Source organism: Spermophilus citellus (assembly GCF_964194105.1).
Source record: "Spermophilus citellus genome assembly, chromosome: 1".
Taxonomy (NCBI): Eukaryota; Metazoa; Chordata; class Mammalia; order Rodentia; family Sciuridae; genus Spermophilus; species Spermophilus citellus.
Window position 1 is genome coordinate 23,838,629 of NC_138182.1, and position 142,187 is coordinate 23,980,815.

The following is a 142,187-nucleotide window of genomic DNA, read 5'->3' on the forward strand; positions in this document are numbered from 1 at the left end:
TCTCTCCCTCTCCCTCTCCATCTCACTCTCCATCTCCCCCTCCATCTCCCCCTCCCCTCTCCCTCTCCCTCTCCCCCTCCCCCTTTTCCTCTCCCCCTCTCCCTCCCCACCTCCCTCTCCCTCTCCCTGTCTCCCTGATACAGAAGTCATTCTGAATGGTGGATGCAGTAGCCTGCTCTCCATACATGTTGCTCCCTTTGCAAGGACCTCCTTCCCTCCTCCTCTTTGTATCAATAAGTCCTACTTATCCACCAAAACGTAGTTCTTTGTTTCTACATCCAGAAAGCCTTTGACACATCCAATCTGATTTTGATGTTTCTCTTTGCTGTTCTCATAGCCTCCGCATTTACATCTGTCCTAAGAGCTGACATTTAATACGCACAGGCTATGAAGTGCTTCTATCTATAAGCTTGTTTCAGCTCAAAATAAAGATTTTCAACCTGTAATAACCCTGTGAGGCATGTGCTATTATCTTTACTTTGTAGATAAGAGCACAGAGCGTAAGTAAATTCCCTAAGGTCACACGAATAATAAGTAGTAAAGTTGAGATTTGAACTGAGACACTTTTTTTTTGTATGTTCACTTTTTTAATGAATTTTTTATTAGAGCTTTATAGTTATACATAGTAATTGGATTCATTCCAACAAATTCATACATGCATGGAAATCAATTTCAGTTCATGATGCCCCCTGTTCTCTCTCCCTTTTCCCACCCCTCCTCCCTCCCCTCTCCCATTGTCCTTCGTCTACTCCACTGGACCTTCTTTTGCTTGCCTATTAATTTATATTTGATCAGTCCTTTATCTTTGCCTCCCCCTTTTCTTTAAAATACTTTAGCTTCCACATATGAAAGAAAACATTCAATCTTTGAGTTTCTGAGTTTGGTTAATTTCACTTAGCATGATATTCTCCATTTCCATTTACTTACGGCTGCCATCATTTTATTCTTTTTTATGGCTGAGTATAACTCTGTTGTATATATACACCATAATTTTTAATCCATTCATCCATTGATGGGCATCTGGATTGATTCCTCATTTGGCTATTTTAGTTTGATGGCATCCCACTTATTGATTCTTGATTTTATCTTTTATGTTTTTCTTGTTAAGGAAGTCCGTGTCTATACCTACATGCTAGAGTGTTGACTCTCTGCTTTCTTCTAGCAGTAGTAAAGTTTTGGGTCTAATTCCTAAGTCTTTTATACATTTTTATTTGAGTTTTGTGCAAGGTGAGTGAGAGGCATCTAATTTCATTTTTCTACATAGTGCTATCCAGCGTTCCTAGCACGATTTGTTAAAAAGGCTGACTTTTCTCCAAGATATATTTTGGCAACTTTGCCAAATATCAGATGGCTATAGGTGTGTGGATTTGTCTCTATGTCTTCTATTCTGTTCCATTGGTCTTTGTGTCTATTTTGATGCCAATACCATGCTGTTTTTGTTACTACAGCTCTGTAGTATAATTTCAGATCAGGTATTGTGATGCCTCCTGTTTCACTTTTCTAGTTGAGTATTGATTTGGCTATTCTGGGTTTCTTATTCTTCCAAATGAATTTAAAAATTGTGGGGTTTTTTCTAATTCTGTGAAGAATTTCACTGGTATTTTGATGCGGATTGCATTGAATCTGTACATCACTTTTGGTAGTACGGCCATTTTGACAATATTGGTTTTGCTTATCCAAGAACATGGGATGTCTTTTCATCTTCTAAGATCTTCAATTTCTTTCTTTGATACTCTATAATTTTTATTGTAGAGCTATTTTACCTCCTTAGTTAGATTAATTCCCAAGTATTTCAATTTTTTGAGGTTATTTTGAATGAAATGGTTTTCCTGATTCTTCTTCAATTAAATCACTGTTGGAGTATTGGAAAGCTATTGATTTATGGGTATTGATCTTGTATCCTGCTACTTTGCCAATCACATTTATAATCTCTACAAGTCTTCTGATGGAGTTTTTTGGGTCTTCCAGAGGTAGGATCATATTGTCAGCAAACAGACAGTTTGACTTTTTACTTTTCCTATTTGTATCCCTTTGGTATCCTTTTCGTGCCTGGTCTCTCTGGCTAATGTTTTGAGGACTATATTGAATATGATTGGTGAGGTGGACAACCTTGTTTTGTTTCTGATTTTAGAGACAATGCTTTTCTTAATTTAGTATGATATCGGCTTTGGGTTTGTCATAAATGGCCTTTACAATATTTAGGTAAATTCCTCTAATCCCTAGCTTCTCCAATGTTTTTAATATGAAAAGGTGTTGGATTTTATCAAAGACTTTTACTCTTTCTATTGAGATGATCATTTGATTTTTGTCCTTAATTCTGTTTAACTGACAAATTGCATTGATTGATTTGTGTATGTCGAACCAAGCTTGCATCCCTGGAATAAAACCCACTCAATCATGGTGTATTACCTTTTTTATGTGATTCTGAATGTGATTTGCTAATATTTTATTAAAAATTTTTACATCTATGTTCATCAGGAATATTGCTCTGTAGTTTTCTGTCCTTGATATATCTTTGTTTGGTTTTTGTATCAGGGTTATATTGGCTTTTTAAAAAGTATTTGGAAGTGTTTCTTCTCTTTCAGTTTCATGGAATGATTTGAGAAAGATTCGTATTAGTTCCCCTGTAAAGGTCTGGTAGAACTCAACTGAGATCCATCAGATCCTGGGCTATTCCCTTTTGGAAGGCTTTTAATTGCTGTTTCAATTTCCTTATTTGATATTGGTCTGTTTAGGTTTTCTGTATATTCCTGATGCAATTTGGGCAGGTCAGATGTGTCTAGAAATTTGTCAATATCTTCCAGATTTTCCAATTTATTGGAGTATAATTTTTTTAAAAATAGGCTCTGATAATCCTATGTATTTCAGAAGAGTCCATGGTGATATCTTCTTTCTCATCTCTGATCTTGTTGATTTGCATCTTCCCTCCCTTTCTTTTGGTTAGTTGGGCTAAGATTTTGTCAATCATATTTATCTTTTCCAAAAATCAACTCTTCATTGCATTGATCCTGTGTATTGTTTTCTCATTCTCAATTTCATTGGTTTCAGCTCTGATCCTATTTCCTGTCTTCTACTAGTTTTAGGGTTAGTTTGTGTTCTTTTTCTAAGGCCTTAAGGTAAAACATATGCTTATTTATTGGGGATCTCTATAATTTTTTAGTGTAGGCACTCAGTGCTACATATTTTCCTCTTAAAACTTCTGAGACCTTTAGCATTTGGCATTAGTATGTATATGAGCTTGTGGTTTCCTGCCACTTTGGTTTTTTGCTATATTTTACCCTGTCTTGATTCTCATTTAGTGGATCATTCTTGTTGAACTTCCTCTGTTTGGGAGTTTGGGGGATTCTTTTTTAGTATCTCTTTGTGTAGTTTATCTTTGAGTATTCTTGTAGTGCTGGATTGGTGCTCATAAAATCTTTTAGCTTATTCTTATTATGGAAAATTTTTGTTTCCCCTTGAATTTGAAACTGAGCTTTACTGGGTATAGTAAAGTTGGCTGGAAGTTTTCTTTTAGAGCTTGAAATATCTTATTCCTGGCTTTCCTTGATTTTAGGGTCTGAGCTGAGATATCAGAAGTTTACCACATATAGAGGCAAACTAAAAAATAATTACATTTTAAATAATTAGAGAAAAAGAAACAAATAAGTATGTGTGTGTGTGTGTGTGTGTGTGTGTGTGTGTGTGTGTGTGGTATGTGTTCCTGAACCAATCAGCACTGCCAAAACTCACATATATGTGTGGGTGCACACACAGGGACATACATGGGAAGAATTTTTTTTAATTAAATCAAATTTAAAAAATGTTTTAAATGTTTTAAAAATTCCAAAATCTTAGTGAAGAATTAAGGAATCTTCTCTACTGAGGTGGTCAAAGTTGAACAGATTGGGTGGTCACTGTCTATGTCCAGTAGTTTTTCTTTCCAATTCTTGAGTTATGTACTAATAGAGCAAGGGGTGGGGGTTGTTAATCCCTTTCTGTTTTTGTGTTGCTCTCTGAGCTGCCAGTTGGAGCAGCCTAAGATGGAAGCTGTTTGATATAAGACTCAACTTTTCTTCTCACCAAGATGAGCTGGGAAGGGTTAGGATATAGGTCAATTTGTGTTTTGTCCTTTCAGGGCCAGTTTGGTGAACTTTCAGGATATTGTTTCTGCAGAGTTCTTGTAAGGGAAGTTCCAGCACATGGTACTGTGATCTGTTCAGGCCTTGGGGGCTGTTTTGGGTAGGAACCTTTTAGAAGAGACTAGATTGAGCTGCCCCTAGGCTAAACAGTACCAGACCTCTTCTGTGGGTCTGCTTCTCAGGAGTGAACTAAGGCACTCTTAATCATTATACTAAGTGATGTGTTTTCCTAGATCCTTCTTTCACTGTGAACTTTTTGGAAGGCCAAGGTCACATTTTAATCACGTCACTGTCCTCAAGACCTGACACTTACTAGAGATGTCTTTAATGAATGAGTAGGAATATGATGGAACGGCTAATTGTCAATCATCTCATTCAATTCTTGTAATATAGCCATAATGCTGGGAAAGAAAATTGAATAGAACTCTTTCTCTTCACTTTGGTTCCATCTCTCTCTAACCCATTTAGCCAAATTGCAGAATCCTGTTGTTGCTGAATAGATGTCTAATGAGCTATTGTTTAATTGTAATTACTCTTCAAATATGATTGAAATTCCATTGTTTTAGTCAACTTTTTCATCACTGTGACCAAACTACCTGACATAAACAATGCAGAGAAAGTTTATTTTGGCTCTTGGTTTCAGAGACCTCAGTCCACAGGTGGCCAACTCCATAGCTCTGGGTCCAAGGTGAGGCAGACCATCATGATGGAAGGTCGTGTCAGAGGAAAACATCTCAGAACATGGCAAAAGGAAGAAGAGAGAACTTCACTCACCAGTGACAAAATATAAACCCCAAAGGCACACCCCCAGTGACTTACCTCCTCCAACTACACCCTACCTGCTTACAATTACCACCCAGTTAATTTTTATCAGTGGATTAATCCGCTGATTAGGTTATAACTCTTATAATCTTCATTTTACCTCTGAAAACTTTTGCATTGTTTCACATATAAATTTCTTGGAGACACCACATATCCAAACCATAACAGACATTCTGTCTTACCAGTCCCACAACCATCACCACCACCAAACTGGGAAAATAAAACTTGTGCCATCTCTTGGAAAACTCAGGCAGAACATCGGTGAAATGAAATAATTGCTCTCAACATGTAAGTGCTGAAGGAAAGTAGAACAAAGGTCTCCACAATGAGGTGGGACTATTGATGAAGATTTCCCCTATTGAGTTTGTACCAGTCCAATGGGAGAGGTGATGGACACTGAATCTGAAAGCCTTGGTAGTAGAGGGAGAAATGACAGAAGGAGGGGAAAGGGATACACAGGACAAAGCATATCAGGATGGGCAGTAGCTGGGCTTGACCAGAGCAAGTAGGAAAGAAGATGAAGTGGAAAATTTAGGGGTTGTACAGAGAAATATGAGCACCAGGCTGAGGTCTTGGATTTAATACAGTTGGTAATTGTGTCAGAGCTTGCAGGTCCCAAGATAAAACACTGCCAAAGTAAGAAATTACAGGAGAATCTTGGCCTGAGAGTGGACTTCGGCCCTTGATCCCTGGTCATGACTTTGCCTCCTAAAGGCCTCTCTCCCAGAGTTCCTTGGTTCACCTATCCTAACTGTGATTTCATACTGAGCCTTCCTCTGGACTACACCCCAAAGTGACCTGTCCACCTCTGCTCTTGTAGATTCTTGGAGGAAGAGTGCCAGGATGTAAAAGATCTATGAGAACCAATGAATTGAGGAAGTATGGAGATGGCTCATACATATGAGGAAGTTCATGGATTAAAAACTATTTGTTTTATTCATAGGCTCAGAATTGGACTGTGGGGAATGGAAGTAAACTGAGTTTGTACAGTTATGTGATTTTTATTAGCTAGACCCATTTGCTATGCATTGCCACTACTGAATGGATCCCTTTCAAACCTTCCTTTTTATTAAACTACATCTGAGAAAGCAAAAATAAAACTGGAATCTGCATCAAAGCATGTCTTGAGTGTGTCTGGAGAACCCATCATACAACCTAGGCTGACATTCATGGCTGGTCACGTTTGCCACTGTTTCCTATTGATGAAAAGAGTATTTGACATGGACTTAACAAATCTCCCCAAACTGACTAAAAAAAAAAAATCAAGGTTAAGAATAGCTCTGTTAAGTCCAATGAGGAGGCTGATTCTACAGGAATTTGGGCCGGTATGAAACCTAGGATGTCGAACTCTGATAATCACCCTTTGGAAGATTATCTTAGGACTCTGTAAGGGTGGAATTTTAGCTTCTGTGGTCTCTGTCCACCACCAATGGGGCCTGGAAGGGGAAATTTTGCTTAATGTATTATTCTAAGGACAGCAACCATGTACTCCCTAAATTTGTGAAGAGGAAATATCAATTCTGTCCGTAAAAATATGTAAAAAAATTAATTTTGTGGCTCAGTTTTTACTTCCCACATGATGAAAAAAAAGATGAAGATAACTTTTTGGAGAATTAGGAAAGAATTGGGATTCTTTTCCTGGAATATTAACTTTAATTGTGCCAAACAGTTCTGAAACTAAAAGACCCTATTTTAGATGGGCTTTTTCCCCATTGACTTTTTTTTTTTAATTTCAAGATTACAGAAAAATGGGAAAAACAGTTGGAAGAATAACTGGATACCTTTTACCTCATTTCAACAATTTTTAACATTTTGTGATGGACTGGATTCTTAACATATGTTCTCCCTGATTGTGTTGACAATGTTGGTGTTCACTTGCAATTCAGTTAAGTTTAAATAAGTGTTTATTGGGTACCCATAGGGGACACACATTGACCTAAGTGTGGAAATATAACAGTGAACACACAAAATCCCATGTTTGTGGAAGTACAAAATAATATGAGGTAGTATAAGGAATTAACTGATTCAATTATAAATTTCTATAAAGCCATTATCTGAGCCAAGTTGTAAAATCTTACCATGTTGTTCGAGATATGTGTGAAGTCATCTTTGAGACTTTGTCAGAGGCAGTTAGAAGCCCAGCATTGAGGGTTAGTCAGCTTTTTATTGCTATTTTTTAAAAAAATGAGATAATCAACTTAAGAACAAAAGGTGTTATTTTGGCCCACAGTTTTAGAGGTTCCAATTCATGATGGAGCCATGCCTGATGCTTTGGGCCTGTGGTGAGGCAGCACATTGTGGCAGGAACATGGGGTAGAGCAAAACCACTCACCTCATGGTCAGGAAACAAAAAGAGGCAAGGAATCTGGCTCGCACAGTCCCCTTCAAGGACATGTCCCACTACCTAAGGATCTCTCCTGAGGCCCCACATTCTAAAGGTTCCACCATCTCCAGTAACACAACCCTAGGGGCTAAGCTTTCAATACACGTGCCTTTGAAAGATATATAACAACCAAACTATAGCAACTGGAATGTGCTAACACCCATATATCTGGCCAGCAAATCCTAGTAACGTTACTGTTAACATCTCCTCCCTGGATGGACGAGGCTGGTGACTCACGGGGAACTTAGGGGATTTGGGTTAAGTTGTGTTTAAAGGCAGCTAGACAAGATGGCAGCAGTGGAGAGGAAGCTAAGTGAGGAAAAGGAGCAGAGTGTGGGAGCGTCAGGACCCAGGACCCAAAGAAAGTGAAAGAAAGTGAAGGGGATTGAAGGCCAGAGCCAGGCAAGGAAGCCAACCTTAGTGAGAGAAAATCCACATCTTCTCTCTAGGAAGGAGAAGGGAGGAAGGGTCGGGAGTCAGAATAGCAACACAGATTTAAGGAGAGGTCCCAACTGTTTATTCTATGAGCTCCATTATGGTGAGGCCATCCGCTGAGAGTGAGATAAAAGGAAGCGGGCAGGGAGATGAGGTGGAGAACACTGAACTATTATTTATTCACCAGGGAGAACTCAAGAGTGAGATGACAGAGATTGCTACCGCTGGCACTCAGAAGTTCTTTCTTGATTGAATCTGCATGTGTCATTTTGGAAACTCCCACCTGCATTTTAACTGAAGGAACTGAAAATAGAAAGCCCAGTCACCACCCCCTCTCCCACCTCCCTCCAGGCTCCGTCAGAGTTAGAATAAAAGGGGTTCCTGTTCTTGCTAGAAATACACATGACTGGTTTTGCAGCCCTGGCCTTTCTTGGCAGGGTGCTTGGCAGGAAAGGAACAGGGTTAGGTGGCCCAGCTTGTCAGAGGACAGGTCAGAGCCAGTCTCCAACATAGCAGGAATGAACACAGGGTCCTGAGCAGGCCAGAGATTGGTTTCTGTTTTCACACAGAACAGCAGGGCCCCTAGAGCCTTCTGCCCTGCAGAAATGGAAGTTGTAGCTTATTATAAAGGAAAAGCCCTGAATGAATATTGAGTAGAGACCCTGTAAATGCGTAATTAGAGTGATGCTCTCAACCTTTTTATTGTGGCTCCTTGAGTCAAAGTTATGGAAAAGGCTATATTTATCACTCCCTCAAGCCCCAGCTAGCTCTTTAAGAAGAAAACGAAAGGTTCTAAATTTTAACAACCTTTCCTTCCGCAACGGTCTCTGTAGATTGATCACTAGGGGCATTTCTATTTAATTTATGGCAAAACTTTTCTATATGACCCACCACTGAGAGAGTGAGGGAAGAATTACTCAGCTGATGGTTCATGGCTTTTGTGGATGAGGAAGGGGGGAAAGGGAAGGAAATTCAACTTTTAAAAGAATCTATAATTGACAACCATAGAGATGTAGAGTTGTGCTGCAAATGTGTAGAATGAAACAAAATGAATTCTGCTGCCATGTATACCTAAGTAACATAAGTAAATAAATTTTTAAAAATAAAAGAATCTATCATTGAGCTTTTATTTTCTGATCTCATTTTACCTCACAATGACTTGCACAGTAGAAATCTGTCCCTGTCCCTCTCCTCATCTCAGGTTCCATGGAAATGACCCTCTTCTCATGAGAGTCAAAGCAGTAATGTCAATTTCTTTAAGATAACCAGAGAAGAATCCTATGTCCCCAAAACCAAATGGCTTTCAGGTAATTATACTATATGGATTTTCAGAGTTGAAAAGATGGTCTTAAGGAATACATTTTGCGGATGATATCCAGTTCAGATGGATGGGAAATCCTCCTTGTCAGTAAAGATATGTCAGTGCTCCCATGCCCCTGCACTTTACAGGTTGGTTAGAATCCCAGAAATGATTAAATTGTGTCCCCCTCAGCAGGATCCCTTGGAACCCCCAAAGATATCTACCATCTCCTCTCTGGAACCAGCACCATGCCACAGAAGTATGTGAGAGCGCCTGCAGCGTTACTGGAAAATAAAGATCCCCTGACAGCCATGTCAAAGAACAAGCCAGCACCTAGCATGTGTGCTAATGAATGTAGGTGTTGGAGATACACGTTCAGGGGAACACAGAAGGAGCAGGTGGACGGTGAGCTCACAGAAGAGGCTTTCTGCCGGAAATAGATAAATCTATTGATGAATCTAAGTGGTGCATGAAGGGCCTGCTAAAAGTATCTCTCCTCTGGAGCCATTTATAGGATGTAATGGAAAAATAAGTGAGAGCTCTAACCCTGATTCTGCTACTCACAGCTGGATAACCTTGAATAAGTAACCACCCCCTTTTGCTCTTGGATTTTTTGTTTCTCTTTGTTACCTGAAATGACCAAGGGGGACATGTGAGTTGTAGGCCCTCTAATCCTCTGGTTATGTGGCCCATAAGGAAGGCTGTAGATCTATCCTCTAAGGATCTCAGAAGACAAATTCATTGCATTTAATTTGATGACATAAAGTCGAGGGAGTCTCCCAGGACATAAAGTAGAAAGATAAAGACATGGAATAAAAAAGAAGAAAAAACAATCCAACATCTGTCTAAAGGTCATTTCTACTTGAGAAAACAGAATTGAGGAAAAGGTCAAATAGATAAGAAAAGGAAATGTTCTTTGCTGAAAACTACTGGAGTATTTAAATTGAACAGACCCACTGAGAATAAAGCAATTTTAATGAAAAAAAAAACATACTTGTGGTAAAACTACAGATTCCAACAACAACAGACAGAAATTTGAGATAACTTCCAGAGGAATAAAAGCAAGTGACTTACATAAAAACAAGAATAAAAAGGTCTGCAATCATCTTATCAATGACAACAAATCAATTCTTTCATATTCTGAAAGTTATTTTAAACCTGGAATTGTACTCAAACTATCAATCATAGGATGTCCAAGTGGCCAATATGCATATGAACAAATACTCAAAATCATTACTTATCAGGGAAATGCAAATTAAGTCCACTTCAAGATACACACTAGAATGCTTACGATTTAAATAATTAAGTGTTGGCAAGAATATGGACTTTCACCCATTACTGAGAAGGGGGTGCACGGATGGTTCAACCACTTAGGAAAACTGACAGTATCTACTATATATCCAAGAGATGCTGACCAAAATATTACTGTCATGTATAACTAATTAAAAAATTAAAATTAAAAAGATACATGTATGAGAATTTCATTCATAGCAAGCTCATTTGTAATAAACAAACCTTGGAAACAATCCAAATTTCCACCAACAGAGGAATGGATAAGCTCCTCCCTACATGTCCACTTAAAAAGTATAAACTACTAATATATGCAACAACATGAAATAATCCATGTTGGTAATACATTGAATGAAAAAAAAAAAAGCCCAATATAGTGTATAACTGAATGATTCCTGTTTTAGTCAGCTTTTTCCTTCTGTGACCAAAGTATCTGACAAGAACAATTAGAGAAGGAAAAGTTTATTTGGGGGACCACAGTATCAGAGGTCTCAGTCCATAGACGGCCAGCTCCATTCATTGGGGTCCAAGGTAAGGCAGAACATCATGGCAGAAATGTGCAGCAGAGGAAAGCAGGTCAGGACATGGCCACCAAAAAGCAAAGAGAGACTCCACTTGCCAGGGGCAAAATATATACTCCAAAGGCATGTTCCCAATGACCCACCTCCTCTAGCCACACCCTACCTGCCTTCAGTTACTACCCAATTAATCTCTATCAGCAGATTAACACACTGGTTGGATGAAGGCTCTCATAATCTAATTATTTCACCTCTAAACCTTCTTGCATTGACACACACATGAGTTTTGGGGGGACACCTCACATCTAAGCTATAACAATTCCCTTTATGTGAAGTTTTAGAAAAGGCTAAACTAATCTGTGCTGAAACAAATCTCAATAATTGCCCGAGGAAGTAAAGCAGATATATTGATCCAAAAGGGACCCAAGGGTGCTTTTTTTTATTATGGAAATGCTCAATATTTTAATATGGGTGGTTGTTAGATATAAATATCCTAGTGTATATTTATAGTTTGTTTTCCTTACTGTATGAAAATTGTACAAACAAGATTGCTCATGGATGCATGCCTGTCAAATAGAAAAGGAATCAAAAACAGAGAATGATGAGGAATACACAAGTAGTAGTTACTGATGGATAAAATAAACCTCTTGATACTTGGAAGTTTCTTCTTTGAGAGGAATTATGATAGGGGAAAAACCAATTACACTTTTTCTCCAGAGAGTCATTTACAAACATGACTCATTTACAAAATTCCTTTTTTATAATTATAATCTTAGAGGTCTATATGTACAATTTCAATAGCTAAAGTCAACTTAAAGACAAAGTTACAAGAGACATATCGAGTCACAAAGCTGAAAGTAAAGTTTACAAGCCCAGACAAGGTAGAATTGTAGTAAATGAAACATGTGACAACTGAAAATTGTTATAGTTGAAACTTGGGACAGGATGGGACATACTCATTTCCTCATCATTACTCCATGCCACACAGCCAAGATTTGTCCTTATCGTATAAAGGGAAGATGTTTTTATGTAAAACCTTTTTCTATCACTGAACTCTGGCTTTCAAGACTACTGTTTTGTTTTGTTTTGTTTTGTGGACTGAAGCTTGTCTAATGGGAGAATCAAAATGAATGATGATTTATTTCTTCAAAGTGGTATGCATCCCTCCTTTCATTTCCCTGGCCCACTACCAATAAATTCAGGGATCCAATAAGTGAGGAGCCACAGGAAAACAACTGATTTATTTAGCATCAAAACTACATGAGTTCAATATAGTGGAAACACACACATGCTTTCCACGATACAAACAACTTCTAAGTAAATCATTTAGCAGTTGAAATGGCAGTGCCACCACTTACAGGTCCTTCTCTTGATCCATCAGAGCTGTGTCTTAGTCCTTTTATGCTGCCAACAGAATACCTGAGGCTGGGTGATTTATAGAGAACAGAGATGTGCTTCTTTCACTTCTAGAGACTGGGAAGTCCAAGATGGAGAGGCTCCCATCTTCCAAGGCCTTAGTGCATAACCAAATTCATTCTTTTTTCAGGAAGCCACTCTCAAGATAACTAACCCATTTTGTGACAATGACACTAGTCCATCTATGAGGGCAGAGCCCTCATGACCAAATCACCTCTTAAAGATCCTGCCTCTCAATCCTGTTGCACTGGGGATTCAGTTTCTAAATTATAAACTTTGGGGGATACATTCAAACTACTGCAGGCTGCTATAACAAAGTCCCATAGACTAGGTGGATTAAAAAAAAACAAAAATTTATTTCTCATGATCTTGGAGGCTAAGAAGTCAAGATCAAGATGCCAGCAGATTGCTTGTCTGGTGAGCACCTGCTTCCTGGTTCATAGCACTTGTCTTCTCAGTGTGTCCTCAGATACTGGAGAAGCACCAGCGGGCTCTCTGGTTCTCCTTTGCAAGGACACTAATGTCATTTATGAGAGCTCCACCACCAAGCCAAAACTGCCTTCCAAAGGTCCCACCTCCTAATACCACCACACTGAGATTAGCGTTTCAACATACTAACTTTGGTGGAACACAAATACTATGATCACAGCAGTCCTAGACCCAAGAAGGCAGACAAAGTCAATTTAGATAATGGCCTCTTGATCACTTTCTCCTTCATGCAGTTCAAGTGGAACAGCTGCTGCGGTCTCTTCAGTATCTAGGGTCCTTTGTCAGGAGAGAACTCTGACATGCAGCCAGAGGGGTGACAATAACCCAAGGGGAAGTTAGCCGAGCCCTGAGAAAAAGAGTTAACTTAACACAGTGTCTTCCCAGAAGGCAGGTTACTCTGGCAAAGCTATTGTTTTCTATATGTCATGGATGTGACATTTATTTGCACAGGATGCTTACAAAGGTTGCAGTTCTAGAGAGAGAGTCTCAGAATGAGGAAGGGGTTAGAAATGGGTGTAGGAAGGCAAATGGAGCCACACTCACAGTTTGCTTTCCAAGCTCTGCCTCTAGCTGAATGTTGAGATCCCTCTAATGCCTGGAACTTAAAAGGAAGCAGAGCTCATGGGATTTCACTAGATAGTACAAGGATCTGAAAGTGTGAATTCAGGCAGATGGCCCTCACCAGAGACAAGAGTCAAGTGGCCATACCTGGAGGCCAGTGGAACTGGGGCTGGGGCCCCTGGTTGGTTGGGGAGGGAATCCTTTAATATCTTTATTCGCCAGCTTGTTTCTGGACCCAAGTGGGGTCCCAGTTGCAGAGTATGACAACTGCAACTGGGACCCCAGTTATTTCAATAGGGGTGGGGCTCAAACTCAGGCTCTGAGCAGTCCAGTGGTCCCCCACACCTCGGCATCCACTGTATTCCTGGGCCTGCTGCTACTCTCACCCCTGCACCCTTTCCACTCAATCACAGCATCCAATTATGCTGGGTGGCTCAGAACTGGAGGGCTCACTTACAAAGCCTAGCTAATGCTCAGAGCTGTGGAAGCTGAACTTTGATTCTCTTTTCTGTGATATTCCTCATCTAAGATACATTCTCATTGTTCTCTAAAGGAACTCAACAGTTGGGATAAAAAGAAAATTACATAACTGGGTATTTGATCATTCCTGTGAACACACTGGGGGTAAGGATGGTTCCTATGTGCTCGCATGCCAGGTCCCTATCCCAAGGAAAGAACTCTATCAATATTGTTACTACATAGTGTAGCACTAAAGGTATGCTGTGGTAGTGAGGTTGGATAACATGGGTAACTTCTAAACTGGCAAAAATATGGAAATAAAACCATTAAAAATACAGGAAAACAACTTGATAGATTGAGAAACTAAAGTCAAGATTTCATTGTTACTGTAGCAACATAAAATTATAATTATTATGGAACATGAAAAATAAAAATAAAACTTTGGGAACTTTGGCATAACTCAACTGACCTGACATTTCAATTGCAGTGTCTCATGAAGAAACTCACTACTGCAGTGGGTTCTGATCTTGATGATTCTTCCAACAAGATATCAGAAGACAAGACATTGTTGGCATCTGAAACTACATTAGTCCATTTTGGTTACCATAACAAAATACCTGAGGCCGTGTAACTTGTAAAGAAAACGGGTTTATTTAGCTCATAACTTTAAGGCTGAAGGTCCAAATAAGATGGGGTCAGCTCTACGGAGGACCTCCTGACTACATGTTCTCAAGGTGGATAGCATCATGGCTGGAGCAAGTGTGTGAAGGAGACATCACACTGCAAAACAGAAAACCAGACAGTAGGATGGGAACAGACTTGTGATCTCCTGCTAGGCTCCACCTCCTAAAGTTCTCACCCCCTCCCATATGGCCTCCCTGGGACCAAGATTCCAACATATAAAGCCCTGGGGCATACACACAAACCATATCCAAACCATTGCAGAAACTAAGGATGGGGCTTGAAATCGGAGTCAGTGATACTGACTCTCCATGTCGACGCTGCCTATTTATTGGGAGGCTTAGGATCATCTCAGTGAAAAAGAGAACAAAGCTAACCCTCACTGCTTGGGCCTCAGTATTAAGCACCTATGGGACAATAGGCTCTTTTATACCTTCACACTGACCTCTTCAGGGGGAGAAAGGGCTCATTGGGAATTAAATTATTCCTCTCTCCAGAGGTTCGTATCATGTTACTCATCCTTAGACTTTCCTCCTTAACATATAGAATTAATTTCATTATAATGTTCTCTCCCTCTCTCTCTCTCTCTCTCTCTCTCTCTCTCTCTCTCTCTCTCTCTCAAAAAAAAATTTAATTTAAAATAAATTGTGCAGTTAGGCAATATTCATCTTCATGCAGCATCTGCCTGGACCAGCTGATTAGCTGTCTGATTGAAGTGACCCAGATGCATTCCTGTCATCTTTGTCATTTCCATCAGCTAAAACTTGCCATCTGTGTTCACTGCTGCAAAATAAGTAGAAATGGCACTCAGGGAATTCAAAGTCAGCTGGGGCTTCACTCCAACTTCTAGCTTTCCCACCAGCCTTGCTCAATTACAGATGTGAAGGAGTTTAGCCTCCAGGATCATCCAGGTCCTGGGCTCACTTTTTAGTTTGTGAATGTATTTATTCAGTGTGTGACTCATGCAGAACCCACCGTGATGTGGCTCTTAAGTGGGACCCTAACCAAGATGGAGCACATTCCCTATGATTGCTTGTTCCCCTCCCTCAAGCCCATAGGTCATCATCACCTGCTGCCACTGCTCCTGGTCTTAGCCGCGGATTTCTTTGATTTCTGTGAACTGAGTTGGGAGGCTTAGGATCATCTCAGTGAAAAAGAGAACAAAGCTAACCCTCACTGCTTGGGCCTCAGTATTAAGCACCTATGGGACAATAGACTCTTTTATACTTTCAAGAGTGACTTCTCGTACAACTCCTATGTGTCTTTATACTAAAAATGTCTCTGGCCCTTTTAAGTTGTATTATAAAGGACTCCCTACTTGTATTGTCCAAAATCAATAAGCCTTCAGAAGGGCATTTGTCTGTGCTGAGACTCAGGAAAAAGGATTTTCCTTCCAAACTAAACCAGCCATTGCATTCACTAGCCCACTGCCTGGTCCTACTGACTTCATCCCCTAATATTCCTGGAACCCTCCCTCTTCTCCCAACCCCAGTCCAATTCAGTCTAGGCTGCAAGGCCTACTGAGCAATCAAAACCTTTACTGGCAATACTTCTTTCACCTCTTGGCACAACAACCAACTGGTCTACCCTTCCCTGTGACTCCCTCAGAGCAGTGGCTTCTATTTTGGTTGCACGTTGGATTCATCCAGGTAGCTTTAAAAATGTAGCTGTCCTTGAATATCCACAGGAAAATGGCTCCAGGATTTCACAGGATACCAAAGTTCTCAGATGCTCAAGACCCTTACATTAAGTGCATACTATCTGATAGAACCTGCATACATCTCCCTTAGAGACTTCACATATCTTTAGTCTACTTATAGAACATCTAATACTGGGCTAGGTGTGTACTCTGGTGGTAGAGCACTTGCCCAGTGCAGGATGAGGGAGACCCTAATACAATGTCAATGCTATATAAATAGTTGCTCTGTTGTTTAGGGAATAATGAGAAGAACAAAAGGCTGCATGTTCAGCAATTCTTTTTTCAAATATTTCAATCTGTGGTTGATTGAATCTGCAAACACAGAACCTGTGGATTTAGAGGCCAAGGTCCTGGTATCTGGATATCCCCCCTGAAATTCAAATGCAATTGGTATAGGTTGTGGTCTGAGCATTGTCCAATGTGCAGTGAAGATTGAGAAGCACTGACTTAGAGGTAATTATGCACATCATAGATGGTGGCCAAAGGATGGGAAAAGGAAGTGAAAGACGGATATTACTTGTGCTAAAAAGACAGACTTTAAATGATGTGATCTGTAGGTTCTTCAAGTATGAATCATATTTCTGTGTGTGTTGGTGGTGGGATGCACGCACGCATGTGTGTGCATGCAGTACTGGGGATGGAACCCAGGGCCTTCCACCACTGAGCTACACCCCAGCCCTTTTTGTTTTTTATTTTGAAATAGGATCTTCAACTAAACTTGAACTTGCCATTCTCCACCTCAGCCTCCCCACTTGTTGGGATTATAGGCCAGCAAATCAGATTTTGTAAATAAAACCCTATTTAAATGCCCCATAACTGTTCTAAAGCAATTCTATAGTGGGAACAAATTGGACAATCCCTGAAGTTCTTGTTTAGTACAATGAGATTTGCATGAATCAATCATTCTTTCCTTACAGCATACAATTAAAAACTGATTGGTAGTTTAATTCTCCAGGGTTTAAGATCGTGGAATCAGACTTGGCTGGGCATTAGAAGTTCTTGCATTCTTGTGCAAAATCCCCCCCTCCATGCATATAGATTTGAAGGCAGTAAGTCTGAGTGGGGCCCAGGTGTGCCCAACAACCCCCTGAAGTAATTGTGTGACAAAGGCCATCTGTAACCCTGTATTGAGAATCCCTGATTTAAGAACTAAGGATGAAGGCTTAATGTATCTAGTTTTTTTTAAAGCACTCTAATCCACCTTATCAGCATTCCAAGTGAAGAGTATTTACAATTTAATGGAAGCTGGAGTGAGGAAAATCAATTCCTGGGGCTCCGATCTAAGTGTAGGTCTTGAGAGAGTTAGAGTATGAAAGATGGCCGTGTAGGGTAGTCTTCACACAGTACAAAACTGATGCCTTTGGTGCCTATCTGCAGAGCCTTGGCCTGTCATATTCACAGCTCAGGCATCCTGATATCTGAAGCACTGTCAGAAATTCTGAAAGCATTCGAGAGTCTTCCACCTGAGAACGGCCAGCATGAGGCTTCCAGCACCCCCTCGCATCTTCACCTGGGGCCCTTACCTTCTGGGAGGGAGGTTGTATAATTTGGGATACCCTCACCACAACCACACCAAAGTAACCAAGTGGACAAAAAGGATGGGGATGTGATCATATTCCATCCTATAATGAGAAACGCAACCTTCACTCAACTGAAACCAAAAACTGTTCTGCTTCAGGGAAGAATCACACTCCTGGGGTTTTCCTGTTTTCTGTTAGGGATTTACTTTCTGCAAAAACTGCTTTATTGGGAATCACTTAATTCTAAGTGTTGAAAGACACGTATTATGTTTATTGGAATTAAGTTTGGCCTAAAGCTACCTCATACCTATTTTAAGTTTGACCTAAAGGAGCTCCAAACACAGTGAGCTGTCTGTAAGTTACTCTTGTAATGGATAGCGGAGTCTTGGCCAGTCACAAGCAGGCAATTATTCAAACCATATTTTAATAAGACAGAACTGCAACCAGTCAAGTTGTCTTGATCTCACTTCCCTTTTCTGTATGTCACTTCCTTTTCTCTGGATACAAATATAATCTGTCTATGTGATGAAGTGGAGCATTCCTAACTATTTTTGGTCCAGGCAATTCTATAATTACAAATAAAAACCATTAAAGATCTGAAACACTAGATTTGTTATAATTCTCTCCTTTAGCATTGTCCTTGAACATATAAGTATGTTGGATTGAAGGGAGGGGAAAGAGAACAGTAATGGGATTCAACCAGCCTCGGTGAGCCCTAGGAAGTGGTGCCTCTTGACACCTCACTTTTCTCTCATGGAAAAGACTTCTGCAACCTGCTCCTCTGTCTGCCCCTACACCCTCATTGGGTAAGAACATAAGACAGACCAAGTTCTTCAGGCTTGACATAAAAGGGTAACTCCATTAGTATTTTGAGGAACTGCCAAAAGTTTTCCAAATGGCAATACCATTTTATATTCCCATCTGCAATGTATGAGAACTACAACTTCTCTGCATCCTCACCAACTCTTGTTATTCTTCACTGAAGAGCAGAAACTACATGGTATCCTCCAAAAAAATTTCCAAGGTCTTTTTAGCTGTTGGTTGGAAATAATGGAGGGCAGAAAATGAACTGTGCAATGGAGAAGATCCACACTGATGCTAGACCTCTTACTGAAAGATCAAGAGATCATGAGAATGAAGCAAAATATCTTCATGAACAAATCACAGCTCTCAAGAGGAGAAGTGATCAAAGAGTATTAGGGGAAAAAAATCAAAAACTGAGTAATGAATCAAGACACTGACCAAAGCAAAGCACAAGGAGATCACACGGAGCACAAGGAACTTCAAACATCCCTGGAGGAACATCAGTCAGCCCGGGAATGAATAATGAGCAAGAATTGAGAGCAAATGTCAAGGTGAGCAATGACTATCAAGGATGACCTAAGGTTAATAAAGAAGTTTAGCAAGCAGCATTTCAAGGTATAACAAACCCACATTGACCAGATAACTGAAATGGCAACAGTAATGACAAAAGCCACTGGAATTGGTGAGCATCAGGGTTTCTAATGAATAGGGGAAATAAAATAAAAGGATTTGAGAGAAAACTGTCAAATAACTCAAGATTCATGTTTTAGCCTCATGAAAGATGATGAAATTTAAAATATAGTCTTTGTCAAGTATCAATCTTTATTTGTTTTTGTCAAGTGATCTGAGCCAAAAACTTCTGTGGCACAACTTCAAAAGATCCCAGGGCTAGCTAATTGTACTCAGTAGTGTATGGAATCACAGAAAGTCACTATCTCATTTTTAAAATGTGGTTTTTGAAAATTTGTGACATAGGATTTATTCTTATTTAAATATAATTTTAAATAATTCCATGGGTGACTAGATGAGATGCTCTCATACTGATTATTTTGATATCAGGGTCCCATATGAATTTTGGGTCAGGTTTTCAATTTCTGCAGGAAAATCCAGCTATAATATTGAACCTCTAGATCCATTTGGAGAATATTGCCATGTTAACAATATTAAGCCACAAATTCCAGCTTTGAGAGATTCATTCAATACATCTATTTTTTTTTATCAGTCACCAACTACCTGAAGGAAAAAAACAGAACTCAAATCCACAATTTAGGCTGCAGCACTAGAAAACAGTAAAACCAGCATTGGATAATGTAAGTACATTGTGTCACCCCAGTTTTCTTAAGAAAATTTAAAAGATTCTTTGAAAATCATCAGACTTTTAATTATTTCTGTCAATCTTGGATTTTTAGTTCACATATGTGCCTGATAACTGTGCTAGTTGCTACAGAAAGTCATTTTGTAATGGTTCTGAATATCGTTGGTAGTTGAGCATAGAGAATCGTTGGCCTCCTGGTAGGACAAAGTTGAAGATGGAAGTGTTTTATGTGTGGTTCTCTGTTTTGCCTTCTTTTCCAGACAGGGAGATCCTTATTACCAGGCTGTTACAGGTTAATGTTTGTGGCTCCAAACAGAAACCTTGCTTTCCCTGGAAACTCAGTGGTCCTGGATATAAACAGGATACCTGCTGAAGTGAGGCAGAAAAACTCAAGCAGGGGTTAAGAGTGACACTACTTCATAACTGCACTTGAGGGAGCCGCAGGGGTAGTTGTGGCTGGCACATAGCAGAGTGGGAGATCATCTGTTCTTCACTACACCTTAATGAAACAAGATTCTCAGTCATGGAAGGTGAAAATTTGGTTTAATTTCTAGAAATCACAGTTACCAGCCCCATCAGCAGGTGTTGATTAGTGTCTTGTTGTGTCAAAGTCAGTTTGCACAATCGTCGACCTCTCCTGCCTGGAACACTTTGCTCCCAAACGTACACCACTTGGAATTCTTGGAACAGGAACATTTAACCCAGCATTGGTCTTTTATTCCCTGGCCCAATAGCACTGGGTAATGCTTCTTGTAAGAGAGAGACCTCCCCTGAGACCTACCGGGACCCCCACGAGGAGGGCTTTGCAAGAAGGCTCTGAGATGTCAAATTATTAATAAAGTGCAGTAGGCCCAAGCTGACAGGTTTCACGTGAAAGAAAGCAGGGCCTTGCATGGGCCAGAGTCTATAACTCTTTGATCAACATTCTTGGTCTGCTCTGGGGTCTCCATTCTAATCTATCATAATGACCAGGTACACTGCTGACACAGGGACTTACACGACACAGGATGATCACATTCTTTTACTCTCTAAAAACAGAATTTAGCAAATGAGGCTAGGCCTCAGCAGTGGAAGTTTCAGTCAGAGCTAACACCTTGATATTCTCATCACTGCAGCCGAACTGCAATTTCACAGAAGGAAATACTGGCCTTAAGGGACCATAGACCCTCTGCTGGTAGGAATTGGGTAGGCAGGTGCTTGGACACGGATGGGAAGTAAAATTGTTTGTGAAATAGAATAACTATGAAATTCTAGTACAGTAGAAATTTTAATAATGAATACCCTTTCAACTGCCATCCAGCAGCCCAGCCCTAATCCACTTCTTTTCAATCTCCACCTTTGTTTTCATAAAACCATTAGTTATTTAGGAAGGACCATACTGTTCAATAAACAGTGAGCAACTACCAGGCATTAGGTCCCATCCCAGTCAGTGGGTCACAGCGGGGAACAAGAGGAACAGCCACAGCCCTCCTGAGCTGACATCCACCTAAGATAGACACACTAAAAATGGAAACCAATAAAGAACATAAGTTCAGGTAGAGATGAGGGCTGTAAGAACAGAGGCAGAAGTAGGGGATACAGAATGTTCTGGAAGGGGGAAAAGTTGTATTAATTGAGATCCTCAAACAAGCGATTCATATAGAATACGTCACTAAGTTGTTCTGGGGGAAGTGTTCACATCCTCCAAAGACACAAAACAAGGCTAAGGTTCCAAGAAGTCAAAAGTCCACTGCCCAGGACCAAGTAGGGAGAAACTGATACAACCCAGTTCAGTCCTGGGTCATCTGATTTAGAAGTCTGCTTTCTTGTCATTCTGATTTCCTCCTGATGCCTTCTTCTAGCCTCCTTTTTTCTATTGACTTATATTCATAATCCTATCAAAGGATTCAGTGTGATATTTACCAGCTGCATATAGCATGAACCGATCAAATCCAGCTTCCCTTTTTCCACTCTCCCCGACAACCACATACACCCTTCCCAATCTCTAGTAATCACTATCCTACTTACAAGTTCAAATCTTTTTAGCTTCCATAATTCTCCATTGAGCATACAAACCACATTTTCTTTATCCACTCATCTGTAGATGTGCAACTAGGCTGATTCAATCTCTTAGCTATTGGGAGTAGTGCTCTATAAACATGGGCATGCAGGTATGTCTTAGGTATTCTGATTTCATTTCCTTTGAATATATACCCAGGAGTGGGATAGCTGGATGATACAGTAGATCTATTAGAGTGGTTTTGGTTTTTTTTTTTGAGGAACCTCTATAATGTTCTCCATAATTGCTATAATAACTTATATTCACACAAACATGTAATGATTCCTTTTTCTCCACATCCTTACCAGCATTTATTATTTTCTGTTTCTGCTGTTGTTGTTGTTGTTTAGTAGCCATACTGACTGAGGTGAGATCGTATCTCAGTGCAGTTTTGATTTACACTTCCCTGATGTTCCAGTCCCTTTGTCCTCCACATTACCTCTGAAAGAGTTCATGGGAAGTAGAAATCCAGAGGCTCCCACGGTTCTGTGTATGTGAAGAAGCCCTCTGTGCGTATTTCTTCGCCGCAGAAGGAACTGAATGAAGATACATTGCAAGCTAAAGTTCCAAAAAAAAAAAAAATAAGGAAGCAAGGCCTTGTCTCAAGGTCATGGTCCCAGGGAGAAACCCCTCCTGGTCCTTCAGCCCCCAGAGTGAAGCTCATCCCTGTGGCTCTGCTAACTGGACCATGGGTCTCAGGCTCCCAGCCGCTGCATCACACTGTGCGAGCCGCTGCTATTTTTAAACCCCTCTTTTCTGTGCCCTTTTCATCTGACAGGTGAAGAATTGCCATCATTTTAGCACTGAATAACATTCATTATTCATTATCTGTGATGAAAGACCTTATTTACTACCTGGGTACTCCCTCCAACACCATGCTGAGACGACCTTTTTAATACCAAGAGGGGACCAGTCCTGTTTTATACCTGCAGATGCAGAAAATAAATGAAGAATGGGCCTCTGGGTTTACAGGGAGAGGGGGGGCTCAGCTGGAGACTTAAAAGCTTTTCTGCAGTGGGGGCCCTGAGTCAGAGCCCAAGACACAGCTTTCAAAATTATCAGAGGCTGTCGCCCCAACAGCTTGAGATTGTCCTTCGTGTCTTGAACATAGTCACCAGATACAGGCAGTGACTTGGCAGAATAACAAAGTCTATTTAGCTTAGTGTGCAAAGTTCATTAACTGACTTCTACAGGGGAAAATCACATTCCTGAGAGGCCTCTGAGCCTGGACACGTTTGACATTAGGCATTTGAACTGTTTTCCTCTTGCCCTTTGCTATCCTCTGCTAGCGTGGCACAGACCCAGTAAGCATGTGAGAGTTTTGAGAACTCACCTGACCAGGACAAGGGGAAGATGCCCACCAGCAATCTCAAGGAGCTCTGTAGGCAGCAGGAGCAACCTTTGAGGAGCCCTGGCGGCATGGCTCCTGATTTTCACACTGGACCTCTAAGGAGAGGTCATTGAACCAGGGTCCTCACAGCCTCAGGTCTCCTCTTTTCTGCCTAGGACTCACTCCCTTACAACAGACAATGGACATCAGCTTTTATCCATCCCAGATCCCAGGAGCACATGCTTGGTGCTTTGTAGAGCAAGTTGTACTTCCAGGTGTGCTCCCAGGTGTGGCGGGGGAGTGGAGGGGACAGCAGGACACAGCAGAGAGTGGTCCCTGTGGCTATGGTTGCTATCCCGCCTGAGGACAAGTCCAGCTGCAGAGGAGGCTCTGTCCAAAGCAAATAGACTTCCAGGACCCAAACTGGGGCCTCTTCTCTCCAGCCTGATCTTGTATCTCAAAATAGCACTTTCATCTGTCGGCTTCCTGGGCTTGATCTAACAAGGCAGACACAGATTTGAACTTGACACACTGTGTTTTTGTGTTTGAACTTGACACACTGTGTTTTTGTGTTTGCCAGCTTCCGAAATAGTGTAGGAGGAAAGAGGTGGCAGGAAGAGACCTAGTTCCTCTTCCAGATCTGTGTTTAGTCTCAATTCTCTGACTGGCCTTTCCCTTCCCTGTCTGCTGCAGATTGCAAACACAGCAGCAGGTGGGCAGATCACAGGAAAAGGCAAAACACCGCCAACCACTGTCAACAAAATGCACCGTGCTCATTCTTTAGGCTAATAATGACCCATAAGGTGTGGGGTGGTTTGTTACAGTGCAAGAGCCAAACCTAGGTAGGCCACAAGGTCACCCAGGAAAAATCCCATCACAGGACAGATAGCATAGTGATTTGGAACCCATTTTCATTTTGCCCAAAGGTTTTTTCCGTAGGATAAAAATGAGTTGTTTGGGTTCACGATGTAAAACACCACCATGATTATTTTTCCATATCCAAAAACAAAACCCAAGTATTAACACATATCTGTTAATTAAGTCAGTTTTTTTTTTTCTTTTCTAAAACAACTCAAGATCTTGCTTGCTGGTTGGTGTGCGTTTCTGTGTGAACTTCTGCTCCTGCCATGGGGCCCGTGGGGCATAGGTGGCTATGCTGCATGCTCTGCCATCTGAATGCTCCACTTTCTCTAACACTGTCACTACCACAGCAGAAGGACCCCTGGGCTGCTGGTCTCCTGGAGGCATCAAACAGCCTGAAGAGAGTGAGAGGACATGCTGAGCCTACATTGTTTTACAGAAGGATGCTATGCCCGGCTCCTCCTGCTACCTTACCTCCTGCCCCATTCTATGGATGATACCCATCCTGCCCCTGTGGTTCATACCCTGGAATGGGTGAGCCTGGGCATTTGCCCGTTTGAAAGTAGGAAGGATAGCTACTGTTTTAGTCAGCTTTTTCACTCTGCAACCAAAAGGCCTGACGAAATCAATGAGAGGAGGAAGAGTTTATTTGGGGTCTCACAGTTTCAGAGATCTTCTTTTTTTTTTTTTTTTTAAAGAGAGAGTGAGAGAGGGAGAGAGAGAAAGAGAGAGAGAGAATTTTTTTTTAATATTTATTTTTTAGTTATCGGCAGACACAACATCCTTGTTTGTATGTGGTGCTGAGGATCGAACCCGGGCCGCACGCATGCCAGGCGAGCGCGCTACCGCTTGAGCCACATCCCCAGCCCTCAGAGATCTTCTTAGTCCACAGATGGCTGATTGCATTCTTTGGGACTCAAGGTGAGGCAGAACATCATAGAGGAAGAGTAGGATGGCAGAAAGCAGCTCAGGACATCACATGAGGAAGCAGAGAGACTCCACTCACCAGGGACAAAATATATACCCCAAAGTCACACCCCCAATGCCCACTCCTCCAGCCATACACTACCTGCCTTCAGTTACCACTCTGTTAATCCCTACTGGGGGATGAATTCATTAATTGGGTTAAAGCTCTGATAGCCCAATCATTTCACCTCTAAACCTTCTTGCATGGTCTCACACATGAGCTTTTGGGGGACACCACATATCTAAACCATAAGAGCTACTATGGTAGAGTTTGTAGGACCTGTTACCGTATCTAATACCCATGGGTTTCCTTTCCACAGTTTCAGTTGTCCACAGTCAGCTTCAGCCAAAAAGCATTAATATTTGTCTTGACACTTTTAAGAGACATGACATTCACATACTGATAAGAAAGTCTAGAGCTAGATTTACACCGAAGCTGTCTGGCTCCGAGCCTGCTGCATCACCACGGCACCCTGGCTTTCTGAAGTACTCTATGCTGAAAACAGGTGAGAAACTCATGAAGCCATAAATCCCTAACTGGCCCATAGCCTCCCATGAGGAAGGTGGCAATTTTTTCTCCACATTTTTACTGGTACATTATAATTGTACATAATCGTGGGATTTATTGTTATTTATCAGTACATTCACATAGTGTAACAGTATAATTTATCCAATGTCACTATCCAGCACTTCCCCCTTCCCTCCCCCATGTTCACGAGCATGACCTTTAAGGTGGATATTAAGGATCAAAACAAGTCTGAAAAATGGGGGAACCCAGCAGCATAGTACAGCTCAGGAACTGACTTCCTGTGCCACTCAGGCTCTTGGAATCTTTCACTAAACTTTCAGCATCAAAGGTGAATTGGGATTTTCTTTTCATACAATGTTAACAAGCCTAACTTAATATCCTCAGAATTTACTCAATATGTCAAGGAAATGTTTTCAATTCCAGGTTTCTATGGTCTGAATACCTGTGTCCTCTCAAACTTCATACGTTGAAATCCAGATACATAAAATGACAGTGTTGAAAAATGGACCTTTGGAAGTGATTAGTCATGAAGGTGGAGTTCTCATGAGTGGGATTAGAGCCCTCATCAAAGAGAGCTTCCTTGTCCCTTTCACCACATAAGGACACAGGCAGAAGATGCTATCTATAAACCAGAAAGCAGACCCTCACTGGGCACTAAATCCACCAGCTCCTTGATCTTGGACTCCCTGGCCTCTGATACATTTCCATTTGTTTAAGCCATCCAGTGTACATTATTCTGTTCTAGCAAGTTAAATGAACTAACACACAGGTGGACCAAACCTTCCCAAAGAGAAAGTGGAGGGAAACAGGACCCTGTTCCATCCACCTGCTTATTTCCTATAGTTGATCAAGAGAATACAATGGAGGCCTCTTCTGACCTAAAAGCCTTTTGTGTGTGATGGGGCAGGGATGGCTACCACTTCTTTACCTCACAGAGAATCAGAGGAAGGTGGTAGAGAAGGGATGACATCCTTAGGAATGAAAGGAAAGAAAGGGCCAAGCTACAGTCCCAGACATCACTCCATCCTTACCTACATGGAAACATCCCCACACCCTCTCACATGGCAAAGCAGTTGGCTCTGAGTTTATGTTCACGTAGGGCCATGTGGCCTCTCAGTCTTGAGATGTGAGAACCTACAGGAGGATCAAAAAACAAATGAAAATATCAGTGTATGCATAAGAAGCTAATGCCCAATTTGTGAGCCACTAAGAAATGCTATGGTGTGATGATATTTTTAAAACTTTTATTAGGGTTGACAAATTCCCATAAATACTAGTCTCTGGTAATTCAACTTTATATTTCAGAAGAATGTGTACTGCCTATGATTTAGGCCCCAGACTTCTTTTGGGTCCCAGGGATTGAACTCAGGGGCACTTGACTGCTGAACCACAAACACAGCCCTATTTTGTATTTTAATTAGAAACAGGGTCTCACTGAATTGCTTAGTGCCTTGCTGTTACTGAGGCTAACTTTGAACTTGCAATGCTCCTGCCTCAGCTTCTGAGCCACTGGGATTACTAGCATGTGCCACCGCACCCAGCAGCCCCAGACTTATTAATTTCATTGATCCCCTGTGCCTGGAGGGGTCCGTCAGTGACCCAGGGATTACAGGCTAATTTTCTAGATTTTTCCTGAGCCTGTAGATCATGGCTTTTTGCTTGTGTTGTTACAAGTCCTGGAACAAACTCTGGGGTCACACAAAACTTCATCTTCAGATGTCACTTTTGCAACTGTGCAGTCTTCTACCAAGGATGAGCTGTAATGTCATTTCCCACAGGTGGCTGGCCTCAAACCCTCTAGCATGCTGCCATGGAGTTTTGCCCAGAAAAAGCAAAAAGACATGGATGACACTGTGACCCATTCCACAGCTCCACAATGCTTGCTGGTTCTCCTAGCATGAGCATATCACATCAAGAATGTGATTGCTAATACACATCCTAATTAAAGGCTGGAAAAATAATATTATATTGCGACTGTCGCAATAACTGCAAATGCAATAACCAGCCCATGTGAGCTCTCATTTTGTTTTGCAAATGTTGAAAATATAAGTTAAGTGTACAGCACCCATTCCTGGGAAAGCAAAGGGGGTTTCATCTCCAGGTCATGCAGAGATTTAGTCGTGGTGGTGAACCCAAACTCTCACTGAGAGGTTAGCAGGCAAGAGTTTGGTCTTGATTAGTCATATCTGCCTTGGGAGCAAGAATGGGTCCTTGGGGTTCATATAGAATTTATTTTGCCAGCTGGGTTTGCTGTGCGAATTCTACTACCTACCCTGTAATGGCAACCATCCCTTTTCCCATCCCCTACTTGAAAATATTCCAAAGATTTTCCTCACTAAATAAACTGCATCCTTATTCATTACTCATTTATGACCTCAGTGCTCCAGCTGACCACTGATGTTTGGAGCTGCCCCATGAAATGAACCCAGTGCCATTGCTGCCCAGAGGTAGAGTGATGTCCTCTTGTCCAAGAGGCCTGTTCTCTGCAAAGGGGATGTGTCTTTCCAGTCTGACTCCAGACATGGTCCTTGTGGCCTGTGGAGTAAACTGTTCAAGGGAGGAAGGAGATGGAGTAAGTCCCCATGAGTGCCAAGGAAGTGAGCCTGGTTTGCCAAGGATACCCAGTCATGGGTCAGGGGAGAATTGTACATTCATAATCTATGTTCCTTTTGTGGATCTGTTGTTCAAACTCTTATAGCAAAATGAGGTCACCGCTTGATTCAAGGATATATCTCCCAAACCCTTTGCCTTCATGGTTCCCAGCAGGAGTCCTTGAAGAGGCATTTTGAGAGGAGAAATGACTCAGCCAGGCACCCACATCCATCTAAGTCCCAAGGCAGCACCATCTGTGTTGTATCATTGCTCAGAGGCCAAGTGATCTCCCCACCTCGGGGTTACCCCTGGAATGAATGAGTAAAACAATCCCTGGGAACCAAATGGACACCCAGGGGGAGGAGGCTGTCATGACTGACAGGACAAGGTCCAGGCCCAGGCTGGGATTGAGTCTCAGCCTCTCTCCTCCCCAGCTGGACAACCTCAGAAGAGCAGCAAGGTAACCTCTTGCTGGGGCTCTCCGTCTGTACAAGGAGTAAAAAAACATTTGAATTAAATGGTAGAGTGTATAAAACACATTTATCTCTGTCCTTGTAACCCTATGAGGTAGGCGGTACTATCTTTATTTTTCAGAAGCAGCTTAGAGGAGGCAAGAGAGCCATCTCCTGTGGCAGAGAGGTGTCCTACTGGAGTCTACACCAGCTCAGGATCACTACTGCCCCAAGCTGCCATCCAAATACATCATACCACCTGGCTGCTGCGGACTCTGAGAGCCTATGGAATGGGCTATCATGGTGACCCTTGGATATCTTTCAGGTTCTTCTGTGGGCCACATGCAAGTCTACAGCCTTTAAGACATGGTAATGATTGCATCAGAGGCTGATGTGTCTGAGGTCCTGTCCCAGAATGCCCCTAGGCCCCCAGGCTTCTCCCCTATCTTCTCTGAGCCCAGACTCTAGACCTGCAGTGAAGCCATCAGTCCAGGGCTAAGCTGGGGGGAGAGAGGCAGGACTGTTCTGGCCCACAGTATACCTTTGGCAAAATAAAGTCATTGCTATGGCCAACTGGTCCAAGACCATCCTCCTCAGGTTCTGGCCACCCCCACAGGTTCCACAGTACACCTGTCTTCCCATCCAAGTGGACCAGAAATGCCACCAAGCACCTTGCCACATCAGGGACTCCACCCAGACAGGTATCTCAGCCAACCTCTGCATCTCCCAGAAGGCTTAACCCTGCCACAACATCGTTTCATATAATGTGAAAATAAGGATTAAATAGACAACATAAGGGAAATATTTCCCACTGTAACACATTTAGATACACGTGCTAGGTGCGCATCTGCAAAAGGAAGGGCCACATGTCCTTTCATCGTGTGTCACTCTGTGCTGCTGAAGAACTACCCCAGGACCCTGTGTTCCTCGTCTGCTGCAGGTTCAGCCAGACATACCTGGCCTCCTTGCTCTAAGCTCGCCATGTGAGCTCAGACATGCATTGCTAGTTTCTTAAGAACGAGTTACCTTTTTTAAAATGTTAGAATAGCCCAGAGTTGTTATAAATATTCTCACTGTCATACTGACTCAAGATTAGAAATAGCATTCTGTATGTGTGAAACATCTGGATCATCACGCACCCCTACTAAACCACGACTTTTACTATTAATAATATTATCATGACTCAGAGCTGAGAAGCATGGTTCCTCCTCCAGCAGGTATAAATGGGCTCTCCTTTGAAGGAAAGGGTATTAGGAAGGGGACCTCATCTGTGTCCTCTGGAGGCTTCCTGGGGAATGACCCCACATACGTACACCCTCGCCTAAGCCTCCTACAGGGCACAACCAACTGTCTGTGTCACACACTCCTCCCTTATGGTCCTGACCACAGTGGACCAATGTCATTGTTTTGATCCCCCTTTCTACAGGTAAGGACATGGGGGACCTCCTCTGCTCACAGGCAGCAGAACCAAGACCCACACTTAGGAACTGCTGCCCCATCCCCCTAACTAGCCAGGCTCTCTCAGTTTGCAGGAGTTATATTTAGTACCAATTGTGCTGCTTTGATTTGTTTTTTAGACAAAATCATGGTTAGAGTATCTTTTGTCTGTAGCACAGCAGAGCAAAATATAATAAAAAGCTGCCAGATTCTGACTCAGAGATGGGTTGCTGGTTTCCTTGTGTGGGTTCATTTCTGGGTCACTGCTTCCCTGTGTATCCTGCCAAGGGATAAGCTTGGAATTGATCCAGACATGGCCCAGATATCATGTCTCCTTTCTTGATACCCAGAGCAATGTGCTCTGTTTCCCAGGCAAAGAGGCCTCCCAGAATCTGAACTCAACCTCTTGTTTGGGGTTGGGATTTGATGTATTTTCTGCAGGCACATCATGCCTAAGCATCAGCCTCATTGGCTCATGCCCTAGGGCTCTTGGTCAATTCTTTTGGATCTGCTACTGAACCCTCCTGCCATCCTGCCTGACTCACCCAGTGGGGAGTATGAGTTTCTGGCTCACCCAGTGGTGGGTATGAGGTGAATGGTGTAGAACCTCTGTGAACTGGGAGTTCACACTCAGTGGTGGTCCATATTGATAGAGACATATTCCCGACTACAGGACACCCAAAATATAACCTGTCAACAAGAAGTTACGGGCACTTGCCAGGTGCCCCATATTTATCAAAAAAAACTTGGAGAGTGCAAACCTGCCTGTCTTTGAGGACCAAGACACATTTACCTGAAATTCAGTTCAATGTACAAAGTATATCAGTATTATGCATTTAAAGTTAAATTATAGGATATTGTCTTATTCTTTTTTGTTGTTGATATAAAAGAATAACAAAGATTGGATGATTTTTTTTAAGTTCATCTTAGCTTGTGGTTCTGGAGGCTGGGAATTCCAAGATCAGGTGGACACAAGTGGTGAGGGCCCAGGCTGCTTTGACTCATGGCAGAAAGCAAAAGGCAAATGAGTAGGTGCAAAAGAGAGAAAACACGAGGGTCAGATTGGCTTTAAAGCAATGAACTCTCATGGTAACTAATCGAGCCTCACAAAAGCAAGGACTTTCACAGGAGAAAGGTATTAATTGACATGAGGACACCACCCCACAACCCAAAAACCCTCCACTATGCCCCATCTCCCAGTGTTGATGCACTGAGGAGTTAATTTTGGGGGGACACATTCAAAACAGGTATAGACCAGAGGAGTGTCAAGAACTGTAAAGGGCCTGAGATTTTTATTCTGCTATTAACAAGTGAGCCTGCCATGGTTTCATGGATGCTGGCAAAAGACACAAGACTGTTGGGTCAGAAACTATAGACTACAACAGCACAGCAAGAAGCATGAGTTTACCATACCTCCTTCTCCCTCAAGTTCATAGGGATAGTGCTGATGCCTAGTGAGCACACTGTGTGTCTTCCCTGAAGCTCAGAAACTCTGTGTTTGGAAACCCCCAATGTTATCAGAGAGCTACTGACAATCCTGCTCTTTGCTCTGGAGGAAACATTATCTTTATTACACTGCTCAGGAACCAAATATGCCTTGTGTCATGGAGAGAACACTTATTCTCTCTTTCAAGTTTATTCTCTGTACAAACATCCAAAACTCATCCAGAACATGGACTAGTAGTAACCCCTGCTCACAAAATACCTATGAAGAATTGGAAAATTGGGACTACAGATTGGAGAACTGAAGAATCAGTTCCTAAGGAGATATAAACAAAAAATCTATAAATAAGAGGTTATAAATTGAGGAAGATTTCATCAACTGAAAGAAGAAAGGCCATTTTCAGTTGATTAAAGACACAAGATGTGAAATATTTTTCTCAGCATTTTCCATGTTTGATGTTGTTTAACACTAAGTCAGTAACCTGTATGTAGAATTTCCTGAGCACATACTCAAGGGAAGAGGTACTACCCAAAGGCTATTGAGTGAAAGTGGGGAATCATCTTGGGAAGTGTGATTTTCTTGAAAGTGAGTCAAAGTGGATAGTTCAGTTCAGGGAATGGAAACTTGGCTAGACAGATGCACTTGGGAGAGACCATTAAAGGGCCTCCTTCAGGCTTGCTTAGATATGAAGAGAGGGAGGAACTGAGCCAGATATGCTCTTGCAGGAACAGAAGCTGTATTCCTTCTGTTCTGTGGGAAACTTGGTTTCTTATGCCAATAATCATGACCCTAGTCAGATGTAGTCATTTGAACCAAAAGAGAGGTGTGAAATCCCAAATAGAAAAGTCACTCCTTTTTTTAAATTAAAAAAAATAGCTGTAGATGGACACAATACCTTTATGTTATTTATTTATTTTTACATGGTGCTAAGGATCAAACCCAGCACCTCACACGTGCTAGGCAAGCACCTCACCCCTGAGCAACAACCCCAGCCCCAAAAGTCTGCTTCTTTTGTCTTTGAGAACATTCTGTGACTCCAAGGAATTTCTGTCTTTCTTTAAGGAGGAAAGAGCATCACGTTCTCTTCAAATTCACAAGATTGTGATTTTCTGAGGTCTGTGTACCCAACATTTTGCCAGGAGGTGCAAGATACCACAGGATAAAAATGATAATTTCCCTGGAGCTTCAACTCTTTATTCATTCACACATTCATTTACTCAATAATCAATGTATTCATTCATTTAATAATGAATTAACTCAGTTCACTGTATGTTAAAGTAGTTTTAAATTAGCTTAAAGTAGCTTTGTAGTATACAAACATAAGATTGCGAAATTGACATTCATATTTTTCTAATGCACCTAGAGGCATTAAAATACTGTCTAGTCATTCATTTCTTCATTTATTTATTCAGCAAAACTTTGCCAAGAAACTGTCAAGCACATGGGCCTAGGCATACAAAAAATGAGTGAGATGATTTTAAGAAAAGATATGTGCTATAAAGAAAAAACATGGGCAAAGGAATAAACAACAATTGAAGAAAAGGATAGCCCAACTAGACGGGGTGGTCATGGAGAAGGTGACATTTGAGTTGAGACCTGAGTGATAAGAAAGAACAAGATGTAAAAGAGCCTGGGGGAAGTGTTCCAGGCAAAGAGAAAAGCAAATGCAAAGGTTCTGAAGTTTGGAGTGTTCGAAGAGTAGGAAGGAGCTGGACGCAATGGCGCATGCCTGTAATCCCAGTGGCTTGGGGGCGCTAAAGCAAGAGGATGGCGAGTTTAAAGCCAGGCTCAGCAAAAGCAAGGCGCCAAACAATTCAGTGAGACCCTGTCTCTAAATTTTAAAAAATCAAAATGGGGTTGGGGATGTGGCTCAGTGGTCCTGGTGCCCCTGAGTTCAATCCCTGGTACCAAAAAATAAAAGTAAGAAGGAGGCCCTTGTAGTGAGAGTGTTCTGAGCAAGAAGACGAAAGGCAGGAAATGGAGAGATGTAGAGGAAACCAGCTGTGCAACCTGGGTCAAAACCCCAAGGGTAATTGGAAGCTGTGCAAGAACTTTAAATGGATGGTGGCGTTCTTTGCTCCAACTTAACACTTTCAATGCCATCCTAGGTAAGAGTGTGGGCAAGAGGACCAGATAGGCCAATGTTTTTTATGTCCCATCCTCGACAACATTAATGATACCTGGGTGGGAAAGTTGAATAAGAAGCCCATTCAGTCCTAGGTCCAGGTGGGAAAACACCCCAGTGGGCATGTGGAATGCATGAGGCAAAGACCCCTGAGACACAGATGAAAGTACATCATCAGCCTACAGATCAGCCTCATCTGTGCCAACCACATCTACTCACTGTTCTCTCCTTAACTTATTGGTCATTTTTATTTCTTTAATGAACCCTTTAAGCATTCTAAAAAGTATAAATTATTATTTTACTTTTCCAGGAAAATTGCACATAAATTAGTGAGTACACTGAGGCATCTTCAGCATTCCCCTGTAACATCCCCAGGTGAGGAGGCTGAGCCAGTCTGAGTTCCTAGGTCAGAAACACAAGTCATCTCTCACTGGAATTTTCAGCAGAGTGGAGGAGCCACCTGGCATCTTGAGTTCTCAACTAAGTGATGCAATGTGTAAGTCAGGATTTGTGGTTGTCCAAAAAAAAAAAAAAAAATCCCACTCTCATTAGCTTATAGAGAACAGGAATGGATTAGAAGGGTATCGAGCAACTACAGAATCAAAGAGAAGACTGAGTGTGACCAAAACCATGAGAAGCTAAGTAGCTACCTTGACAACCAAGTTCACATTTAAGCACAGCAATTGCCCTTCTGGGCCCGCCAGATGCAGAACAGCTGCTTCTACCACCACTGCAACTGGCATGCAACTCATGAGAAAGAGTACCCATGGGTGCCCCAGGCTCTGCCTCAATTATTCCAGAAGCAAAGTGCTAGAAGGGAGCATCTGCTTGGGTCACATTTGTGCTCAGTGTATCCTAGGCCTTCATTCCTATTCCCCGAACATAGTAGGGCTTTTGAGAAGTTCAGCTGCAGAAGAAAAGTAACAAATGTCCACCATAGTCACTCAATTGCCCAAACTTTTACTATTGGGCAAAATTTTTAACTGCTCTGTGCTTCAAGACTGTCCTCGGCAAAGATTGATTAAACTGAATGACAACCAGCATTAAAAAAAAAAAAACTACTAGAAAGCCATCTGGTGGTGGTATCCAAAGGAATCAGTGAGGCCTAAATAACCTGAAATGTCTTAAGCAGAAAGGCCAGTAGGTGCAGTTGTCTGAGGGCTGCCTGAACCCAAGGGGGATGAAGTCACAGGTGTCGCATTCCATACAAGACCATGAAACTGACCTCAAGGTTATCAGACATAGGTCTTTAGTCACTGAGATTAAATTATTTAAGGAATTTAATTATAATATGGAAAATTGTAGTAGCAAAATGAAAAGTATTTTTAAAAAACAAATGGATGAATACAATAACTATAATTAGAGTTCAATAAATGGATTCAGAAGTGATTAGTCATAAGAGAAAATTTGTCAAAATATCAAATAAATTATCCAAATGGAAGCAGGAGGAGAGAAAAGATAGAGAACACAGAAGAAACATACTTAACAAAGAAAAAAATAGGTGTAAAGTATGTCAAGTGGCATCCCAGAAGAAAGGGGGGAAATTGATGAAGAAGGAATACTTAAAGAGATGTTTAAAACAAGTTAAAGGTATCGAAACACGAAGTCCAAAATGGAACCCCAAGCAGGAGAAATGTAATGAAAACCAAAGCTAGGTATATTACAGCCAAAGTGTTAAAAGCAGAACATAGAGAAAATCTGAAAAGAAATCAGTGAGAGAAGGGTATGTTCTCATCAAAGGAGCACTAATAAGTCTGATCACTAACTTCCATCAGAAACCTAGAAGCCAAAAGACATGAAACCAAATCTTCAAAGTGGAGAATGAAAACAGATGACAACAGCCCATACCTTCCAGAAATATTGTTCAGAAATTAAAGTGAACTAAAAATATACCCAGACAACAAAACCTGGGAAAATGTGCTATCAGCACACACACATACTGAAGAATGTTCTTTAAACAGAAAGAAAATAACCTCAGCATGGAAATACAGGAAGAAATAATGAGCACAGTAAAGTGTAAATATAATAGCACACAAATTAATACTAATGAGTATGCAATAATCATACTAAAATATCAAAGAGTTTTAAATATATTAAGAGAGCCACTCTACTACGGCAAGAGAAAATTATTTGAAATATTTGAAATATCCTAATGTCCTTAAACTCCCTAGGAAGTGGTAAAAGGACTAATTTATATTTGGCCTGTAATTAATAAAGAACATATAATGTAACACCTAGAATTAAAAAAATAGTAAGAGAGCATATATCTAACAAGCTAACAGAGGAGTAAAACCAAGAAGTTAGAAAACAAGAAAGAAGAGGAGCAAAGAACAGGAATAATTAATTGACAACAAATAGTAAAATGGTAGATTTAAACAAAAAAAACATGCTGGCAAAACCAATAAATGTAAATGGATTAAAGATATTCAATTCAAGATCAATTTTCTCAGAATGGATTTGAAAAGAAATAACTTAAGTTGTTTGTGGGAGATACTCTTTAAACATAAGGTTGAAGAAAATTTAAAAGCAGAAGGATGGAAAAAATGTAAACTATAAACTGAATAATAGGAGCCCAAAATTAGATATAAAGAAGACCTTCCCAGTATTAAGGACAGCAGAACAAGCTATTGTGAAAACTCTCTTGAGTCTTTTTAAAAATAAAAGATTCTCATTAGCCTTCCAGAAACAGGGAGATGGAAGAGGCCACCTCAGGACACCCTCTTGTCATTCCCACATTTTTATAATACACCTGGAAAGAACACTGGAAGAATTGGCCATTAAATAAAAGTTAGTAACCCATTATTGGATGTTGGTTAGTTATTTACCATACACCTGTTTGCATTGTCCCCTAAATATTTTCATTGAGAAAATATAATATTGAAAACTCCAACTTCCAGGCTTGATTGGAGCACTTTGCCCTCTCTATCACTCTCTCCTGGCCCTTCTAGCCTTGGCTTTTACATTTTCTAAATACTCTAATTTCCAAACTGGATCAGCTATTTCTTTGTGCAAGAGTAATCCTTTTTAATCTTGATCCATTCCTTTGAGTTTCCAGTACAAGAGTGGTTGCCACAAATAATGTCCTTCTCAATATGGGAGAAGGTCCCCTCCCATTACCCACCTCCTCACCTACCATTCTCTGACCTCTGCTTTTGGCCACTTCACAAGCCTGTTCTTTGGCTTGACCCAAGAACCCTGCATCAGCTGAGTTCTGATTTCTCCTCCAGCAGCACATCCCAAACTCTGTATTTTCTTTCTCCTCCTAGCCCCTGGTATGCTACCAGCTGATTCAACTTTGAGCAATCAAGCTCAACTCTGTTATTAAACAATCATGTTTCACAACAGCTAGTTCAAAGAGGCCCTTATTGACTACCATTGACACAATTTGAGCATCAAAAGGAATAGTGACTACTATTGATTGGAAATGCCCTGACCACATAAAAACTCATGATGAGTCCATTACAATGAGATAGAGAGAGGAAGACTAAAAATAAATAAAAATAAAACAAACCACTTATTTGTCACCATTAGAGGTATCTCTTTTTCCTGAACAATGGCAATTAAAAGGAAACTTTTTTTTTTACTTTTCATTTTTTTATTTTGAAGTATTTGTAATCATAAAATAATGTATATGAAATATTCCTTAAGGAAAAAAAAAAGACAGAAACAGAATATCAGCCTTGCTTTTGGAGCTCCTCTTTTTGTGCTCTTTCCAGATTGTTCCCTCCATCCCTGCTGCCTCCATGAAAAAGGAAACTTTTTTAAAAAAGTTATTTTCTACCTTTTCATTAGGAACTGGACTTCAGAGTAATAAACATAGCCTACTTGATGAAGGAAAACTCTATGTTAAGGAAGAATGTCATCTAATAAATGTAGAAAGACTAACAGAGTTTAAAAATCACCATTTGACAATTTCTAATGAAATAATTCATTGCAGCAATGATTATTATGACTGGTAACACTACACAATGACTGGTTGTTGGGGAACTGGATATTCACATAGTACCAAAGCACAAGCCTCCAGTTCACTCAATCATCACAAGGGAGAAAGTGTAACTTTATGAAAGAGAGGCTTGATCATTCTTCTCCTAACCCGGTGATCACAGCTGCTTGATATGACACAGTCAATTACTGCAGACATTGAACCATCCATGACGTGTTATTACCAAAATAGATATGTATTTAACCTGAGTCCAAACAGGCTCACAAGTTACAGGAATATGAAGGACAGAGGAACAGACAAACCAAGAAAACAATCAGACTACCTAATGGCCATCTTTCTACTGGATAAATGGCTCCTTCTGTTTACAAAGTCAGTGTTGGAGAGGGGGTGAGCTCAATGGTAGAATTGCCCTAAACTGAAAGAGACCTAAGAGATGGGACTAAGAGTAATTCTTGTTTGGATTCTGGTTGTAATAAACCATCTGTAAAAGACATTACAGGGACAACTAAGAAATATGAATGTGAATTGGATATTGGATGACATTAGAGAATCATGGTTAATTTCTCATTATAATAATGGTTTTGTGATTATGTCTTTTTTAAGATAACTACTTGAAGGAATTGTAGATTGGGTTTAGGATGATATTAGAGAATCGTGGTTATAATATGATATTGCAATTAAGCGAAAAATGACATTTGCTAAGATACCCACTGAGTAATGACTATAACTTTAAATGCTTCAGCCAAAAACAAGTAAATAAAGTAAATATGGCAATTGACTGTTAAACCTGGTGATGACTATGAGGGCTATCAATTCTACTTTCTTGATTCTTCCCCTCCCTTTATAGTAACCATTTTACATTATAAAAGAAATTTATTTAAGAATAACTAAGAGAAAAGTAAAAAGTTCAACCCATCCCTTAACAGGGTTGTTTTTCATCAGAAGTAATTAATAAAATCTGCTTATCTCATTGTGCCAGGCAGTCATTAATTATTGGTAAATTATTTCTCAATCTATTCCCCAATCCTTTCAATGAAGGGCAGAGTACAGCAATATTAACAATTGGAGGATGATAAGAAGACCAAAGAGTTACAGGCTTTTAAATTGTACACAACTGGGCTAGAGTGGAAGGTTCCATCCTGGTGTATACAGTCAGCCCTAGCATACACGGGTCTGCATTCACAGATTCAAACAAACTCAAAACACAGTGAAACAACTATTTACACGGTATTTGCATTGTATTAGATGTCACAGGTAATCTAGAGAGGATTTAAAGTGGGGTCAGGGGAACATGCATAGGCTATATGCAAATACTATGCCATTTTATATTAGGGACTGGATCGTCTTCCGACTTTGGAATCCATGGTTGGGGGTGGATCCTGGAACCAATCCCCTGTGGCTATTCAGGGGTCATGATACCTGTTTTTCTCAGAAAGATCTTAAAACCTGGCTCTCCACCAGCCAGGTATCCAAGGCAGTAAAAGGTGGATTCTTTCACCCTCTAGTGGTGATGAGTGGTAACTGTTCTCTACTCGGCACCTGAGCCTGGAGTTGAAAATGGATTTGGGGAATGTTCGTGGATCTCACTTTCCACAGTTGGTGATGGAGTTTGTGGCTTGATGAGCTTCTTCACCAAAAGCTGAATGCATCCATTCAGCCTTATGCTCGCCACCATCATAAAGAAGAATTCAGAGCAGCATAGCCTTGAGGAGAAAGGTCAGCATAGCTGAGTGGGCAAGAGACATTTTGGAACCTTACAGGGACTTCTAGTGAAATTATTGTTCTTGAAAATGTGGCCATGATAGGAGCTGCTGGTCCCTTTCTGGAACCTTCCCATTAGCTCAGATCAATGAATCCATCTTCCATAGATCGACAAGCCATCCACCATCCCCCAAACACCAGCAGGCACAGGCTGCTAAGAGCAGAGGGACACGGAGGTGAAACCAATGAGAGGTGGTTATGTTAATAAAACAACAGCAACAGCCGCAGAAGCAGCCCTTACTGAATCTCTGCTCTGCCATACCCAACGCTCTGCTGTTGACACGGATTTTCAACTGACTCCTCACAACAACCATATCAGATAGTGACATTATTATTCCCATTTTACAGACAAGCACTACTGGGACAGGGAGAGTTAAATAACTTGTCCAATGTCACGTGTTTTTCAAAGGTATCAGAGCAAACAGCTGACTCCAGTTCTCCCTGAATTAAGGGAACAGTTATGTTATGGCCAACATTTCTACTCTTTCATTTCAGATTTCCTACTCAATCCTTAAGGAAAGAAAATATCCATCTTTCAAGACTCAGTGTCAACAGACCATAATTCTGTGGGGTTGGGGAACATTTAGAAGGTGACATCAGGATTTCCAAAGTGAGATTCTGGTCGTGTGGCCTGGGACATAGTACTGTGATTTTGTGATCTGCCAGTGTATAAACAGGTGGACAACACCTCCCTGAAAACCTTGATGTCAGGGCAAAATGCCTCACCTGGTAGGGCTCATAGGAAAAGCTCCTTGGCAGGCTTTAGGAGTAGCAGTGTTATAGACAATGCCCTGTGGTTACCAGATGGAGATATCCTGGGCCCTTGTCTTCCCAAAAGAAAGATTTTGGTCAAGAAACACAGTGAGTAAAGCATAAAGGTTTTATTCTGTGAAATGGAAGTACCACTCTGAGATGTGGAGCTGGCAGCCTCCAGGAAAGGAACCAGTCTGGGGTTCCGCACGTGGAGAGTTCATATATTTTTTATATTTGATCAGAAACCTCCCTCCTCATATATTATGTATTTGGTAGTTACTGTGGGTTTCCCACCATGACTTGGTGCCCCTGTATTTGTTGGAAAGTTTACATTAAATACAAACAAAACCTTTGGAGATCTAAAGCCATCATGTAAATTACAACAAATTGGGGTGCTCCAAATGACCATGCCTCGGTGCCCTGTTTTGAAGTTGGAATGTTCCTTAAGTGGAGCACTCTGGGTCTTCTAGTTTAAGAAGGTAGTATCTGGCCGGAAGGACCTGGGTTTGTGAGAGGTGTTTTATTTTGTTTTCATTTGTTTGGTTTTTGTTTCTGTCAACTGAGGCAGAATGATCTTTTGTCACTCAGGATGAAAAGCTCTGTTTTCCCTCCCCCAACCAACTCACATCTAGCTATCTACTCTAACAACTACAGTCAGTGTTTCACAAATATAAGGCAAGTCAGAGCTAAATCTGGAACTCCAAACTGGATTTGCAGAGAGAGCCAGTCTCCCTCTGTCCTTAGAGACAGATTCCAGCCCACAGAGGACTTGCAGTGGCCCAGTCTTAGCAGGCAGACAAGAGAGGGGAGCCTTGGAGAGAGGTCAGTGGCCAGCTGCAGAGGCCCCATGGTAACTGACACAAGTATAAATCAGACTCTAACATGTGCTGGCCTCAATAAAAAAAGCTAACTCTTCCATCAGGGGTCCTGGGGGGTCTTCAAGCCCCGCAGAGACTGTTGGTAGAAATGTCAAGTATTTTTCCAGGTCAGGGGACTGGGGCAGCAGTGGCTTATAGGACTGACGTGTAGTTGTGCAGTCTGTGAACTACACAAAGGCACCCAGCTAATAGGAGACTCTGGGCTATGTATGGCACATTCCTCACCCTCCAAGCCAAGCCCTACAAGGAATTTATATCTGACCTGGAGGAAGGAATTCCTTTTCCAACAATCCGCCTAAAGGGACCATAACATGGAAATGTGCTCAAAAGAAGATGGTAAGTGCTAAGTGCTAGCTCCTGGAGATTATCCCAGACAGCACTCTGTGGGGCGCAGCCCTTGAAGGAGTGGGCCTGTGTTCTGCCCCATGTGTGCGAAGGTTGATGGCAGGTGGCTGGATTTGGTGAGGACAGGGGCCTTCTCAATGTGGAGTGGTAGACAGGACTGAGTGGAAAAGTTGGGGAAAGAGTGAGAGGACCACTTGGCAGGTGTGGGAAGGAAAGGAGGACTGTAATAAATTTGGGGATTATAAATTGTGGGAGAAATGAAAAGAACTATATTATTAAGATTTGTCATACTTTCATGAACAAATTGCACTTGCAAGGTATGACATTCATTATAACAAGTAGAAAACTCCTTTGCATAGGTAACCAATGTGGTTTAGCGATGCAGATATGGGGAGAAAGGAAGGAAGCGTCACTCAGGACAAACCTTTTCAGGAATGTGCACCTCAGGAATGAGCCCCCGGACTCAGAAAGCACAACTCCAGTCCTAGAGGTGATGCTTAAAAGGGAAACCCTAAATATGGCAGACTAGGATGGAGAAAGCAGACCTGGCTCATGGCATTCAGCCCATGAGAAGTGTGGCAGTCACTATTGGCTCATGAAATCACTCAGATCTCTGTACTTAAGGAAACCCAAAAATGATTAAAATATCCCTTTCTGCTATAGATTGAATATGCCACCACCACCACCACCACCACCAAAATTCACATGTGGAAACCTACCTTACATGTGATGGCTCTTAAAGGCCTTTGAGAGGTGATTCAGTAATGAGGGTGGAGCCCTCTGTGAATGGGATTAGTGTCTTTATTAGTCGGCTTTCCACTGATGTGACAAAACACCTGAGATAAACAACCTCAAAGGAAGGAGAGTTAATTTTGGCTCCTGGTTTCAATCCCTAATCATGCCCTGTTGTTTGGGGGCCTGTGGTAAGGCCTCAAAGCATGTTGCAGAAGAAAGCTGCTCACCTCATGGTGATCAGAGAGCAAAAAGAGAGAGAAAGGAGCTGAGGGGGATCCCAATATCCCATTCAAGGGCACACCCCTAACACCCCAACTTCCTCCAACTCCCAATCATGCCACAAACTGGTGACCAAACTTATAACCTGGGGGACATCTAGGATCCAAACCACACAGTGTCCTTGGTTATGGTCGGCAGCTATCCTTTGGTCTTTCCACCATGGAAGGACTGCAAGGAAGAGCCATCTATAATCCAGGAAGCCGACCCTCAGCAGACACTTAACCTGCTGGTGCTTTGAGGATACTCTTCCCGGACTACAGAGCTATGGGAAATCAGTGCTTACTGGTTGGCCCCCAGTCCATGGTGTTTTTGTTAGAGCAGCCTAAGTGGACACAGACAATTGTTTGACACAAAAACTGATAAAATTGAGGAAATGCTTAAAAACAAAGCCCAAGCAGCCACTATTCACCTGAGAAATAACAGGTACCTTAAGAATGTGGATGCTGGGGTGCAGGGGACAGCAGAGGCTGGGGCACAATGCTTGATAACAACTGGTGCTCAGCAGACAGCAATGACTCCTCTGACACTCTCCTCCCTTGGGGCTCACATCACAAACTCCAAGGAAGGAAGCCAAGTCAGGGGCCCAGGAGAAGGGATGGAGGTAAGAGTGTTAATGAAGGGAGGGGAGCTGAAGTCAGGGGGCACTACAGACCTGAGCAAGAGCAGGAGGGACCAGCACTGACATGGTGGGGACCCTCATGAACCAGCCTGGAGCAGGGAATCCTGGACCATTTGCTTGTTCCCCATTCCTGTGTTGGGCTCTCTGAGCACAGTGACCACGGCCCTGACCTCCCATCCAGGTAAAGGCAGAGATGGACTGGAGACTGGAGGCTGTGCGTGTATGTGCAGGAACAGGTACGGCTTGGGGGCCAGAGATACATGGTGTGCAAGAGTATACACCCATCACAGCCATCTTCACCCCCACATCCAGGAGGGACTATGGCTTAGCAACCAAGGCTGTACCCCAATAGGATTCTTTCAGGGTTGTGTACCACCTCACCAGGGCCTGCTAGGCCTTGTTTAAGAGAAGCCCCTCCCAGCTACCTTCCACCCCAAGAAGGAGTCAGGAAACCGACCAGGGGATTCTGTGGTCCTGGGGCCTATGGTATCACACACAAGGCCACACAAACAACCCCTCCTGATTGGCCCTAACATAACCAGCTCCCCTGAGGCCTTCCTGCTGTAGCCCAGTCTGCTGGGGAGGATGTTGGACGTACTTGGAGCTGGTTGAGTGTAGGGCCTTATAGTTTAGAAGACAGTCCAGCTTTATTCCACTGACACGGCTTCTACCATCAAAAGTGGGATGATTTTGAGAGCCAACAGGCCTTTGACAGGGCCTGGCATCTTTCCAAATAAGTCTTCTATTCAGAGCTGATATAATGTTCCCTTAGCTAACAAAAGCCACATGTTCTGTGAGCAACATCCTTCACTTGCTTGAGCCTTGTTCATTCAGAGGTCCCACATCATTCCATGGCAGGAATTGCCACCTGCTGTCCACCACACCCATTTCTTCCCCATGGGCGCATAACTAGATGATGTCTCCCAGCCTCCTTCTGGCTTGCTATGATTGCGTGACCAAGTCCCAGCCAATGAAATGTGAACAGAAGTGGTGGGCCCACCCAGCGGCGCATAAAACCTTCCTGTGTTTGGGTCTCTGCTCTTTTTCCTTCCACCAGCTAATACAAAAAAAAAAAACATTTAAACCATGTGTGGGACAGGGGAGCCCCCAGATGGAAGGATGCTGGGACCTCCATCCCTGCCTAGAGGAGAACTTTCTCTGAGGTGCAGCAGAGAATGTGGAGCAACTTCTTCACAGCACACGAGTTACCAACACATCTAAGGCCAGTGAGACAGAACACCCCCACACACATGGCATGAGATGGATTTATCACTTACACATAGGACAAAAGAAACCTTGGATCGTTGGGATCCAGGCTCACACGGCTCAAGAAAGCTGCCTGGGACAGAGTTTCAAATGCCCATGAGCCATTTGCACACATGGCTGAGGGATCCTGAAAGTCAGCTGCCCTGGGTTATAGACCTAAAGGGCAACAGGACTCACGAGGGACATCCTGTTTCCAGAGGAGAGAGGAACAAAGCCCAGGCTGTTTCCGGCAGTTCCTACCCATCTCGGTATATCATGTTCTGAGCACATTCTATAGTTGTTCTTGAGAGATTCAAGCAGGAAAGGAGAGGAAGCTGTGGGAAGCCAAAGCCACCCAGAGGACTGTCCTACACCAATTATGAAATTCATGAATCAGAAATAAGCTTCACCATTTCTGAGCCATGACATCTGGGGGTTATTTGCAATAGCAGGCAGTATCACTCTAGGTAGCACCCGTTCTGAATAATTATTCAGCAATCATTCATTAATTATTCAGCAAATGTGTTGAATAATTACTGTATGCCAGGCCCTTCAGTGAGTATTGAGGATTAAAAAGTAACCCTGTCCCCAAAAAATTCACAGTCTACTAGGAAGACAGACTGCCACCATCTACTAGTGCTAATGTCTCCACTGCCTTTACCAATTGGTGTCCATCTCATTGGAAATCAGAAGCCCCCATGCTTGGCAGTCCCTCCCAGAACATGGTCATAGAACTGTACTTTGTTATTATTCTGGTCCTATGCTATACTTCTGTCCCTCAGAAATGCTGATTTCATCAGATCATTTTTCTGCAGAAGAACTTCCAGAACCTTCCACAGTATATAGAACAAACATTAAAATTCTGAACCTTAATTTCCAAAAACCTACAACATGGTGCTGTCAAACCCAAGTGATCCAAATAACAGGTGGAGACTTCTTGACACTTGAGACCTAGATAAGATGGACACAAACCCCAAACTCCATGTTTTGTGGCTGTCCAGAGCCCTTCTTAACATTTCTGTGGGCTTCGGGAGGCTCTCATTCTTCTTCCCATTTCATCACCCAAGGCTCCAGCTTCCATTGTCTGTCATACACCATGTTAACCTAGATGGACACCAAGACCTTCCCTCTATTCCCATAAAAATGCTTCTTACAAAACACTGTCCAGAAATTGACTTCACCTGTGTTTGAGGTGGATAAGTTTGCAGAAAGAATTATGTCACTGAAATGGAAAATGTTCCATTAAATACCCATTCAGAGTTGTCTGTTGGCTATCTCTATCCCTGGGGAATTCCCCCAGTCACTTCTTCCCACATAGGACCCTGACCTCAGCCTCTCCATCCCCTTGCCACATCCTCTCTTCTTGCTGCCTTATCACTAACATCACCTTTCAGGATTAAAGCTAAAATACCTCCCACTTTCTTAATTAGAACAGGTTCTGTCTGTCTTTATTATTTAGGCTGTTTTAACCCCTAGAAAGTCATCAATTTTTTTTGAACAAAGAGGATTCCTTCAAGAATCTTCCTGCTGGACCAATAGAATAGAATCGAAGACACAAAGACAAACCCACATAAATAGTTATTTCATACTAGACAAGGCACCATAAACATACATTGGAGGAAAGATAGTCACTAGTGGTGCTGGGAAAGCTGGAAATCCATATATAGTAGATTGAAATTGAACCCCTGTATCTCAACCTGCACAAAATTAAACTCTAAGTGGATCAAGAACCTAGGCATTAGATCAGAGACCTTGTGCCTACTAGAGGAAAATGTAGACCCAACTACATTTTCATCACGTCGGCTTAGGATTCAACTTCCTCAACAACTTCTAAAGATGCAAGAAATAAAATCAAGAATCAATAAATGGGATGGTATCGAACTGAAAAAGCTTCTTCAGAGCAAGGGAAACAATAAAAAATGTGAAGAGAGAGCCCACAGAATGCAGAAAATCTTTACCACCTGCACATCAGATAGGGCATTAATTTCCAAGGTATAAAAAGAACTCAAAAAACTTAACACCAAGAAACAAATAATCCAATCAATAAATGGGCTAAGGAACTAAACACACTTCTCAAAAGAAGAAATACAAATGGTCAACAAATATATATATATATATATATATATATATATATATATATATATATATTAAATGTTCAATATCTCTAGCAATTAGAGAAATGCAAATTTAAGCACACTGACATTTCTCCTCTCTCTAGTCAGAATGGCAATTATCAAGAATAAAAGCAACAATAAATATTGGCGAAGATGTGGGGGGAAAGGTACACTCATACATTGTTAGTGGAACTGCAAATTGTTGCAACCACTTTGGAAAGCAGTATGGAGATTCCTCAGAAATTCCTTAGAATGGAACTACTATTTGACCCAGTTATCCCACTCCTCAGTATATATCCAAACGATTTAAAATCAAAATCAATATATTAGAGTAACACAGCCACATCAATGTTTATAGCAACACAATTCACAATAGCTAAGCTATGGAGCCAATCTAGGTGCTCTTCAACAGATTAATGAATAAATAAAATGTGGTACATATACACAGTGGAGTATTACTCAGCTATAAAGAAGAATTACTTTATGACATTTGCCAGTAAATAGATGAATCTGGAGACTATCATACTAAGTAAAATAAGCCAATCCCCCAAAAAAAAACAAAGGTTGAATGCTTTTGCTGTTATATGGACACTAACCTACAATAAGGGTGTGGGTGACTAGAAGTTCAATGGATTAGACAAAGGGGAATGAAGGGACGGGAGAGGGGACAGGAAAAGGAAAGACACGTCTTTCCTATGTACATATATGAATATACCACAGTTAATCTTAACCATCATATATGTCCACAAGACCAGGGTTCTTTTTCTTTCAGTTGGTAAGACTTTTATTAGTATTTTTTCTCTTCCTTGCAGATCCATAATGCAGAAAAGAGAGAGAAAGAGTACTTTTCTGAATAGAATCCAAGAAGATACTTGGACGCCCTCTGTGGCATTTATATATATTCTCATGCTAGAATCATTCCCCTCATCATTCAGACTCCTGATCCTGACTTTTGTCAAGGATATTTAAGTCTCTTTACTAAAATTCTATAAGAGTTGCCTTACAGAATTTGTCCAGGGGTTCAAAATTAAAGTCCATGCAGCATTAGTATCTAAGGAGATTTTTCCAGTTATCTCAGAGTCTTGACCAAGAGCATCTGTGTTATTGGTATCAAATGTCTGTGGCTAACAGGAAGATGGGTAATCACACAGCAGTAAATACATTCCTTCTGTGGGGATTTTCCAGTTTCCCAGACCTGCAGAATCTCCTCTTTGTAGTGGTTTTCTCCTCCCATGTGACCATCCTACTTGCAAATGTGTCCATAATGGTGGTCATCAAGCTCAGTCACAACCTCCACACCCCCATGTACTTTTTCTCTTTGGCCTGTCCTTGTCAGAAACCTGTACCATGATGGTAATCATCCCCCACATGCTAGTGGACTTGCTCTCAAAGAGAAAGACGATTTCTCTTCCTGAGTGTGCCACACAGATGTTTTTTTTTTCCTTTGGTCTGGCAGCCAACAACTGTTTCATCATAGCTGCCATGTCCTACAACCATTACACTGCCATCCACAACCCACTTCATGATCCTGTCCTGATGGCGATCAAGATCTGCTTTCAGCTCTTGATGGCCTCCTGGGTGGTCGGGTTCCTGATTTCTCTCTGCATCACCATTATTATATTCAACTTATCCTTTTGTGACTCCAACAATATCCAGCACTTCTTTTGTGACATTTCACCTGTGGTTCACCTTGCTTGTGATTACACTTCCCATGAAGCAATGGCTATTTTTGTGCTCTCCGCCTTTGTGTTGGTGGGAAGCTTTATTTTAATTATGATTTCCTATGTCTTCATTGTGTCCTTAGTTGTGAAGATACCCTCTGCAAAGGGGAGGTATAAGGCCTTCTAGACTTGTTCCTCCCACCTCACGGTCGTGTCTATACACTATGGATTTGCTTGCTTTGTCTACCTGAGGCCCAAGAACAGCGATTCTTTCCATGAAGACATGCTGCTGGCTGTCACGTCTACAGTGCTGACACCTCTGCTGAACCCCGTAGTTTACAGTCTAAGGAACAAAGAAATGCAGATAGCCCTAAAGAAAGTAGTAGGCAGTATAATTAAATTTTTTTCTTATTTGACAAATAAAAAAAATCTTGATATTTAAAAAAAAAACTACTGCACATAATGTTTAAAACTGAAAAAAAGTGGACTATTTACAGTAAAAAATCATCATTATGTATATGAAACAATTAAAGGGCTAATTGATATATTCTGGCCTCACAATTTTCCTACTGCAAATATTGCAGTTTTAAGATGTTTTTATTTTTTATTTATTTTTTAATTATCTACACATGACATCACAATGATCTTGGCAGTTCATACATTTGTATCATTTGGGTATAATTTCTCATTTTTCTAATTGTACAGATTGCAGAATCACACTAAAGACCAGGGTTCTAATTATGATAAGATGTGTTCCATGCTTGCATAATTATATCAAAATGGACTCTGTCATGTATTACTAAAAATAACCAATAAAAAAAGAAGTTTCCTGCAATTGTTAAGGAAAAAATAATTGTCATTGTCACACCTGATTTCAAAGTTCCTTTCCAGGAAACTTCAACTTTTCACTCTCCCAGAAATATTTTATAGGTGAAAATTTCAAGATTTAAAAAAAAATATATATGCAATATTTGTACCTTTATTTATTTTTCTGAAATTTAACTTACATTCAATTTTAAGTGGCCAGTCCACAAAGAGCAGAAACAGAATCCCACTCTGCTCAGGATTTCTGCCCTTTTGGCCATAAGGTTGCTTCTAAGTTTGAGAGGGAAGACTCTCCTTATATGAAGTCATGTCACCGGGGTTAAAGCCACCTGGTCACCCTGCAGTGTGCTAAGATGTCCATTTTCCCATGTGGGTCTTGGCCATCGGTCCCTCCATTTGCTCTCTCAGCTACTTCTGCATCACTTTCTGGCCTTCTTGAATTATTTTGCTCTTACAGAGACAAATGTTTCATGAGACCACATGGGTCTGTCTGCTCAAATGTAGACACTTGGCCACTGTTTCTTCTCCAAGGTTTTCTCCCAGGGGAAGGATGCATACGGAACCCAAAGTTACCTGGAGTTTCTCACATCCCTTCCCAAAACAGTGATCAGCCTGGCGGGGTGGGGGTCAAGAACCAGGGAGTCTCTTTCTTGGGACTGCCACTGCATCTGTGCATGATTTTTTTCTTTTTTTCCTTTTCGATTTGCTCTCCCTAAATTTGGAAACATCTCTTCTCTTGAAGTGGAAGTAACATGGGAACAGAAACACCTGCAAACTCCAAACTGTATTGTGTTGCCAAAGTATAGGAATCCTCCATCAAAGACGAGAACCTGAAACTCAAAGTCAGGGAAACAATCATTTTTCCTTCTTTCTGCTGTAATATATTCTCTTCTCTGAGACAAATAAACAGAGAAAATCATTATGCTTTGTGATAAACAGAATAATGAGCTTCCAAATATGCCCAAACCCAAATCCTTGTATCTTATGAGTATGCAGCATTACATGACAAAGAACTTTTTGATGTAATAAAGTTACAGACTTGAAATAAATGTGATCCTAGAAAGATGATCCTAGATTACTTCTGTGGGCACCATCTAAGCACAGGAAATGTTAAATGAAGCAAAGAATTTTTTTGGCTTGAGTCAGAGTAATGAGGCAGAAAAGGAAAAAGAAAGTCAGAAAGCTTTGAAAGCATGGGGTGGTCTTGACCTTTGCCCCAACCTCACTCCCGTTGCCAGAGGGGGCCACATGGAAAGCACTGGAAGGGATCCCGACAGCCTCTAACAGCAAAGATAGGCTCCTGGCTGACAGCCAATGAGGAAATAGGGACCTCAGTTCCACAGTTGCCAGGGACTAAAGGTGCTTGGAAGCAGATTATTCCCAAAGTCTCCAGAAAGGAACACAGCCCTCCCAAAGTTTTTATTTCATCCTCATGAGACAAAGTAGAAACCCTGGCTGAGTCACACTGTACCTGGACTTTTGATCATAAATGTGTGTTCTTTTAAGCTGCTAAATTCATGGCAACACGTTACAGTTGCACACTTTGCAGGTGTTCGATCACATCTCTGCACCCGACTGCATAGCAATCCAACCTCTGATTGCCAGTGCAAAAATCAGAAGGATCATTTAGGCCTGTAGTAAATGTAACCCCATGATGGATTCAATTGCAGCTGATATACTAGATGTGATAAGTTTACTCAAAAAAATTGACACATGGCTTTCGGTCTGGAGAATACATTCTTTTCAGTCCCCAGAAGGAGGAGGATAGGAAGCGGCTACTTTCATGAGGAATAGGCAGCAGCATCCACAGGCAGCCCAAGCCAGGTTAGGCTAATTCTCTACTGTCTGAATCAACATGTAGTCTGAAGAGAACTTGACCAAGTGGACCATCCACAGAACGCCGCACTGCTCCAGTACACGCATGACATCATATTCACTAGATTAGGGACCAGGAAGTGCCAGGTACTCTGGAACCCCTGATTAGACAAAACTATGCCACAGGGTACAAGATAAACTCTAAAAAAACTCAGAATGGTGTCACATTGGTGAATATTTTCAGAGTTTGCTGGACATGGGTGTGCTGGGCCATCTCCTCCAATAGAGGGAAGAGGCTCAGCAGTTAACAAGCCTTCTTGGGTGGAAGAGACAACACATACCACACTTGGGGGCTTGCCCTGACCTATTTATTGGGCGACTCAGAAAGATTTGAGTAGGGCTCAGCGTAGGCTTGGACTCTGCCACAACAGGCCAGGGTGCAAGTAGCACTCCACCCTCTACCATGTGCTGTATAATCCACAGAGTCTACGTGCTGGAGTCTCCATGATGGAAAAGGATGACGTGTGGCTGCAAGAGGAGAGCTGCTGCCCTGGGTCCCTTAGTGTTGTAGGGAAAGCCATGGCTCCAGAGGCGGTGAAATAGCTGCCATTCAAGAGCTTTGCAGGTGTCCCTGGTCTGGGGGTGTGACTCAGAAATAGGGAACTTACCTAGCATGTATGACACTCCAGGTTCCATCCTCAGCAATGCAAAAAAAAAAAAAAAAAAAAAAGAAAGAAAAAAAGGCCACCTCAATTCTGAAATGCCCAGTAGACACTGAATACCTGCCCATGAGGTATCAAATGACTATGAGGCAGAAGCCACCACTGGTATCACCAGGTCCAGCAAATCATGATATTGACTAGACAGTGGCCATCCACTGAATAACGAAACAGCTCTTTCCTAATGGAAGAGCAAGTTCCCCCTCCCCCACCAGCACACACCAACCCTGCAGAGCTCTCTGTTCACCCAGCTGTCCACCCAGCTGTTCCAGATTTGTGAGCACTGCTCCTGAACCATCTCTCCACTCCCTTCCATGTGTTCCCATCAGTGGATTACCCTTTGAAATCCATACGCATTTGCTCCCTTTCCTCATCTCCCATTCCCTCCTTAACCTACTGCTATCATCCTTCCACCCCTCCTCCATGGGAATGGGAAAAGGCCTCCGTTTCCCAAAGCCGCCGATGCATCCTCATCTTTCTTGACTCTTCTCTGATGCTGTGGACTCTTCCTACCCCTCTGATGCTGTGGTCTTCTGGCCTCCCTCCTCCCTCTCTCATCTCCTTGGAAAATCCCCCCTCCCTCTGCCACTGCTTTATATTGGCAGGGAAAAGCCTGTCCCTAAGTCCCTAGGTGCAGGCGTTTTCAAGTGAGACCTTGGGTAGTAAGAGATTGTAACACTGCGTACAAGCAAAACAAAAAGGGCTGGGTGTCTTGGCCAAGCTTCAAGTGGTAGGTTGGACTCACTTTGGGATGTTTGCTTTTTGAGGGGTTTGAACTCTAGTGTCCATTTTCTTCCCAGTGTTCTCTCCATATCTTTGGGTATCCCTCTTGGAAGGCTCTTAGGAATCTGGAATAGGTGGGAGAGAAGATCAAGCAGTGTCCCAAAACCTAAAAGGAAGGAGCCTGGGGCTATGGTCTTTAAGAGAAAGAGAGAAAAGATGTTCCTGCTCTCAGGGATAGAAAAGAGGCAGAGATAAAAGGATAACTCCATGACCAGGAGAAAACACTGACCATGTAGCCAGTTCACTTCAGCGAGCTAAGCTTTGCAGCAGGTCCCGGCCACTTTCTGTGAACTGTGGTGGAAATTTATTGAGATTGCAGGTGTCTTTCAGTTCTGGAGAATATTTCTGCTTTGCTATTCTTTTTGTCTCTTACTCCCTGATGTGATTCTTACGTTCACTAACTTATGACTGTAACACTTACTGAGTGTCATCTACATCAGGCTCCAGAAGCACCGAAGACATCCTGGTAAACAAGACCAGCACCACCTTTACTTCTTTCCTTTGATTCCATCTCCATTTTGGTCCCACCTCTTCCCCAACCTTGATCACCCCAGCATTCTCTGTCCTAATTCCTATAATGCAATTTTTCACTTACTCAGCAAATACAGACCAAGCACCTCTGGTATGGCAACCACTGTTTGGAGCACAGGAGCACAGCAGAGAACAGATGAGAGAGTTCCTATCTTTAAATGAAAAGTGCACAATTGGCAAATCCGTAGAGGCCCAAAATAGAATGGTATGTTGGCAGGACCTTGGAGAGATGGAAAGCTTGAGGGGTGGTAGCTAAAGAGTATCTACTTTCTTTGGGGGTGATGAGAATATTCTAAAATCAATTATGATGATGGCTGCACAACTCTGGATTATACTAACTAAACCCCACTTACATATTTTAAATAAATAAAGTCTATGGCATGGGAATTATATATCAATAAAGCAGTTATGAAGAAAAAGAAGGAGGAGGAGAAAGAGAAGGAAGGAAAGGAGTGGGAGGATGGGTAGTAAATCACCCTTCTACCAAAGCCCATGGCTCCTGCCATAACCTCTGAGCAGGAGAGTCTACAAGTGACAACAGGAACAGGAACTGTGCGTGCTGTGGCCTCTGTCTCTACGGTCATATCCCTGGGGTAACAGAGGACACAGAATGTACAGAGGAATGAAATGCTTTAGATAGAACATGACTTCACCTGCCCATGACCAGAAATGGATAAATTCTTAATCCTAATTTTAGGATTAATTCTCATTGGCATAAACTGCCACACTTTAATTTTCCACAAGATGGCACTATTGCTACACTCAAATTCTAACAGAGCCCTGTGCTAGACTGTTACTCGAGATATAAATGAAATGAATTCTAGATTATTCCCTTCCCTAGAAAAATACATAGGCTCAAGGTTTTTAATTATAATAAAATAACTATTAAACTGTTAGTTTAAATGGAAATATCTATGACTAGTTAGAATTAAATAACCCTTATTTATTAAACCTTACTAAAAATGTAATGTGAAAAAATGTCCAAGAATGAGAGTAAAGATTGCATTTTGATACCATTTCAGGACCACATGAACCCTGGGAGATTTGTTGTTACCTGGTGTCCCTTAACACTTTCTCCTCCTGAGGTAGAAGTGCCCCCTAGGGAAGAACATGTAAGCCAGGGCTGTGGGAGCTGTACTTCTGGGTCCCCATCTGCACTTGAACGTTGGCTCCACAAACCAGCTGACATATCTTCACTTTGTGACTTAATTTTCTCATCTGAAGGAAAGAGAATGCTTCTTACTTCACTGAGCTTTCATTGGGAGCAACTGAGTAAACATACATTAGGTAGTTAGTGCCTGACACAGAATACATGCTCAGTTAACTCAGTGGTTCTCCCTTCAGTGCTTTCTGGCACCTCCTGGATAATTTTTAAAGTTACCCACTTCCCAGATGATACTACCCAAAGCAATATACAAACACAATGCAAATCCCCATCAAAATATCAATGGCATTTTTTAACATAACTAGACAAAAAAAAAAGTCCTAAAATTAATTTGGAAGAATAAAAGACCCTACCAAAGAAATTTTAAACCAAAAAAGCAATGCTAGAGGGATCACAATATCTGATATTCAAATCATACTACAGAGCTATGGTAACAGAAACTGCATGGCACTGTCATAGAAACTGACACATGGACCAATGGTACAGAGTCGAAGACACAGTGACAAACCCACACATCTACAGTCATCTGATCATTGACAAAGTCACCAAAAACATACCCTGTAGAAAAGACAGCTTTTTCTGGGGAAACTGTGTATCCATAAGTAGAAGAATGAGACTAGATCCTTATCTCTCACTTGCACACAAGCCCACTGAAAATGGATCAAAGACCTAGGAATTAGACCAGAGACTATGCAACTCTAGAAAAAACACAGTCAACACTCCAACATACAGACACAGGCAGCGACTTTCTCAGTAGGATCCCTAAAGCTCAGGAAATAATGCTGAATTCATAAGTGGGATGACATCAAATCTAAAAGCTTCTGCAGAACAGAAAAAAACAATTAAGAATGTGAAGAGAGACCCTACAGAATCGGAGAAAATCGGCCAGCTACTCTTCTGACAGAGGATTAAATACTGAGGCTACGTGGAGAACTCAAACAATTTAACACAAAAAAACCAAATAACCCAATTAATAGTTGGGCAAATGAATTAAACAGACACTTCTCAAAAGAAGAGATACAAATGGCCAACAGTACAGGAAAAAAAATTTTCATCATTAGCAATTAGAGAAATGCCAATCAAAACTACACTGAGATTCCATCTCACTTGTTAGAATGACAGTTGTTTTGTTTTTTGGTTTGGGTTTTTCCCCCTGGCCTTTTTTTTTTTTTTTTAACTGTTTTTAGCTGATGTTCATGAAGAGAGTGAGTATCTAGAACTGCGCCACTAATGAAAGGAAATCCTATCTAAGGAAGTACATTTTTTTACAGACCTATGTCATACTAACCTTTGGTCCCTCTGCTAGAAAAGTAGAATCCAGTCTCCAATAATGGCTTTTAAAAAAAAATGTAGTTGTAGATGGATAGAATGCCTTTATTCATGGGTTTGTTTTTATGTGGTGCTAAGGATCGAACCCAGTGCCTCACACATGCTGGGAAAGTGCTCTGCCCCCAGTAATGCCTTTTAATTGTATTGTACAATTTACATTATGAATGTCAAATCTTTTGTACCTGCTTTATGATACATAGTAGTGACTATGTTTTATCACAGCTGGTTTTAATGATGTTGCTCTAGAATGTTTTATTTTCAGATGAAGATTGGAAGTTAATTAAAAATATAGTGCCAGATTTCACAAAAGTAATAGAACTTTGCTGTTTTCTTAAGTTTGGTTTTGGTTTTGGTTTTGTTTTATTGTTTTTGTTTTTGTTTTTGTTTTAACCATTTTCCTCCCTTTTTTTAATGGAATATAATGGATGTCTCTATCAGATGACTGCAGAACCTAAAAAGCTGTTGCTGCTACTGATAAATAGGTTAATATATTCATATATCTGTATGTAATATATTTTATATAAATATATATACACACATATATATAATTTGAATGTTTGGAAACTTTAGCTCTTTTTTCAACTTCATAAAAGTATTCCAGTTTACCATGTTGAGTTGGCCTTGTGAAGAAATTAACAGTCATATTGGTCTAAAAATGTTAATTTTATTTTTTCCAGGAGTTAACACACTGTGTTAAATATGTAAGGCATTAGCTACATGGATTTCATTACAGAAACCAACAAAATATCCTCTAAATAATGAAAATGAAAGTTACTCATTTCCCAGTGCAAATCAAAACCATGACATACCACCTCACAGTTCAGAGCTTTTAGGATGGTTATTATTTTAAAGCAAAAAAGAAAAGAAAAGAAAAGAAAGAAAGGAAGGAAGGAAGGAAAGAAGGAAGGAAGGAAGGAAGGAAGGAGGGAGGGAAGAAGGAAGGAAGGAAGGAAGGAAGGAAGGAAGGAAGGAAGGAAGGAAGGAAGGAAGGAAGGAAGGAAGGAAATGATTAGTATTGAAGAGAAATATGGAAAAAAGCTTTGTGTATAGCTGGTGGAAATGTAAAATGGTGCAGCTACTAGGAAAAATAGTACTTTCTCAAAAAAATTAAACATGGAATTACCACATGATCCAGCAATTCCATTTCTCAATATATACCCCAAAAAGTGAAAGAAAGGACTTAACCACAGTTTTTGTGTGGTTAATTATGATCTGAAAATATTAATTGGAAAATTCCAGAAATTAATGAGTTATAAGTTTTAAATTGGGAGCCATCTGGGTATCTGGAGCCAGCATGATAACTTGGGCCATCCTGCTCCATTCCTGTCCAGATCCTGTGTAAATCATCCCTTTTTCCAGTGTATTTACACTGTGTAAGCTACCTTCCTGTTAATCCTGTCACTCATTTAGTATCCACCTTGGATATCAAGTGTTATGGTACCACAGGGCTTGTGTTCAAGTGACATACAGGGTCCTGTTTCAGGCATTCACAGGGAGCCTTGGAATGTACACCCTGCAGATAAGGAAGAATTACTGCAGTCCTATTACTCATGTCCATAACAGCGCCATTCACAGTAGCTAAAGGCAGAATCAACCCATGTCCATCAACAGATAAACAAAATGCAGTATCTACAACAATGGTCTAGGGTTCAGCCTGTAAAGGGAAGGAAATTCTGACCCCTTCTACAACATGGATGAATCTTGAAGACATTGTGCTAAGTGAAATAAGCCAGATGGGGGGTGGGAGGAGGAAATTACCGTATAATTCCAGTTAAATGAGGTCAGACTTAGAGAAGCAAAGAGTTGGGTGGTGGTTGCCACGAACTAGTGGGAGGGGGAAGGAGAGTTAATGTTTAAAGAGAACAGGCAGTTTCGGTTTTGCAAGATGAAGTGTTCTGGAGACTGATTTGGTGATGGTTACACAATAATGTGAGTGTATTTAATGCACACTGCACACATAAAAGCAGTTAAAATGGTAAATTTTGTTATATTATTTTATCAGTTAAAACCTTAGTTTTACAAATTTTCAGAAACATTTTTTGAGTGAACATGGAAAAGCTCTCAAATGGGATGGCCATTCCAAACTGAAGCAGAAACAATGGAGAGGCTTTTTGGAAGGGTGGGCACAAAATCCCACCAGCCTGCAACAACTCCTCTCTGCCCTCTGCTGGCTGGGCTCCTCTTGGGATCCCCTGGCCTCCCCTTGCTGGGAAGCTGGATCCACAAAGCTGAGAGCTGCTGGGGTGAGACTGGGAGTCACCAAAACTCAAATTTGGATAGTGCCTTTTGACTCAAACGGTGGTGAAAGCATCCTTTGATATTGGACCCTGGAGAAGAACCTGTCCTCAGATTGTGTTACCCACCATAGTCCCCTGACCAATAACCCAGCAATGACCTTCTAGGGAGTAACTCGGCCACAAGAGGGCTTTCATTCATTCCAGACTGTTCTCTGAGCAGCACTGCGCCCAGTAAACCCAATCCTATCATCCAGCTCACCCTCTGGAAGTTCAGGGGTGGCCCCTTCAGTGGTCTTCAAGCCCCAGAGCTTCAAGCCCCTCCAGACTCCTTGGTCTCCTGGGTCCCTGAAGAAAAGAGGAGAGCCCTGTGAGGCAGAGTGAAATAAGCCAGATGGAGGGTGTGGGGATTTCGCCCTAAGGGAACGGAGCTGTGAGAAAGCTCCGGACCCTCCATCCAGTGTGCACCCACTCTGTGGGAGGTGAGCTGTGCACACAGCTCCCCCAAAACTTGAAAAGTGGGTCCATCCACACAGAAGTGAAGCCACCACCCAGAGTGATAGCTCCCTCTGGGATCCACCATCACACTGACGGACAAGCACACACCACATGGGTACATTCACACACATGTGTGCACCCATGCATGACAGCACTGGCACCTACAGTGTAAAAATGTTCGTGGACAATGTATGAAATGCCTGAAGAGGAGGTGTCCACAGCTTCTGTGAAACTATTCAAAAAGAGCTGCAATAAAATGACCTACTTCCCTCTGGGAATGGCAATGTCACACCGCCACAGGAAAACCCTGAACAGAAGCAGAGGCGGAGGCCTGGGGACTCCCGTGCAGATGCTCCTGGTCCTGGATCAGACTGGCACTAATATGTAAACACCGAGCTGAAATTACCAGGAGGGAAGGAGAAGAACACTAATTAGATAAACCTCTGTGCTTACAACCCCATTAGTTAATTAAATGATCGCTTTACGGTGCCTAAAATAAGCTGTAAGACTAATCTAAGTGTTACCAGATTTATGGGGTCTGCCGGCCCTTTACAAGCTTCCTCTGCTCACAAGTGTCAAATTGGGGCTGTAGTGACAGATAAAAGAAAAATCAACCGGTTGTGATTGCAGCTTTTCTCCTTGATATCTTTATACTGTGCTATAAAAGCCTATTATACTTAATTTAAAGAGTGAAAACTGTTGACATCTCTTTCAATTGCTAATCTTCAGGAAACAATGAGTGGAATATTATTTGAAAGGAATAAAGTGCTCACTTTATTGGAGAGTAGTAAAAATCTAATAGTTGGCAAAACAATACGGTGTTTGCTCTTCAAGATAGTCGAGTTTATTAGCTTAAGCAACTGAGAGCGTTTTACAGTTGGCCTCAGCCCGCATCATTTTGAGGGTTTGACTTGGGCTACAGCACGGGAGATTTTGTTCATGATTGTTATAATTTTCCTTTTCTCAATTTTCTTTGTTCTTTCTTTTTGGAATAGAATCAAAGGTGACCCTTTTAAGGAACATAGCAAATGTGGCATATTGTCATTTACTTTAAAATATATTCCTGATGAAAAATAAAAAGTTTTTCAGATATTTTTTCCTTCGGGGGCAGAATTTTCCTAGGTAAAAAAATTCCAAGGTGAAAGCCCAGGAAGTCAGGAGCATCATGACCTGGTCTGGAACAAAACTGATGGGTCTGTGGGTACATGCATCTCCAACCCACGAGCATGCGCGTGTACACACTCGACACAGGATCAGAGGGAGCTGGGCTGTGCCCAGTGCCCCCTATGGCCCTGAGGGCCCTCTGGGCATTATGCACACCAGGCCCCACTTGTCTATCTCCTCCACTTCCTGCGGGCCTCCAGGTGGGCAAAGCCTGGGACACTCACAGCTGCGTCCTGGGAGCCCTGAGAGCGCTTGGTCCACAGGTGTTCTTAATAAATGCTAGTAGAAGGAGTTGGTAGATTCTGCACCGTGTAAGACAGTGGGGTTTTACACTTTCAAGACTAGAGCTCTTGATTTCCACACAAGAGGGTCAGGTCTCAGGCCAATAGCTCCCACCATGAGTGTGTAAATTTTTCTACACACTCCCCCAACTTGGTAGACCTGGGAGAGGGCCCAAGAAGCACATTTTTAACAACCACAGCATACAATTGCAAGTGCTCCAAATGACATTGTCCTGAGATTAATTTCCTCCCGTGACTTCCATCAACAGAGCACGATTCACAATTCTTCTGTTAAACGATACGTTCCCTACAGGCAGGAATAAGGGCACAGAAAGGCTCTGGGGCCCTGAGGTTCAGCACACAACAGGACCCTATCCTCCTCTTTAGTGGCCCAGCTTGGCTTGAAATGAGGATCCCAAATGACACCACCCTGGTGCACTGAGGTGGAAGAGAGGGGCTGGCTAGGCCTCTCCTCTGCTCACTCTCCCGCTGCTGGAGATGGTGAAACAGGCCACAGAATTGGGCCCTGAGCCTGCCAAGCAGTTTGAAAGTTCAAAAGGTGACAAGCCCCAACCAGGGCCTCCCAACAAGCCCCTGCGCTGGCACTTCTGATCCGCGTGCCCCGAGAAGCTGCTTATCACTTGAACTTTCAGCCTGCTAATTCCAACCCAAGTACATATCGCTCAGCTTCGGGCAATAAAAGGTCGGGGGAGTGTATTTATCTGCTGGAGCCAAATCCTGTCTCTCCCAGATGACTCCTCTGTGAGGCTATTTCCTTGTTCTCCATGTTCCAGTCTCTAGTCAAGGCCAGCCAAAGAGCGTGGCTCACCCAGCAGCCTGAGAACTTGGCCTCATCAACCAGGCCAGCCCGAAGGCTCGGAGCCTAGTTACCCAGAGGCCCAACTCAAGGTCTTAGTCAAGGTCAGGAGCATGTATGAGTAAGAACATTCGCCTCCAGGCCTTGTATTCCATAAATAATGGGGTACTGGCAACTGGCGTTGAATTCATCTAAATAAATCCCTTCTCGAGGCTAAATTGGGCCTCTTGGAGGTTGGGAAAGAAACTACCCTCTGACTTTGGTGGCATCTGAAGCCTCAAGGGTGGGTGACCTTAGCTAGGCCCAGGGTAAGTCCAGAGACACAATGACCTCCTGCCTGCTCTTAGGCCGTGCATCTGTTTGCCAACTGTCATGCAAGAAAAATGGATTGGCAGCAAGTAGCAGATGTTACTTCTCCCAGTGGCTCTAGAGAAAAGAGATATGATGGAGGATGAGCCAGTTTGGGGCAGACACATGGACTCAATGTTTACAAGCTCTGCCCCTGTCTAGAAGTCAGTTCCAAGACCAGAGATGGCACTCCTTGGCTCTCTGTGGACATGTGGCCCTTGGCCAATGCTTGGACATGTAGGAAGGGTAGGTTTGGGGATAGGAGCCCTGCACCAGCAATTCCATATCATGCAGCCCCAAAGATGTATCCTCAGAGAGGGACAGCCCCCACAGCTCCACTGCCCCACTGCTAAGCAATACCCACCCTTATCAAGGGCAGAAAATGCTCCTACTGACCTGTGTGTGAGAAGGACCTCTTTGCTAGGATTGGGCCATTCAGACACAGGCTGCCATCCCGGGATGCCCCCTTTTAGTGAGGCACTGACAGCAACCACCTCTGAAGACTATGTCTGTGTTCCACTGCCTCCGTTGAATTATGGCTTAACAGTTTTACTTTCTGCAGAAGCAGCACTATTGGGTGACAGCAAAACAGTCTCTACAGAAAGCAGAGCACCACAGGGATATCTAGAAAGGTGACACATACAAGATCACCAGAAATGGCAACCTTCGGGCACCCAGAGCTCCCTATAAGAAAGCTGGGGATAAGAATGGACCATGTTCTGGGGGACACTGTTGGGTGACCTGTACCTGCTCCTGGACACCTGGCCACCCCAGAGTACACACTCATCATGGCCATGCACCACCGGTAAAACAGAAGGAAGGGAAGTGAGACCCTTTGCAGATTTTTGTGGCCAACTGGCACATCTTATTGTCTCCCCATTCAGCAGACAGCAGCATCCACTTAAGATGCTGATACTGCCAGGGCATTAATGATGCTGTAAAATAATAAGGCTAGAGACTGCTCGCACGAGAGCAAGCACTTGATAAAAGGGAGATTTACAGCCATATCCATCAACTTAATTATCTTTTACTAGGGTTTACACTTAGTAGTAATACTAATCTCTATTTAGTACGGTTTACAGGATCTATGGACACTTTACAATCTTCCTCTATTCACAAGTGTCAAATTATGGCAATATTGATAAAACAGTGGAGTAAATGGGAGGTGAGAACAACCACAGGACCAGCTAATATGCTTTTACTGCACTGTAAAAGCCTATTACTCTCTGATTTCGGATGAAAATTTGTGGCCAATAATCTGAGCTGATAATGTTTCGGAAACAATTCCACAGATAATAAAATTCCATTTCATGGCCTTCTTCAGCACACTCCTCTGCCAGCCCCAATCCCAAACCCAGCCTCCACGGATTAGACCATATGCAGCACCCGTGAGGACTGAACTGGAATACGCTCCACGGATCAGCAGCCACAGCACCCCACCTGAGGGCCAGCTTCCTTATGGCTGGGACAGGTCTGGAAGGCCTTTGGTGGCCTTTCCATAGGAAAAGGTACTGGGCCACCTACACCATGTGCCACCAGATTTCTACCTGAGTGGGCAACACCCCAGGGGTCCTTACAGGAAACTATTGACTACCCTTTTCAGGGAGAAAGAGAAAGGAGCATTTGCCGTGAGAAATCTGCCTCCTGGAACAGCTCTGTCCAGCTGTGCAGCCACACTGAAGGTACCTCAGGAGCAATATTGTGTTTCTGAGTTCAACACTCCTGAAACGAATCAAGGACATCATTTAAGGAGCTCTATGTCTTTCAAATCCACTAAAATTCTGATCCGGCCTAGCAATTTTCTCCAATGCCCTTGAAGTGGAGTCAGTCTCAGTTTTTCTCTATCTAGAACACAAGTCAAAATCTTTGATGTTTCCTGACTTACTAAGACCAGGGTGTGTTCCAGGGCAAGGATGGCTCCCTATGGATACAATTCCTTCCCAGAGCTCTGGTGCACCCCAGCTCTGAATAGAACAAAATAATTAAACACTAGTATATACAGCCTGCATTTTGAAGTTGGCATTGGAGTTGGAGGAATAGGGCTATGTATGCCTTGTGTATTTTATAACCCATCAAGACAAGGTGACTGTCCAAAGTCAGGTTGCAGACTAGAGGCAGACAGGGGACTAGGAAGTGCCCCCACCCCCGATCCCAGTTGTTCATTCTACCAGTTCAGCATTTCCAAGGTGTAAGTCAGTGTCCTATATCTGAACCATCTGGAAAATCCAGACCAAATGCACACTCTCGGACCACTCCAACTTATTGTGGTTCTGGAACCTGAATTTTAAACAGATCTATACTATCTTTTACACACCTTGCCTGTGCTGCCAAGCAGATGAGGTGCCCCCAGTGCTATCTTTGAGGGTCTCCCTTAGCTACATGGACTAGAGTAGAGGGGCTGGGCCCCAGTGGGAATATTTTGAGGATTAATTTAAATGAGGGCTTGAGGAAGAGGTTGCCCCATGATTATGAATTAAATCTACCTTCCAGGCATACATTGCTTGCTCTGAACTTTCACACGAGTCTTTACAAAACACTTTTTCATTTTTTTTTTCTCAAGACTTTTCCAAGTCTCTTTTCCTCTATGAAAGTATCCAAACCTGATCCTGTCCAAGACTGGTCCGTAAGTCCTTAGGACAACCCCACACAGGGTTTTTGTCCCCTAAAGAGAGCATGCTTTTGTCCTCTAAATGCAAGTTAGAAGATGAAGCCCAGGCCCTCGATCCATGCCTAGAACTGGGAAAGGGGCCCATTTCTAAGTCCAGAGCACCACTATCTGTGCATCTGTGCCTGGATCCAGGTGCTGGAGCATGAGATCAAACACATAGCTAGAAGGACAAGTGTGTTTCACACATAAGAGTCCTGATTATTCCCAGTAGGGAGCACATGGCATAATCCCTGACTAATGGCTAAAATGCCACCACTACCATTCAACACCCTGCAAAACAGGAAATTTGGGAGAGGGACTGTGTATAATGAATGAGTGTTATCCTCATCCCCCCATTCATGGGGACTAGTTTTTCAACTGGCTTTCCAAGAGGCCTGAGGACATAGAACAAGTGCATCTTAAAATGAGATAAGTGGAGGGGAAGGAGTAGGTCCTGCTGAGTGGAGTAGGGGACAGAAGAGAGTGGAGAAAAATCAGGGAACTCAAGGAATAAGGGAGATGCTTATAATGGGGAGAAGCAATCTTTGAGTGTAGGAAACAACTCCAAGGTAAGAAGAGCTGTTTTACAGGTCTTCAAAAGTGTCTGTTATGCAATCTTTCTAGGACAATGTAGATCATGAAGTAGACCCTTAATGTTTTGCTGAGGGCAAAACAGCTGTCCTGAGTAACCTGGATGTCTGCATTACCATCTGAGAACATTCCTGATGTTCTCAAAGTCATTCCTGAAATAGGCAGATGCCTCAGGGTCCTCCAATTTGTGCAATCCCAGCAGGTAGTAAGGTGAGTTCCAGAACTCAGGTGAGTTCCAGAGAGCATGGGCAAAGTGAGGCATTTCTGGAAACTTCTTTTAACTCAGGAGAGAATCTTTCCCTTTGTTTCTTAAAAAAAAAAAAAAAAAAAAAAAAAAAAAATTTTTTTTTAAAGAGCTTTGCTTTCTGGTGACCAAAGGAAGTTTCCGATGTTCAATAATAATGAGTCAAATTAAAAGAATATTGTCAAAGATTGTTAAGGCAATTGTAGTAAAAAGTCAACAATGGGTGGAAATAAAGTCAATACAATTTCTCTACCTGAAAATATAAATGTTCTAGAGATGATTTATTTGGCCATAAATTATTTTCATGCACTCGTTTTTCCTTTTTCTCGTTGCACATACTTTAAAACTGGTGTCATTTGTCTGAACAGAGTGGGAGAGAAGTGCTCAGATATTTTTTAACTCTAAAATCTTTATCTCTTTATCATCATGAAAGACAAAAACTTTTATATCTTTAAAATGTACATTTTAAAAAATCTAAAACTGTTGATATGAAGAATTAGCCAGAATTCTGGAAGCCAGAATTGCTGGGAAGGTTCAGTTGGTTCTACAAATGACAAAAGATCCCCAGTGAGGGAGGGAAAACGCAGCACATTTAGCCAATTTTGTTTGCCTAAGTGCATGGAGGCAAGAAGTCAGTTTGGGATCTGCCCTATCTTATCCAGCCCATCTTATCAGGTGGTAAATCTGTCCTTTGATCTTGTCAACAATGTGGAAAGTTGGAGACAGCTGCCACCACCCCTAGTCAGCAGTGCCTCACCAGTCTCTCATAAAACATTTATGAAACCTGTAATAAACAGGCCTGATAAGGAAGAGGGCTCAAGATTTCAGAAGTCAGCAGCTCACAGAAAATGCCCTTTTCTACCTCCAAGGTTGCTTTATTTGAAGAGCAAACACAAACCATCAATTCCCACTGGCAATAAAGTCTGAGCAAAGAGTTTCACCAAGCCCTGAGATTAGCAGAAAGTGTTTGGATTCTTACCCCATATTCAGAAAGTGCCTCCCTGCCCCCCAGCCCCAAATTCCCAGCATTGGAATGGGCACAGAGGGCCCCAGGCAAAACAAAGACCTAGGAGGACAAGAGTGACCACAAAAATACAGTCCCAGAGAAATGAGGAGTCACTTGATGCCCCAAAGTAAACTCATACTCTATAACTGAACTTAAAAAGAGAAGCAGGAATAACTTTTTAGTAATACATCATAAAATACAACTTGAAAAACATTTATTTTAACTTCTTTTTTTATTTTCTGGGGAAATCAGTAGAGCTCTAAGAGTTTAGCAGAAGTAGAAAGAGTCCTAACTATCCTTCCCATAGCCTATTATCCCCATTTTATCCTTTATTATCTCCACTGTTTGGGAATTTTTTTAGTTGAATTTTCTGGGCAAGTGTCAAAGGAGTTGAGTGGTTTAACCCAGATGTCTTAGAAGAAAAGAAAAGTAAGAAGGGAAGAAAGCTTGGAATATGAGCTGGGCACTTTGGTACACACCTGGAGTCCTAGAGGCTCAGGAGGCTGAGGCAAGAGGATCACAAGTTCAAGGCCAGCCTCAGCAACTAAACAAGATCCTAAGCAACTTAGCAAAGCCTGTCTGAAAATTATTTAAAATATTAAAGGGGCTGGGGATAAGGCTCAGTAGTTAAGCAACCCTGAGTTTCATCTCCAGTATCAAAAAAAAAAAAAAAAAAAACCCTTCCTGAGTAAGAGAGGGAAGTACAGAGTGTTTCAGGAAAATATTTAATATGCCTCTGGGCAGAGAATGCTGATTGCTCACATACTACAGAAGGAAGCAGCTCACTATAATTTTTGTTGAATGACGACTAGATGAATGAATGAAAGAAAGAATGAAGCTACAGGCATCCACAGCTCTCGTGCAAAGGTACACAGCACACAGCACACTTGAGCCGACAGAGAGAAGCAAAGGAAACATACACCAGGCAGTCACAGCTTTATTTACTACCTTGCATTCGAGATGAAAAAAGCCTTCAAAGCCAAAGCATAATATCATTGCGGGATGCGGGGGACACATCCAGGATTTTCATCTCTCCTGACTCAGACAACTGTAACCAAGTAAAGAAAAAGGACCCTCGGGGCAGCCTAATGAGTGAAAGCTCCCAGGCTGAGCAACAACCCTGCATAGAAAGGCTCTCTTCTGTGCATCCCCAAGGAGCCAATGCCCCCCCCACCCTCCAGGGACCATCCTGTGGAATACTCATCTCTCTCTCTTTCTATCCCCCCAACCCCATTCTTCACACTTGCCTCATTGCTTTAAATAAATTGTTACAAACCCTTGCACATCTGCCCTTGAGTGTGGGTATTCTGTGTTTCCTCTGTGTTTTTCTATGGTAAATTCTGTGTTCAGGAGGGTGGAGGCCATCACTATTTGACTAACTTTATAAGGCACCTGCTCCAGTACCCACCAGTCACCTAAAGCTAATGATAATGGTGGTGCAGGGAGTATAACAAAGGATTGGGACCTGGAGGCCCTCTCAACCCCACCATCAGGTCATGTGCTTGCCCAGTGCATGGTGGGTTCATGGGCAGGTGGGGTGGACAAGTGAGACCTAGTGAGTTTCAGTGTTCCAGTCATGGGGGTAAGGGTGTCTGGACAAATAAAAGAAGCAGAGATGAGGCTCACTTGTCACTGGGGACCAAGTATGTACAGCTGGCAGCATCTAAAACATCCCAAAATGTTGCTCATAGTGTCAGCCAACCCTGGTTTGGAAAAAAGCCATCAATATAGGGAGAAACGCATTGACTCCATCAATGGGCATAAGACCTCCTTGGCTAATATGCCATGTTATTCAGGTTCATCTCAAGTGTGCCCATGTGATTTTGGAACAAGGGGCCAGAGTTGGGTTTTCATGGGGACTTCAGCCCAAGGAAGCCCAAAGAAGCAGCTATCTTTCAGGAAGATAGTTTCTGCTTTGTCACTGTGGTCTCTAGGCCACTGGATTTTAGTGCCAAGGACTATATCTCTCAGGGAAGGGAAGCCCTGAGTTCTCAGAGAAGGCTGTGTGGGAGACATTGAGGAGAAGCATTTTCAGGGACAGTGACTCCTATGAAAGAGATGTCCCAGCTCCCATGCCTCCTGTGACAGGAGGCCACCCAGCATTTTCCTCAAGTCAAGAGAGGTGAAGCATGGTGGTCAAGAACACAACTTCTGTCTCTGCCCTGATTACCAGCCTGCTCTCACACTTACTACTTTGAGCATCAAACTCTGAGCCCCAGTTTTCTCTCTACAAATTGAGGATCATAAAACTACTGGATTAGACAAGGTGATGCACATACAACCTTAGAAGTGTTGAACAATAGCAGTTATTATTACTGCTAATCCATATTGCCAGCATTTTTGTTTATTAATGCTCAGAATAAATTGCCAGTGACTCTCCTGTGTTCTCCACATCCACAAATTCTCTGTATGAAAATTGGATTTTTCCCTGAAGCTTGGCATTTCCTGCTTCTTCTTCCTCTCATCCATGCTTAGATTTGAACTTAGATCTCTTAAAATGAGCAATTCTCTTTCTTGTAGAGTTGCACATTTTGTGATCACAAAACACACATGAAGTGAATGTGGTCATTATCCCCTGCCCTTTTTTCTTCCTTCAGTCCTCAAAATTGAGCCTAGGGGAGCTTTATCACTGAGTTACATTCCAATTTTTTCATTTTTTAAATTTTGAGGCAGGGTCTTGCTTACTTGCTGAGGGTCTCACTGAGTTGCTGAGGCTGATCTTGAACTTGTAATTCTCCTACCTCAGTCTCCCCAGTAACTGAGATTACAGAGAGTGCCACCATGCATGGCTTATTGTCCCCATTTTGTAGGCAAGGCAGCTGAGATTGGCAACGTCTAGTGTTTCAGAGCATGGGTGAGGAGGGCAAGGTACCTGTCCCCGAATCTCATCTCTGAAGTTCCAAGCTTTGACTCCACTCAGATTGAACTGATTTGGACCCATGGAGGTGCTGAGTGAAGAACACCAAAGACAGGGTCAGTGAGGAGAGTAAATGGGCACTGTTACAACAGGCGTCAGCTGGGATGTCCCAGCAAAATGAGAACACAGATGTGTCAGTCAGCTTTCTGTTGCTATGACAAAATGCCTGAGATAAACAACTCTGAAGGAGGGAAGATTTATTTTGGCCCATGGTTTTAGAGGTTTTAGCCCTTGGCTGCTTGTCCCTGTTGTTTTGGGCCTATGGGAGCACAATACTTCATGATGGAAGCATGTGGCAGAGGAGGCTGCTCACCTGATTTGTGACCAGGAAACAAAGACAGAGAAACAGGAAGGGGCTGGGTCTCAATATCCACTTTAAGGGCATGCACTCAATGACCTGACTTCCTCTCACTCGGCTCTACTACCTTCCCATAGTACCACAAGTTGGGACCAACCCTTGAACACATGAGCCTATGGGGAATGATCAATATCCAAACTGTAGCAGCAGGGAACCCATAGTTAAGAGCAACAAGACTGAGGATCCCAGGCCAAGGCCAAGACTGGCACAATTTCCATGAGGTTATGACTTGTTCTTCTTCACACCAGGGATGAGGACAGGCAAGGCCAGCCAGCATTTGACTCCAGAGATCAGGCCACATCACTCCTCTGCTGTCTCCTTCTTCACCCACATGTTTCTGTGCATGGCTCAGGACCAAGCCCCTGGGTGGTACTCAAAGATCTTGGCAGCCTCTATCTCCATTTCCTGCCCACACAGGAGCCGAACTCAGTCAGAATGTGTGGGCTTCCAGATAGTTTAAATCTCTGGGTGTTGGGTATGTGCACATCCACGTTCTCAGCACCATTAGTCATAAGAACCAACACTAGAAGCAACCCAAGCATCCACTGATGGATGAATAAGTAAACAAGATATAGTACATGCCTATACTGGAATGGAATATTATTCCTCAAAAAGGAAGGAAATTCTGACATATGCTACAACATGAATGAAATTTGAGAACATTATGCTAAGTGAATTAAGCCAGTCACAAAAAGGTGAATTCTACATGAGTTCACTTCTACAGGTAGTACCTAGAGTAGTTAAGTCAATAGACACAGAAAGTAGAATGGAAGTTGCCAGAAGCTGGGGGTAGGGGTGTGAGGTGTGGGTAATTATTGTGTAATGGGTGCAGAGCTTCAGTTTTACAAGATGAGAGGAGTTCTGGAGCTGGATGGCAATGGTTGTACAACAATGTGAAAATCCTTAATGCCACTGAACTGTACACTAAAAAGAATTAACACAGTAAGTTTTACATTATGTGGGTTTTATCACAACATAATTTTTAAAAGGTTTAGATGTTCTACCTGACACCCTCAGACACACTAGGCTGCCACCACCCAGAGAAGAGGGCAGCAGTCTCCCTCCCTGTGCCGTTAAGTGGGCGCCCAGTCTTCTCATCCAGCCAACTGCCCACATGCTGCTGCCCAAAGTCAGTTTCTGGCTCAGAACGCAAGGTACTTCTGCCCTGAGCAAGGCATCTTTTGTTTCCCCAACCTTGGGTCCATTAGTTATGTCTGCCCAGACAGTTGCCTTCCCCAGTTCCCACAAAAAGCCTATGGGTCAGGGGCAGCCCTTCACACCTGTTTCCTTCCCTATTCAGCTGGGAGCTAGCTGCCCAGAGCAGGGACCATGCTGGCCTTTCTCTGTATTCTCTGCTGCTCCTACAGAGCCTTGCTCATAGTTTGTACTTAATAGATACTTGGGCAAGGGAGGAGAAAAGGAATTAGGGAATGGGAGAGGAAGAGAGAAGAGAATAAAGAGATGAGTCGAATGAACAGGGAGGGGAGATACACCAACAGGTATTGATCTCTGTGTGTGTGCATTCTGCCTGAGAATGCACTGGCATGGATGCCTGGGTTTTTATTTTAGGACTTGATATATTTTGCTCTCATCTCACTTCCCAGAATTTCTTTTTTTTTTTAATTTTATTTTTTTTATTGGTTGTTCAAAACATTACAAAGCTCATGACATATCATCTTCCATACATTTGATTCAAGTGGGTTATGAACTCCCCTTTTTTACCCCAAATACAAGTTGCAGAATCACAAGGCAGTGGCAGGCTAGAAAGGGGCCCATAGCCTCAGGTACCTGTCCTGATGTGAGTGGCCTTGGGACTCAGCTTGCCCTTTGTGTTCAGTGCTTGTGACTAAAGCCCAAGTGTCTTGGGAGGCTCAAACTTTCCAAATACCCTTGGCACCCCCAGATTCCACTAGAACCCATAAAGACAGGTACTCCTGCCATTGCTTCTCAACATCATAAAGAAAGAAACTCAGAAGACCCGGTCACAATGGAGGCTGAGGCCAACGAAGCGTATTTCCCCTCTGCCGTGGCCACCTGGACACCTCTTCCTCTCTCTCTCCTCCTGAGCCTCTTGTCTCCCTCGGCCCTGGGCCAGCCTACCATGGTGGTTCCCCGTTATCTGCAAAGACTGTTCCCAGGCGATAATGCAGCCCAGGTCAGGTGGAGGGGAGCTTTGTGGGCCTGCTGAAGAGCAGAGGTTCCTCACTCGTCATCCCTGCTGTTTGCTCACCTGTCATTTCAGCTTTGTGACAAGGTGACATTAAAAAGGGGAGAGGGCACATTTTTGGCAGGAGAGGTAATTTATTGGGAGGCTGCTGGCTATAAACTTGCCCGTTTGGTTTTCGATTGCAGCCCTGGCCTGCCACGAGGCTGATCCCCTGTTAATGCATAACCAGGGGAGCCCATCTTGGGGCAGGTGTGGGTTGTACCCCAGATCTTTACTTTCCACTCCCTGTGATGAGGCCATATCATTCTCTTCTCTGGCACAAACCTGGCACAAAGTGGCAGGGAGCTGAAGTGCAGAGGAGGGTCCTCACACTGCAGCTTTGACCAGAGTCTGTCCTGAAAGGGCCTAATGTGTCAGGCCTCAGTCCTCTAATCACGGCTGGAGTGATCACAGAGATGGAGCAGGACTCCACGCCTGGCCCCGAACCCTGGAGGAGGACAGGACACCAGGGTCAGGGCTCGTGTTGCTGAGATAAAAGTGCAGCTTGCAGGTCAAGGGGTGATGTCTGAGAGCTACTTGCAGCACCTCCTCATGCAATCAAAATACACTTCCCAAGGGGGAGGAGAAGCCATGGCACCTGTGAAGACTGGATCCATGACTGATGTGTATGGAAGGGCCATTGTATAAGAAGGCAGTCTTTTAGAGACCATTTTCTTAGAAGTAGGGAATATGCAGAAGGAGGAGCCCGAGGAAGCAGTGTCAGACAGATGTCTGGATGCTGAGGGTGCCATGCTCAGCAAGGGTGGCAGCAGAGAAGCCACAGGAAAGGGGAGTGGGCTGGTCCCTGCAGCCTTGGTGATCAGGCTGAGAGCTCCTTCTGGGGCATTCTCCACCAGCTTAGAGAGTAAGACTGAAGGGACAGGAGAGAGCCCAGAGGGCTGCAGACACTGGTGGAGAAGGAGCTCTTGGCTCCATGTGATGGATTCCATCTATATTCTTTCCTCCTGGATATCTTCTCATGTATGGCCCACACTCTCCCTCCTTTCCCTTTTCCTCCTTGTTCCCTTCGGGCCTGTCTTCCCTAGAGGCTGTGCTGTCAAAGTCAAAGCCAGATCCCCCAAACCTCATAGACAACTCCTGTCTTCCTGGAAAAGCCTCAACTTCACAAAGTAGTTCGATGAGCAGTGACATGAGGTCACTCTTCCTGAGAGTGGGACAAGCCATGATCCTTCTAAGCCTGAGTGCCCCCACCTTCAAAGCAATTAATCCAATGCAGGATGGGTGAAATGACACTCTTGGCATGAAGGAGCCAGCACACCATCAGGATGAGCACCTGCTGTCTATTTCCGGCCCCTTGGCTCCAAACAATAAAGGAAGGAAAGAAAAACCATTGCCTTTCAGATTCATCATGCCAATACTGCAAAGTGCTTTGGAAAGAGGCCATGAAAAATTGAGACACAGTCCCAGAAGTCCTCAGTGGGCAGGCAAGAGAAAAGTCCTGGGAACCAGTTAAAGAAATAAGTTGTTTAAGTGACATGTAATTGGTTGAAGTAACAAATTCCTAAATGGCACCAAAGCCAGAGGGAACTTGGTGGCTAGGAGGAAGGTTTTTTCCAAAAAACCTTTGTATGAGGAGGGGAGCATAAAATACATATAGAAAAGCACATGAATCACAAGAATACAGCATGAAAATTTCCCATCAAGTGAACCTGCCTATTCAAGTAACTGATCCCATATTAAAACAGAGCACGGCCAGCACCCGAGACACCCCTTCTTGTCCAACCCAGGTTAACTACCACCCTGACCACCAGCAAAAATCACAGATGAATTTCGCCTGTTTTTGAAGTTCATGTAAAGAGGATCATATAGTAAGTCCTTTATTGGGTATATGTGGCTTCTCTCCTTCAACATATGCATGGGATTGCTGGTGATTTTAGTCTATTCCTTCCTATTGCTGAAAAGTGTGCCACTGTGTGACTATACCACAGTCTATTTGCCCATCTACTGCTAATGTGCATGTGGGTTGTTTACAGCTTGGCCATGAAGAGTCATATACATGCACATGTACTTTTAGTAGTTTCCCTCTGTGTTCACAGTTTCTGGATTTGCTGATTCAATCAGCCAGGGATTGAAAATCATCAAAAAATGTGGAATCTGTGCTGAATATGGAAACTTTTTTCTTGTCCTTATTCCCTAAACAACACAGTATAACAACTATTGTGTTAGGTGTCATAAGTCATCTACAGGTGGTTTTAAAGTACACAGGAGGAGTTGTGTAGGTTCTGCGCAAATACTACGTCTTTTTATGGAGGGAACACTAACTAACATTCACCAATTGTGGTATCTGTTGGGGGGACCTGAGAGCCAATACCCTGCAGACATGGAGGGATGACTACACATGCTCAGTTCCCATTTAACAAAAAGGAGGAGGGTCTTTATGGAACTTTTCATGGGCTGAGCAGGACTTGAATAGTAAAGCTTGATTTATACACTCACACTGGGAATAGAGTTTTGTGTTCCCTGGTCTGATGCTCAGTGGTTGGGCTGCACAGGGAGCACCATCAGGACACAGGACAGCATAATGGAAAAATTGCAATGAAAGAATTTCTGTTGGGGGCATAGTGGGATAGGAGATGGGCTAGACTAGAGTGAGGTCAGCAAATTTCTTTTGCGCTGAGTTAGGCAAACCAACAGTCTGAAAATGGGATGTTTGTATTGACTTTTACTTAATAAAAGGGGTGGGGGATAAATGCAGAAAGAGAAAACAATAACACGTTACTAAAATACAGGCCAATGGCCCTTAAAAATATCACAGCTCCCAGGGAGTGGGTCATAAATGTGACGTGGCTTGCCAGCAGGGACTGTTTGCAGAAGCACACGGAATGCAACGGTGTGGGGCAAGTGTTTGGCCCTGGGCAGGGCTGACTGGAAGCTAGAGGGTTTGGGGTCACTGGCTGGGGCTGGTCACTCACTCCCCTCATGAGCAGAAAGTGCCAGGTAATGTATTCAACAAATGCATGAGAACAAGCACTAATTCCAGCTCCAGCTCCCACTTCCCCAGTGCGTGCTGCTGGAGGCTGTGGGGGATTCATCTGCATCTCCAAGTCTCCATCGCAGGGAGCTCCCCCACCTCCCCAGGCAGCAAGCAGAACAAGTTCCCCATTACATTCATATTGGGCTGGCTCTACATATCACATCCAACCACTGAGGGACCAAGAAACCAGCCAATTCCCAATGTGAATGTTCTAGTTCAAGACTTGCTCACTCCATGAGAAGTTCCAAAGGCCTCCCCACTTGTTACATGAAAAATGAGGAAATGTCCAACATAAAGGGTGCCTCTTTAGAAAAAAAAAATATGACCATAAGCCAAGGACAAGAAAAAGAGGATAATGGAAGAAAGAGAAAAAGAAACAATTCAACAGAGCATTCTACATGTGATCCCTACCTGGCCACTTTAGAATTCAGGATTAAAAAAAGTGAGGTCGGGGATACAGTTCAGGGGTAGAACCTTGCCTAGTAGGCATAAGGCTCTGGGTCCCATCTGTAGCTCTGCCAAAATATGAAACAAAATTTTTAAAAAATGATCAGGCATGGCATTCTGTGGAAAATTTATTCTGATGCCCTGTGACAGTAGCCTGCAAGCAAAGTCAAAGCAGTTAAGGCCACTTTATTCATTCATTTGTTTATTTATTTATTTTGCAGTACTGGGGATTGAATCAGAGATGCTTTCCCACTGAGATACATCTCCAGACCTTTTGGTTTTTTTATTTAAGATAGGGTCACACTAAATTGCTGTGGGTCTCACTAAGTTGCTGAGGCTAGCCTAGAACTTACCATCCTCCTGTCTCAGTCTCCCAATTAAGTCACTGGGATTACAGGCATGTGCCGTGCATCCAACTAAGACCACTTTAATACCGTCTGTACTCTGGAGTTCCATATCCAATTCAAACCAGTCAATGGATCAATGGAGGAAGCCAAAGCTAAACTGTCCCTCATTTCTCACCAGCTGCCACAGGACCAAGGAAGGTTCGGACTGTACCCTGGCTGTCGGTAAAGACTGCCACACTTCTGGAGTCAGGAAACCCTGTCCCTTCTCCTGAAGGTCAGTGAAGTGTGGCTGATGGTAGGCAGTAGAGATGCTGGCTGGTGAAGGAAGGGAAGCTAACAACAAAGAGAGGCCATTTGATATGTTCAAAAGGAAAGGAAAGTTCTAGTGGGTTCTGAGGAAAAGCTGGGGCTTCCCAGGCATTTACCTAATGGCTAGGGAGGTGCTATTTCCCCTTTTCTAGGCTGTCTTGGGTGTGATTGGCCTGTGAATTCCTCGACCTAATTTGCTCATATTTCTCTCTGGAAACAGGATTCACAGCATCTCTGAAGATGCATCTCCTCTGGTTCCTCCCCATCAGCCACATCTGAATCTGAGCCCTTCGACTGTCAGGTGTGTGGGTCACAGAGAGCTTTATCTGGACTTGCACTGCTGTGAAGCACCATCACAGGACGTGGACCATAAATATCTGAGGCTCTGCCGACATATTAATGAGCCCCTGCCCTTGTGCCTAGCACTCCCTTACTCTAGGGAGCAAAGAGGCCTCATTTAATGCATCCAGACGAGCCTCCCAGCAATATGTCATCCAGTTATTTTTTTATGAGATCGTTATCACCAACAGCCACAGGATTAATAAAAATGGAGGGTAATAAAAGAAATCACAGAGGAAACTAATGCTGTCTGCTATGTAATAAAAGGAAGGAAGCAACTTCATTTGTGAGGACAGATTCCCCTTGTCTCAGAAGCACAGAAAGCAAGCCCAGGAGGAAAGGCATAGGAAGGGGCTCCGCATGAGCAGCCCACACACGAGTTCCAGGGAGCCATCTCTCAGTGGTATTCTCTTCCTTACGCACACTAGAGACCTGCACTCCAAAGGAACTTGGGGATAGAGGTGGGAAAAGTTTTTATGATGTATTCTGTCTAAACCTTCTCACCCACCCACCCTTCCTTTCCACCAACCTCTCCTCAGTTCAAGGTGGAGAGAGAATCACTATTCTCTTATCTTCTGCAAACAGTAACCCCAATCCAACCCTGATTTTCCTAGAGATGCAAATGGGGTGAGGTATTGCTTCATATTGAATAACATCCCTGTCTTTGGAAAAGAGCTTGGGCTATCCCACGTCTTATAAAGGAAAGGGGAGGCCAAGCCCTAGTCTGGGAGAGCTAACTTCAAGGAGAATACAGAATCAATTCAGAACCAGATAAATGTGCAGACTGGAACAGGGCAGCCCCTAGCCCTGAACTGTGGGTGTTCATGTGGAGGGGTACAGGGCAGCAAGGTGTCCTCAGCACACAATGCTCCTTTGTATCCCAGTCCAGAGGAAGAGGAAGGACAATCTGGATAAGAAGGACTGGAAGGGCAGGGTCTAGGACTTGGCCTATCAGGGGAGGAGGTGGGAAAGCAGACCCTAGGCCACGGTTCTTGTGGAAACAGACATGAGATGAGATGAGGCTCAGAGGGCTGCAGAAGCAGATGGACAAGCAGACACTGCCTATTCTGCACACAGTGACTTGTCAGGGCCACGGCTTTCTTGAGAAACCTGAGCACTTCAAGAAGTATCATTTGGTCCAATGATCTGCAACCTTCCTTAATCTTATTTCATTTCTAAGGACTTTCCTATGGTTATCAAAAAAGCAAGGTAAGGTAGGCATGGTGGTGCATGCCTATAACCCCAGCAATTTGAGAGGCTGAGGCAGGAGGATCCCAAGTTTGAAGCCAGCCTCAGCAACTTAGCAAGACTCTCAGTAACTTATCAAGACTCTGCTTCAAAATTGAAAAATAAAAAGAACTGGGAATGTAGCTCAGTGGTAAAATTCCCTGCAGTTCAATCCGCAGTACACCCTGCCACCCACCTTCTTGCCAGAGAATAGGTGATGCTTCTAGAGTAAGTCATCTTGCTTTTTCAAGATATGCGTTGGACATCTCTGGCTTATCTCAGCTCCTATGTGAACACATAGAGAGGGAGGTGGAAATTGTGAAGCTAAGGTTTATTCAGAGAAGGATGCACAGCCAGGCTCAGCTGTCAGGCCCAGGGCAAAGAGTCTCCAAGTAGTGGAGATTCTTTGTCCTTCCAACTCTGAGAGTTTTTGCTAGGGATCAGGGCCTCCTGTGCCCCAGATTCCCTTCGGCCTCTCTCCTGGTGAAGACTTGGGGTGCTTGGTGCCAGAGCTTCTCAGCACTGTGGGGAAGGGAGCATGAACAAGCCGGAAGCTCCAGTTTCCTAAGACTCCTGCCTCAGCCAGGGCTGAATTGGAGCCAGTTGGCCGCCTGTCAGCTTGCAATCCAAACACGGCCAAGGCCCCTCGGCCAGTAATAAACCTGGCAGCCGCAAAAACAGGCCAGAGAACCGAAGGATACAGCCCTGTCTGGGTAATGATTAACTGGCAGCGAGGGGACACTGGAGGTCAGAGTGATAATGAGAAAGTTCCCCTGAACCTATCTCAAGTGCAGAGGGCCTGGGGAGGGGCCTTGCCTGGCGCCAACTCGTGGCAAACATTTCCAGCCCGGCTGGGGGACACGCTTTTCAACGACAAAACAGCCTGGGCCTCCCTCCTGGGAACAAGCCGTTTGACATCACAGCCCCAGAGAACAGGACGTGGTAAAGTTTGAGGTGAGGACACAAAAGGGGTGTCTTCCCAGGAGGTGGCGTTTCCCCAAACCTGATAAGCCTTTCCAAGAAGACAGGGCTGAATGCTTATCTTTACTGCCTGCCAGGTCCTAAGACTCCAAGGCCTCTTTGCTCCAGTGAAACTAGGAAAGGATTTTCAGCTGGACTATCAGCTCTCAGATTCTTTTAAGACTTGCAATGGAACTCTCTAGCAACTTTCCACTAAAATCTCAAAACAACTTTAAACGCAGAGCCCCTACTTCAGTTTATACTCATGAGGGTTGCCAAGCCCCTGCTTTGTGTCTCTTGTGGTCTTAACACAGAGTTTAAAAGAATTCTCTCAAAGGGCAGTAAGGCACACATAGAGGAAATAATAATGATAATAAAGATTACAAGATGAAGGATCTCTGAAGCCTCTCTGTGTCCTACAAAGTCACATGTCAGCTAGGAACCAATGGAGTTACCTCATGGGATAGGAAGGAACAAAGACTGATTCACCCAGGTGCCACGAGCTGCTATCCCAACCTGGTTCCTTCACCTTCCATTTGGCTACACAATGTCTTCTCATCCACCAACAAAGTTCTGACTCACATTTTCAGTCTGTCACTCCATTATCCTCAACCTTGCCACCCTCCTCTCCACTGAAGCATCATTTCTACCTATTACGGAAGTTATCACCACTTTCCAAATTGTTATAGAAGAGGATTTATGCATAGTTCCTTGAAAAAAAAAAAAGATCCTGATTCTTACAACACACCTATCACATGATACTCAAAGCTGTGCCAGGATGTTACCAGGTATTGACATCCTGTACTGAGTGAGCAGGCAGCAGTGTTGAGGTTAGATAAGGACCCAGTTCTGGAACTTCTTACTCCAAGAGGCCCTTCACCAAGCAATGTGCTTCTATTCTTTTGTTATCTAATTCATCTCCTAAATTCTATTAAGACAACACTTAGAGTACACCATTTCCATTTCCAGTAAGTGTCTGTGGGATAAATCAGTTTTTGTGTTTTTCAGATGTGTAGGACAACACTGACCTAACAGTGTGTGTGTGTACTAAATTGACACAGTTATTGGACGTATTTGTGGGTACAGTGAGACATTTCAATACATGTATACAATGTGTAATAATCAGATCAAAGGAATTGGCATTTCTATCACTTGAGACTTTTATCATCCTCTCTACTAGCTACATTAAAATATTCAATTGATTGTTCCCCTATGTTTTAATTGATGGCTAAAACATATAGAAAGTACAATATTGACTGGATTGTGACTGATCTACATTTAAATACATTTGATCTACATTTAAAATGTCCACAACATTGCCTGCCCTGATGGTAATTACACCACTACCTACAAAGTTAGTACTTTCAATAAGAAAAATAAATCAAATCAAACCAAGATTCTAGGTAAAGCTAGTACTTTATAGGAAACAAGACTAGGGACAAAATGTCCAATGACATCCAGGGTTATAATCAGCAGAACCCAAAATATGGGAAACTACAAGTTGGCTGGTGCCTATCATAGCTGGGTAATGGTTACATAGGAACTTATGGCATTATTTCCTCTGTTTTGTGAAAATCCTCAATAATAAGGATTAAAATACTCACAAGTGTTTTTCTCATTGCATGTACATAAATCCTAATAACACTGAGACCTCTCCATAACCCATCGAAATGAAAGATAATGATGGTGAAAATATGGAGAAAGGACCAACATCTTACTCTTTCTTGTACCTCACCTCTCTACCGAGCTCACTTAGATGAACTAGTTAAAGTGCCATCTGCCTCCCCCCCTTCCCTGAGGATCATGAACAACACAGCTCCTGAGCGTGAGGAGTACAGAGCCTGTGAAGGCTTGTGTCATCCTTATACTGACTCTAAGTCAAAGAATATCAGTCACGTGGCTCCAGGGAACCCTGGAAATGGGTTTTGGAGGAGATACCAACCTGAGTTCTCAGATCTGAGTCCTAGATCTGACCAGCTGAGTGACTGGCTAGCTGCTAAACCTCTCCAAGCACCAATGCCCTCCTCTGTAAAAAAGGAAAGCCATTCATCCAAAACCACTGTGGATATGACAATGAAGTAGACAAGCACCCCTGCACTCAAGGAACAAGAGCTGTGCACAGGGAACACCATTACATAAAGTTGGGTGGAGAAGGAAGTGCCACCATGGGATCCAGGTCAAAGAGAACCACTTCTTGAGTTATCAGGGAAGACCCCTGGGAGCAGATGTCATTTGAACTGGACTCTGACAGATTGCTCTGTATATGGAAAGAGAGGGCATGCCTACAGAGGGAGGGCTGAGTCTGGAGCGGGTTTTGGTTGTGTTGAAGCCCAGGGCATAAGAAGGAAGGAGTGTAGGGTGGACAGTTCAGGAAGCTGTGGAGGCTATGAATGGCCCACACAGTGCATTGGGACTTTACCTGGAAGACAATAAGGAGCCATTTGGAGGTTTTGGGGAGAAGCATTTTTTGTTATTTAATATTATTATAGAGGATACCAGGCATGGTGGTGCATGCCTATAATCCCAACAACTCAGGAGGCTGAGGCAGGAGGATCACAAGTTCAAAGCCAGCCTCAGCAACTTAAGAAGCACGAAGTGACTTAGAGACCTTGTCTCAAAACAAAAAAATAAAAAGGGCTTGGGATGAATCTCAGGGCAAAGTACCCTTAAATTCAATCCCCAGAGCAAAAAATATATATATTATAGAGGATGGTTTGGGCAGAAAAACTTGATCCTACTTACATTCTGGGAAGAGAAGACCACTCAGCCTCTCCATGAAACACTTATGGTAGAAACAAGTAGATGACGTCTGAGCGTACAGCAGGGCTTCCTTCTCCAGGGATAAAAGTACACACACAAAAACAGGTGGTGAGTCAGGAGGTGTGGGCAGGGGCCACGAACTGCATATGAGAGAAAGCACAGCAGAAAAATGGTACTGTGCTAACCTCCAAAATGCAGATTCGTTTTTAAGTGAAGCCCTGAGAATCATCGGGGGGATGGCTCCCCTTTTTTTCCCACTTCATAGAGAAACCTCCTCTTTGCATCTTGCCTGGCTCATTTTGGAACCAAATCCTCAAGAATCCAGATGATGACTCTGATTGTCAGAAGGCTCAGACCTAGGCCTTGCAGCCAAAGCCTCACTCCCTCAGGGGCTGGTAGGAAAGAGGACACCTGACCCTTGCATCTAGAACTTTCTAGACTCTTGATATACAGTGATTTTTTTTAAAAAAAAATGCAAGTAGAAAATGCAGGGAAAAGTTTCATAGTGGCATGTCAGACAGCTGATCCATGAATATGTTTTTTTCCATTTGTGGTATTTACTAAGTTTTTTAAAAATCTTAATTTGATGATATTTTTCTCTTCTTATTCTAAAAAATTACCTTTAGTCAACTTTATATTCTTTTACTTAAAAATAACCCTCCAATGGATTAGGCCCCTACTTCCTTAATAAGACTCCTATAGAACAAGAAATAAAATCAAGAATCAATAAATGGGATGAACTCAAACTAAAAAGTTTCTTCTCAGCAAAAGAAACAATCAGTGAGGTGAATAGAGAGCCTACAGCTTGGGAGCAAATTTTTACCTTGCACATCAGAGAGAGCACTAATCTCTGGAGTATATAAAGAACTCAAAAAGCTAAACACCAAAAAAAAAAAAAAACAAATAACCCAAACAATAATTGGGCTAAGGTACTGAATAGACACTTCTCAGAAGGTGTTATTCAATCAATCAACATCTCTAGCAATTAGAGAAATGCAAATCAAAACTACTCTAAGACCTCATCTCACTTCAGTCAGAATGGCAGCTACTAAGAATACAAACAACAGTAAGTGTTAGCGAGGATGTGGGGGAAAAGGAACACTCATACATTGCTGGTGGGACTGCAAAATGATGCAGCCAGTATGGAAAGTAGTAAGGAGATTCCTTGGAAAACTTGGAATGGAACCACCTTTTGATCCAGCTATCCCACTCCTCCGTGTATACCCAAAGGACTTAAAAACAGCATACTACAGGGACACAGCCACATCAATGTTTATTGCAGCACAATTCACAATAGCTAAATTGTGGAACCAACCTAGATGCCCTTCAGTAGATGAAAGGATAAAGAAAATGTGGTATATATACACAATGGAATATTACTCAGAATAAAAGAGAATAAAATCATGGCATTTGCAGGTAAATTGATGGAGTTGGAGAATATAATGCTAAGTGAAGTTATCCAATCCTCCAAAAAGCCAAATGCCAAATGTTTTCTCTGATATACAGAGGCTGATTCATAGTGGAGTTGGGAGGGGGAGCATGGGAAGATTAGACAAACTCTAGATAGAATAGAGGGGAGGAAGGGGAAGGGAGGGGGCAAGGGGCTAAAAAAGATGGTGGAATGAGATGGACATCATTATCCTAAGTACATATATGAAGACACAAATGGTGCGACTCAACTTTGTATACAACCAGAGATATGATAAATTGTGCTCTATATGTGTAAAATGAGTTTCAATGCATTTGCTTTCATATATAACAAATTAGAATAAAAATATAACCCTCCAAGTTGCATAAACTTCAGGTTCCCCAATATCTTTATCCCAAGACCTCAGAGGGCACCCTGTTCTCACTGTCCCAGTTCCCTGGAGGACCTTCCCCCTTGCCCAGGTTTCACAGCTCCTAGTCCCAACATGGCTTCTATGTGTTCCCTGGATCTCTGTGCACCAGCACACTGTCTTCTCAAGAGGAAGCTGGGGGCTGTACTGACCCGCTGTGCAAACTCTGTGCTGAAGTCTACCAGGACTCATGTCCAGGAAACTGCACACTGCTTTTGTGGAAACCTCTGCAACCCTGTGCTTCTTCTCCCCACAGGCCTGTGATTCCAGGGAAGGCAGCGGCTCACCTTCCTGGTGACAGGGAAGCCTTAACAGATGGGGGTGTATCTACTATAGAGGTGCACCCACACAACCACTCACTAGCCAAGGCTTGAGGACTCTGGTCTAGCCTTCAGTGTTTACTCTGCAAAATAATTCTTAGAACAACAAAGGAATAGTAAGGGCCTCTTCCCCAGTTACCAAAATCCCAAATTCTTCAAAGCACAAGTGGTTTTACTATTGTTGAAAATAAAACAAACAAACAAACAAACAAAAAAAAACACTCTTTCTAGAGAATAACTGATCCATCCAAATAATGTGTATCTATTGTAAAAGCCTTTCAGGAACAAGGCAGGCCACTGCCTTACTCTCCTTTTTCACCAAGTTTAAGGCACCTCCAGCCATGACAAGTAAGTGGAGTTCCTGCAGGAAGTGTCCCACAGGAAGAGGCTGCATGCCCTAGGGGGTGATGTCACTGCCCATTGGCTTGCCCGCTCTACTCTATGTGCCACCAGGGTTCCTCGGCACCAAGAACTGGAGAAGTGATGACCAACACCCTGCATACAGAGGCTCCAGCCCCTTAGGATCACCCGGTCCACCTCTGGTGTCCTCACACGAGTAGTCTGAACAATGACCTTCCAGGAAGCTTCTGGAAGAAAGATACTGTCCAGGTTCCCAGCCCATGCCTAGTACTGCTCTTTGCTGTGACGGCTGCTCAGTGTGTATTTGTTAAGTATACTCACCCTAACAATCACTGCCTACTTACTTCACAGCCTATTCTCACTCAGTGGGGTCCACAAGCTCTGAGCCCCCAGGGATGTTAACTATCCCTATGTTAACTGTCCCTCTGAAGCCACTTGTTGGCTGGGCCAGAATAACAGAATCAAGTCAGAAGGATCAGGCCAGAAGCTGAGAAATGAACCAGATCCTCCCAGCCTGTGCAGGGGCGTGTGGTCATGTCTGGGCATCCACATGTGGGCACAGTCTTTGGCTACATGTTCTGCATAATTGGTCAACATGGGGGGCCTGGGTCTCCAGGAAGGACTCCCTAATCAGTGCCCAGGGTGAGGATAGTTTTCCACTGTGTAATTATCCTGTGGGCACAGCAGGAACTTGACATTTGCTTTGGTTGGGGCTGCCAGGGAGCAGCTGTTCAAATCTAGAATGGTCCCACCCTCCTCAAAGTACTGATCATTTGCTGATCATTCCCCTGACTGTATTTGGTCTTATCATCCATCAAGAAACTCTATCTGAAGTTTGGGTGATGAAGCTGTCTCTCCTGGCCCTTATTTGCAATTCCAGATTTCTAGCCCTTGGCTTTTTTTTTTTTTTTTTTTTTGGACCAGGGCCTTTAAGCCCTGTATCAGTGGCCCCTGCAAGGCAGTGTAGCATCTGCTTCCTCCTGGAGGCCCTGAGCCTGCCAGCAGAATCAAGTGTCACAGGCCCTTAAGAGCCTAGGACCGCAGCATCCAGGGGACAGAAAGACAGGTCTACTAGAATTACTATCATCAGTGGCTACAGGAAGAGTGAGAAATCTCCATGTAGATTCCAGACCACAGAACCCCACAGCTGTAGTGGGTAGGAGAAAGGGGATTCAGATGTGAGGGCAAGATAGTCACTAGATGTGTGGTCCCAGGCAGGCATGAGCCTTGCTGGGTTTCAGTTTCCTCCTCTGTAAAATGGGGATCTTATAGGGTTGTGAGTCTATATGAAGCTATAAAGCCTTAATACTCTGCAGATAACATATGATTCTTATGCTTATTTAAAGATATCTCCCAAGCTCTTCCTCCTGCCAAGGGAATCTGGCAGGGGAAGTGCTCATTACTAATAGTGTGTGCTATGTGACACAAAAAATATCTAGAGGCTCTGGCAAGGAGGGCAGAACCAAAATGAATTCAGTTCCCACTCTGCTGACCTGCAGGAGATGGTGTGGTCCCAAGTTCCTCTGGACAGTTCTGCTGCCCTCCAAGAAGGACGCCCCAGCTGCTGGTCACTTTCTCCAGCCATTCATTATCTCTCTCTCTGTTTCTAACACACACACACACACACACACACACACACACAATCTATCAATAAAGTATTAAATATTATTTAATACTCACTTCATTTTCACTGGATATTATGGTATAGCATACTCAGTAGAAAGTATGAAAGTTAATGAATTATCTGGAAATTTTCCTTTTGCAGGTGGTTGTGGGACTGGAAAGGGGAAATACCTCCTTCAATAGGTAGGCACCTGCTTCTGAGTTCTTTTGATAAAAGTGTAGATTCAACTTATCTGACCAGCTAGACAGAGTTCGTACTTCCTTTTTTATAGATGGAGAAATGAATCATACCATGACAAACTGGCTGAGACCCCAAAACCCGTGCTCTGGGCACCACTGTACCCACTGCCTCACTTCCTCCAATTTGTCAGGACGTGGTAAATCCAGGAACTTGCCCATCAACTGCATCATCCTCATTTTTTGGTTTTGACAAATCAAACTAAGCCCCTCCACTCCTCACCCACACCATGGTTCAAATAAGAAGAACAAGTGACATTCCATTGTTTGAAAAACCTTTTATTTATTGAGCCAATAATTGGCAAAACCAGGTTATGATGGCAATCTTTACTGGTCCCTCCCTCAAGGAAGCAGGAAAGACCCAGAGGTGTGGGTCTGGATCTCACAGAGATCTTGTACCTGGAGATGACAAACCTTCCCCCTTCCACTTGGGCCTGGGGATACCTGCCAAGTCCAGGGACAGGTAAACAGGGAGAAGATGGGGCTGAGGAACATCCTGGCTGTTGTTAACATTTGGTTGAGAAGTGAAGTTGATAGGGAGAGAAGGATTTAGAAATTGCAGCCACCCAGTGTGTGGTTATTGCTAAGTCTAGTGTATATTGAAAAGTCCTTCTGGGTTGGTTTGTTTTAAACTCAGGTTCATGTTTTGATCCCTGGGAGCCTCCCAAAGTCCCCAAGTAGCTCCCATTGTCCTCAGGCTGTGCTGCCTCTATTATGTGTGCTTCAGCTGTCCAATAACCACTGCTAGGAGCTACCCATCTCCCCTGACACCTTCTCCAAGCCAGACCTGAGCCAGCTGCAGCCATAAAAAGGTGGTTGGTGGCAGAGCCTTTTGACTTGTCCAGTCGAGGTCGTGGGTATATGAGCATTCCTTGGACAACTCTCCCTACATTTCTGCATGCCGGAATTTTTAACAAGAAATAAGAAATGTAAAAATTAAAAGACCATTGTCAGTTTCTGCAGCTGTTGGTAAATAGAGAAAAGCCATGAAACAGTTAAAAGAATGATTCATGTTTATTGATCACATAATCTAAGCTAAATTTATATAGGTTAAGCATCTCTAATCCAAAAATCTAAAATGCTCCAAAATCCAAAACATGTTGAGCATTAACAAGATCCCACAAGCGGGAAACCCCACACCATGAAACTTCATTTCATTCACAAAACTATTTAAAATATTGTATGAAATTACCTTCCGACTATGTGAATAAGATGTATATGAAACATAAATGGAGATCTAATTTAAACTTGGGTCCTATCTCAAGACATCTCATGATTTATGAGCAAATATTCCCAAATTCAAAAAATATCCAAAATCAGAAACACACTTTATGTAACAGATACTTGTTCTGTCCTAGACATTTTATGTGGCTTACTTCATTTAATTATCACCACAGACCCCTGAGATAGAAACCATTCCATGCTTTCGGGAACTCTTTAAGTGGCAATTGGAGTGACCACAGGCTACCTGCTTTCAGTGTCCGTGCCACACATTACTCTACACTGAGTTTTTTGACTCCCTGGGGACTTACTGTGGGCCAAGCCAAGTCAGTCACCGTGAGCACTCATCTTGTCATGATCCCCACCAAGAGCCTGTGGAGAAGAAGCTGTGACGTTGCCCACCACTCACCTGAGGGAGCTGGCTCTCAGGGAAGTAGCTCAGTCAAGGCCAGGTAGCCAGGATGGAGCAGTGCCAGCACCCACGGCCACTCACTCACTGCAGCTTCCTGGAGAGACCCTGACGTCTGAGGGCTTGCTGGCTTCACAAGAGTACCTGGAACTTGATGAACTCATCTCCATGAACTCGTCATTGAAGGTCCACATGGAGTCTCTCACATAAGCCTCTTCCTCCAGAAGCTGTACTCCAGGAGCCTGGAGAGGGTGCTGGGGCCCAGCCCGTGCTGCCCCAGTGTAACGGTTTGGGCTGAATGCAGCAGGCTGGTCTTAACATGTGTGGAATGTAGAATTCCTGAGGGTCAGATCTAGGAATGTGTTTTACAAGCTCTCTCCAGGTGATTCTTATGAGCACTAAAGTTTGCAAACCATAGTTGTTTAAATTGCCATTCTGAATGGCCTGGCATGCCATCTCTCCCTGGGTCTTTGCTGGCTGTCAAAACATAAAAGTGTGTGCATGGGAAAACAAGAGGGAAGATAACTGCCCAAACTGGGAGAAATGGCTAACTGTGGAGGGCCAAATAACAGGCAACCTTAATTTTTATGTTATTATGTTTCATCTCAATTGTGCCTGGCCTGAATAACTCAAAGAGAACCTGCATCTTTATGACCTTTAGCTTGCCAGGGAGGAAGGAAGCATCTGGAAGATCACATTAGAAGGATGTTCATTAAACAGGGTGTGACAATCAGTGGGGACAGCCACTATTGGAAGATTTCTGAGCTCAGAGGGCCCAGGAAAGGCACATTAGCCTTCTATGCACACAATGGTGAGAAACTCTTGCACGTAAACTGCCAGATTTGGATATGCTGTGCATGCTTGAATAATCTAGAAATAGAACCTATTGCCTCCAAAGGGTTGAATTTTGATGCTAAGAAACAAGGAACAGAGGTATATGATGGGATTCCTCCTCCTGCAATGAGTTTGAAGATACAGAGATTCATATCTGCCATGGTTTGATGTGAAATTTCAAGGTCTTTACACAACTTAAGTGCCAGCTTTTATACACAGACCCTAGCACAGGAAGCCTACAGTTCTTACCCATGGCCAGGGCTATGACCCAGTGTGGCCATGACGTGGCACCCCTGACTGCCTGCCCTCCTGCCTGCGGAAGTTCCTCTCAGGCTGTTGGTGACAGGTGGGGTCAACGTCCACATCAGCAATGGGAATTGTAATAAAACAGTTGAGTGAGAGAACTCGAATGACATTTTCTTCTCCAGGGAGGGTGAGTCTCAGCCACTGCTCCACCTGCTGACCTGGCACTGATGGTCAACATCGCTCACTAATAAACCACACTAAGTCCTAACGCCCCTTTCAGAATCCAATAACCAGGATCCAGTACTAGTTCCAAGAGGTTGCAAAGAATAAAGAAGCAGAGCTCAGCAAGGCTTAGAGATAAACTCCTCCTGACCTAAAGCAATAGGCATTTGCCCACCTTGGGATAAATGAGTCCAGAAACTCAGGGGGCCCTCTCTCAACCAGTACTAACAAGCTGTCCTCTGCAGAGCTGTGAGCATGGCAGGGAGCAGCCTTTTGAGTATGCTCCATGGGGGGAGCTATGACACATTAGCCCATTTCCCAAACTTTCTTGGTTTGTCAATTTTTCCTCTCTGCAATCAACCATTCAGTTAGGAATACAGGTTTCTAGAACTTTCCTGGTTAACTAACTCCCTCTCTCTCTCTTCCATTCCTAGTCCCTTCCCCCACATCTCATCCCAGGAACTTGGAAAGAGGAGAAAACAAACAAAAAGGTGGGCGATTCCAGTCCCCTCACCAGTCTTCTTGTCTTCTCCTTAGAAATCACTTAGGCCATAATTTCTTGAAGAGAAATCAGAAATGCGAGCAGTTGCTAAACTGAGAAGATTGAACCAGATGGGCTGTAAGAAAGGAAGGATCAGAACCCAAGTGTCCTGAGCCTTGGGCCCTAGGCCAGTCCTGTCACCCATTGAGTGGACAGCACTCCTCCCTCCAGTCAGTGTCACCTGGTAGGGCTACTCTGGCCATTGCTGCCAACACCTGCCATTGTTTTGCAGAGTGGCATGCAGAGTTATATGACAGAGTCCTTTCTAAGAAGGGGTTCTGGTTGATAGCAATGGCAAATCCGGTAGCAGCAGTGATCAGAAATCAATTCATAAAAATCATTGTTTTCTGGGAAGAGCTCCACCTATCACCTAAATTGTGTTCAAGGAATAAGATCGGTATGTTCTAAAACCCAAAGATAGTAATAAAATTGAGCAAGATAAAAGTCTGGAAGAAAAGTGGTTTACTCTGATGTGCTTTTCACCTAGCAAACTGCTAAATAAACAGAATACACATAGCCCCAGAAGTGTTTTATTGCACCTCCTGGGTGTATTTCCCAAAGATGTTTCTTTGCATATCTCAGCCTCCACAATTTAGCTAAAACTGCAGAGGTAAAAACAGCTCAGCCATCTGTCCCCACATCTACCTGAATGACTGTGTTACCTGTGCTTCAAGGGTGACAAAAGGACTCTGGGGCCAGCAGGTGGCCATGTCCCAAGCAGCTCTTGTCCCTGGCTGGTGGGATGCATTGTTTCCACTTTTTAATCTGCTGGTTTTCACAAAACACATTTCCTGAATCTTTCAACCTAACAATTAGTATTATGTGTCCACCTGTTTGTCCTACATCCATTTTTGAAAGAGTTAAATAATTCTGCTCACATCTGAAGCACCATTAGACAATGTCAATCTGTGCCTTAGAAGGTGGTTCTTCCTGTCATCTTGAATAAAAGGGTGGAACCCCAAAGTATCCAAGTACCATGATCTTCTATAATGCTTGAAAGACTGCCGTGGAATCTAGTTTTCAAGTAAGTCACCAAAAAGCAGAAATACCATCAGGAAATGGTCTGGTGCTTTTGAAAGGAAGTGTGAGTAGGCAGATTTTCCCCATCCCTCCCAGACATGCTGATGGCTGGAAAAAGTCTGCACTCAATGGGGGCCACTCAGACACTGTACCTGGCATCTGGTAGGGAAAAGAACAGAGATTTTCAGACAAATTCTTTGGGGAGTTCAAAGAGAAAGGGATGTTGACTATCTACAGAATTCTAAATGGTACTGTAAATGGCATCAAAAAATTTAAGTTCCCACAATTCTGGTCAGTAACCTGACTTCCAAGTCGTACTTGAAGGCAGCCCTTCTCCCCTTTGTGGTCCCCCAGGCACACATTTAACCTATGGAGAACAGAAGTTCTCTCTCTCCTCACAAGAACAAATTAAATTGTAGGTGTTCAAGTGATAGAGCTGACAATTGAAATAAAATGGGGGAATTCTACAGACTAGATTTTGGAGTTCTTTACCTTTATTCTAAACATACTAATGATCCGCAGATTTTTGAGGATGCCCCCATGACATATCTGAGAAATTGATGATAGTAAGAAAGCCCTTCTTGCTCTGTTCTTCCAGGATACGTGTCCCCTCAAACACTAAACTGTCCATCTTGCATTTTTTGCCATGTCTACCCTTAGAAGAGAGAAGAAAGGAGCTGTACGTATGTAGGATTCTCACACCCTTAGGTTTGGGGATTTTTTTTTTTCGGTCTGTACCTTGTATAAATATTCCCAGGTCAAAAAATAATGTATCATCCTACAATTAAAAAAAAAAAGAAAATCCACAACACATGAAATATGTCCCAGGCGCCACTCAGTCTGAAGCTAGCCCAAGTTTATCTCTAATCGTCCACTGGCAGTTTAAAACATTACAGCTTGCTGATAACCAGAAATGAGTAAGCCCCACAGCCGTTCCGAATGTCACCCTGAAGCACCAATAAAAAGCTCATAACTTCTGCACCAGCAGAGTTATGTGGCCAGCATGCTGATGAAGGAACGTTTACATTACCCGTCTGCGGGTGACAAATGACTTCGTAATCAGCGTCCTCTTTACCTAACTTGGCCCGTTTGGCCCTCCAGCCAGCTCAGCTTCAGAGCAGCTGTAAGGTCCTCTGATTCCGGGAAAATGGAAATCTGAGAACCAAAAATTCCTGGAGCCAGTTTTCTCAAAACTGAGCTCAATCCACATTCAATCAGAAGCTAAATTGTCAGGATCTCAAAGGACCCCAGGTTCTGAGTGGCCCCACTCCTGTTAGATATGAGGATTGAAGTGTTTCCTAGCAATAAGAGCTCTCCAGAGAATCTGACTACCGTGGACACAGAGTCCCCTGGAGCCAGGAAGACAGCCACGTGCTGCCATTGCAGATTGTGGTCTTTTTAAAAAGTGAGGACTGTAGAAGAGAAATTGTAATTAATTTTAAGATTAAAAGACTAGAATGAGATGGCTTGATAACTCCTCCCTCCTCCTCAGCCACTCAACCTCAAGCCCCAGCACTTGAGCAATGGGATTCACCCAGTAAAGCTGTGGACTGTGGAACTGACCCTGCTGTCAATCTGTCCTATGCCCCGCACAAACAGTCCATAGGTGGTGCTTCTTAGTGATAATCATGACTGGTTTTGTTTTAAAGTTTTGGTATGATTTGGATACTAGTGTACATAAATCTTAAGAGAGCTAAAGGAAAAGTGGGGGATCTTGTCTTGGTTGTGTTGTATCTTCAATCTTACTTAATTTCACCACCTGTAAAATGGAGATGATACTTTCAACTCCCTCACACTGACTCCTGTGTGTGCATGTGTGTGTAAATTCAAATAATGCATATGGAAATGTAGCTACCCTAATGGAGCTGGGTTTATCCTTTTCATTGATAATTGATCTTTTTTTAATAAATAAAGATTAGTTCTTGGATGGATCTCATACTTCTCTCCTCCTTCTCTTTTTAAATGATTATGTGAATTTGTCTCACTAAATGATTGGTAAAGATGGGGATGTTAGTTACAAGCATCCATGTGGCTGCATATGAAATCAATAGACCCACCTCCCTACACACGGATGTGACCCCTCTACCATCCTCAAAGGGTCTGCTAGGGTCCCTTTCAAACAAGGACTTAGCCATCACTCTAAGAATGTGGGAAACAGCAATAGATTCCAGGAAGCTTTTCTGTAAATGCCTTCCCTGAAGGAGTCTAATCACTGGCGAGAAACCAAGTTGGCTCTAGGGTCTGGAGGGAGTGTTATATTTAGGTCTTAGATCATTGAAATACTGTGCTCTGTTCTGGAGGGTGGTAACCAGCAAAGAGAAGTGGCACAGCTGGATGTTGGCCAGGGAAATGAGTTGAAAACTGAATAACAAGTAATGAAGTGGGAAAAAAAGGGGGGAGGGAGTGCAAAGATGTTCCCTGTAGCAGGATGCAAGGAGAAAGCAAGTCTTTCCAGTCTTCAGGATCTAGGGAAGGGAATGACTGGACATGAAAGCAGGAAATGATTTTGACATTAAAAACCATGGTGGCACTGTATATGTGCATTAGTATAAACATAACAGACATGTAACTATCAGGCTGGCCAGCAGATGGCAGGTTAAGACAACCTATTCTCTGTGAAGCAAGGGGTGTGTGTGTGTGTGTGTGTATGTGTGTGTGTGTGTGTACGTACACACACATATACATTCACACACACACACACCCTCCCTGCACACACATACACACACACACACACACACACACACACACACACACACACACCTGGCTGATTAGTAACTTCCTTGAGCAAAAATTCAGTAAGGCTCAGGTCACTAGAGAAGGTGTGGCTCCAATGTAAAAGAAGCAAATCTCTATTAGTACACCAACAGTCTAATGGGCCTAAAGTCCTATAGGAATTACACCTCCTCTTCTCAACTATATTTCTTTTCCTCTCTTAAGCCTAGAATCTACTCTAAATCAGAAAAAAAAAAAAGTCTGCTAAATTAGAAAAACAGTATGGTTTGAGATATAGAGCATATTGAGAGTTAAAAATAAAAAGCCAAGAAAATTAAATTGTGGGAGACTGTCTTTTGCAACCAGGGATGCTCAACCTCGCTGTATCAACAGCAAATATTCATTGAGGGTCTCTTGTATACGCAGGGCTGTGCTTGGTGCTGGAAAAATCTGAGTTCCCCTGATGCAGTCTCTGCCTTCTAGCTATGAACTCTTCCCTTGTCTGTCATTGGCTTAAACACCAAGTCCAACCCTTATTCAGCCTAGGTCTCCTACTCGGAGAGTTGTGCTGAGCATATCCAAGGATTTCAGCAAACTCAAACTGCTTCTGTTCTCTTCCACATGTGACAGCAACTAACATGTAGGAGACACTGGCTCAAATCTAAGAATACACAGTTAGCCATTAAATTGTGAAGTTCAGACACCAAAGCCTGTTGAATTTTGTTTCTCCGGTTTTCAGGCTTCTCATACAGTGAGCACCAGGACCCCATGTGTTTGTTTACGATGTCATTGTTGTCACCACCTGTACTGGTGAGAAGCACACTGTGCAGTCTCTCTTAATTTTCCCAACTCAGGGAGGGGAGGCATTACAATTATTGCTGTTTTAAAGATTTTTTTTAAATGAGGATTAAATAAGTTCAATTTGCTCACCATTACAGAACTGTTGGGTCCATCTGGTGGCAAAGATGGTGGCAGCAGGGAGTCTCAGCAGGAGGCAAAGGCACAAAGGGTCCCCACCATGGTTGGTGGCTGAGCCCCTCCCAACATCACAGCCTCTCTGTGCTTTGGATAAAGATCCCTGTGTGTTTTGGCAAGTGCATTGATTGCTAAAAACATACTGCGTCTTGTGGGGGCATGCCCGAGATGTGTGACTCTTGCCTGAGAGCCCAGATATGTGGACTTCCTGTTGCCATGGCTCCTTCATGCCCTGGTTTGACCTCAAGAATTCCAAAAGGATTAGGGAAAAGGATACTATTCAACCAAATGCTGATCAAACTAAATGGTCAGATTTTAAGATCTCTTTAGCTCAACTCTGAAATATTCTAAAGACCTTTGAAATGCAGGCTTTCTCTCCAGTTTTCCTATCATATTGTGTGTCTATGCTCAGCTGCTCCTTGCTTCCGGCCCATTTCCCTATCTTCTTTCACTCCTTGTCTCTTCAAGTCCCTGGCAGGGTCAGTGATAGAGCCCATCCTATGCTTTCTGAGAACTCATGATGCCCAATGCCCAGAAAGGACACCAAACTCAGGGGCCAGAGTCTTTACACATGCCCACAGTGCACTATGGGGTCCAGGAGTCCAGGATCACCAGTGGGTCTTCTTGCCCTCTCCCTGTACCATCTGATCCTTGAAACTGGTTCACAGATGTCTACTCTCTGTGGAGCTAATGAGACCTCAAAAGCTTCAAGTGCACATTTCATTATCAGCTACAATAAAAAGGAAAACATAAATTTGAGAGATAGACTCTGTGTGTGTGTAAAGTATTGCGATTATATGCAGGGACTCCAAAGCCAGAATGAGTTCCCTGAGCTCCCCTACCCAGTTCTGCCACTTAATGCTGTGTGGACTTGTCACTCAATCTCTGCACATCAGCTTTGTCTCTGTAAAATGGGAACCATGTGGTAATGCTGATGACAGAGGACTTACCTTTTAGAGTTTTAATGAGGACTAAAGAATGAATTCATATTTGTAAAGAACTTGGAACCGTGGGAGACAAACCACTTACAAACTTTCAACCAACATCTAACCTCTCTGACCCAGGTCTCTGTTCTTCTCTGCTGCTCATCAGACTTCAGGGACCCTTACTTCTTTGGCCCCATATCTGATGCCTTTGGATTCTGGCAGTTCTAATTTCTTCCAGTAAACATCTTGGTTCTTATTACAACTTCAACTTAGTTTGAGTCAACAATATTTATTAGCACCTACTAACCCAAAGTACAAAAAAGGATGCAAAGAGATTGCCATCCTTACTCCCAGGTGAAATGGCAAGATGACCCACTGGTGTTCCTGTACTCACTGAAAGTACAACAGGCATTCTAGCTAGCTGGGGCAGAAGGTGAGGTGGTCACAGAGGGAGCAATCTTTGAACTGAGGCTTAGAAGAGTGAGGGTTCAGTAGGAGAGGCACAGGCACTGAGGTTTGGAAGCAAACGTGTTTGTTCAGCCAGCCATTCATTCAACAAACATTTGATTGAGCACCTACCACGTGCCATGTGCTGGGCTTGTGTTTGTGTTCCTGCTCAGCCACTTATCTACCATATAACCCTGAATGCTTTACTTACCCTCTCTGTGCTCCTGTTTCCTTAAGTTTAAAAGGAGAGAATATCAATCAATCTTTTTCATAGATCCAAGTACCAGCAACATAGAAGTGGCAACAAAGGTTTGCTAATATCATTGCTGTTGTTGTAGGTTAAACAAACAGTTGTCTTAAATATATTATCTGCTACCTAGAGTTCACAAATATCACTAGAGCTGCAGACACACAAATAATTACACTTCTAGGTACTTTCTGGGAAATAGGCCCAGTAATTTTTGTGAACCTTCCTCCCAAGTTCTTATAAATAAAAATGTCTATATGTGTTCCTGGATTTCTCATAAGTTACATTAATGACATCTCTACTACTGTGCAAAGCTTCACAGCAACAGATAACTATCGTTTCATCTGCTCTCGAAACGTTCTCGCTCCTGGCTTTGCCATTCTGTATTATAATTGCCTTCAGGATCTACCACTTGTCCTCTGTTTTTGTTGTTGTTGTTTGTCTGTTTTTAAACAAATATGGTGGGTGTCTCCATTTGGAGCTGGGCCAGGCCTGGGTCAAGAATGAAGGAGCCAGTGGAGTAAGTGATCTGAATCTCTGAGGGGAGATCAACAGGTAGGCCACCTGGCAGCCCCTGAGAGACTCATAGAGTGGAGCTTAGAATACCCACTGGAAGAGGAGGCCATGCAGGGGGAATGAGCATGCCAAGAGGCGGTGACTGCTGGACAGGCAAACGGCAGGAGAAAGGGCACAACACTGGTAACGCAGACATGGCACCCCTCCCCACCTCCATCATGAACCAAGGCCCCTTCCTGAATCCTTCTGCTGCTCCAGTCCTACATGGCCGTCTCCACTCTAGAATCAAATGTGGGTCCTACCCAGGCTCTCTTGTCTTCTTTTCAACCCAGCTGATCTCATATTTTCCTACATGGTTTCAGTTCTCAGAACTCTAAAATTCTCATCTCCAGGCCAGATGAGATTTTGCTAAGCTCCAAAATTTCATGGGCACCTTCAAAATGTCAGGGTCACCTAGATCTCACATGTCCCAGAGGAGCCTATGCCTTGCCCCAGCCTGGATTCCTGGTCTATCATTCCCAGGTACCCAAGGTCAAACCCTGAGTGCCCCCTTGCCTCCTCAGGTCCCTGCCTCCCCCAGGGCTCAACCAGCACAAAGCCCTCTCCATCCTGTCTCCCCAACACCCCTGGCTCTTCCCGCTTCCTCAATCCCCTTGACACTCAAGCGAGCTCTTCCCTGGATCGCCCTCATGCACCTGCACTCCCTGGCTAGCCCTCTCTGTGCAGTTCTGTCCAGTTACCACCCTCAAGTCCCCACCAAGGACCTTCCTCTTCCATTTAGGGCAATGGCAACATCTGCCTACCTGACCACCTCCTGCACCTCCATCTATCGGGGATAGCTAGTGCTCAGGAGGCAAAATGACAGACCTGGAGTCAAATCCAGGTGTAGACATTTGCTAGCTTTGGGCATATCCTTTAACTTCTCTGAAAATCAGTTTCACCATCTGTCAAATGGGTGTGACCACCTCTCAGCGGTGAGCTCTGGGTTGAAAACAACAGAACACCATTAGAACTGGCTTAAGCCAAAGAAAAGGTCAATTTATTCCAGAACATCATGGTATCCAAGGAAAAGTAGAACCAAAGAAGGCTCAGTCATCTACATCACTGCATGAGGATGAGGGGAGATGAGAAGTTCAAAGAACAGGCTTCTCACTGTGCCTGACACACAGTTTGTAAATGTTAGCTGTTAGTATTTATAAGCTACTTGTGCCCAACCAGCGTCAGTATCTGAAAAGTGAAGGCCTTAAATAGAGATCAAAAGAGATTTCACTACATTCATGAACTTCATGTCTGCTTTATTAGCATCCTTAAGATTTCTAATTAGACAGTGGAATTTTTCCAGGCATCCTGAGGGATTTATTCTAACTCATTTGTTTAATTTTCCCAGCAAGAGCCTAATATCTTTCTCATTTGTTCTGCAGTGGGAGCAGGGACACCACAGTTTGGGCAGCAGAGAGGAGCCTGTGGTGGTAAGGATGTCCCCTCGCCCTCCCCACTGTGATGATCAAGTGTCCCAGGAGAGAGGTGCACACAGGAGAGTGCTGAGCCCAGGCCCATGGCACTTGTCACCCTAGGGCTTCTGTCTGCAGCTGCTCCAGACTCCTGCTCTCCCTCTGCATGTAGCAAAACCCAGAGCTGTAGTAGCTAATTCTCTCTCTCTCTCTCTCTCTCTCTCTCTCTCTCTCTCTCTCTCTCTTTCTCTCTCCACAGAGACCTCAGTGTAAAAATATTCAATAATGTTCACATGTGATCAGGCTCAGTTACAGACAGAGACTGGGAGGTGTTTACTGCAGAGCTTTGGCATATCTGAAATATGCCATTCTCACTGCTACCTAGCTCCATCATTCCTAGAGGCATGATCTAGAGCAAACTGTGTAGTGTCTGGGTTTTGCCCCAGTTGTTCTCATTTTGGTAAAATACACATTGCATGAAAGTTACCATGTTGCCCATTTTTAAGAGTCCAGTTCAGCTGCATGAATTACATTCACTTCATTGTACAACCACCATCACTGTCCATCTCCAGAATTTTCTCCACCTTGAAAAATAGTACCTGTATATTCAAGTAACCCCTTATACCCTCCAGCCCCTGGCAACCACTTCCTGTCTCTATGAATTTGATTGCTCTAAGTACCTCAGGTAAGTGGACTCATGTAGCATTTGTCTTTCTGTTATTGGTTTATTTCACTTAGCAGAAGGTGTTCAAGATTCATCTACATTGTAGCATTGTCAGAATTCCTTCTTTTTCAAACCTGAATAATATTCTAACATGCATATATATCAGATTTTGCTTATCCACTGCTTTGTTGGTGGACACTTGAGTTGCTTCTATGTTTTAGCTATTGTAAATAATGCTGCTAGGAATATGGGTGTCCTAATGTCTCTTCAAGACCCTGCTTTTTAATTTTATTTATTTATTTATTTATTTATTTGTATATGCCCCAAAATGGAATTGCTGGACCACATGGTAAAATTTTTGAGGATCCACTACACTGCTCTCCACAGCTATTGTGCTGCCTTACATTCTCACCAATGGTGCACAAGGGTTCATTTCTCTGCATGCTCACCAGCTCTTATTATTTATTTTGATAACAGCAATCCCAATGGGTATGGGACAGTACCTTACTGTAGTTTTGATTTGCATTTCATTGATAATGAGTGATGTTGAGCCTCTTTTTATGTGCTTACTGACCCTATATCTTCTCTGGAAAAACGTCTATATGTGTTCTTGCTCATTTTGGAATTAGTGTTTTTATTGTGGAGTTTCAGTTCTCTGTAAACGCTATATTTTAATCCCTTACCAGATACACAATTTGCAAATATTTTCTCCCCTTCTGTGGGTTGCTTTTTTACTCTGTTGGTAGAGCCTTTCAATGCGCACAAGGTTTTGATTTCTGTGAAGTCTGGTTTATCTATTTTTCTCTTATTGTCTGTACCTTTGGCGGCACATTCAAGAAACTCGCACCAGATCCAGTTGTCATGAAGCTTCTGTTCTATTTTCTTTTAAGAGGTTCCTGGTACTAGTTCTTATGTTTATGTCTTTGGATCTTTTTGAATTAACTTTTTAAATTAGAGCATTATAGTTATACACAGTAGTTGGGTTCATTTTGACAAAATCCTACATGTGTAGAATTTGATTGTAATCTACAATCCCCCCAACTTTCCTTCCCCTCCTCTCTCCCTCTATTCCCCTTCTTCTACTCTATGATCTTCCTTTAACTCATTTATTTATTTTTGATTGGTGCTTTCTACATATACATAATGGTGAAATCTCTTTATGGTATATTCATATATGCATATAACATGATTTTATTATATGCATTGAACTAATTTTTATATGTGATGTTAGGTAAGGGGACTACTTCACTCTTTGGCATGCACATATCCAGTTTTCCCAGCACCACTTGAAAAGACTGTCCTTCCCCACTGAATGATCTTTACACCCTTGTTGAAATCCACGCATGTGGGGGGTTATTTGGGGGCTCTCTATTCCATGGGTCTGTTTGTCTTTAAACCTATACCACACTGTTCTGATTATTATAGCTCTTAGTAAGTTTTGAAATCAGAGTGGGAGCCCCCCAACCTTTCCAGATTATCTTGGTTGTGTTGAATCTTCAACCTTAATTTCACCACCTTATAAAACGGAGATGATACTTGCAACTCCCTCACACTGACTCCTGGGGGAGGGGCGAGCTGTCAGGTAATGTATATAAAGCACTTTGCCTAGATATGAAAATTCTTTCATGAGTTTTTGCTTTTTCCAAGTTGAAAACTGTGATGTATCTTTGATGACACCCACACCTGTAGGAAGACTTTGTCTCCCAGTACCTAGCACTCTTGACTCAGCATAAATTACTCTAGACCAGAGAAGTCAAGACACATAATTTGCCTCAGAGTGAGACAGTCAGTGTCACTGTGATTTGGGTTTTCTGTATTTGAAATGGGCATAATAATAACTACCTTTTAGTTTTGGGGGATGGGAGGAGGCAGAAGTAAATTCAAATAATGCATATGGAAAGTCTTAGCTCTGAACCTGGCACAATGTATGTCCTGAATAAACTCTGCCTGCCTGAATCTTCCATCCCTCTCATTCCTGCTATAGATAACTTGTTCTTGTTTTTTCTGCTTTTCCTGTGAAAAAGATACATGTCATGACCTCTAACACATGAGAATTCACTCTCTCTTTTAAACAAGAATAGTCTTCCCCAAATGGGAAAAACAATGCCAGGTCCCATCCTGGATGGAGCGCTGAATTCCCAAAGGCTTGAGAATCAACCATGATACCCAACCAGTCACAAGGTAGTGGCTGGGCTTGGCATCGAAGACCAAGTACTCTACAGGGCAAGCATAGCTTGCCAGGGTTCTTTGTAGAGTTTTTCATGTGTATATTCATTAGGAACTATGGGTTGAGGGTCTGCCACCCAAGTGTGTGCCCACCAGAATGTCCTCTTTCATGGGAAGACAATAAGTTAAAAAATACAACAGAACCAGGCACTGTGGCACATGCCTATAATCCCAGCCACTTGGGAGGCTGAGGCAGGAGGATCACAAGTTTGAGTCCAGCAACTTAGCAAGACCCCATCTCAAAATGAAAAGGGCTGACAATGTAGTTCAGTGGTAAAGTGCCTCTGGGTTCAATTCCCTAGTGTCTAAGAGGAGAAAGTAGGGGAGGGGAGGGGAGGGGAGGGAGAAATCAACAGAACAATGAACCCAGTGAAGGCAGAGCTGGGTAACACCAACCTCAATCTGCTTCTGCTCCTTCAACCTCTTTCAGAGGTTGTACTGTACTCTGAGAGGCAGTTTCCTTCTTCTGCTGCCCTGACAATCAACAGGGAAAATAACATCCTAATGCACCAATGATAATTCAAGATCAAGCCTTCAAGTGCAAGGCCTTCCTATTTCCTCTTCATTTGTTCCATCTAAGTCTTTATCTCTGTGAAAATAATGTGTGGTCGCTGGAAACAAATCTCCTGGTTCCAACATGAAAGGACATGTTTTGTGTCTTGCTTAGTTTCAAAGGTGAAGTCAATAAGCACCAGCGACAAATGCACTGTGGACAGGAATAATGGTCCCCAGAGCCCCTTCTCATTATCAGCTGTTAAATTTTGCACACTGCCTTAAAAGAATGTGAACAGAGTTGCTTTGTTAAATGAATGTAAAAACTGCACTGAGTACAAGGCCATTGATAGATTATCTTCTAGAATATTCTATAACACAAAGCACAGAAATCATTTTTTATTTGAAATCTTTTTTTAAACAGTTACTAACTGTCTTTTTTTTCAGTTGTAGATGAACACAATACCTTTTTTTTTTAATATGGTGCTGAGGATCAAACCCAGTATCTCATGCATGCAAGCAAGCACTCTGCCACTGAACCACACCCCAGCCCTTGAAATCATTTTTAAAGATAACTTCAGTTGCATTTTTTAAAATAGCTTTCTATTTTAGACCACAGCTTCACATGTCCTCATAGCCATTTGTTCTTGTGGTGAGAAGCAGGGTGGCTTGGGGCAAGAGGTTGACTACTATCCACAGGCTGGGTCATCCCATCCACTTGATTAGAATCCTCCTCCACAGAGGTCACCCTTTGGTGAGCATTTACATGGGACACAATTATTTTCACATACCTCTTCCACAAATGTCTTTGTCATCAATTTTCCAATCCTGTCCTTTCCAGGTCCCTGAACATACAGCCAAGCCACTGGCTACGGTCTATGAATTGGTGTACGATTGTACATCTGTCCATTTTCTTTCCAAGCAAAATGCACAACCAGGTGTGCTACCCAAGGTTCTGCCCACTGTGGAGATTTCCCTCCATTACTGTCCTTCAGAGATGTCCCAGAGAGGGAAAGTAGTGCTTCTGCTGCCCATTCTGGGGTGATACCTATGTATTGTGCAGAACCATCTGTAAGCCAGTCTTCTCTTCCTATGTTAACTGATCATAAGGTACTCGCCATGAGGCCTCAGGTTCATGTTGGGGAGCAGAACTGACAGGATATGGAGAGACAGACAATTCTAAATGGGCTTCATTAGGTTTGTTTACAGGATCACAAGATGGAGCATCCCACAATGGCTGTCTACAAACTGGAGAGCTGGAGAAACCAGTAACTGTTCAAATCAAGAAGCTGGCACTCTGGGAGAAGGACCAATGATGTAGCCCCAGTCTGGGACTGGTGCCCTGGAGACTCCCTGAATCGGCTTTGGGAGAGTAACGGAACTGGAGTCCAGTGTCCTCGGATGACCACAGCAGCAATGAAAGCACCCACACAAGAGGAACAGAGCTTGTGTCTGCATCAGAGTCTTCATTCTTCCACATTTTTACTCCATCCAGACCCCTAGCCTGCCAGGTGGGACTGTGCTGCCCATATTTAGGGGAAATATCCCCCCTTGATTTACTGTTCCACATGCTAATCATTTCTGGAAAACACCTTCAGTGACACCCCCCAGAAGCCTCTAAATCTTAAGCATCTCTTAATCCAATCAAGTTGAGCAAAAACTCTCTGATCCCTGGTTGTAAAATTTTGAATTATGCTTTTCTTTTTTTATGCAATTGTTTTGTGGTATGCAATACTCTCTGAATTGCAAGTCAGGGTCCTCTCTCAGCTTCTACAACAAGTAATGCCTTTCCAGAGAATATTCTCCAGACACAACCAGCAACAGTGAATGTGAGGGATTCAGACAGAGAAATCCAACCACTTCTTCCTACAATCCCCATACAAACTACCAAGATGAAACAGGAGTTTTTAGATGAGATAAGATTCTCTTTGCCAACTTTCTTCTGGGTTTTTGCATTGCCAAATTTTGAAGAATAAAATCCATAGACAGTCACGGCAGGGAAGAGTAAATGCAGTAGGATTTAATTAAGAGAACTCTCATCATACAGGACTGGGCCTGATAGCAGAAAACCCCCCAATTTTTTTATGTGCTTTTACTGAAAATGAATGGGCTTGGTTCCTTCAAATACTAAAACAAGTGTGTGTGTCAGGCATCTCCCCTCGAAGCTCCAAGAAGAATCAATTTCAACTGGCCAGCAGTACAGGCACCTCACTACACCACACAGTACTATACTATTCTGCATTGTGCTATACCGTCCTGTACTATACCACATGGTGCCAGACTGTACTCTACTGTACTGTGCTCTACCATACTGGAACCTGGGTGCTATGCCATATATACTACACTATACTATACTGTATGCCATGCTATACTGTAATGTCACGATGTACTTTACTACACGGTATTATACTATACTATGCCATACTGTAATACTATACTGTGCTATGCTAGAATGTATATACTGTGTTATATAATACTGTACTATGTATGCTCTGCTCTGCTCTACTATGCTATGCTATACTATACTAGTGCATGATCCTGCAGCACAGTACCTACTCTTCAGAGTTTCAAGGAGCCTAAATGCAGGGGACCTTGCTCAGCTCTGGAGACACTACTCAGTGGGGAGAATACAGGGGCTGAAATGGCTGTTACCTGTAGATATGGGGTGACAGATCTTGTTGGGGGGTTCTTCTTCCTGCTGAGGAAGGTGTAGCCACCTGAGAAATGAAAATCTACAATAATTCGTGAAGAACAAAAGACAAAGAGTCAGAAATATATTTTCAAAAGCGGAGCTCCAGATAGATTTGGTCCACAAGGGTGTGGGAGCTAGACAAAAGAAGATGGCTCCAGGGGTTTATTTAAGGGGGCACATCAAAGGCAGGGATAAGGTTTCAAGGGTAGAGTCTTGTTTCAGGATGTCTTGCAGGTTGATTGGCATCTTGGCAGGTCACACCCATCTCCGGTGCAATGTGGGACATGAAGAGTGGTACAGGAATTCACAATGTCTCTGGGCAGTCTTATGCAGAGGAAATGTCTGCTGGAAGTTCCCAGACACCAGATGTTCCTATTCACTAGGCTGCGATGCCAACAAAGTTCACACACCGCCCACAGATGGCACTCAACCCGTAGAGAAGACCATCAGGGAACAGAAAACCATGAAGTAACAGAAGATGGGCACTCCACTCCAAGGCTTGTGCACCTCCACACCATCTGCAGGGATCAGCCCCCACTGCCTATGACTTTGGCTTTAGCATGGATCCTTCTGGACCTCAAAGTATCTGAAGGTCCTTCATGTATGTCTGGTAACTTTGTAGGCTGGAAATGCACTGGGAATGAGGCTCAAACCATTTTTCCCAGGATCCCTCAAACACCTCACATTTACAAGGCAGTTCAAAAGTAGTACCTTTGTCATTGAAATAAAATCTCATTCACACACACATTTTAGACTTTCAGGTCCCATGTGTAGTTGCCCTCAGGCTTTCAGGACTGGAGGTCACCTCTCAGGCCACCCCACCCCTAATCCCTATGCCAGGGCCCACGATTCCCATGGCCCTCTGGGGAACTGTTCCAGAACAGAAAGCAGACTTTAATTGTCCACAACTGTTCCCTGGTCCTCAAGCAGCACACAGAAGCTTTCTTCTTTGTGTCAGTCATTTTGGGACTGTCTGAACTTTGAATGTTTGTGATTCTGTAATATTGAATGTCTGCCCAATCACTCTCAGATTTCAAGATGGAACTCATTTCAAATTCCTTGTCACAGTTGTTCCACTTATAAACATAAGCTTTCCTGGGTTCTTTGATGTGTGTGATGGTAATTTTTAATTTTTAAAATTTTAATTGGTACATAGAATTAGACACATTAATGGAGTACCATATTATGTTTTGATACACATATATATTGCAGGTTTAAATCAGATTAAACAGATAGCTCCCCTCAAACATTTTCATTTCTTTATGGTGAAAACATTAGAAATCCTTTCTTATCGCTTTTGGAAATGTACAGTACATTACTGCTATCTACAGTCACCCTATTGTCACCCTAGAGCTTCTTGCTCCTATCCAGTTGTAACTCAGTACCCATTGATCAGTCATTCCTCAGGGTGGTGGCATTTTTTTAAGGAATGCAAACAAAGAGCATCTTTGTGATCCCTAAGAAGAAGCCTTTATATCTAAAGGTATATGTTGTTATTACATGGTTTATTGAAGTCAGATGTTCCATTGAATTTTTGTGAGGAGTGTTTAGCAATAACCAACTACAAAAGATAAATGAGTCTAATGTACTGTTTAGGATGAGCCTCAGATATAACTCTAGTCCCCTACCTGAAGTTCATTGGTTGGAAACTTAAACTCCAATGTGGGATGCTGGAAGGTGAAGCCTGATTGTGAGACAGGGGACAAAAGCCTGGAACCAGGAAATAAACCCTATCCAATAAACTGTCACCCCTTTTCCATGTCATGTTGCTTTTCTACCCTGAGGCTCTATTCAACAAACCTGTCGTGAGACCCTGATAAAACCGCAGATGCAGAATACCAGCACAAGATGAAATTGTTACAGGGAAAACCCTAAATAATCCCCCTAGTTTCACTTGCTCTTAGCCAACTTAAAAATCACTGATTCTGGGCTGGGGTTGTGGCTCAGCAGTACAGCGCTTGCCTTGCATATGAGAGACCCTGGGTTCAATCCTCAGCACCACATAAAAATATATGAATAAAATAAAGGTATTGTGTCTGAAAACAACTAAAAAATGAATGTTTAAAAAATCACTGATTCTGAAGATCACACAGCTGGGCATTACATTATAGTGTCCCACTAGCATTGTTGTAGATAACACCACTGATGTGTGAGTTATGACAATAATGGTTACCCAGGTTAATACTCAAGGACACCAAGGTAACTTTTTCTGAAGAGCTGGCTCTACATTTGGACCTGATGACATCTGATGGGTGACTGGAGTGGAATGAAAAGGTTTGGCATCTCTGTCTTCATATGTCTGTCCCCTTTGCCGACTTAACTTCGGGGTCAGATTCTACTCGGTTCTGCATGTTGACATGGTGAATGTTGTATGTTGCCGGTTAGAGCTGGTTTGTGTTTTCCTTTTTCTTTTTGTTTTGAACTGGTATATGTTTTCTATAGTACTTTGTGCTTTCTCAGAAACCCAAGCAAAGTCCTTCAGCTCAACCATAAAACCCAGATATCATGAGCCACAAGGCCAGGAAGTTTGCAAGGATGATGGTGCCTATTGCAAGAGTAACTCAGCAGTTTCTGGGACAAGTTGACTCTGACTGCCCAGTGGTCCAAATCTTCTGCAAGAAACACCTTTTGGAACCATGCCCCTGGCCAGTGAGAAATTGCCAGACTTTATCCCACTCCAGAAAATCAATAAAAAGCTTACATTTCCTTTTACTGGGGAGCAGTCTGGCTCCTCAATCATTGCTGTCACCTTTCAGCTGAGCCCCAATTAAAGCCTGCCCAGGTGTGCTCACAAGTTGGTTCAGTTTCATTTCTATTGTTTCCATGCCAAAAGAGCCCATCTCCAGTAACCACGGAGGTACTGAGGCCACGAGCGCTCCTCCTCATCAGTGGCTTGACACCATTTGTAAAAGGGCTTGTTGCTGCCAGTGTGATCTCTTGCGCGCGCGCGCTCTCTCTCTCTCTCTCTCTCTCTCTCTCTCTCTCTCTCTCTCTCTCTCCCTCTAGCTTTCCACCAAGGGATGACATAGTCCTTGCCAGATGCTGGTGCCTCCATCTTGAAGTTCTCAGCCTGCAGAACCATGAGAAATAAATTTCTATTATTTAAAAATTACCCAGTCTTGGATGTTACTTACAGCAGTACAATTTAGCAGACTAAGTAAGGCACTTGCAAAAAAACCACTTCTTCCCTTTCACTCTACTCATTATACCAGTCACCAAACTTTGACCATTGTGTCTCTCAATACCCCTCAGATCTGTCCCCTCCACTCCACCCACACTGACCCTGCCCCAGTTCAGTCTCTCTTCTTGTCACATCAGGATTTCTACAAAGGACCTGTCTCTGACTCATCTGTCTACTCTCCTGGCTGCTGTGGGATAGACTGTGTTGTACCATAAATCAGCTTCACATCTTTAAGAGCCCCTCAGCACCTCCAGGATATAATGCTACTTCCTCAGTGTGTCCCACTGGCCTCTTCCCACCCTCTCAGGCCCCCACAGCACAGGTTCCAGTTCCACCATCAGTTCATAGGATGTAAAAAACTCCCTCCTGTTGGTCCCATGACCCCAACAACTCCCTTTGCCTGTAAATTATAAGTTTTCTTATTATGCAGGTGTGGCGAGACCAATGGATCAGGAAACAACTGCCTTTTGAAAGATATTATTACTCATGGAGCCCAAGAGAAGGGCCACACCATGCTGGGCCACACAGGGCTGCAGCAGGGTTGGTAAAGAGGCAAAGGGAGAGTGAAAAGCATAGGAAGGAGATTTTACTGTGGTCTCTGCAAGAAAGAACAGGTGAGGCAATATAAACTGACTTGAGATTGGCCAGTTGGATTAACTTTTGGTAAGCTCTGGGTATATGGGCAAACCCAAGTTACTTGGCACCTGATTTCAGGGAGCTTATGGCAAGCAAATAATGCCCTCCAGGGTGTGAGCTCAAGCAAACTCCTGGGCATGTGATTTGTTTTCTCTAGGGATTAGTCAGCCCTGGCAGGCAGTCCCTCCCTGTCTGCAAGGCCCCAGATGTCAAAGTATCTGATACAGAGACTAGAAAAATATGGTTAAGATTGTCATCAGCACAGGATAAATGTCTGGCAGCCCCCATGACAGGTCAGCCAGGGATCCTTCCCTGAGCCTGGGTTCCCCATCTACAAAGCAGGTTTCCTGGTACAGACTTGGCACTGAGTGAATGTTGGTGTCCTCCCCTACACCAGCATCATTCTGTCTCTTCTCTGGGATGTCCTTCTGATCCTGTGTCCTGCACTGGCCTCTGTTGCAGTTCTTACCATACTGGACTAGAGGCGTCCATGTATCTGTGTGCCTCTCCCCAGTGGCAAGGAGCTCTGAGGGTGGGAGCAGATCCTTGAGATCTGAATCACAAGGTCCCAACACAGACCCCCAGTTCCCTACTAAAGGGACTTGCTCAGCAAACATTTGCAAAGTAAATGAATTAATCATGGCTTTACCATTTCCACTGGCTCCCAAAGGAATGTACCATGTGGCATCTCTGGGGATGCACTCTTGCTTCCTCATCCTGACTCCACTCTGTTCTTTTAGTCAGACCAAGCCATTAGCACATCTGCACCTTGGGCCGGGCAGGCACCAGCTGGAGCAATGCATCTGAGCTCAGGAATTGATTTCCCAAGTGCGCTCCAGCACGTGCGCACACCTGATAGTGGGGAGTGATCCTGCTAATGGGGAAAGCAGCCCCTGCTGCCACTGGCTGAGAAACCAGGCACACACCTCACCTCTGACTTGGAAGCAGGGTCGCCAGGTCAGGCCTGGACAGTTGGCTCCCACATCCACCACAGGAATGCTGTTCCTTGAAAAAGCCCCATAAATACCCCAGGCTGAAACCAGTCTGGTTTTATTGAAAACCTCAATATGTACAAATGGATGGCAAAGCATCTACCAAGGGAGAAATCTCTCATCTTAAATCATTTTATGGTAAGAAAGTGCCATTAAGTGCACTTAGGCTCTCATCCCATTTGGTAGAGGTCATCATGGCCCCTGTCCCTGTTACGTTACACTGCCACACACCCACTTCCAAAATGACAACGGCCAGAGCCTAGGCTGCTTTGGGTGGCATCCACAGACGGGCCCTGGCTCAGAGAGAGGGCTGGAGAAGCGCTTCCAGCTCCAGGTTTGTGGGGTCTTCTCTGTGCCAAAACATTTCTTCCTCTGCTGTCAGGTGGTTTGTGACATTTGTTCCTGAGAAAGAGGAAGAGAGAAGAGGAGGGGGAGGGAGGAGCCTCTGCAGCTGCTTCGGAACCCTGTGCTCCCTGGGGGGTGTGGGGGCAGGATGGGAAGGAAAGACAGCTGCCGGGCCAGCAGGCTTCCTAATTCCCTAATCCCACACTAGGCTTTCTGCCAGGGCAATGCCTCCAAGCAATGCCTGGAGCCCTACAGGGGAGGCAGCATTAGCAGGAGCTGGTTGGCAAAGTGATCTTTACTTTGTCTTTCAAAGACACTCAGCTGTTTGCATGTGCCAGACAGCAGACAGGCATGAAGTACAAAGAGAGAAAACAGGTTTTCTTAAGGCCCTTGGGTTCTAACTGAAGAGTATGATAAGAAACAATAGAAATAAGATGTAACACAGAGCACCTGACTTACCCTGTAGAAACTCTGGGAGGCTTCCTGGTGGGGGTGATGACTTAGCTGAGTCTTAAAGGAGATATATGTTAGTCACATGAAAAAGTGGGAGGAAATGTGCTTTACTCTGCCTACCAATTTAAATGCTGTCCAAAGGAAAAGCTGGACCAAAGGGGCATTGCATGGTCAGAAAACTACAGTATTAACCAACCTCAGTCTATAGATCTAAATGAGGCCACATCAGCTATATTAGTATGTTCTCTGATGCAAGAAACAGAAAAACTAGCTACAAAATCACTCAAGCATATGCTTTTCAAACTCAAGTGTACACACAAATCACTCAGGGATCTTGTTAAAATGATGATTCTGGTTAAAAAGATAGGCCTAAGATTTGCACAAGCTTGTTAGAAATGCAGAATCCAACTGATAACATAATTGGTCAATATACTGATCATACAATTGATGTGCACTGTGGACACACTCTGGATAGCAAGGATTAAACTCCAAGGAAAAGTCTTACTTCACACAACAAGAAGCCTACACCAGCCTGGTCTATGGTGGTTCAATGGTTCAGCAGTGTCACCCAGGGCACAGGCTCTTCTGTCTACTTTGCTATCCTAGCACAACTCTCATTCTTATCTTATGTTCTTACAACCAAAAGATGGCCACCCCAACTCTAGACAGCCCATCCTCCACAACAAAATCACAGCAAAGGTGCTTCTCCTCACAAGCTTTTTCTTTTCATCAAGGAGAAAACATTCTCAAAAGTGACTTGATTAGCCAGGGTTCTCTAGATAAATAGAGAGATTTAATAAATATAAAGAGATTTATTCCAAGGAATTGCATCAAATAGATTATGGAGGCTAACAAGTCCCCAGATCTGTAGGTGAGCTGGCAAACTGGAGACCAAGCAAGCTCCTGGTTAAGCTCCAGCCTGAGTCTGAAGGCCTGATAATCAGGAGGGCAGGTAGCATAGTCTGTCAGCTTCAAAACTCAGGCAGGAAACACCCCACTATTCCAGGTTGAAGGCCTTTTGATAGAAAGAATCCTCTCTCACCCCAAAGAACATTGGCCTTTTTGTTCTACACAGGCCTTCATCTGATTGGATGAGGCTCACCCTTATTTGGGAGGAAATGTGCTTTTCTCTGCCTACTGATTTAAACACTAATATCATCCAAAAATATCCTCACAGAAACACCCAGAACAATATTTGACCAAATACCTTGGTACCCTGTGGTTCAGTCATGCTGATGCATAAAATTAACCCCATGACTCGCCCCCTCTATATCGCATCAATCATAACTAGGTTATATGCCCACTCCTAAAGCAGTCAATAACAAAGGAAAATAAAGTATCATGATGTCTCCAACAATCATGACTAATCCCTGGGTTGGACCCAACTTCTGTGTATATACTGCCACCAGTGTTGGATTGAAAAAAAAAAAAAAAACAGATTTTATCAAAGAAGACCAAGAGTGACTACTGAGCAGGCCATAGTGCTGGAAAATTCCTTTTAAAATCCTAAGAAATTGATTTTAAAAAGAAAACACAACTTTGGTTCTTAACTCGCACTTCTACCACTCATCCCCATCCTTACTTCCTTTAATTTCTGGCAGTCACTTTTTCACCTTTCAATAGTTGCATTAAATAAGAGTGAACAAAACATTTCAATCAAAAGGCAGGTTGTAGCTGGGGGCAGTGGCACACGCCTGTAATCCCAGTGGTCCAGAAGGGTAAGGCAGGAGGATCAGGAGTTCAAAGCCAACCTCAGCAAAATCAAGGTGATTTTTCACTAAACAACTCAGTGAAACCCTGTCTCTAAATAAAATACAAAATAGGGCTGGATATGTGGCTCAGTGGGCGAATGCCCCTGAGTTCAATCCCCAGTACAAAAAAAAAAAAAAAAAAAATACAGGTTGTAAAACTGATGTGGGGAGAGGGGAGAGGAAGATCCAACTATATGCTGTCTATAAGACACACACTTTAAAAAGATACATGTGGTAAAAAATAAAAGAATAAGAAAAAATATACTAGGCAAAGAGCTTAATATTAATATTATACAAAATAGATAAGACATGCAATATTAATAAAGACAACAACATTTGGTGATGATAATATGATCAACCCATCAGGAGAATATAATAATTAAAAATGTACATGAACCTAACAGCAGAGTCCCAAAAATGCATGAAGTAAAATCTGAAAATACAACATCTCAAAATTTATGAAATGTATAAAAGTATATACTTGGAGACAAAATCATAGTTTTATATGCATATTGATTTATTAACGTACATATACATATATACAACAGTGTAATTTACTATATTAAAAGAAAAAAGAACAAAAAATACCCACTAATCTTCAGAGAGGAAAAAAAATATGTAAAAAAAATCCATCTCTCATAAAAACTCTCATCAAACTAGAAATTGATGGGAACTTACTTAACCTGATAAGTGACATCTAAAAAAGAACCTAAGCTAGTATCATAATTAAGAGTGAACGTCTAAATTCTTTCCTCTAAGAAAAGAACAAGGCAAAGAAGTCCTTTCTTACCAACTATATTCAATTCTGAGCTGAAGATTCTAGCCAAAGCAATGAGGTAAAAGAAATAAATTAAAGGTATTCTGATTGTGAAGGAAGAAGTAACACTTTTATTTTTCATAGACAGTATTATCTTGTTTGTAGAAAATCCTAAAAAATGGGGCTGGGGATGTGGCTCAAGCGGTAGCGCGCTCGCCTGGCATGCGTGCAACCCGGGTTCGATCCTCAGCACCACATACCAACAAAGATGTTGTGTCCGCCGAGAACTAAAAAATAAAAAAACTCTCTCTCTCTCTCTCCCCTCTCTCACTCTCTCTTTAAAAAAAAAAAAAGAAAATCCTAAAAAATGATTTTAAAAAGAAAATTATTATAACTAATAAACAAGCTTAGAAGGGTGGCAGGATACATGATAAGCATAGAAAAATCAATTGCATTTCTATATTTTAACAATGAACAATCAAAAAATAAAATTAAGAAACAATTCCAGTCAAAATAGCATCTAAAAATTTAAAATAGGGATAAATCTGACAAAAGATATCCAAGACCTGTGTATTGCAAAAATACAGTTTTTGTAGGTCAAAGTTTAGCATGGCTTAACTGAATCCTTGCTCAGATCTCTCAGGGTTACAAATCAGAGTGTCAGTAGAAGTCGCAGTCTGATCTGATGCTTGTGGGCCCCTTAAAAGCTCATTTAGATTGTAGGCAGAATTCAATTCCTTACAGTTGTAGAACTCATCTTCTTGGAGACAAGCAAGGTAATGTTTCTTGGTGCCCAACTGAATCAGGCCCAGATTAGTAACCTGACTGTAAAAATAAGATCCCATTATATCATAGTTTTTTAGACACTAAATGGGACAAAATTTTACAGGGTATGTATATAAGAAAGTGAGAATTTAGGGATCCATCCTAGAACTCTGCCAATCATAACCTGTATACTGATGACTACCAAATGTTGCTGTGAGAAATTAAAGAAGACTTAAGTAAATGGAGAGATATGCCATATGTATGGTTTAGAAGACTCAATACTGGCAAGTTATCAATTCTATCCAAATAGATTTATATATTTGATATAATCAAAATCAAATCCTAGCAAACTTTTCTGTAGACACTGATATTAATTCTAAAATTTATATTGAAATGTACAGAGTAGCCAGAGAAACTAGAAAAGCCACAAACAACTTTGAAAAAGATCAACATGAGAAGACCTAAATTATCTAATTTTAGGAATTATCATAAGGCTGCAGTTATCAAGTCAATGTGGCATTTACATCAAGACAAACAAATCAATGAAACTGAATAGAAATTCAAAAAAATGCAAGCACTCATATATAAACAAGTGATTATTGACAAAGGTGCAAAGGTAACTCCATGAAAATTATGGCCTTTTCAATAAATGGTGTTGGGAGAATTGGATGTCCACACGCAAAAAAATTTCTTTAAAGAACTTTGTTCATTCTCTTTTATAGATTCAGGGTCTGGTGAAATCCCTTCTTTTCATGTCTACTCTGAAACAAGCTAATCACAATTACTTTGAAGACAGTTTCTAATAACTCTAATACTTGGGTTAAATATATATGTTTATTTCTATTGTCTGTTTTCTGTAATATGTTTTCTTATTATCTCGCTTACATTTTTTGATATGCCTTGTAACTTTTTTATTAAATTCTGCATGTTGTATGTGAAAAAATAGTAGAGGATCTTGGTAAAGATATCTGGCTCAGAGAGTTTCCCTAGTAGGCATGATCATCTGAATCAAATCAAGTATTGACCTAACTTGAGGCTGGATTTTAGATCTTATAATAAGCTTCCTTCTCCATCTGCTTTTCTTCTACCCTTTGGGTCTAACCTACTGGAAAATCCAGATGAGAGCCTGAACTGTTTACAAAAACACTTCCTTGGTGATGGTCCTTGCCTTTTTAAGTTCAGTTCCAAACTAAGAGTGCATTAAAAGTACTTTCTTTTTTGTTTTTTAATTGATTCACTCTTTTTTTAAAGCAATTTTCTGCAAATCTTCTTTGCCTTTTGTTCTGTGGCTATCATTTTCAATCTGAATTCCATTTAGTTTTTTCTCTCTAGCATTATGAGATTTCCAAATTTCCTTTTTTCTCTTCCTATTAGCAAGGTATTTTCATTCTCGTGTCTTATCTGTCTTGTCTCCTTTCACACCAAAATTGGTGTTTGCCCTGAGGAGGGTAAGTGTTACTTACAGAATGTTGGTTCACATTTTTCTGATTTCCTTCTCTGAGGGAACTTGGGGTTCTCAAATCCTGGTAGCCTCACAGCTGTCTGAAGCCTTAGAACATTTCATGCATGAATTTTTTAAAATTAGGGTTTTTTCCTCTGGTTATTTAAAACAGAAATATTGGCCTACTCCAATCTATTTTATTATGGTTTCATCTACATGTTCATTAGGTGATTCCATATGCTACCTCCTATATCAGAACAAAGATGTCTCCTATATGTTTTCATAACATCCTATGCATAATTTTATCAAAATAGTACTCTAAACAGTTAAGGCTTGTGTACTTATAGGTCTCTGCTGCTGGACCTTAAACTTCTAGAAGTTAAAAACTGTCTTATTTTTCTTTGCATTCCATATGCCTAGAATGTAATTGCTACTGAATAAATGATTGTGTAATAAAAAAAAAGAACTTTGTTCAAAACCTCATACCATATGCAAAAATAAACTCAAAATAAATAATATGCTAAGCACAAAATCTAACATCAAAAAGCTTCTAGAAGGTAATATAGAAGAAAATTTTCATCTTGTGTTAAGCAAAGCTATTGTAAGACATAACAATTATAGCATGATCCACAGAAGAAAGGATAAATTAGTCTGAAAAAATTAAAATTTCTGCCCTTCAAAAAACATTAAGAAAACAAAAGGACAAATCACAAATTGGGAGAAAATATTTTAAAATTACATATCTGATAAAGAAATTGTATCTAGAGTATGTTCTTTTAAATCTCTCAAAATTTAATATTAATGAAAAACAAATAACATACTTTTTTCTTAAGTGGGCAAAAGATTTGAACACCCTCTTCACCAAAGACTTACAGATGACCAAAAACACATAAAAATATACTCAACACATGAGTCTTTAGAGGAAATGCATTAAGACTACCAATACCAATACACTTCTATTATAATATCTAAAATTTTAAAAACTTACTATGCCAAGTGTGATGAGCATATACTTAACATAAACTTAAAATATAATCCAACAATTCTGCTAGATATCCACTCAAGAGAAATAAGAGCATATGACCATACAGAGACTTGTATTTGAATTTCTGTAAGAGCTCTTTTTTTTAATACTTCCAAACTGGAAACAACCCACAGGATCATCAACATGTAAATAGGAAATCAAATCATAGTATGTGAAATCTACTCAACAATGAAAAGGAATAAACTATCAATACATGCAACAACATGGTTGAATCACAAAATAATTATGCTGAATGGAAGAAGCTAGATTTAAAAAAAACTGCATGCTGTGTGATTCAATTTTATCTTAATCTGCTCATGTGACTGTAACAGAGTCACATGACAAAAACAACAGAAATCTATTTTGTATAATTATGATAATTATGGAGGTTGAGAAATCTGAGATCATGAGCTGGCATGTCTGGGTTCTGGTAAGGGCTCCCTTTCTGATTTGCAGAATGTCGCCTTCTCACTGTGTCCTCACTTAGCTGAGGATGGAGAAGAAACAAGCTATGCTTAGAGGGCACCTGCCCCACTCATGAGGCCTCCATCCCCAAGACCTAATTACCTTTCATAGGCCCCACCTCCTAAGACCATCACATTGGAGGTTAGGATTTCAACATATGAATTTGGAGAGACCCAAATATTCAATGCATAATACATTTACTTGAAGTCTACAAAATAAACTAACCTATAGTGATAGAACACATACCAACAAGGTAAGAAAAGAAAGCTGTGAAACTCTGGGGGATGATAGATATGTTCATTATCTGCATCGTGGTGATGGTTTCACAGGTATATTATATACCAATCATACCATGCTAAAGCTATTTAAAAATTTCAGGCTAGACATGTTGAGAAAGTATACTGCAAGTTGATACAAGGACTTCATACTGCCTTATGTCAGTGGTATATAAGATCAGGCTAATCCTATATTAGTGATGCTAAGGCTCAATAACCTAATAAAGTGGTGACTGCTAGATCTTTCCATTACAAAAATGCATTTTTATTTTTGCAATCAGTGAGTCATTTACTGGGTGAAATACTGGCACCGTGTAATTATTCCCTTCCCCAACTTCCTTTCACAAAATGGTTTTTAGTAAGCATTTCTATAAAGTTCCAGATACAAATAATTTAGCCTTTGTGAGCCATATTGTCTCTAGCTATCACTCAAATTTGCCACTATAGCACAAATTACAGTCACAGACAACATGTAAACAAATGAGTATGGCTGTTCCAATAAAACTTATCTATAGACATGAAATCTGAATTATAAATTTCACATGTCAGGAAATACTGTTCCTTTTGGTTTTTTTTTCAACTCTATAAAAGTTTAATAAGAAAACATTTTAGCTCACAGGTATACAGAATCAGTGGGCCAAGTGGGTCCAGGGGGTGGTAGTTGCTAACTCCTGGTTCATAAAATCACTTTGTGATATTTGCCTGAATCATTAATTCCACTGCAGTTTGCCACATGGTAATTTTCTAATTTGGTCATTCTTTCCACGTTCTGTATACTCCATATTCTTTTCACATGATTGATAGATAATTTTCTATTAAGATTTGCTTTTCATTACTTAGGAAGGAGCTGCACTTACTCCTCGAAAGGCAACATAAATGCTTAATTATTTCCCTTTAATACAAACTTCCAGAGGGAAAGAAATTAGTATATCATATTCTGTGATGGTAAATGATTCTCTCTCCTTCTACCTCTCCTCCTCCTCCTTCTGCCCCTCTCTCCCTCCCTCCCCTCCCTCTCTCTGTAAAATATGGATCTATGGATTTGTACTGATGGATTGATTGACTGATTTGATTTATAATCATACTTTTTCTTTATTTTTTTGATGCTTAAATTGTCAGCTATGTGACCAGCTGGATACCCTTCAAATTGACTCTGTATCTTTTTGATATGGCCCATTAACCTTTGGCAGCTTCCTTGCTTTTTGGTACATGCTATATCAGGCTCAGCGTATACTTTGCACAGATCTGAAATCAGCTATTTCTATTTCTGAAATCAACTATTTCTCCAAAAGCCATGATTTCTTTAGTGAGGAACAATATAAGACTTAACTATACAAAACTGCTGACATTCAATCATCTTGGACATACAAAAATGGCAATTTCGAGTGTCTTAACGTAACATAAAAAATGAGAGTCTGGACCTCAATGTGTTCATTACCACTGTCATGTCACTTGTCCAAGCTTTCACATCAATATCACCAACATCTTACTTGAATCTCTTTCTCCTTGAAAATCTTAGCTCCTATTATATAAAAACTTATTTTACCATATAATATGTGTGTTTCAAAATTACTACAGATAACAGAACTGAATGAAAAAGACTTCTTTATTGTACTTTTGACCTTAGAATATATCTCGCAGTTGCAATTTTTTTGTTCAAATTCATTTGAAATAAATCTTTAACCTGTTCAGTAATGTTGTAGCTGGATTTGAAGGTGGGGAGGAATTGTACATACACAATGATAAACATATGTGGCAGAATACGAATCTGAAAGTAGCTAAGTTAAAATTCGAGAAAGAGAGGGAGCATATTAATGTATTCACTTTTTTAGTTACTGCTGGTATGTAAAAAAAAAATCACCTATTAGCTCCCCATGTGAAATATAAGAAATGTTCAGTTTTATCAATCAATGGCTTATCATAAGGACACATCTAATATTCAGAGAAGTCATCTTGTTTGCTTCAAGGGGCAAAAAGGAGATGATTTGCTGATCATTTTCCCATACATGAATGCTGAAGGGGAAGCAAGAAACATGAAAAGTTCACTGTTATCACACTTAATCCTCCTAACAATTTCATATGAGCTATGTGTATTCATCTCTAGTTTACAGAAGGAGAAACTGGGAGATTAAGGACCTCCAACCCATTTCAGACTCTTGCCTGGGCAACTCCAAAGCCAAAGAACTCATACTGTACCCCAAACCAGGCAGCCTAAATCTTCATGCTGACCTCTGAACTGGCCTCTCTTGGCCTCTCCTGTGATGTAAAACGGGAGGATGTGCGTGACTGGCCAAATACTAGACTCTAGGCACCTTAGAAATTGGGAGGTCATTCCTCAGGGTCTTTCTGGTGACTGTAGGATGCCCAGGCCCACCAGACTTGCAAGCACCAAGAAGAAACAACCACACAAAGGAGCAAACCTATACTGGGTTCCCTGTAACCAAGGAACCCAGAAAACAAACAGGCCACTTGTGTCTTGAAGAAGGGATGGAGGGAGGGAAGGGGAAAGGGAGAAAGAGAGAGAAAAATAATAATAATATAGTAGCTTTTCTGGTTACTATTAGTGCATAAAAAAGTACCCAGTGGCTTCCCTATGTGAAATGTGAAATCAGGAAATATTCAGCTTTGTTCGTCAATGGCTTATAATGAAGACACATCTTACAGTCACACAAGTTATCTTGTTTCAAAGTTGGTAAACAGGATGTAATTAATACAGACTGACAAGGTAGTCAAGCCAGCTTCCCTGGCAGAGCAGACATGCTCTACCAACCGCACCCTGGGGGAAACACATCTTTCCAGGTACCATCCTGGCTCAGACCTTAAGGCTGAGGGAGAGTGAGAGGTAAATGTTAGTTAGGGTAACCTTTGCTTTATGTCTTCTCTTGGCTGAGAAGGTACTCGTGGCTGGATTTCTTATTGCCATTGATATGCAACTATCATATATTTCTACCACACTTTTTTATTGCACACACTAAATATTTGTTCATTCAATAAACATGTGTTGTGGTCTATTCCCATCAGGCAATAATAATAACTGCCCCAAACTTAGTGGCTTATCCCAACCATTTTATCATGTGTAGGGATTCTGGGAATCAGGAATATTGGTAAAGTACAGAGGAGATAGGTATCTCTGTTTCATGGTTCTGTGTTCTTGCTGGAAGACTCAGCTGAAAGTTGGACTGATCTGATAGATTATTTCCATGTATCTGGATACATACACACACACACATGACCAGACTGGTCTCCTGGAGGCCCCACATATAGCCTGTCCACGTAACACAGCTTCCTAGAGCCTGTGGCTTCACAGTAGTTAGACTTCTTACTGGGTGGCAAGGCTCTAAGAATGTGGGTTCCAACTAACATGATGGAAATGGCATTGCCTTTTAGTGCCCACCTTGGAAGTCACACAGCATCATTTGCCCTTTACCGGATTAGACAAAGCAATTTCAAGTGTACCTTCTCCCAGGATGTCTTCCCTGCTGGATCCAGGGGAAGCCAAACTCTTCTGTGTCTGTACCTCTGGACCACCTGCACTTTTCAGAGACCACCACAGATCATGCACTACTCCTGGGTGGTTACTTACACAGGTCTCTGTTGGGTTTGCAGCAGGTCCCACTGCCCTGGCCAAGTTTTCCATGCTTGCCTTATATCTTTTTTTTTATTATTGGTACACAATTGTACATACTTATGTCACTACCGTATAGTAGTTCAACACATGTATACAATGAATAATGACTAAATTAAGGTATTAGCACATCCATCACCTCAAACCTGTATCACTTCTTTGTGTATGGAACTTTGTGAATATCTCTGACTCTTCCCCTTCCAGAGCTTACACCAGGAGTCTAGGTAGACAATTTAAGTATTCAAAACAGAAGAAAGAGTCCAGCATGGTGGCCATGTGCCAGTATTCCCAGCTACTCCAGAATATGAGATGGAAGGATTGCTTAAGCCCAGAAGATCAAGACCAGACTGGACAATACAGCAAGACCCTGCCTCTGAATAAGTAAATAGGTCAGTAAATAAATAGAAAGAATATATATGTAGGTTGGAAAAAACTGTAATAAAAAGTAAGTAAGAGAAAGATATCTCACTCCCACGTTCAAAGCAGCAATAGTCACAATATCCCAGATATGGAATTAGCCTAAGAGTCCATCAATGAATGAATGGATAAAGAAACAGTAGTACAAATGCAATATTATTTGACTGTACAAAAGGAAGAAATATATCCATTTGCAATAACATTGATGAACTTAGAGAACATTATGCTAAGTGAATTAGCCAGATACAGAAAGAAAAATACTGCATGATCTCTAAAAGTCCATGACATAGTAACAAAGAGTAAAGTAGTGGTTATCATGGATGGGGAAAATGGGGAAAAGTAGGTCAAAGTGTACAAAGTTGCAGTTATACAAGGTGATTAAATCTAGAGATATAACATAGATCACAAAGATAACAGTCAATAATATTATACTGTATACTTGAACTGTGTAAAGAGAGTAGACTCTTGCTATAAAAAGGGTAACAATGATGGATTGTTAATTTGCTTCACTGTAGCAATCACTTTAATATGTGTACGTATATTAAAACTTCACTTGTATCCTTCAAATTTATACAATAAAAAAGATAAATGGCAAAGAGGTAAATGAATATGTGCAAGGCTCCTCAAAACTTCAAAAACCGAGGGTCTGCAGTGCTCCGTGATAGAGTCCCTGCTGAGCATAAACCAGTCCCCGAGTTCAATTCTTAGTACCATGGGGAAAAGAACTAATCTTGGAACTGGCTTACATTTCTCCACCTCTTTTCTGCACTTCATGAATCATTTAGGGCCACGTGGCAAGATGACTAACCCTAATTAAGTAATACAACTTACAACCCATTTCTAAATACAGTTGATGCTGCTATATTGTGACAATAAGCGTTCTTAAAAATCATCATACGCTGAAAAAAAAACACTCAATAAACTTTACAAGGCTTATGGGAGTAAATGGTGTTAGAGATAAACATCAGTGACATATTAAAAATAAAAATAGAACTCAATAAAAACTGTAGCACAGTTTGATACTGTGTCACACAGTTGAGAAATACAAAAGCACCACAACAAATATGACACTTTACCTCAAAAATGACCTATGTTTGCCATAGAGATGGGCTAGAAAGAGCTGCAGCTTGGGTGTTACTGTGATTGGTGCAGAGAGAGTGTCCTCAGGTCACAGAGTCCCAACACTCAGGTGAATGGGCGGGGCTCACTGTCCTTGGTCCCCCAGCATCACTGGTAAGGGAGCCTAAATGCTGGGGCATGCATTTCCACCTTTTCTATGTGGGTCTTCTGAAGTATGTGTTCGTGAAAAACCTGGACTCTGAACCTATGTATAGTCTTTTTCAATTAATTTCTGCATCAAGGCTGAAAATTCAGTTGCAACTCTCATCTGCACTCATGGCTTTGGAAATTGTAAGCAATACTAGAAACCATAAAACCAGCCATTGTAGGGACTAAATGGAGTCAGTTGTGCAGAATTTGGCAACTTCTATTCAAGGTCTTCTAACTTAGATAATTCAGTTTCCTTTTTGTAGCCACTATTTGACATTTTGAACCAGGAGGATTCAAAAGGTTTGGGATGTTGAGTGAGTGGTGGTGGTAGTGTATACAATGTAGAAAAAATCCTATGTGCAAAAGTAAAACAAAGCAAAACCTTCTGGGATTTTACACATAGCAAGTTGAGGTGGCTGGTGGAGGTGGGGGGTGTGAGCAGTGGGTGTGCTATGTATTCTTATCCAGCATGCCTCAGCTGGATATGATTTCATGAGCACAGGCAAAGGCCAATTCATATTATGCTCAAATTGTTCCTTAATATACCAACTGCTTTAAAACAAACCCATGTTTTAAAAACAAGCTCTAAAATAAAACTGACTGGGGCTGGGCTGTAGCTAAGTGGTAGAGCACTTGCCTAGGATGTAAGAGGCAGCTGAGTTCAATCCCCAGTACAATAATAATAACAACAACAACCACCTCCCCAGAACTGATGGTAGATGACAACTGGTTTTTTTTCTGAATACCACTCTTCTAATCTGCAAGGTGTTACTTATTTTGCTATGCTTTATTTCAACAATGCTTGTAACACTCCTGAATAGGTTTCATCAGCCAAAAAAAAATAGACATTAATAAAATCCCTTAAAAATAGAAAAGAAGCAGCATGAGGAGAAAGAGCATCTTCCTGGCAGCTGGTAGACAGATGTCTGAGGTTTGCATAAGCGTGCATGATTGTACACCTTTCCTAACATACCTAAGCCTTATAAAAGGGAGTAGACAGAAGTTTGAAAAATGCTCCTTCACAGCAATGGAACACAGACAAAAGATATTAAGCACTGTTTTGATTGTATCTGGGTTACACTCTTTTATATCAGGTTGATTCTTCTACAGTCATGTTCAATTTTGGCCCTGGAGTTACTGCCTCCACAATTCCAGAAGTCAAGACAGGACTGAGAAGACTTCAGTCCACCCACTGAGGAGAGAATCACAACACCACCCTATTTCCGGTTACTGAGATAAAGAGGTAAAGAAAGCTTTTCTCGCAGTGCTTCTTCTAGGGTGCTGCTGTCCTCTGGGACTTCTGCTACAGTGGCAGGGTTAAGGGAGCGTGTAGCTTTCCCCAGGAGAATGGGAGCCATCATGTAGGGCAGCTGTGGGCAAAGAACGGGGTCAAACAGGGCTGCAGCTCATTCTGTAAAGAACATGTTCATGGAACTCAGCCAGGCCCATTTGCTTGTGTCACTATGGCTATCTCTGCACTGTATCGCGGGGTGGAGTGATTGGGACAGAGGCCTATGGCCTGCAAAGCCCCAAACACTTACTCCTGGCCCTTTTCAGACAAAGACTGCAGAGTCTGCAAACAGAGAGCAGTCAGAACAGGCTTCAAGAGACCAGGGATTCCTGGCACAGTGGTGCACGCCTGTAATCCCAGTGGCTCAGGAGGCTGAGGCAGGATGATTGCAAGTTCAAAGCCAGCCTCAGCAATGTAGCAAGGCCCTAAGCAACTCAGCAAGACCCTGTCTCTAAATGAAATATAAAAGAGAGCTGGGGATGTAGCTTAGTGGTTAAGCGCCAGAGGGTTCAGTCCCCAGTACCAAAAAAAAAAAAAAAAAAAGAGAGAGAGAGAGAGAGAGAGACCAGATAAATCAGCAACACAGACTGGCCCAAAGAAGGACTCATTTCCTATACCTGAGAACCTTCTACCCAGCTAGGTCCATCCCTGGCCCTTCTGGCTGCCTTCGGAGCACCAAGGTCCTTCTCAATGCCTCCCTCAAGATTCCTCACCACAGTTTTCTAAGAACCTCTCAAATCACACTGCCTTCCATCTGTCCCCACTTCCCAAATTACTAGGTACCTCTCCCACTCACTTCTCTGACACACATACTTAGGATCTCACAGATGCCTGCATGTACAGAAAACTTCTTTCCAGGTGAGCCACCCATGGTACACCTCCTGTGCTCATCTGTGTAGACCTGTGTTGCCCTGAAGGCCAAGAGAAGTCTGAGGACATGATTCAATTTCCCAAGTAGGAAACAAGAAACTCTACTTTCTTTCCACTGGTCATGGTTATCCAGGCCAAGTTTTCCTGGCACAAAAGTCAAGTAGCCCAGTAGTGATGGGAGAAAAGTTGGAGAGAAAAGAAGAAAGCATGTTCAAAGCAAGTTGGAGAATTGTGTGGCAGAGAGCAGGACTGTGTGGTGCTGGGGGTTGCTGGCTGAAAAGTTGGCAACTTGAGGGAATGTGACGGTAGACCAGTGGGCAAGGAGGTGGCCCAGCTCCCAGTGGAGGGCAAGCAGCCCACTTGGAGGCCCCAAGGAATTGCAGAAAAGAAATTATAGCATAAGGGTAAAGTTGCTTTTTGTAACTTCTTGAATAACTCAAGAAAATTTGAAACTGATTTTAGAAAGATGTTAACAGAAATATTTTGTCATTAAAAATGAATACAGAACATGTGTCTCCTCTCTCAGGAATGATGTTTTCCTCTCCTGGGTCATTCTGAAGAAAATTGTTTAAGATTCCTCTAGAAACTTCCCTGATCCTCCTTCCAAGTAGAGTGGGACTCTATCCCAGCACATGCCACACTTGCTATGATGATTTGCTTTCTTTTTCTTGCATTAGATTAGCAACTCCCGAGCTGAGAGCCGAGACCTGACTCTCCAGGGAAGGCTGTGATAGTTGCTTGACCTGTCTTAGTCTGCTTTCTGTCGCTATTCTAACAAAATAACTGAGACTGCATACTTTATAAAGAAAAGGGGTTTTTTAGCTCACAGTTTTAGAGACTGAAAGCCCAATATTAGACTGTTCCATCTTCTTGTCTTCTGATGAGGGCCTAATAGTAGATAGCATCATGGCAGGAGTGTATATGAAAGAGATCACATGGTGAGACAGTAAGAAAGACAGACTCAGGGGTCATTCTCACTCTTTCTAACAACGTACTCTCACAGGAACTAATCAGGGTCATTCCAAAACCACATTAATCTCTTCCAAGGGTTGCACCCCCAGTAATCTAAAGAATTCCTAGTAGGCCCTACCCCTTAAAGGTTCCACCACCTCCCAGATCCACCACACTAGGGACCAAACTCAAAACACATGAACCTTTGGGAACATGCTCCAACCATATCCAAATCATAGCAATCTGTGATAAAACCAAGGCTCATGAAGTGTGCCTTCCATACCCAAGGTCAGCTGGGGACCAAGGAAGGCTGCACTTGAATCCAGAGCTGCTGTGACTCTAGAATTTGAGCTCATACCACTCACTTGTGCTATTACCAAGTAATGTTTAAAGAAAGTGTTCTGTAAATTCTGGTGAATAAATAAATGAGTGGGTGAGTAGGTGGGTGGGTGTGTAGGTGGCTGGATGAAGCATATAGCTTTGTAAAGCTCTTCTTTGCTCATTATGAGGAGGCTGTGCAGTCTAGTGGGGGAAACCTAGCCATTCCACTCCACCACCAATTATCTAACTAGACTTAAGAATATATAGCCTCTGAGCCTCAGTAACTTCATCTGCAAAAGAGCAACAACACCTCTCTCAAGAGTGAAGTTCAAGGCTCATGATTTAATCAAAAATGTTCTGTAAATATAAAATGAAAAATCAGTATCTAGTCATAATAAGGCTAATTATTATGGTGAATTCCTTTCATAACATCTGAGTCATTCATTCATTTATTCATTCATTCATTCTTAAGTACATGTCAGGCTTTTTTTCTTTCCTTACAATACTAGGGATCCTCTACCACTAAGCTATATCTCAATCCCTTATTTTATTTTAAGATAGGTTCTCAATAAGGTGCCAAGCCTGGCCTCAAACTTGCAATCCTCCTGCCTCAGCCTCCTGAGTTGATTGGATTGTAGATCTGTGCCACAGCATGCAACACCATGCAATGATTAGGTTCTCGGTACAAGAGACATAAGAATAGTTTCTGCTCTCAAGGAGCTCCCATTCTGATGGGAGAAGCAGAAAAGGTGACAAGTGACTATGACATCTGGTATATCACTAACAGGAATAAGATAAAGATTTCAGATTTATAAAAACCCAAGTGTTTTCTTTTGACAAATTCAGTTCTCTGTTTCACACTCAGCAGGCGCTCCACCCTGTGCTGCATCTGACTGTGGTCTCCTTGGCTGAGCAAAGGTTCTGGGGCATAAGGGAATAGAGAACACGTAAGAGGAAAGTCCCCAGCCAGCTCTACACAGCATCTGCTGCATTAATCCACAGCCATCAAGGCAGAGAGGGGGTGTAGGATGTGGCAGCTGTGTACACAGCGCATGTGCACTGCCTTCCAGAGCCGCAGGGCTCAGGTGGGACTCAGTCTGTCAGCCCAGAAGGCCCTCCAGAGTACAGCAGAGAACAAGTCCTCTCACAGGGTGCTGCTTACACTCTGATCTCCACTCTCTGTTCTGCACTGGGCTCTCTTGCCCTCTGCCTTCCCCGCACTGGTCAGGAGGGGAGTCATATGTTTGAATAACCACAGACATGTTTACATTTTAGACACATTTCTCAGCAGAAATAAGCCTTGTACTCTGTCCAAGTTGCGTTGGCAGTAGCAACCACACAAATGTTGCTTTCAAAGGGTTACTATTCCTGGTAACTATGATAATAATATAGTCCTATGTCACTTAATGAGTTACATTTTGAGAAATGCACCCTTAGGTAATGCTATTGTTGTGTGAATGTCATAACACGAACGACACCGCTGTTACACAGTGTGTGGCTGTGGTGGCTGCAAGAGTGACAGCCATCTTATTTTTGGACACATGTATGTGTTACAGTCAGAGATAAGGGTTTTATGGATAGTATCACATTTTATACTTACTACAACTGCATAAGCTAAGCATTTCTATTATCCTGATTCAACAGATAAACAACCACAGACTTGGAATGATAACAAATCACTTGTCCAAAGGCACATTTACTGGGTGATAGAGCTGGGTTTTTAACTTGGGTCTGATTCCATAACCAGTGGCTTTAGTCACCTTCTATGTCACTGCCAGACCCAGTCCCTTATGGGCCAAACAGTCATAAGGATGCTCCTATTACTTGCTCCCTCTTCCTCAAATGCTTTCCCTCTAATGTCTGCATGGCTCCCTCTGGCCCCTATTTGCAATGGCACCTCTTCCTTCATCTTCCTTGTCCCTGTTTTCTCTGTATTGTGTTTGCTCACAGAACTTATCTGGTGTCATGTCATATATCTATTATTTGCATATTGTCAGTATCCCTATCAGACTAGAGTCCCTGGGGGTGGAACATTGTTTTGTTCACTGATGAATCTACACCACATAGGACAGAATCTGCCTTACAGAAAGTGTTCCAAAGACACTGGATGGCTGAATGGATAGAGCTCATGCTGATGTGAACTATGCAAAGTTGAAATCGTGCCATGAAAAACATTAATAAAGCCTCACGTGGTTTGCAAAGTTTGAAGTGATTCAAAATGTTCCCAAATTATAAGAATTCACCAAGAATCACACTACTTCAAAGCTGGTGGGACAGGGCAATTATAGCTGTGCTTAAGCTGTTATCCAGGGTGACTTCACTTTAGCTGAACACTCTGGGTTATTCTCTGAGCCAGGCTGTTCTTGTACCTCAGTAATCCTCTGAGTGATCTGGATGACTAGCATGCTTTTATTTTATTATCTGCTAACACTGTAATTTAAAGTATTCTGGGTGCCTATATAAATGTCATCTAAGTATTCACTATGTGCAAGCAGTGTAAGTTACTTGGGAATCATTAACTTTGGAAATTAGATCTGACCAAAAATGCTATGAAGAAGATAAAACTGCACCCTGAAACCCCACCTTGTTAATTTAGCAAAGAGGACTCAACAAACTATTAGAGTCACACTGAGAAATTTAAAGCAATTCTAAGACAAAAAAAATATAAATAACGTGTTTTAAGATCAGTGTCTTATGATTTTGTATTTATTACTGAGTGAAATCATGTCTTGAATTGAACCTATGCAGCCACCCTGTACCTCAGGATGGAGCTCATGAAAAGGCCTCTCCCTGGGTTCTGCATCCATGGGTTAATTTCTCAGTGTGACTCTACCAGAGAATGTCCCCTATCATAGGTTTGGTGCCACAGTACCTCTATGACCTAGTCACAGGTGGTCCCATATGGCCTGGCAATTCTTCCCATCTCCAGTAACCTCTTGAAATACTTTTAGAAGTTATTTCACAGTGAGGATCTTCTTGAGAGCCCTTTCCTACCAGTTCCCACCACTACCTTCCCACTCCCCACCCTAACTCCTTTTCTGAGCTTTTCTGAGCTCCATCCAATCTTGTCTTCTACTCCTCCAACAGTGCCCTACCCAACTCAGTGTTTCTCAGTGCAGATCCCTCCCTCCCTCCCCATCTCCACAGACTGTAATAGATCAAATAATAGCCCTAAAAATACCGAGTGCTTATGACTAGAAAAAAAGGTCAATGCGGGTGATTAAGGACCTTGGGGTAAGGACATTATTCTGGGTTATCCAGATGAGACCTAATATCATCATAGCATCCTTATAAGAGGAGGGCAGGATGAAATTTTACACAAGAGAGGGGAAAGTGAGACTGGAATGATATGGCCACAAGCCAAGGAACATCTGCAGTCACTAGAATCTGTAAAGGACAAGGAAACAGATTCTTTCTAGAGCCTTCCTTCAAGGGTATGCAACCTTGCCAACACATTTCTTCCAGCCTTATGGCCTCCAGAAGTGGGAGAGAGTAAGTATCTGTTGTTCTGGGGTCATTTGTTACAGCAGCGAGAGGACACTGATACAGTAACTTCGTGGACCATTCGCTCTCCTTTACAGTTCCATCTCTCCCAGGATTTCTTTTTCCTACAACCTTTTAAACATGGGCAGATCTCCATCCTTCACAATAAACAACAAAAGCCACAACAGCTTTCAACGGATCACTGCTCTTTCTCTCCCTCTGGCTAACCCCACACTCCTCCCACCCAGCTCCTTGGCAGCACGCCCACCTTCACGGCCTGCACATCCCACCTACTGCTCACTCCTCATCTCCCGCAGCCCACTTCCTCATCCGGGAACCAGTGACCTCTGTACCTGCCTCATCCGGGTACCTGTGACCTCTATGCCTGCCTCATCCGGGAACTAGTGACTCCTGGATCTGCTTCATCCGGGTACCAGTGATCTCTGCGCTGCTGAAGCAAATCAGCCCTTTTTTTGTCCTTCTCTTACTGTCTCCCCTGACAACAGAAGACCAACGTTATCTAGTCTGATAATCTGGAAGTTCCTCAAAGACAAAACTTATTTCTCATTTATCTTTACCCAGTTCTAGGTACACGGGAGCCTCCAAATGTTCTTAAACTCACGGTCTAGTCATGGGAAATGCAAAGCAATATAGTGTCATCCAAGCACAGTCTTCACAGGGTGTCGGAACGTCCAGGGCTCACAACCCAGCCATGCAGGAAGGTGGCGAGACACAGAGAGGCACCTCTGAAGACCTGGCCACCAGAAAAAGCACAGGATATTGAAGAGGTCAGGAAAGGGATTGGGGTGGGGGGGGCACAAGCTGGGAGGTGCAGGAAGGGCTGGCAGTAAGAGGGGATGCTGAGGAAGGAGGGGGCGCTTGCAGTATCCCAGCTGGGGCCAGGCCCTGTGAGGCTGAGATGAATGGCACACACACTGCACACCTGCAGGGCATTCGTTCTCACAAACACCAATATTCCTCAGACATTTTCAATATGAAGTTTGAGCTGTGGGCAGCGCCTTGCACATGATGATGTTAACAATAAATGGGGGAATGAAACGTCTTTCTATACACCATACTTTGGAAACATGATCGTAGGAGCCAATACTGCTATATTCCTTAAAAAGAAGGAGCTGCTGCTGACCCTCCAGGTCACGCCATAGAAAGACCATCCTGAAGGTCAGCACCGGTACCTCCTTGCCCTCCCTGCACACTTGCCCTGGGTCCTGGTGAAGCACATAACCCATGGTGGAAAAACCAGTTGTAGCTCCCTGGGAAAACTACACAAGGAACGAGATGAAACGTTCTATTTAATTGGCCTATGAACTCTCACAGCTTGTTTTTCTGCTCTCTTCTGTTTTATAAGGGCCTGTCAAACCTGTCTCCTGCTGTCACCACTAGCAGCCCTCAGGCCTAGACATGTCTTCCAACATTTGTGCTGCCCTGTTTGTGAAGGTCCCTGCAGACTGGTCTCGGTTCACCCAACAAAGCTAAAACAGGTTGTTGTTTTAAGTCAGCCTAAGAGAGTTTAGGTGCTTTATCTATAAAATCCAGACAGAGAATAAGGCCTAGGGCTAATTGTTAACCTGCTAGGTACTTTCTAATGATAGAAAGGAGGCATGAAAGCTGATTCTCTTCTCCAATAATTGTAATCTTTAAATATCACTCAGTGACAAGAAGGGGAAAAACAGTGGGGGAGAGAAAGAATGATAGAGCTGACAAAGTAAAAGGGAATTTGATCCTTGAGAGACGACATGGTTTCTAAATTATGTGTGTAGGTTCAGAAGGAGAACTCTGCTTAAGTGCTACCTTTCCCAAAGATAATTTATTGAACACAAGAATTTTCACTAACTATGTGAAAAGTGAGACTGAAACATAAAAGACCCAGCTGAAGTAGTATGCTTGGAGATTTCAAGACTCCATATTAGATTTTATACATGATGATTAAAAGCAACCATTAATGTAAGGCAGTATGAGTTGATCTCATACTGAGCAAACTTATTATCAGAGAGGAATATGATTCAACAAACTATAGATTTCTCACTAAGAAAAAAAAAAGAAAAGAAAAGGAACAAAAAGGTCTATGTACATCTTCAGTGTACTGAAACAAAAGAAGTGTCAACCTAGAATTTTATTATTCAGTGAAAATATCCTTCAGTAAGAAGGTAAAAAAAGACATTTTCAGGGCTGGGGCTGTAGCTCAGTGGTAGGGTTCTTGCCTAGCACATGTGAGGCCCTAGGTCCGATCCTCAGCACCACATAAAAATAAATAAATAAAGACACTGTGTCCATCAATAACTTAAAAAAACTTTTTAAAAAGATATTTTCAGGGGCTGGGGATGTGGCTCAAGCGGTAGCGCGCTCGCCTGGCGTGCGTGCGGCCCGGGTTTGATCCTCAGCACCACGTACCAGCAGGGGTGTTGTGTCCGCCGAGAACTAGAAAATGAATATTAAAAATTCTCTCACTCTCTCTCCTCTCTCACTCTCTCTTTAAAAAAAAAATAAAAATAAAAATAAAAAAATAAAAATATATTTTCAAATGAATAAAAAGTAAGAGAAGTAATTGCAAGCAAATGTGCTCTAGAAGAGTCGCTAAAGGAGTTGATCAGACAGAAATGATGCCAGAAGGGAACCTGGACCCTCAGAATGAAGGACATACAACAGAAGTGATAAACATCTAGGTAAATATAATAGACTGTTCTTTCCCTGTTGAGTTATTTAAGTAGTGTTTTATACTTGAAAGCCAAAATTATAACATGTTTGAAGAGGAATTTTCAAGAATATAGGTATAAGATAAGTATAAGGGTCAATTTCTATATTCTGCGTAAGTGGTAGAATACTGATTTTAAGTACACTGTGAAAAGTTGAGTATGTTATAATCCCTAGAGCAAAACATAGAAACTACAAAGACATATACTAAAATAGTAAAATGACTAAAAATAATTCAGTAACCTAAAAAACAAAGTCAGGAAGGAGAAACATAATAACAGAGAACAGGAAAGAAAGATAAAACAAATAACAAAACTATAGGCCTAAATCTAAAAATAGCACAAATGACACTAAGTAATCCAAACATGCCATTTAAAAGACTGAGGTTAGCAGAATGGTTTTCTTTTCAAATATAACCCAAACATTTGCTGTTATTTAAAAAAATATAATATAGGTAAAAATTAAAGAATTGGAAGAGATTTCCAGGCATAGTGGACACATAGCTATAATCCCAGCTCCTCAGGAGGATGAGGCAAGAGAATGGTAAATTGGAGGACAGCCTGAGCAACTTAGTGATAACGTGTCTCAAAACAAATTTTAAAAGGGCTGGGGGCTGGGGTTGTGGCTCAGCGGTAGAGTGCTCGCCTCACAAGTGTGAGACCCTGGGTTCGATCCTCAGCACCACATAAAAATAAATAAACAAAATAAAGATATTATGCCCATGTATAACTAAAAACAAATTTAAAAAATTTTAAAAGGGCTGGGAATGTAAGTAGAATACTTGCCTAGCATATGCAAAACCTGGGTTTAATACCCAGTACCACAAAAATGGGGGGTTGCGGGGGGGGGGGGGAATGCATCTAAGAGAACTTAGTGTCCATATTAATATCAGCAGATAATAAAATAGACTTTGGAGCAAAGAAAATTATCAAAGATAAAGGTGGACATTCTGTAATGATAAAAGGGTCAATTAATCAAGAAGATATAACAATCCTAAATGTGTATGCACCTAAAAACAGGGCTTCAAAATAAAAGAGAAAAGCTGATAGAACTAAGTGGGGAAACAAATCCACAAGTATAATTAAAGTATTCAATACTTCTCTCTAACTAATAAATACAACTAATTGAAAATCAGTAAGATGTGGATAAACTAAGCAATATCATCTATCCAAGTGACACTCACAGGATAGTACACCCACACATGCACATACATGTACACAAGCAAATTATACCTTTTTAATGTACAAATGGAACATTTGCCAAGATAGACTACAAACTAGGTCACAAAACGCACCTTAATAGAATGAAAATAATTGAAATCATACAAAATATGAATATAATAAAATTAAATTTACAATAACAGAAAGATGAAAGATAACCTTCAAACCTTTGACAATTAAGAGATATTTCAATAATTGGTCAAAAAAATTTCAAGAGATATAAGAAAATATTGTGACTTGAACAAACATGAATTTACAGCATATCCAAATTCGTGGAATGCAGCTAAAGCCATGCTAAGAGGAAAATTTATAGTATTAAACACTCAAATTAGAAAAGAAGAATGTTTGCATAAATAATCTAAGCTTAATACTTAAAAAACTAGAAATAAAAACCCAAAGCAAGCCTTCTTATAACAAAACTAAAACAGAAATCAATAAAATGGAAAAAACACAGAAAATTATAAATCTAGATATTTGAAAATAAAATTGATAAGCTTCAATCAAAACTGACAGGGGGGAAAAAAGAAAAAAGCAAGAAGACACATATTACTAACATCAAGATTGGAAGAGGAAATTCCACTACAATGGGTAGAAAAAAAATCGAGATGGTAGCTAAGCTCAGATGGAGGCTGAGGCAGGAAGATTGCTTGAGCCCAGGAATTCAAGGCCAGCCTGCACAACACAGCAAGAGAGAACATGGTCTGAGGGAAGCAAAGAGAAGGCCCATCTTACCAAAGAGGGTACAGCCAACAGTGACTGAACCTGCTTCTCAGGTGAGTAGGAGTAAGATGGAGATGGACACTGGGTTCAGTTACAGAACTGATGAGCTTGGAGTGTGTGTTGGGGACGGGGGGTGAAGATTGCAGCAGGTTATGAGGTGGCTAGGTCTAGATAGTGGCTGTTAAGCCTTCAGTCCTCTAGAGCTCTCTGCCAATTGGCAATTGGTTAATCCTTGCATTGCTGGCAAGAGTGAAGCCTAATCAAGTTCTTGTTTGGGAAGAATGAACCAGAATGAATCTGGAATGAATTAATCTGGCAGCATGTTCCTCACTTCATGTCACCTATCAGGCTTCAGGGGGCGCATTTCCTGTTGCCAGCCTTTTTAATTCTCGGGAGCAGAAACTCACCCTTTAACAAGAAGTGTCTTCCTCCCAATCTTGACATGGCTCCCTCACTTCCTCTGTGGATTCACATCTCTGCTCATTAGAGACGTGTACTGAAACACTTCTCCACCTTGTCATCTACTTACCTGGTTGAATTCATAAACATGCATAATGTTACATATGGATACAAAGCATCATATGCTTATTACAGCAGTCTCTTACACTAGAATGTAAATTCTGAAATGATTGGGACTTTGTGTACCTTATTTATTTCTGTATTCCCAGAAGCTACCATGCAGGTGGCCCCCAACTTATGATGGTTCAACTTGTGAGTTTCCGACTCTACAATGATGCAAAAGCTATATAATCAATAAAAACCTGTACTTCAAATTCTGAATTTGGATCTTTTCCTGGGCTGGTGACACATGGTCTAATCCTCCCTTATAATGCTGGATAGCAACAGAGAGCTACAGCTCCAGGTCTACATTGCCATCAAGAGGGGCACAACCCACATTCCACAGTATACTATGTGGCTAAGCCAGGATGTTCCATAGGCTGGGTATATTAAATGCATTTCCAACTTGTGAAATCTTCAGTTTACAAATGGGTCAAGATTTATCTCCATCACAAGTCAAAGAACATCTGTACTGACAAATAGTAGGCACTCAGTAAATGTGTTAAATGAATCAATGATAATAAATATCATAAATATCTAAAATTTTTAACTTAAAGCACATATATGAGAATTCATCTGCAATATTTTGACATATGACCAAAGTTTTCTGAATGTGATGCCCCCTTTGAGAACTATGTCTGGCATAAATCATCCCTAGAAAGCATTATCCTCAATTTCAAAGTTCATTTCTTTCAAGCAGCATGAGATCTTAAAGATTACTGAAAAGCAATTCCAGTAGAATCCTTCCATATTTTTTACTCTTTGTCCCCAATCTCCCCTACATTTAATTTAAAGCAAATTAAGTCAAATCATTCAACTTAGTTGTCAAGAAACAACTGTTTCTTTTTGTGCTCATTAGATTGATTTGTGTAATATGTAATTGGTTTACATGGTATGTAATTAAATTACTTAATTACAATAACACAGGCTAAACTGACATAAACTGGTTTGGGAATAAAACGCTCTCAATTCAAAGGTGTATTGATCGCTGGACTGAGGACACCTGCCAGCAAGTTTGCAATCAGAGCGAGGGCTTCAAGGAAGCTGGAATATAGAATGTCTGCTGTAGTATGAAAATCCCCCATATAGCACACAGCCATTCTGATGGACACTGGTATAGAACCCACAGAACAGAACCAAAAGGCAAAATTAGGTCAGTCGGTGCTGTGGTTTGAATCAGTGTCCCTCAGAGGCCCATGTGTTAAAGGTTTGGTCCCTGGTCCGTGCTATTATTTAGAGATGATGGAAACTTTCAGAGGTGGGGCCTAGTAGGACCTCTTAGATCACTGAAGGCATGCCCTTGAAAGGTACTGTACCCCAGTCCTTCCTCTTCCTCTCTCTTTCACACTTGTCCTGTTCCCAGGTCTCCTCTGCCTCCTGCTGCTGCCCTGATGGACTGTGCCACCAAAGGACCAAAGCAATAAGAACAATTGGTCACGGACTGAAACCTTCAAAACTGTGAGCCAATATCAACCTTTCCTCTTTTTAATTTTATCTCAGGTATTTGTTATGGTAATAAAAAGCTGACTGGCACCATCAGCTAAATGCAATAAGTATCTAAAGAGAACCTGGGCAAGAAATTTCCCTCAACCCTTCCTAACCAAGGAAATTTCCTGCATGAGAAGGAACTCAAGTAAATGTAAGAGCCATAATGAATGCTGGGTCTCAACAAATATCATCAGCCCATATCATTGGTTAGTAAACTGAACTTGGTTTTCATTTTCGAGAATGACTGGACAGACATTCTCAATTCTTTCGTGATCCTTTAAATTCTGAACAATTCCTTTGGGTATTTCATACTCAGAGAAAAATCTGATTTTTAATTCTTGCTTTTCTAACTTGGTAACATTTAGTATGCCCCAGGTGTCCCCACCACTGTCCTGTTGATTTGCCACAGAGGTCCTGTCTTACTATAACAAAATAGCTGAAGCTGGGTTATTTATTAAGAATAGAGGTTTATTTAGCATATGATTCTGGAGCCTGGTAATTCTAAGAGCATGGCGCCAGCACCTGGTGAGGGCCTTGTGCTGCATCAAACATGCCAGAGCTCATATCTCTTTTTTTTTGTTTTGTTTTGTTTTTTTTTTTGTTTTGTTTTTTTTTTTTTTTAAAGAGAGAGTGAGAGAGAGAGAGAGAGAGAGAGAGAGAGAGAGAGAGAGAATTTTTTTTTAATATTTATTTTTTAGTTCTCGGCGGACACAACATCTTTGTTGGTATGTGATGCTGAGGATCGAACCCAGGCCGCACGCATGCCAGGCGAGCACGCTACCGCTTGAGCCACATCCCCAGCCCAGAGCTCATATCTCATATGGTGAGACAGAGCAAACAAGCTAAGGAGCTCACTTTCACAACAAAGCCACTCCCTCCATAACCCATTATTTTATGAGTGGATTAATCCATTCATGAAGACAGCCCTTACGATCCAATCACCTCCCAGGGCCCTTCCTCCAAATATCATTAACGTATGGCTTTGAAGGTTCCAGCACCTGAAATTTGAAGGAACATCCGTGGCAGGCCTTGAGGAAGAACTCCAGCCCCAAACTATGGTTCGAATTCCAATAATACTCCTGTCTTTCAAGACCCTCTTCTTACTGTCCTGATCCTTGCATACAATAGGTGAAAGGAAAGTGAGGAACCGGGAGATGGACGAGCAAGAAATGAAAGACGGAGACCAGGCAGAGACACACATGAGAGTTTATTTGTCAGAGCTGACAAAAAAAGGCCATCTCTCCACAGACAGAGGGAGGGTTCCTCGACTTTTATGGGGCAGGCTCAGGGATTAGAGCTGAGCAGGTACAAATGCTGGGGGTTACGGGTGGGATGGTATGAAGGAGTGGCAAGCCTTTCTCAGAAATGCCTTTGGGCAGGAAAGTGAAACTTTTTCTTAAAATGGTGACTGTCACTTAAGATGGCCATCCATATGCTAAGCAAGCACCTTACCATAGGTACCTAGGCATTGTCATTACCAGACTCCTTCTCACACAACTGAGCTTCTCTGGTTCACCATACTGCAACCCAGACCAGATGGGCAACTGTGGAAGCAGCTAACAGACTCTGAAAGCAAAGTCAAGTGTTTATATCCTGTAGGCTTTTTAGTTAACATAAGCCCTTCTCTGGAATGTGAGGATCAAGGTCAAAGCCAATATCCGCCCTCCCCTGAGCATTCACAAAGTTTGTTATACTTGCCTTTTGTCATACCCTGGCTAGGGTTCAGACCCACTCCATTTCCTGGTACTTTGGCAAGCCATTCTGTTAGATGCAGCATGGGCTGGTTCTACTGTTGGACTCACACCTCGGGGGCCATTTCTAAATGACCTGATAACCACAGCCTGCAGGAAGCAGAATCACAAAACCAAGAGTCAACAGCCCACAGGAGACTCAATCCTTCTATAGGGGAAAAGGTTGTCTGAGCAAAGGAAACGTGGCTGTGACTTGAATGAAGCTACTGACATGACATATGTGCTGGGCAGAAAGGGGAATGGGTGGCAAGACCCAAACACACATGATGTCTGATGTGCCCACCCAGACCCCAACCAAGGGTGAGGAAGGACTCCTATAGGAGCAGAGGGATATCCAACCTCCCTAAAGGGCACACTTGCTTAATGGGCGATCAAACCAGATGCAAACCAAACTATCACTTCCTCTGATCTGAGTCACTCTGATCATCTGGCTTCCTTTGAATTTTGCTTATGGTGAGCATATGCTTGCTCAGGGCAATGCAAATACTTGGTCTGTGCAACAGCTACACTTTTCATTCACTCTCAGCATGTGCCAGTCTCTCTCAGACTAGTAGCTTCAAGGGCTCTGATGAGATGGTTCTGGGCTCAGATATATAAAGGCCAGTCCCAGACCTTTATAACTCCTCTGGGCAAACATACCTAAGGTCCACTACCATGGGCCACCCCAGACCCTGCTGAGGAGAACCCAGCACAGGGCTTTTCAGCCCTGGTGATGTAGAACAACTGTGTTTAAGAGGACATGAACACCCATCCTCACCCCAGGTCCATTAAAGTCAGAATCTGAAGAGAGAGCTAGGACAATGGATTAAAAACAAACAAACAAACAAAAACTTCCCAGAATATTCTAATTTCTAATGGAAATTGATTAGTGTGTTCCTCTTTCCAAGATGAAGATGAAGCCCTCTAATTCTGGAACCAGTTTGAACATTCTTCTCATCTGTGTTATGCTAAGCAGTTGTAATATTAGTTATCATATATCAAGGAACTAATGTACACAAAGCACCATTATGGACTTTTATCCCTCTTTTAAAGTTTTATTTCGTTTTGAAAGAAAACAAACTCAGAAAGTTTAAGTAATTTGATCACAATTGGCACAGCTTGTTAAGTAGAGAAGCCAGTATCAAATCTTGTATCTGATTCCAAAAGTAGTTTGCTCCATTATGCCATGTTGTCTTAGAACAATGGTTAATGGTTTTAGGAACTATGTTTCAAATGTTGGGATTGGTCAAAATATTTTATCCGTAGGAAATAAGGTTTAGAAAACTATTCCCCTAGAGGCAGTAGATGCCAGATATCTGCCTGTGCTCAAGAGTTCCAATTCATTTATTATTGTAATCTAATTATGGAGAAGAGAAAAGTAGAGGATAATTTTGAGCTAAATTGCATTTGTGATTTTAATCAAGGGGCCAATATTATGAGTTATGTAATAATCCATTCTCTCTGCTTATTTTAATCCTTAGGAAAACAATAATTTCTCTCATTAAACTCACTCTGACCCTGATTTTGAAGATATAGCAATGCCTGAATCTGATGAGACTCATGCATAGAACAGGGAATTAAGTGTATAAAATATTGAAATGGAGGGCTGGGGATATATCTCCGTGGTAGAGCACTGGGCTAGCATTTGTGAGGCCTGGGTCCCATCCCTTGTACCTTTTTGTAGTCCTTTGTCTTAAAACAACAGGAGTTTGTTGGGACTTCCTTGGTCTGTGACCACTGACATCTTGGGTTTCTGACTTCATCTCCAAATACAGCAAAAAGAAAAAACAGCAAATTTACCATTGTGTACTTCTTTGGATTCCAAGGTTCCTAGACTATCTCCCTTTTTATATTTGTTTTACACACAGTGTCCAGGTCTTTGTGTTTAGCAGAAGGAACTGGAAAAGGGATATTTACTTTTTCTTCCCAAATGTACAAGTCTAAACTGCCCACTGTTAAAATGTGAGAACAAGCAAAGCACTGAAGAAAAGGAGGTGATGGGCAAGAGAAGGACCAAATAAATCTGGTATTTAAAAAATTCCTAATGGAAGAGAAAGCTTCCACAGAGGAGAATCAAGAGCCAACTTTAGAGACTGTAGGACTTCATAAATAATTCTGTCCAAGTGAAATCCTAATTGCAGAAGAAGTGAAGGGAAAAGGAAGAGTTAAAAAACAAGAGAAAACTAACAAACGAACAAAAACAGAAAGAAAATCATCCTGATAGGGAATGGGTGAAATGGTTCTACTCACAAGTGTACATTTACATGATTGTGTTCCCAAGCAAGAATCAGCTGGGTTTTAGCTCCAAATCTGTTCTTGACATTGTAATTATCATCATTATTATAATTATGTTATATTAATTAGGTCATATGAACAGATAAAATATCATTGGTAAAAGATCTGTTGTTACCACGAAACTTGACCCAAAGGTTTCCAACAAACATTATTTTAAAAATTTCTATAGAAATACATGTGGGCACCATCACATATTAATGGGCAATAGCATCAAAAAGATTTTTTTTTTCAAAAGAATTCTGCACTCAATTGATTGGTGTAACCCTCTAGGTTCTTGTTCTACTTAAAGAAACACCAGTGACAGGGAGACAAGGTATAATGGGGAGGGCCTATGCATCAGCATTTACTTATTCAAAGAAAAACTCTGGATTGCACATAAAATGTCTAGAGAAAGAATATTTAAGTTTTGAATCCAAAAAAATATTTAGAGTATATTTGTATATATTTATTTCATAATTCCATGCATTAACCAACTTTTTCAAATGACCAACCAATAGGATTAGACTAGAGGATTTCCTTTACCCCCACACAAACTACACACCTGCCCCTCTGCCATGAAGTTACAGTGTATAAGCAGGTATTATACCATCTTTCTTCATTTTGCTTTTCCATGTTATCATATTTACTTTCCTATAATTAACTTATATCTTCATAACAAAAATAATACTTTTTTTTTAATTACCCCCCCAAGTAATCTTGCATGTATGCCTAGGGAAACACAAATATAGTTTGCTAAATATCAACATAGGAATCTTCTTAAAAGGGGGAGAAAACATCATGGCACACATGTAATGAACACCATTTCATACCTAAACTTGTAAGTTCAGTTTTAAGACATCATAGGATCCATATCCAATTTACATTCCTCTGTCGAGTAATATGTCACCCATGCTAAATGTAATTATTGCTTATTTTAAGCTTTTATCATCATCTATCCTTAACAAGGTGACTAAATACTTAAAATGAACAATTCTAGCAGGACGTAAAAAACAATAAGCGTGTTATGTAGGGCAAACAAACATGCACCTACATCCCACTCAAGGGCCCATCCACAGAAATTACACTAAATTTCCAAGATATACTAAGAAAATAATTTTCTGGTTGTAAAATCTACCAAACTTTAAAATAAAATCCTTAGTAAATATATTTTTGAGAACTGACTTTTGAAGAAATGATATATTTTAAAGTAGACAGATGAGGAGACTGGAAATGGCTAATTAGAGGAAGAATGCACTTTAGCACCAGATTTACAAAACAGGAAGACTGCTCCTCTGTGAGGTGGGTAATTAAGGGAACTCACTGAAACTTAGTAGTGGACCCTCAAAGAAATCATACAGGCACAGAAAGTCAGAAACTTAAAACATAAGAAACAATACATTAGACACTCATTATTTGGTTGACCACAATGGAAAGCATGGAGGCTGAGGGGAAGGGTGAATGCAGGCACACAGAGAAGACAATGCAGTGGGTAGGTAAAGAAATCAAATCATAAAAAATGGCTTGGAGCTGGGGTTGTGGCTCAGTGGTGGGTCGATCGCCTAGCACGCGTAAGGCCCTAGGTTCAAGCCTCAGCACTACATAAAAAATAAGTAAAATAAAGGTATTGTGTCCATCTACAACTAAAAAATTTCAAAAAAAATGGCTTGGGGGAGCATGTGGGTTAGAGAGGAAGGATGATTTTAATGAACTGTCAGTGGGGAAAGCAGTTCAGTGAAAACCACCCCAAAAATCACTCATCCCAAGGATGGATAGTTCATGGGAACTGGGATTGCTAGAGCAGAAAATATTTGGGGATGACAACACAGGAACTCCCTGTAAGTGCTACACAGCAGCAAACAGAGATAGGAGATCCAGAACTCTTAAGGGAAGTTACAAGCAGCCACCTATTGTCATTCCCAGAGGGTGCCTGATCCAGAGTGACTGAAATAGGCACAAAGAAAATTGCACCTGGACCATGCAGGCTCTGGATGCCAAGGTAAGAAAGCTCCCATGTTGCCTGCGCCCCACAGAGCTACTGGGAAGATATCTAGAGCAGCCACACAGGTGCATCTGCACTCCAGGGTAGACATCAGGTAATTTGTGTTCTTAGCAGTGAAAGTTAAACCTGGAAGGTCTATTCCCTACACCCTAAAAGTAGATTTTACCAGAGGCCCTACAGATTCAGGCATCCTACAACTGGCATAACCCCTGCAATAGGCGGCATGAATCAAATCTCAAATGCCCCAGAGATTCAAATGTAGCAAGACTAAAATTGGAACTTCGAGTTTGGAACTCTACACCACAACCACTAGAGTAATACATAATTTGTTAGCACTCCCCATTCTATCCCACTCTATACTGAAAGACTGGAAATTGTGATTTAGTATAATCAGATTTGGCTCCTAGTAACAGGGCTGGCAGCTAAGAGGAAAGCACAAAGATGTTGGACTCAATGTCCAGTCCTTGACCCAAGGGTTGCAGAGACTATTTCTTGCTTCTTATTCTGTTTTCTTTTCTGGTAAGAAACTGCAATCCCACTACATAATAGAATTATATAGTTTATGCCATTTCCTACCCCATTCATGTTGTTATGAGTATTAAAACTATGGCCAACACAGTAGATGGCTGCTGTTTAATGCCTGATGTAGTTCACAGCTGATGTCAAATGCTGACCACTCACTTCTATACAGGCTGCAACTGGTGTTATAGATGTCAAATTAAACAACTTAAAGCTGTACATCTGTTGCTAACATAAATGCTACCCCGTATAACCCGTTTCTATAAGAGTGGCTGGAAAGTGATTGGGGCACTTTAAGTTCATAGAGAAAAGATCCTGGTGCAGAGAAATATAATTCAGCCAAATAACAGTAAATCTCACTCCCCACACTATTTAGCCCCATCTGAACCAGAACTGGGAAGACAAAACTCCCAAACCAACAACCAGACCCCAAGGAAGAAACCAGAGGGGGTCCTCATGCCCCAGGCCTGGACATCTACTCATATTTCAAAAAGAAAGAGAACTCCCAAATCAAAAAAGGGTAACTACATACAAAAGGACATACAAAAGAGGAAGGGGAATCCATCTCAACTGATGCACAAGTAGAAGACCTCTGAAAACAAGAGAAAATAGGCAAATAAATCTCCCTTCAAAATTCACAATCCACCAATAAAAGATCCCATAAATATGGAAGTGGATGAAATTCCAGAAAAATAATAGGAAAAAACTGATTATTAAAATTTTCAGTGGACTAAAAGAAGATCTAAGGAAAAAATTAAGAGAGCAAACATAGGAGATTAGAGACCAATAAAGAAATAGACATATGCAAAAGAAACCAATTAGAACTCCTAGAAGTAAAAAACACAGTGAATCAAATAAAAATTCATTTAAAAACTTCACCAACAGATTAGATTGCATAGAAAAATAGAACTTCAGGCCATGAAGACAGAATTTCAGGTTTTGAAGACAGGTTATATAAACACGAATGATTAGTTTGCATTAAGGGGAAAAACATAAATAAGAGAACATGACCATACTATATAACAACTCTGGGACAGCATCAAGAAGACATCCCTTAGGGTTATTAGGAGAGAACAGAACAAGGAAATACAGGCTAAAGACATCAAGAACATTTTATTTTATTTTTTTTTTTAAAGAGAGAGTGAGAGAGGAGAGAGAGAGAGAGAGAGAGAGAGAGAGAGAGAGAGAGAGAGAGAATTTTTTAATATTTATTTTTTAGTTCTCGGCGGACACAACATCTTTGTTGGTATGTGGTTCTGAGGATCGAACCCGGGCCGCACACATGCCAGGCAAGCACACTACCGCTTGAGCCACATCCCCAGCCCTCAAGAACATTTTAAATGAGATAGTAACAGAAAGCTTTTCCCATATCAGAAATGAGAGACATCAATAAACAGAATGCATAGCAGACCCCAAATAGACAAGATCAGAATAAAAACTCTCCAAGACACATCACAATCAAAATGCCTAAAAGAGAAAATAAGAATATTAAAAGCTATAAGAGTCACCCAAAAGTTTTACCTCTGACTTTTCAACTCAGATCCTAAGTCAAGGAGGGTTTGGAATGGGATATTCCAAGCTCTAAAAGAAAAAAAATTTCAAATCAAGATCACTAAGGTCTCTTTCAAAATCAATGGGAAAACAAATTTTTCCTTTAACAAGTATAAACCAAAAGCATTCATGACCACCAAGCCAGCCCTACTGTGAATACTCAAAGATAAACTGCACACAGAGGATCCCAAAAACAAACCCCAGAGTTCTCAAAAAAAATGAAGATCACTAGAAGAGCAACCAACCAAATGAAAATCAAGATAGAATTAAATATAGCAAACAAATCAAAATGGCAGGAAGCTACAAACACATGTCCACAAGAATACTAAATGTAAATGGTCTCAACTCCCCAATTAAAAAACATAAGATTAACAGAATGGATCAAAAAACATGATGCAACTATATGCTGTTTGCATGAGTCTCATGGACAAAGATACCCACAGACTAAAAGTAAAAGAATGAGAAACATTACACTCAAATGGAGTCCAAAAATAAGCAGGAGTAGCTATTCTCACATCTGACAAATAAAAGCTTAAGCAATAATAAATAAGAAGAAACAAAGAAGGCCACTATACTGATAAAGGGAACAATCCAAGAAGAAGATATAATGATAGTAAATACATATGCCCTAAATATCAGTGCACCTAATTACACTTAAAAATCATGGGAGAAAAAAAAAACTTCTTGACACTAAATCTCAGAGACAACCTAATACAATAATACTGGGAGATTTCAAACTACACTTATTACCAATAGATCTTTCAAACATAATATTTTAAGATACTGGGGACTTAAATAATATTATAAATCAAACTGACTTCATAGACATCCACAAAATATTTTATGCACAAACAGCTAAATTGAGCTTCTTTTCAGCAGCTTGTGGACTCTATCCAAAATAGACCATGTTCTACATAACATAAGTTTTAGCAAATACAAAATAAAGCTACACAATCATGTGCATTCTATAAGAGCATGATGAAGTGAAACTAGAAATCAACAGCAAGAAAAATAATAGAAACCACATAAAACAAGGAGACTGAAAAATACTTTTTAAAAATGAACCATAAAAGAAGATAAAAATAAAGAAATTCTTTGAAATAAATGTT

At 42.0% G+C, this 142,187-nt stretch overlaps 1 pseudogene across 1 annotated transcript; it reads left to right on the plus strand.

The window, feature by feature from the left end:
- Positions 1 to 47,391: 47,391 nt before the first annotated feature.
- Positions 47,392 to 105,727, plus strand: LOC308652640 (olfactory receptor 10T2-like; annotated as a pseudogene). The gene is made up of 3 exons: positions 47,392 to 48,306; positions 102,382 to 102,466; positions 105,610 to 105,727. The product of its transcript is annotated as an olfactory receptor 10T2-like (transcript).
- The last annotated feature ends 36,460 nt before the right edge of the window (positions 105,728 to 142,187 follow it).